At 46.3% G+C, this 139,572-nt stretch overlaps 14 protein-coding genes across 14 annotated transcripts; 6 read left to right on the top strand and 8 right to left on the bottom strand.

The window, feature by feature from the left end:
* Positions 1-3,899: 3,899 nt before the first annotated feature.
* LOC128725423 (phosphatidylinositol 4-phosphate 5-kinase type-1 gamma-like) lies at positions 3,900-27,737 on the top strand. The gene is made up of 15 exons (XM_053819163.1): positions 3,900-4,036; positions 4,158-4,204; positions 16,807-17,166; positions 17,245-17,387; positions 17,466-17,640; positions 17,715-18,049; positions 19,626-19,655; positions 20,183-20,275; positions 20,339-20,471; positions 20,546-20,633; positions 21,808-21,870; positions 23,548-23,628; positions 24,775-24,873; positions 25,213-25,556; positions 26,316-27,737. Exons 1-15 carry the CDS (start codon positions 3,919-3,921, stop codon positions 27,735-27,737), a joined length of 3,531 nt encoding a protein of 1,176 aa, XP_053675138.1. The 5' UTR covers positions 3,900-3,918.
* Positions 27,738-28,267: 530 nt separating this feature from the next.
* Positions 28,268-30,673, top strand: LOC128722444 (putative lysozyme-like protein). The gene is made up of 4 exons (XM_053816106.1): positions 28,268-28,283; positions 28,487-28,727; positions 29,696-29,856; positions 29,931-30,673. The coding sequence occupies exons 1-4, from the start codon at positions 28,268-28,270 to the stop codon at positions 30,671-30,673; spliced, it is 1,161 nt and encodes a 386-aa protein (XP_053672081.1).
* A 5,563-nt stretch (positions 30,674-36,236) lies between these two features.
* Positions 36,237-39,492, bottom strand: LOC128725424 (prolyl endopeptidase). The gene is made up of 7 exons (XM_053819164.1): positions 39,365-39,492; positions 38,747-39,119; positions 38,248-38,661; positions 38,013-38,172; positions 37,273-37,934; positions 36,984-37,196; positions 36,237-36,887 (listed from the first exon to the last, which is right to left on the bottom strand). The coding sequence occupies exons 1-7, from the start codon at positions 39,444-39,446 to the stop codon at positions 36,491-36,493; spliced, it is 2,301 nt and encodes a 766-aa protein (XP_053675139.1). The 5' UTR covers positions 39,447-39,492; the 3' UTR covers positions 36,237-36,490.
* An 836-nt stretch (positions 39,493-40,328) lies between these two features.
* Positions 40,329-42,396, top strand: LOC128726275 (tRNA-dihydrouridine(47) synthase [NAD(P)(+)]-like). Its single transcript, XM_053820072.1, has 4 exons — positions 40,329-40,360; positions 40,436-40,941; positions 41,018-42,239; positions 42,310-42,396. The coding sequence occupies exons 1-4, from the start codon at positions 40,329-40,331 to the stop codon at positions 42,377-42,379; spliced, it is 1,830 nt and encodes a 609-aa protein (XP_053676047.1). The 3' UTR covers positions 42,380-42,396.
* Positions 42,397-42,579: 183 nt separating this feature from the next.
* On the bottom strand, positions 42,580-45,338 carry LOC128723354 (fructose-1,6-bisphosphatase 1). Its single transcript, XM_053817084.1, has 4 exons — positions 45,200-45,338; positions 43,641-43,830; positions 43,296-43,547; positions 42,580-43,225 (listed from the first exon to the last, which is right to left on the bottom strand). Exons 2-4 carry the CDS (start codon positions 43,814-43,816, stop codon positions 42,643-42,645), a joined length of 1,011 nt encoding a protein of 336 aa, XP_053673059.1. The 5' UTR covers positions 43,817-43,830; positions 45,200-45,338; the 3' UTR covers positions 42,580-42,642.
* A 934-nt stretch (positions 45,339-46,272) lies between these two features.
* Positions 46,273-51,619, bottom strand: LOC128722446 (vacuolar protein sorting-associated protein 41 homolog). The gene is made up of 10 exons (XM_053816109.1): positions 51,608-51,619; positions 51,384-51,521; positions 51,030-51,321; positions 50,766-50,964; positions 50,542-50,696; positions 50,278-50,467; positions 50,067-50,207; positions 47,569-48,039; positions 46,713-47,506; positions 46,273-46,640 (listed from the first exon to the last, which is right to left on the bottom strand). The coding sequence occupies exons 1-10, from the start codon at positions 51,617-51,619 to the stop codon at positions 46,507-46,509; spliced, it is 2,526 nt and encodes an 841-aa protein (XP_053672084.1). The 3' UTR covers positions 46,273-46,506.
* An 11,157-nt stretch (positions 51,620-62,776) lies between these two features.
* LOC128725329 (fatty acid synthase) lies at positions 62,777-72,936 on the top strand. Its single transcript, XM_053819062.1, has 6 exons — positions 62,777-63,167; positions 64,171-66,307; positions 66,379-66,524; positions 66,613-71,042; positions 71,134-71,277; positions 71,361-72,936. The coding sequence occupies exons 1-6, from the start codon at positions 62,777-62,779 to the stop codon at positions 71,466-71,468; spliced, it is 7,356 nt and encodes a 2,451-aa protein (XP_053675037.1). The 3' UTR covers positions 71,469-72,936.
* A 46-nt stretch (positions 72,937-72,982) lies between these two features.
* LOC128725644 (2-oxoglutarate and iron-dependent oxygenase domain-containing protein 3-like) lies at positions 72,983-74,646 on the bottom strand. The gene is made up of 2 exons (XM_053819403.1): positions 74,570-74,646; positions 72,983-74,490 (listed from the first exon to the last, which is right to left on the bottom strand). The coding sequence occupies exons 1-2, from the start codon at positions 74,644-74,646 to the stop codon at positions 73,524-73,526; spliced, it is 1,044 nt and encodes a 347-aa protein (XP_053675378.1). The 3' UTR covers positions 72,983-73,523.
* A 769-nt stretch (positions 74,647-75,415) lies between these two features.
* LOC128725206 (reticulon-4-interacting protein 1 homolog, mitochondrial) lies at positions 75,416-77,120 on the bottom strand. The gene is made up of 4 exons (XM_053818931.1): positions 76,745-77,120; positions 76,464-76,678; positions 76,056-76,390; positions 75,416-75,985 (listed from the first exon to the last, which is right to left on the bottom strand). Exons 1-4 carry the CDS (start codon positions 77,055-77,057, stop codon positions 75,607-75,609), a joined length of 1,242 nt encoding a protein of 413 aa, XP_053674906.1. The 5' UTR covers positions 77,058-77,120; the 3' UTR covers positions 75,416-75,606.
* Positions 77,121-77,397: 277 nt separating this feature from the next.
* LOC128726332 (uncharacterized) lies at positions 77,398-78,328 on the bottom strand. Its single transcript, XM_053820134.1, has 2 exons — positions 77,831-78,328; positions 77,398-77,767 (listed from the first exon to the last, which is right to left on the bottom strand). Exons 1-2 carry the CDS (start codon positions 78,281-78,283, stop codon positions 77,426-77,428), a joined length of 795 nt encoding a protein of 264 aa, XP_053676109.1. The 5' UTR covers positions 78,284-78,328; the 3' UTR covers positions 77,398-77,425.
* A 4,821-nt stretch (positions 78,329-83,149) lies between these two features.
* On the top strand, positions 83,150-94,461 carry LOC128722964 (protein son of sevenless). The gene is made up of 19 exons (XM_053816659.1): positions 83,150-83,260; positions 84,203-84,322; positions 84,784-84,924; positions 85,005-85,169; positions 88,153-88,353; positions 88,436-88,565; positions 88,650-88,756; positions 88,847-89,073; positions 89,176-90,199; positions 90,272-90,442; positions 90,518-90,613; positions 90,688-91,155; positions 91,228-91,344; positions 91,418-92,601; positions 92,697-93,279; positions 93,372-93,584; positions 93,664-94,118; positions 94,192-94,274; positions 94,354-94,461. The coding sequence occupies exons 1-19, from the start codon at positions 83,150-83,152 to the stop codon at positions 94,386-94,388; spliced, it is 5,631 nt and encodes a 1,876-aa protein (XP_053672634.1). The 3' UTR covers positions 94,389-94,461.
* Positions 94,462-98,059: 3,598 nt separating this feature from the next.
* Positions 98,060-101,524, bottom strand: LOC128723014 (mRNA-decapping enzyme 1B). The gene is made up of 2 exons (XM_053816715.1): positions 100,579-101,524; positions 98,060-100,434 (listed from the first exon to the last, which is right to left on the bottom strand). The coding sequence occupies exons 1-2, from the start codon at positions 101,522-101,524 to the stop codon at positions 99,605-99,607; spliced, it is 1,776 nt and encodes a 591-aa protein (XP_053672690.1). The 3' UTR covers positions 98,060-99,604.
* Positions 101,525-102,591: 1,067 nt separating this feature from the next.
* LOC128726754 (uncharacterized) lies at positions 102,592-109,572 on the top strand. Its single transcript, XM_053820580.1, has 8 exons — positions 102,592-102,946; positions 105,878-106,069; positions 106,143-106,330; positions 106,430-106,525; positions 107,852-108,079; positions 108,157-108,323; positions 108,397-108,837; positions 108,920-109,572. The coding sequence occupies exons 2-8, from the start codon at positions 105,895-105,897 to the stop codon at positions 109,182-109,184; spliced, it is 1,560 nt and encodes a 519-aa protein (XP_053676555.1). The 5' UTR covers positions 102,592-102,946; positions 105,878-105,894; the 3' UTR covers positions 109,185-109,572.
* A 2,631-nt stretch (positions 109,573-112,203) lies between these two features.
* On the bottom strand, positions 112,204-115,513 carry LOC128726003 (protein transport protein Sec61 subunit alpha). Its single transcript, XM_053819782.1, has 2 exons — positions 115,302-115,513; positions 112,204-114,848 (listed from the first exon to the last, which is right to left on the bottom strand). The coding sequence occupies exons 1-2, from the start codon at positions 115,306-115,308 to the stop codon at positions 113,425-113,427; spliced, it is 1,431 nt and encodes a 476-aa protein (XP_053675757.1). The 5' UTR covers positions 115,309-115,513; the 3' UTR covers positions 112,204-113,424.
* Positions 115,514-139,572: the final 24,059 nt, after the last annotated feature.

Genomic DNA, 139,572 nt, shown 5'->3' on the forward strand with positions numbered 1-139,572 from the left:
GTTGTTGGTTGTGAGTGGAACAAAAGACACCAAAATTGGAAAAATTGTAGCAATTTATGTTTCGCTTGAGAGCGGCACAATACACAGTTTTGCACACGTGCGTCCACGCATCCGTACATTCCCTATGTTGTCACAGTTTGATATAGTGCAAGAAGATAGTAAAATTACGTACAGTACCATACCACTAGTTCCTCCCTTACAGGCCAATTTAGAACGCTAGTATTGATTAGAATCGGAAGTAGAGTCGATAATAGCATGTGTGTTCGTGTGTTTCGCAATGCGTTGTTGAATGCTATTTCCTACCAACCTAATGTAATAAACGGTGCCTTATGAATAGGAATGCAAACTGATATACCAATTTTTTTTTTATTCTAATATGTCCTAGGTATGAAAAAAATTGCTATTAGTTTTTTTCTTTAGATTTCGGACCTATAAGTATACGGCAGAACTTGCTTTTCATCGCTGGCAAAGCAATCAACTTGAAAATGATTGATTTAAATTTTAATCCTGTTTTTCCTTTGCATTTCTCCGCTCTAAAAAATCAAAAATTGATCTAAAAATTAAATTATGTTGAAGAAAAACTACATTAAAACGGCACACTATCCAACGGCAGCATATGTGACGGCATTAAAATTTGAAATCCGGTCGATCCGTCACTGCTGACGTTTTGTTTGTCAATAGATGCCCGTCTGTGTAGCCAGTGTGTGCGCGCTCGATTGTTTTGGAAGGTATAGTGTGATGTTTGCGATCAATTTTGTAATATTTTAACGATAATTAAGCATCTAAACTACTTTTCCGATGTAGCTACATGTATCTTCTAGTGCATAGTGATGCTTTCCAACGTGTACCCTTGAAGATCGTGGATCTTTTTGTGATATTTTAACTCCGTAAACTTGACGTGCGGAAGAAGAACAAAAAGAAGCAGTTGACTTGCTAAAAGACAACTTTGCGGAGCGTCTGGATAGTTTTTCTCTGTCACTCCGTTTTTCTGGCCGCGAGCGGAGCTCAACGTTTCGGACGGTTCGCGAAGTGTCGGTCCGAGAGTCGGCCAGTTATCGGATTGGTTAGTAATCAGGGGGCGGAAATCGGGTGTAGTTTTATTTCCCTAACACGGTGTGTAAGCCCCATCGCGATCGGTGACCGAGTGACTTCCGCACACCTAATTTCCTTTACGCTCGAATAGTGCCCGCTGCATTCCGTGGACGAACGGCGGAACCGTCGCCCGATTAAAGTCACGGCTTTGGCAGGCAGGCAGGGCGGCGTATCATTTGGATGAACGAAGACGTAAAGAAAAGAAGGAGGCTATCGTCGTTGTTTGTCCCGCGAATCTCATCCAGTGTCAGATGGTCTCACAGTACGGTGTGTGAAAAATCGAAATCGTCCCACCCTACCGCGGATGACAAATGGGAAAATTTGCAACCGCCTCTGAGTTCCTGGAATCTGTGGATGCTTTCTGGTACTATCCGGTAGAGTGGCCACGGCAGTCGTGATTCATTCAAAAACTGTGCGTATCTCCAACGTGTATTGGCTCGCGTGCTAATGACAGCGTGTGTGCGTGTACATGGTGTGTGCGCTCGAGAGTGTATTTGTGCCTGGCACAAGATGGAAGCAAAAAGCATCGTTGGAAACGGGGCCAACATAATTTGCAACCAGGGTCTGTCGTCACACCCCGGGACTTGGGTTACGTTCGGTACACCCGTCACCCGCACGAGTAAGGGAGAGGAAGAGGAGTGACCGCAAAAGAGCATGGCACGGGGGAAAAATCGGAAACTGCCACCGAGATGCAAAGCCCCAACGAGAAGTGACCACAATCCGGTGGAACTGTTTGGGTTGGAAAAATGAGGTGCAAACACGGGGAAAAGCTAGGTGTGTCTGGTGCGCTCAGCCCCAAGGCAGGACCACCGGGTATGTGTGCGCGCGTTTGTACGTGTGCCCGTGTGCGCGGGGCTGTGTGAACAGAGCACGTCTTGTGTCGTCGACGGTCGGTTTCATGTAACACATCGCACCCTCCTCCGCTACGGCGAGAGGCAAGAAAATATCGAGCGGAAAAGTTATTGATTTCCCTTGCGTTTCGTCCGAGCGGGTGACGAGGAAATGTGTGGGGTTTAAAAAAAAGCCACCTCGACGCCGAGGTGGTGGTGCTGCTGCTGTTGCCGTGCCGTGCCGGACCCCCGTTAGCCCCCCCACGGGCTGTTGTGAAGGGGTGTGCACCACCGCCAACTAATTCGCATAAGAAACCAACAAGTACCCACAGAAAAGCCAGCACAAACGTAACGACCCACCGGTGGGTGCTACTTTTCCATTTTCCGACTGTAGCCCGAACGTCGTGGAAAGTGTTAGTGGGCCGCTGATAACCGACCGCTGCGAGTCGTACAGTCGGGAAAAGTGCCACTGGAGCGTGAAGAAAATGCTCAGTCGGTCGGCACACTTGGGCGTGGAGTAGCGAGGCAGCACCCCCGGGAAGTTGCATTTGCCTACAGAGTTTTCCACAACCACGGGCAGGTGGTGTACGGGTGGTACCGCCAAAGGAAAAACTCACCCACGCAAAATGGTCTCATCAACGCATCGAGTGGCGTTTGCACGAGTAGAGAAATCAAATTTACATGGTGCCACCGAAGGGTTCAGTACTTTTGATGAATTACTAAACGATGATCAGTTCAAAAGGGCTCTACTGCTATCAGAAAACTATCACCTCACATAACCCAAAATCAAAGACTGAGTCATTCCAACTACCAGCAGATTATATCAGGATACTGTCACCTATCATACCCCCCCCCCCATAACCCCCAAATTCCCAATACTGAGTCATGTGATAGTCAGGCTACTATGCAACAAGCTGTGGTTTATTATTTTTCCTCATCCCTTATTGATTGACTCTCGATAGTAGGCGATGGTCCTAGTGAGTCGCTCCGTCGTCCTCCGGTAAATTCACTCGCCTACTTTAAAATTAATTAGATATTCCCAATCCACCAATGGAATGTTGCACGTATGGGAAGCCGGTGAAAAGTGCGAGCCAACCTTGCCATTCGTCCATTTGTCTGCTTTTCCTTCGCATAGTTCACAGTTCATCGCTGTAAAGTGTACCTCTGCTGGACTGGCTTCCCCACACCTCCCCTTTTTCATTCACATTTCGTCACCACCCGTCTTGTGGCGAGGGTTACGGAAAGGCTACCGATATGTTCACAAAACGCCTGACCGCACTTTACGAGGGTCGGCCACGGTTTCCTACATACCAACTCTCCGGTGTGCAATAATTTCCTGCTTTAAAGATCAGCTCGAAATGTCACTTTCAATGTTTCAATGCCTGACCGGATCCGTTTTATTATTTCACAAACGTTCCACAGAGTGTGATGAATTAGTAGTGTGGCAGTGTTGTTAGCCGTGCAGAAAGAGAAAAGCTCCCTGCCGTGGTGTAGTTGAATCACAAGTGAATAGTGGATAGTTAATAGGCGCGTTAGTAGGCTTGTTCTGGTTTATTGCAACACATCAGCTGAACCCCGCAACCCCTGAGAGCAAAAAGTGTACGGTGAAAGTATCGCCCGTTCGAAACGCGTGTTTCCGTAATCCGTAATCGAAAGTGTCTGAAGCTGGTTGATCATCTTTGACACCCCCAAGGCCGTTTTGGTGGGTAGGGGGCTGAGCGTGATTTTATTTCCGGTTGCGGAATGTGAAGGAGAAAAAAAATAGTCTGTGTTGCGGGATTCAGTGGTCCTCTAAGGACACCCAGAGTGTTTCGGTAGAATCGAATAGCGTGGAGTGAGCTAAAACTACGATCAAGCACTCACCGGGCGCACTCATCTGCTGTGGAGGCTGGCGCTTCCGGAACATCGGTTGTTGAAGGGAAATATCCAGCACGCGATAAAAGGAAAGCGTTTTGTCAAGAAGAGCCGTTTTGTGCGCTCGTAATTAGAAGAGGCGATGGCTTCCGGGGATACGGCCGCCATCGATACCATCGACGTAGAGTCGGCACTGTCTACGAAAAATTCCGAGTATACCAGCAGCAGCAAGGACCAGCAACTGGAACTAGATGAATATGGTATGCATTTCTTTGCTTTCCAAGAACTTACATTAGAGAACACCTTTATCTCCATCACAACCTCAGCAGCATGCTCTTATGTACATGGGATTAAATTTTGTCTTCATGTTTTCATTCGCAGGAAAATTCATCAAGGACACACCGGGAAAATTCATCATGGCAGACGGGGTAAGTCGATTCATTTACAAACGTAAGCTCATAATTTAGCAACGTAAGCAAAATACGCCATATTTCCTAATCCCTAACAAACCTGGAATGGGTCACATTCCAGCAACAAGGATCACGACTCGTAAAAGCGCTCTCAATGGAAGTTGTTTCTGTAAACCACACTCGCGTCGCGTTTATGTGCCGTATTATTCCCAACGTTTGTATACGTTCGTTCCAAAAACCTTTATCCCTTTGAAACCCCCTCTCGGAAAACCTCGGTTAGCCTCTGTTTTTAGGGTACCCAACGCTGGAACCCGTGGCGTGGGATCGGATAAACCCCAACGTTGACCATCGTTCAGGATTTCTTCCCTACCAGGGCCACCCGAACTGAAGGCCGGGCGAATTTATCGATTGGCCCATATTTTGCGGCTCCTTCCGGCATCACTTTCGCTTTCTTAATGTCGAGCGTTGTGGGCGGAGGTGTCGTGGGAGGGAATTTGTGTTTCACAAGAGCACAAGATGTGCGCGAAGGTTCCACCCCAACCCCATCGTTTGGTGAGGTGAAATATAAAATCAGCGGTCATGGGGTTCTGCCTTCGCCTCCCCTCTTCGTCAAGGTGTGCCAGAAGGATACGGCCGTCCGTTGTTGCTCCACACACACACAAAAAACAACCGACAAAAGGAAGCGAGGTCCATTCGGTCAACGTACCGGCCGAACATGACATTCTACGTTGGATGCATAATTCAGTGACACTAAGTATTTGAACACCTCTTTGCTACGGCAAGGCTGTGCTTGACAAAGGACGCAAACGGATGCTCACGATGGGTTTAAAATACCTGATGCATTCATTTGCTGCCGCCTTCACGTCGATTGATGTCCGTTTTGTCCTCGATCGGGGGGTGTACGTGTGCGTGGGCAAGACACTTTTTCATATTGGAAATACGCTACAACTCCCCGTGGTTCTGCTCTGGAATCGTCCAATTTCGCTTAACTCGAAGTTTACGTAATATTTTTAGCAAATTCGTTTTGTTCTCTCATCTGCCCTAGGAAGTATTAATAGCGTTGCTTTGGTTATATAGCAAGGACGAACAGCCGTTTCTCTAGAGACTGGCTGGTTGTTAATGTTGTATTACTTTGTTTTAAAAGGTTGGGATTTGGTTTCGTTCGTCCCGTGGGTGTTTTACACGCTTTGAACAGCTGCTTCTGCTGCTGCTGCTGAGGGCATTCACCTTCTGACGACCGATGACACAAAGTATCAGTTTTCATCATGGACAACACGGAGACACGAGAAGGATCTCATCCTTTGTAGAGAGGAACAAGGACATTTATACGCCAATGTATGGTACTGTTTCGGTTAATCAACCTATGAGGTTAGTTTGGACATTAAAAGGAGCATTCAGTGAGTTTCTGATTTTTGCAATCATTCTGCTAGTACAGATTGCACATGGCGTCCCCAAAACATGGATGGCAAACCGCACAACTATCGCTTTCAATTCTCCTGCAAACACTCGAACACCGGGTCCCGAGATTGGCGAAATATTTGCGCGACCAAACAACGGCGGGCGTGACTTTTGAACCCCGATCTGATTGGGCATGGCGTCGGCGGTCGTGGCCTGTTCGGTTGCGTTTCGGTTCGAGCTATTTATGGAATCCAGCAGCGACCACCAGCGCACGATCCAACAGGGCGCGAACAATAGTGAGAGTGGTCGACACTACCAGTTGCACGCTAACCAACGGTTTTAGTTTGGCCACGTTTTACCTTTCGACTTTGTGTGGCCCAACATGGCCGGCGCCTGAGCCGGCGCAACAAATGACGGGCTTTAGAATGTCTCTATCACTCTCTCTCTCTGTCTGTCTACTGCACGCACTCACTTTGTTCTCCCGAACTGCACAATTATCGGATATTAGTGCGTCTATGATCATCAAACATGCACAGCGTTTCCGTTGAACCAATCCCCCATCGTATCAAAACGACGGCCAGTGGTTCTCGTGTGACACGATCCGCTTATTGGGCGGTGTGGCTTTTGTTTCGCCGCATCAGAGATGGGTGATGAAGGTTTGGCTTTTATATGGACCTTTCAACGGTCATCGAAGTTAAATAAAAACGAAAAGAATAAACGCTCACTCAAACAGGAGGTCAATTACTTTGTTATCTACAAACCAACAACGGTGCCGATGCCATCGCCGCTGCTGATTGTTTCGTTCGGTTGCTAATGAAGTCAATGGATTCGTTGGCCGGGCCGAGCTCCGAGGGAATCTCCCCCTAACAGCCAGGCTGACCTCCAATAACCCACCAACTCTCGAGGCACACGACAGCCGGTTGAGATATAATTTTCTGCCCCTAGCGTCCTATTGTTTCGTCCGGCACATTCTACGGGGCGATCGGATGCAAGAGTTTGCGAGTTGTTCTCATCTTGCAATTAACATGCAATGCTAAATGTGTGGGAGCATGCTGCAATCGAAATGTGGTACAGATTGGCGCAGGTTTGTACCGATTGGGTTGAGAACCTGCGTGTGGAAGTGTATGCGAAACAATTGTGCTTTTTTTTTGCTTCTTCTCACCTCGAACCCGGTGAGAATCGAAAGGGGGGTCCGGGTTGGGATTAATAACAACTAAACATGAGGAAACCTGGTCGGTCGTAATCGTAATCGCGTGTATTATTCATAGCGAAACAAATAGATCCCTTTTGCTACCGGGGCATGCCTTGTACGAGGAAATTGTTGCTTGTACCGGTTGTACCTGGAAATTATTGACACAACGCACGCTTCTATGTTGCATTCGAGGAGTGTGTGTTTGATTTCTTCATGCATCAGAAACGGTTAAATTTTCCTAATACTCATTTACAATTTTTGTAATCATTAGCTCAATTCTTCGCTCTCATAACAGAGGTCTATTTTTGTTCTAATTACCGGCACCGAACATTTATATTCCCTGTTTGCCGCTAGGGGTTTGTCTCTCCTGCTCCGAGCATAACGTCGACTAACTAGAAAACTCTCCAGCCTTTCCACGCTTTTCTCCAGCTGACGGTCGCCCTCAAGAGTCTTGACCACTTTGGCTTCGGCAAAGTGTACTCCTGTGCTCATTAGTGCAAACAGTTTTGTGCGATACTTGAGTGAGTATGTGCGGGCCAGCAGCGTAAAAAAAGATGCACGTTTTTTTTCTCCTTTTCCATCAACATGCTTGCTTTGCAAGGTCACGGAGGTTCAGACGATGCCACCTGACTTTACGACGAGTGACGACGCGAATGCCCTTAACTAACCTAGCCGGCGCGTAAACTGAAACTGTAAAAGATGTTTTTACAACCTAGTTTATGTAGCATGCATTATGGTGCGATTCAACAATGGTTTTTGACAAACCCAAACCCCATAAAAAGGAGAGTATCCTTGTTTTTACTGTTTCGTGTGTATGTATGTGTGAATCATAATAATAAATTTTGCTTAAATTTCTTAACAGTGCTGCTCGGTGGGACAAGATTTGAAAAAGAGAAACCAGGGTGCAGGAGTGAAGGGACGAATTATTTGCTTCCGGTTTTATGGTCCCTGTTTTTTTTTTTTGCTGTCGTTTCCTGGCACGCTGGCAAACGCTTGCCTTGAGTGTTTCATTGACTGCAGGGAGGAAAAAAAATGAAACAAAAGGTCCAACTCATGATCCTCACATCACTTTTCTCTTGCGGCGACGAACACCGGGAGGCTTTTCTGGATCCTTTGTTTTTTGCTTTCCCACATCTCGCATGATGGCGGTGGCTTTTCTGCAAGCACCGTGAAAAGTAATTAAATTATTCAGCAAAGCCTGACCGGCTTGTTTAAAGCACCACCATCACGGCTTGGCTTAGGAGTAATCTTTTCTGGATACAAATTTCCGCTCAAGGATCTTCGTGGCTGTACCTAGACATGGAATGGCATGGAAGTTCTTATTTGAGCGCTTAGTGCACGTAGCAAAAGCGACCGTTAATGTGTCTCAAGTAAACTTGTTTCGCCTGTTAATCGTTACATTTAAACAGCTTCAACTGTTCCACACAGCACTCAATACAGATTTTCGAACAAAAATGTCTCCTTCTCACGCGTCATTGAAGCAATTTGTCCACCATCTCGTGTGCGCGTGTGTTTGTGTGTGTTTGCTGGGGAATCGCTGGCAAACGAAAACAACTGGGAATTGTGCACATAAAACGCGATAAAAAGATAGCGCGACTGCGGGCGATAATGATGCGGTTTGGGCCGAAAAGTGAAGCCAAATTGCCTGGCTCGTAACGGATGGCCCTGGTGGTAATAAAAGCCCGTGGGTTTTTTCGCTGGTTTTGCAACACTGTTTTACCGTCCTTCGAAATTTTAATGGAGGAGCTGGTGGTAGTCACGAGGAGGGACAAGAGAATATCCTGTGCGGCTCTTGGTCATTCGCTCCGGATTGGCTTTTCGAGGCCAAACGACGCCATGTGACGTACGGAGACTTAAACCGCTCGAATCAACGACAACGTTGCTTCCGTCATATGGCATAATCTTGGCCACTTTTGCTTGCGTTTCCTCGCTACTCACTGTTCTGCTTCCCTTCGAGAGCTTGTGCCCTGCAAAATTCTAAAAACCGGACCAACCCGCGACGTCCCAACGCGCCCTAATGACTTTGCAATTCTCCATCTCGCCGGTGGTGTGTTTGTCCATCCGAGAAAGGCTCCTCCTGCTACAATCACAGCAGCCACCGAGCGTGTCGTAGGGCGTTGATAACGCGCTTCCAACCATTCGCATTCTTTCGCCATGATCAGCAACCATTATCGGTGCGCTGGCAATGGAGAAGTCGAGCTCGCCCGCGCGTTTCCATGTTTGCGTAATCTCGCAGAATCATAGCATACACGAGGGCGTTCTTTTATCTAACCCAATGACAGCATCAACGGGCACGACGGTCTTCGGTTCTCGCGGGTATTCGTGTGCGCGTGTTTGAAGCTGGGAATGTTGGAATTTAACGCCCACAAAACCAACCCCGTACTAGTCTGCTGATAACACGGGCTTTGGGGGAGAAACAGGAGCTTAATTGCAGCTTGCAATTAATGTTGCAGCACCAATGCGACCGAAGTAAATGAAGGACTTCTCGAAATGCTGCACACCTTTCGTGGACTATTTCCTCCATCGGATGGAAGGAAAGTTTGTATTTTTATTACACTTCTTACTCTGCCTCGAATGGGTTTACATGTCGAAGAACATGCTGCTAGGATTGTTGTTGATTGGAAAGGACGCGTTGCTGCAAAACTTTCGTAAAAGCGAATGCAAATATGCACATTGAGCTGTTGTGTTAGCTTCCTAGTTGTGACGCTCCTCAATTTCAAGCGATTAAGTAACAACAACCGTTCAAGTGTAACGATGTCCAATGTCAGAAGGGTGATTTTCGCTCATCATTCACTGACCGAGCGCTTTAGCTCGAGATCTGATACATTCAACGGTCAAGCATGATTCGGTTTGATCTGGTTTCAACACTCGTACGAGCAACGAGCACCGATAAAGATCAACTCAACACTTGGCTGGACGTTTATTCGATCCGGGAAAGGCAACACCACATTCTCAATTGGCAAAAGGGTTGATACGGAGATGAGCGCTGTAAGCATCCGTAGTATGCTTATTTGGTATTTTGGTCTGTCGACTGTATGCGTAATATAAAGCATGCTTTTTATGAGCAATCAACGCAGCAACATCGACTACTACTCCCTCACGTGGGGAGGCGCAACCAAAGGTAATTAGAACACGACGAATCTCGCACACTCACGGGTCAGTGGGCATTTGCGTTCCTGTGCTATTGGCTCATTAGGGAATAATTTTGCGTACATTGCTCCTTTCCATCGGAATTTTAAGCAGAACGCACTAAACTCTGAATATAATAATATCCGCACTATCCACAGGCTCTAGTTTATGGAGGAGTAGAGGTAGTCGACACTTGATTCAAGAACAACTGGCAACCTCCGCTGGGTGGATTGTAACGGTTGCGACTCCGGCAGTTCCGGAAGGCTGCTGCCGCCAGTTTATGTTCCATTCTGTGGTTCCGTTTTGGAAACGGTTCGCAACACTGCCTAGTTCCGTCTTACTTTGGGTCGCTAGGTTTGAAGGAAGGTGTGCTTCTTGTGGATGGCTCTGGTTTTGTTTGTTATGTCCGAAGTCAATGCCTTTATGGTGGTGTATGCCTCCCGGTTTCCCTTCAGCCATAGTGCAAGGAACGAGCATAAACCGATAAAACCGTCCAGATATGGCCAGTTCGATCGCCTTCTCGCTCCAGTGTGTACAGAATATGTTTTATGCATTTATCTAGCAAATTGAAGCAAATGCCTTCAGGCAAACTGGAATGAAGCTGAAGTGGGTGCTCAGTAGCGATTATAAAAGGGGGGGGGCATTCCTTTACTTAAGTTATCAGCACTGAAGTATACGAAAAATTGTTCTGTGCTCTTTTAAAGTCAACATGTTTACTGAGATTTTAAGTGTTATTTCATAAAATAATCATTTTCTCTTGAGAGTATACTATCGTGCTATTTTATGTCCAATCATGCTAAATGCATTGTCCAATGAATGCGAATTAAATGCTTGAACATATTATAACCACGATTACATCATGTCGAACGGAGAGCGGCCACTTTCGCCATAATCACCCCAAGCTATTTTCGATGGCGTTTATCAATGTTTTAATAGTAACTGTGAAACTTTTACTCACATGGCACAATTAGCCGACTGCCATATGTAAGTAGATAAATAGAGGAGCGCCTTTGCGATGGCACACGCTGTCCATAAAATAATGCTCCCTTGGGTATGATTTGCGTAAAATGAAAATGTTTTCTATTGCCATATGCTCATTTAATGATTATGACTGGTTTTGAAGTGGGACATTTATTATTATCCATATTCATTACTTAGTAAACTACCTTACGTCGATGTTGATGTCGATCGTTGAGGGTAAATATCGTTCTGGTCTACGTAAATGATGAGCTACTATCAACAACTGAATACTCCCTAGATATGACGTATCCTTAAACGCACATAGCAAAGGAGTGGACTGGGCTTGGCTGTGATACCTTTTTTTTGCAGTTTGTTTATGTGTTGCTACTTGCTTTCATAAGAGCAGAAATAACGCTAATCATCTGCAATCTCATCACACCTGCGTGTTAACTGGTTCATTCGGTTGCATGCGAGTCCGGTTGTTGTGTGTAATGATGACTCATTCGGTCGTTTTGACGTGCTGGTAAGATTTTTTCTCTCCCTAGATGCCATTAATCCGGGTTCCGACGAATCTTGATAAATGTTCTCTCGATGTGCCCCAAAGACTGCCGAATCCTTCGGATGTGTGCTCTGTAGGAAAGGATATTAGGAGATTTACTTATAAGCGCTTAATATTCCTTACACATTAGATATGCGAAACTTTTGCCACATCCTTGGATCAATTCCAATTCTTGTTAAGCATTGCAAGGTATTTCGATAACTGGAATTGTCAGTGCAATAGAGAGATAACACGCAAACACCCCAAAAACTATTTCCGGCGAACGTTTTTTGTTGTGTTTCATCGTTTATTATGCCTCGATTCGACGCCTAGTGTTCAGAGAAAATGAAATTTCCCAGCAAACCCAACTCCATCAGCTGCCGCCACCATCAGTGGATCCCTGGTCTATGTTTGGATTTATAAATATTTCCATTTCCAAAGCATTGTTCCACAAATGGAAATTCTGATGCCTTGGCGATCGGAAACATCGAGGATGCTGTTGATGGACCGGTGTCATGTTGGAAATATCCGCGCTGGCTGGGATTGTTTGCCGATATTGGCCAATAATAGCAACAGCGGCGGAAACATTTCTACCACCATCGTCTAGTCTGTACGGTGTCTTGTTTGCATATGAGGATGCCAACCATTGCACAGAGGCATTTTGTATGAGTATGCCAGCTATTTGGGGACAATCGTTGGTCTATTCTTTTCGGAATGAATACATTTTGCAAACGACTTTAGCTCAGTATTCCCGTACGCACAGTTGAATGTTTTCTACAGTTTCCTATCAATTTTTAGCAACGTAATACAGACTGGCGTAAAAGTTAGCGTCATAATTGACATCATAATTAGCACCACATCCTGGAACAATTGACGTTTCTTTCAATGCCCAACGGTGTCGTTTACGGTGGAAACACGCCCACTGTTGTGGGACTCACCCTATGGAAGAATTTCCACACCAAACACATGCAGACATTTGCTTCGTAAACGTCACCTTCAGTCGGTTATCAAGCTGGCTAGCAACGCCTGGAGATATCGGCCATGATTTACAATGAATTCTTGCCCGTGTGGTGTACCTGAAACGTCAATTTTGTTGGTTCCCTCGTTGATATGGACTTCCTCGCGCTGTTTGGATGAGGGGCAATAATAGATGATAAAAATTATGACGCGCAAAACCTCTCCTCGCTTTCGGACCGGGGCGCAGCCAGCCTGTTCGTGTCACAAGATGTCTACCTGACGGATCGGTTTTTCACCGGGGGTGGAATACAGTTGACAGCGATTCGGTAGTGAATGCGATTCTGCATCAAATCGCACCGGTTGTTTGTTGGTGATATAAAAGATAGCATGCATTTAGCCGGTGAAATGATGTGGTCGCTTGATTTTGTGAGTTTTTTTAGCTAGAACTTTATGCTTATTACCATGTAGCATATTCTTTCTACCTTTTCGAAACGTATGAAACGTGGAATGTAATGCGAAGGAAACTTGCTGGTTGCTGATTTTTGTGCTGTGTCTCAATCATTGCCATTCAGTCGACGATGCTTGCCGTATAAATGTGTTCATTTTTGGAACCTACTACCCCTCCATATTGCTGCTGGTGTCTCAAAATAGGCAGTGATACCTTCTTTTTTGTACTGTAAATCCCAGCATCAACCTGTGCCTTTTCGTTCCAATGGCGCATGTGACAATATCGTACTCGCACACACACTCACTGTTCATTTAAAGCATCTATGGTCTCGAATCCGCCTCGACGGAGCTCTCAGGGAAAGGACGTAACAGCCACAAGTGCTACGACGAACGGACGGACGGACGCGGTGACGTACCTCGCAAACTCTGCAAGTAAAGCGACAAACGGATCGGTGCCATACCTTGGCATGGTTTTATGCATACACATCGCCTAGCAGCAGCGGCAACCGCACGAGGCAGCGCAAAACGCTTGTCTGTCACTCGTCTCCAAGGTAGTCATCACCTCCATGGTCATGCCGTTGTTGGCTTTCAGCTGATACAGCGCTCAGGTCGTGCAATTGTCCAAGGTGCCAGATATAGGACACAGTGCCTGATGGTGCATTTGCCATGGAGGGGGAAAAACATAGCGATTTAAAGTGGATTTACATCACAACTAGCTTGCTATCTAATATAAGTCAAAATCATCCAATTATTATGAATTTAGATTGTTTAAAAAGAAATAATACGGTCCCAGATTTTGACAGTTGCTATTGAACTTTAAATTTGATCGGCAAAACATCGTGACCACACTGTAAACAGCATGTAAACACGACGGGCCGTGTCGTATCCTGGCATCATCGAACCTCCCATAGAGCACACGTACGCGATCACGTTCAATAGTTATGATTGCGCCAACAAAAATATTTCGCGATCTAAAGCATCTTTTCTCGTTCGTATCGTGTGGTGAGGGTGGGGACATCGTGTTGCGTTCCTCCTGTTGCCTTTCATATCTTTCGAACTGAGCGGTAAACTGTCCGTGGAGGAGATGCTCCTACATTCCTTTGCTGTGGTGTGGGTGGGTGATTTTCAATGCCAAAAATGCCTACATGACGTCGAAAGGTGTGTTGTTGAACAACAACGTTAAGCGTTGGCGTTGCGGTTACCGTTTTCGGCGTTAAACAGATAACACAGCGTGTAGTACTTCCCATACTTCCAATTCTCAAAGCTCTCTCAGTCCTTGACGGACGTCGAGGCCAAGCGATTAGCGTTAAAATGCGGTTTGTAAGCAAACTTACCTCCCCCCCCCATTTCAAACAAGCAATCGAGAACGCAACCTGCCAGGCACTTGTGATTGCTTGTGACGCTGCGATTGCACGTGAATAATTAATATTTTTTTCATCAGAAAATCACTGCCCCCTCGCTCGTTGCATCGAATGCATTTGCACACCTTTAATCACGGCATGGCGCATCGTCTCGGGTGAGGTGGAGGCAGCCAATCAACCGGTGGGCAAGATGAATAACTCATTTCCTCGCGATACTCATCCATATTTTGGGTTCGCAGGTGTATGTGTGCAGCGGGAGCTGCTCGTCGATACACTTCGGCATCGCTGCATTCGCGACTGCGAGAGGATAAATTCCGATGATGCAATCAAATGCAAACCAGGCGCGTGTAGCTGTTGATGCTGTGGTTCAACATGTTTCTCTACCTTGCGTTTGAAAATATGTATAATTTTTGCTCACGTATTTAACACTGTAATGTGATGTTGTTTAATTAGAAATTTGATGTGTTGGATGCGTCATCAACCTTTGCTCGTTGCTGCCTGCATTCAATGCAAACCCCCAGGGCAGGTTTAATTTCAATTTCAAGGAAAAACATGGATGTCTCAACTCGGAGTGCTGTGTAAATTATTATTCCTTCACTCGTGTGCATCAACCGATCAATGATTATTAGTTTAAGAATAATGGCAATAACAAAAGCATCTCCCCTCACGTCTCCCGCCCATCTATATGCTTAGCCTTGCATAATGCACCATACTTTGAGGTTCTGTACTATTGCCCCCGTAAAAATCATGTCGAGTGTATGGCTGTTATTATTCGCATTTGTTTTGGTGATGGTCGCAAAACATTTATTCAAACTGAGCTGGCCTTCCCTTTGGAGCTGAAGCAATTTCAGATACAGTGCTGTTTACTGTTTTTACCCCACAGCTCGAGTTGGAGATTAAACCATTTCACTAGACCTCCAAAATCAAACCTTGCGTGGTTTGAGAGTGAGTTTTGTAGTTGTTGTTGTTGGTCGTTTGATGTTGAAACCAGAACGTGACCAGAATGGCGAATGGGTGCTAGATGTTTTCACGTGTGCCCAAATCAGCCCAACGTGTTTGTAGTGGGAAAGTGATGAAATCAGGCCCATATGGTACGCGGAGGGGCTTTCTATCGGAGTTTAACCCCCACCCCTGGGTGTGCAATCTGTCGCCAAACAGTCGCTGAAGGAATTGATTCGCCAAAGTCGGCTCGGTCTGCAGACATTCGGAAAGCTGGCAAAACGCCGGTATGAATGTTTGGTCGCAAGAATCCTTCGTTTCCAACGCGTACCGCAATCAAGAGCTCGTACGGCGCTGAATCTTACGCAAGGCAGAAAAAACGTGATACCGCTGGTGTCTTTGCAAAATGTGATAATTTGAACGACACGCGGAGACAGTCGTAAGTAAGGGAGCAAAATTTGGAAGCAGATTTTGCATTTTTCTCTTCTGTAAGTGAAATCATCTACAAATTTTAATTTTTATTCCATCGTATCGTTTTGATTGTGGATTTAGCTGAGTTTGGATATAATAGAGCAAAAGCCACAGTCGCTTACACCTTCCTATATTTGTGGGTTTCCAAGGTATAAGCACAAGCATAGTTAATGCTTTTTCTGGTAGCCAACATTTATTTCCCTTTCGACAAAAGGAGAGAAATAAAAGTTTTTCAGGAGCGTTTACAAGGGCAAATTCTAACCTGTTGATTTTGTGCATGCTCGAAAATTGTTGAATTGGAATTGAAACTAGTTAGTATGACTGCTTTCTATTGTTTGCCTTCATGGCACTGCATTCCTAGTCATAACTGTTTGGAATGCTGTGCTGCGTTGGCGTTACCACCCTGCTAGTCGTGTGGCATGGCTACTTGAATAGAACACGTTTTATCAATTGATTTTCTAACCGTATTTCGAGTGAATCAATCGACCCAACCTATCGAAACTGTGTTGTGCTATCGATATAATATGCGACAGCAGCAACATCACAAACCTCATGAAACAGATAATTTAGTGTCCGGAATTCATGCTGCCAGAGGAGTTACATATCGAAAATTTACCACATGAAATTATGTTTGCGCCTAATCGTTGCAAGTATTGTTGCGGTGCGAGCTTTCATCAATTTGATTTAGATGATTTGTTCTCAACAGCTAGAATAATGCACTAAATCCCAACCACTGCTAGAGAAGGGGCAGAATTGGGTGGCAACGCTGTTTTCTCGTTGTTTCTTCTCTTTATTCGTACATTTCATTCACGAACTGCGTGTGCACGTGCTTGAACTGGTTTGCATTATTCATCAGCTGCTGTAAATGTTGATGTATCGTCTGAAACGCAAGTGAGCTTGCAACTTCTTAAATAGTAACTAGCGAAAAGTAGATGCAGATAGTTTGCTGTCCAGCAGCAGCATAAATTGCTTATTCATAATGCACAATTGTTTGAAGGCTCCATGCCTCCCGCTATCCCTCTCAGGAGTCTCAATTAGCGTAATATGCCTTTCGATAAGGAGAATGTAAGGAACGCCACGTCGACGTGCTGGTTGCGCAATAATTCTTACAACGCTGATGAATCGTGATCAATCGAAATTCAGATAAAGAGCAAATCGATGGTGTATTTTTTATACTTTCAACATATAATATATGCTTAAAAAATACTTGCTTTCTTTCTTGTTACAGATGTCGGGCGAACAGTCGTTGGCCTCTCGGCCACACCGGCCGAAATCGGACAAGGAGCGCAAAATTGGTCATCGGCGAGTTGGCGAGGGCGGTGAAATTACGTACAAAAAAATCCAAACCACCACCATCATGGGTTCGATCCAGCTTGGAATCCAGCATACGGTCGGAAGCTTGGCATCGAAACCCCGGCGCGATTTGTTGATGATGGACTTTTGGGAGCTGGAAACGATATCCTTTCCACCGGAGGGATCCAGCATGACACCCGCGCACCACTACAGCGAGTTCAAGTTTAAAATCTACGCCCCGATTGCGTTCCGGTACTTTCGCGATCTGTTTGGCATTCAACCGGACGATTTCATGGTGAGCGGATACCGGCTGGGATTGTTGGGACTGTGCCAATGAAACTTAATCATATACCTGTGGCTGCCCTTGTTACAGATGTCTATGTGTTCTGCGCCACTTCGGGAGCTATCGAATCCTGGTGCATCCGGTTCGATCTTTTACCTGACGGACGACGACGAATTTATCATTAAAACCGTGCAACATAAAGAAGGAGAGTTCCTCCAGAAGCTGCTGCCAGGGTAGATCAATCAGCTTGCGGTTAAACCAGTCACTAAGCTTATTAATATCGATGTTTTTTTGTCAAACCCCTTCCCCAGGTACTACATGAATCTGAATCAAAATCCCCGCACGCTGTTACCGAAGTTCTTCGGCCTGTACTGCTATCAATGCAATAGTAAAAACGTTCGATTAGTCGCTATGAATAATTTGCTTCCCTCCTATGTTAAAATGCACCTCAAATACGATCTCAAGGGATCGACCTATAAGCGGAAGGTTCGTTGATGCGCTGGATGCACAATCATGCTTCGTTTGATGGAAAAAAACATGCTAACTTTACATATTTTTAGGCAAACAAAGCGGAACGCTCGAAATCCTCTCCCACATACAAGGATTTGGATTTTATGGAGCACCACCCGAACGGACTTTTTCTCGAAGCAGAAACGTACAGTGCGCTGATCAAGACGATCCAGCGGGACTGTCGGGTGTTGGAATCGTTTAAAATTATGGACTACTCGCTGCTCGTCGGCGTTCATAATCTCGATTCGGCTGTAAAGGAAAAACAAGAGGCTGCTGCAAAGGCTAGGTCAGAGGGCGAATCGGATTACGAGGACGCACCGGAAGCGGATCAGTACATGGTGCAAGAACGAGAGGAACAGCGAACGACGGCACTCAACCGCAGCAGGTGAGATTCACCGTCTTCTTTGGCGGAACGCTTACATGCATGGGTGCCAAATTTATTTGATTGGTAAAATACGGTAGCAGGAATTGTGCGTTTTTATTTAGTAAACGGTGCTGCTGTTGCTGCTAATTTTGAGATTTTTGTTCATTTTGGCACTGCTATTGAAATGGTATTTTGTAAATATCTACACCAAAGCCCATGCTAAAAATCAGCTTGCAGGTGAATTTAGAAATTAAAATCATTCGAACAGATTTTGTTTCAGTTCATTTACCATTGGATAGTATGTATTTTAAATCAGCTGTCGTATGTACTGAAATAAGCTCGTTTTGTTCGATTGTTCTTTGATTTATACTGTTTTTCATCTTACTTCATTCTGCTCGATCGAGAGTACAACATTTATTTGAAACTACCATTTCACATAGAGTTTTGACACATGATCATTAACTGATAGCAAAATGTATGCTGCTTTAATGAAAAAAAAAACTCTTCTTTTTTTGGTGCATATTGAATTTGTTAAATTGATATTTTTTTCTAATTATTGGCCGGAAGATGCTGTGTATAACGATTCTACGTGCTTAGTTGTTACGCTTTGAGTTTTAGTTATGTTTTGTTCCCTTAGCCGTTACCTTGAATCTACATGATTGTCCGATGAGTGTATAGCTAAGTAGACTTATTGCACTTACACTGGCAAAGAAACAACACAACACAAAAAATGCAAAATTTAACAACATTTTGCAAGATAAAAAATGGCGATTATATTTTATTTAGTTTTTTTTTATATTTTTATATAATGAAATGTAAAAAATGATGATACCGTATGCATTTGAATTATACAGTTAACATTATTAAAGTTGTAAAAGTGGGAGCAAGCTTTTGATGCGTACGTAATGCATACTTAATACGAGTTTATGCAATTACACATTTTAAACTGTTCTCTCTCAACAGCTCTGTGCCTTTCGTTTTCATGAACGAATTTATTGCCCGAACACAATTGTAACTGAACGAAAACCAAAATACATTCTCCGAAAAACACTGATGGTATACAACACTTCCAATCCACTGAACTATGCCACTTGCACTTGATGTCTTTAGTTGTGAAAATATTTTCGACGCATTTTGATATTCCATGTGCCATTTCCAATTCCGTCTATTTGTTTATCCCTCCCTTGTATGTATCAATGTTTCATAAAACCCAATGGTTTATTTATGGAACCCGAATCCTTATACCGGCTATGCTATTATTTTCCGTTTTCCTCATGTTTTTTTTAATGTCAATTTTGATAAATTGACTTATTGTTCCCAACACCGCTCAATAAATTATCCAACAACAATTATACAAATTTTCCATTTTTAATTCAATCTCATTGTTGTTTAATAGATCGATTGTTACATTAGCTGTTTTGATTCAACTTTTTTGTTGGATGTAGCACGATTCTGGGAACGTGGTGTACACAATATCTGGATAGAACGTAAAATCAATAACGAACGAAACTTACTGACGGTGTACATTGTTCGTTCTTGTTCTTTTCCCAAACTCCATCTCCCTGACGGTGTAATGGATTTTTTTATCGGTACACAGGCACACAACCTACGGAAAGATGCTGATTAGGTATGACGATCCGGCTAAATGTGTGGAGAGTACAGATGTAGTGTTGCTCTTAATCATTTAATATCCCAAAGTGCATCATTTGGTGTTTTGTTTTTGATACGGCTCACATAGCTCCATTCCGGCGGTTTAAAGTAATATCAATTCTGCGTAAAAAGCTAGTTCATAGGCCATGCTTGTAGAGAATCATGCCTTACGTGCTCCTTGAAACTAAATCGAGTTAAGGCATATTACACAGTGGTGTTTTTTTACGCTATTTGGTCTGTGAATTATAGACTGCAGGTCGTGTATTGTTAATATAAAAATATATTTTGGTTGTATTGCTGCATTCTGGAACTGTTTGAAAGCATTCTAAATGCTTTGGTCATTTTCAATCGATTAAATAATCTTAATAATGTCACTGACTTTAACAAAAGAGTTAGTGTTTCACATGGCTGAACCAATTATGGTTGCTTGATGATTGTTGATTGGGGATTTATAAGGCATTTATTATAATTTTGGTATTTGACACTATAATCATCATTCCATAGGTCTATCAACAGGCAAAGGCTTGTTGCGCATTCGACAGCAATGGAAAGTATTCAGGCTGAAAGTGAACCAATCGACGAAGAGGATGATGTTCCGTGAGTAGTTAATCATATACTACATTTTGAATATGAATAATCATGCAAATTTCTGTTATACAGTCCTGGTGGTATTCCGGCGCGTAGCGAGAAAGGTGAACGGCTGTTGCTCTTCATTGGTATCATAGATATTTTACAATCGTATAGGCTAAGGAAAAAACTCGAGCACACGTGGAAAAGTATCATCCACGATGGTGTAAGTATAATTTCACAACAAGAACGTGCCAGGAAATTGAATAGATATTTCATTAATTCCTTTTTTGGTTACAGGACACTGTGTCGGTGCATCGGCCTTCCTTCTATGCACAACGTTTTCAGGACTTTATGGCCAAAACCGTTTTCAAGAAAATTCCTTCACGTAAGTTCCGTCATCGATTGCTTATTGCCATAGAAGAAAACGCATAACAATTGTTGTTTTATTATAATGATTCTTATTATCGGGAGCTAAACCAATTAATCTTGTGCAAATTGCAAAACATTGCAAACAAAGAAAAAACACACTCCCTCTCAAAAGCAAGCAACAGTTGACAAACGTTTCATGTGCCTGATCTTACGCTAATATACATATTAACGAATATTTATTAACTTTGTAGCATACATTGAGCCAAACTTAAAATTAAATCATGTATCAAGCTCTTCCCCTTTATCTAAAAGCAGCAAACAATACTGAAATAGTGTGCATTTATCAAATGGGTAGGGTATCGTCTATCTATTTTTAAACTCGTGAAATTTCAACCGCAGTAGTAGCAGCTACGAGCGCCGTGTTAAACATTTATGACCAATCAAGTTGTATTGACAATTTCCTGTTGTGTCGTTTCTGGGTAGAGAGATGGACCAGTCTATTGGCTTGTACAATGCTAACGCCCTCATCTTTACCTGGTTGAATGTTGATCGTGTTCTTATGTGTCGACGTTTCTTGTAATCAAATCTCATTCATTTTATATTTACAAGATTGTTATGTCCTTCTTTAAAAATACACTGCACTTGGGAAGGTAGATAATGTATGCTGCAGCTCCGGTTAGATGGTTAGAGGTTATGGTTCATTCTCGTGGGTATTTCAATTTGAATTCATCTTCTGCTCAATGACGCAGCATTTTAGTGGCAATACTAACGTAACTAAACTAAAAATGACAGGATAAGTTGCAGTTGCTAAGCATCTAATTTAAGGGATCACTATTTTCACCCTTTCACTTCGCTCCAATGAATGCGTTCAAATATTTTATATTAAATCTCTGATCTATATTTCTCTTTTTGCTTCTTGTTCTCTCATCTCTTTCTTTTCTTACATATTGCGTATTGCAAACATGATATGATAACAATTGTATGCAACGCTACAATTGTTTCTGCAAAATGTATTAATCCGAAAATAAAAATATTCTGCGATATTGGTACTGTACAAATCATCTTGCCACGTCGTAATTCAACTTGCCGCAAATGTATGAAACGGATAACTAATTATCAAACGAATATTACAAAACCAAATCTTGCCAACAAACCAATCTCCAATTCAATTAACGCAATACACACAACAGTGGATCTGCCCGAGATCAAAGGCAATCATAGAAAATTTCGCACGTTGGTCACCAGCTACATAGGTAATCTAACATCATTCTCCTGTTGTATGTTACGTGTTTACATTGTGTTTTTCGTTGATCTTGCTTGTCCTTTAAATTAATAATTATCTTGTTTTGATTATTGTTCTTTTGATGCTCTTTTCTTATGCTTGCGTAATGGAGGGTCATCATAGACTCCTCTCTCTATGAAATTGATTGTTCTATCTTTGTTCTATCGACTCTGCAGTTGCATATTCTTCCTCTACATCGTTGGAGTCTTCTTACGTTTCTATTTTACTATTTCTTCCGTTTTGAATTGATATTTCTAACAAGAATTTTCTACTTATCAGCGCTATTTCTGTGTTGCAGTAACTGTATTATAGTGATATTCTTGCACAAGAATGAGAGCGAATGAGAATGTGAATGTTAACGTTCCGTATGCAAAATTACCATTATACGTAGATTGGCGCAATATCATTTATAGTTGGTTAAACATTTGATTCCTGTGTAGTATATAGATTCATTCGCTTCCATGTTGTTCTTAAATTTTATTGTGTTGGTCTAGCCTAGGTAGTGATTTGTTTCAGTAATTCAGATTATGTGTGATCATCTATATTTATTTGCAACTAGTTTACGCACTTTACATTGGTAAAAAAAAATATTTTGGAAGTATAGTAATCACGGCTTGAGAAACATTGTTAAGTTATTTTTATTATCAAAATTTATTCTTAATGTTTATTTTGATTACAATACTTCGCTTATTCTATCTCAAATATTTGGCATGCTCGACCTCTCATTCACTCTGTATTGTATTTATTATTTCCGCTTTATATTGCATTTACCATCGACACGACTGTCCGCTTTGGAATTTCTTTTCCATGACCTTTAAATCATCCTTTCACTGTAAAATAAGGGTTGATAAGTTTTATACAGTTTTATACAGTTATTGCTTTGACAAAATTCCGATACTTTTGTTGTAGTATCAGGCATTATCAGTTTTCTGTTTGTGTTGCAATCCATTTAAAATCCTTGAAATATTTCTGATACACACAATACCTAATATTTTACGTTTATCTAAAAGCCATATATGTATAAGCTTTTAATCCAGCATTTTTGTAATGATTTAATTTTGTTTTTTTTTTTGACTGCTCTTTTTTCTTACGGGTATGAAACTTGCAACAACAGTTTTTCTTTTTTTTTTAGAATAACTTGAAAACAGTTCAGGCGTGATTTGTTTGTGTTGCTTTTGGGATCCATAATTGCTGCTAAATCCTTATTTTAGTGCTAATATATAACACTACATTTTTAACACTGCCAGGAGAAAGTAAACCAGTGCGTCTCCAAGCAAATCATTTATATATTTACTGATATATATCTATTGTAGCCAAGTTGTACGTTTACTTGACCATATTGTGTTCTTTTCTCTTTTTCTTTCTATTTTTTTCGTTTTGGTTTTCCTTACCTTCTATCTCAATTGAACCCGTGTGTTTTTCTCAACCTCAACCACCACCACCATTGATCCATACGCGATCGTGCCAACTACCAACCACCCTTCGACCACCATCACTACTACCCTACGCCATCTTGTACTTCTCCATCCAACTCGGCGCCGTTCTCCCGTGTTTTTGCGCTTGTTTATCGATATTTCTACAACTGGCTCAATTTCATTGAATAAAAAATGCTCTAAAATATGACATGGGGAAAACTTTCCATGTGAAGCGCTAAAACATTCACCATCCAAGAGAAAAAGTTTATCGAAAGCCGCACAGAGAGCAAAAAATGAAGAAACAGATAGTCAACGTAAGTGTTTACCTTTATTTTTATTTTACTTGTGTTCAATACCTAGAGGGGAAATCTTTTGCGTTTTAGTTTTTGGTTTCACTTTTTTTTTTTGCGTTTGTTTGAGTTGTTCTAGCTTTCCGTGGGTTATTGTTTAATGATTTTCCACATTGTTTATAATAATTCATTCGTTTTTGTATCAGTCTTATCATCCCCAACAAAACGATCGAAATAATCTACATGTACAACATTTTCTAATTTTGAGCGAAGTTTGTGGACCATTAAGTTTGTTGTGTCGTGCGTATCCCCTGCGTGTGTCCTTTTTGTCTATTCAAAAATAATTAAGCAAACGTTTATTTGAATCATTCGTGTGTTGTGTCCTTCCTGATGGTATACTTGATATACTTCACCATATCTATCACTGTATCTGTCTCTACATATTTCCTGCCTTTCATCATGGCTATTTCTATTTGCATTATTTTATTTTCAAAGTGCGTTGCATATCATTGCTGATCTTCAATTAAAATATTTAAAAAATTGTTTTGCCGTTTAATATAAAAAGCCTTATATCGCCTCTTTCTATCGCCTAATGGAAGCGATTTGCTCGGTTTTGTTTACTGATTATTTTTTTCACTATTGGTTATTACTTTACGCATGAGCGAAATGCAGGAATCTCGTATTTGTACGTTGATCGTATCACCGTGTTTTAATTACGCTCAGTACACAGTTGCCGTGATAAATGTCTTTGTAATACTGTCTTTCTCACTCGATGCCCTCTCCTTCTCTTTGTATCTGTCTTTATCGCTCTGAGGACACCGTCTGTCCCGTAAATGTTTTATGTTTTGTTGGTTTATTTTTCTCGTATTTCAACTCGACCGATTTTTCACGGTTTTCTATTTCCTTCTCGTCCGTGTGCTGTACTATCTTTTCGTGTTCTCTATCCTTCGAACGCGTTTCTTTTATTTTTAAGCAGTAAACCCCTCATACACTCAATTTTTTCGGTATAGTTTTGGATATTCATACCGGGAAGATGAAATACACGCATAGGCATCTAATTGCACTTGAACATTTTTATCACCTAGTTGCGCACATTACTATCCTCGTGTTGATATGTAATATTAATCTTTTTTTATTTTTATCTCCTGCCCCGTGCATCAACATCTTTAGCGGTAGCTGGTAGTTCCCATCAACATCATCATCAAAATCAGCAATTTAATCCAACGCAGACGCATTTCAATCAACAAACGACGGGGACACCAAAATCAGGTAATTTATACAACTAAACCATCGTGTGCTATATTCAACTATGGCATCAGATTTGATTATGAAACATGTTTGTAAGAAATGTAAAGCGATCATGCATAAGCAACATTTTAATTAACCGGTTGTTGTTAATCGATCCAACTAAACAACTATGATCTAATTGATGTAACAGAAGCCCTACTAACCGTCGTGTGAATATCGTTTTCATCTGTTTCTTTCCTCGTGCGGCTGGAACTAATCAACTAACCTGCTTATCCGTAATGTTAATATGTAAACGAATGGGTTCATATACTGTCGATTTGCGGATTTGTATGCCGGCTCGCGTCGCGATCGCTCTCGCAGATGTAGATACGTCTTCTAGTGTGCATACGGCGGCTACTATAACAACGACTTCAAGTAGCAGTGCTACTGCCGCAGGTGCAGGTGGTAATGGTAAAACTGGTGGCAGCCTTGCAACAGGAATGACCAGGGCTGGAGGTGGCGGCAGTGCCACCGTGACACCCACTAACATGCCACCCCTGAAGAAGAAAACGACGGTCGTTAAGCAAAGCGTTCCACCCCCGGTTCCACCTCGTGGCTCGCCAAAATTCAACAAAGCGAGTGGTGCGGGGTCGGGTCGACCCGGGGGTGTATCCGGTTCGTTGCCAAGTCAGTCCAGCGGCCAACGGGGACGATCCAGCGCAGGTGTGTGTATGTTTGGCTGAATGTTTGAGTTTTTTGTTGTTGTTATTGTGTTGTAATGACCTATGTAAACTCGTCCTGTAGATGATCAACTGGATCAGTCGTTGCTGTACTTTCTGTATGTTATATTCCTTTTTTGATCGTTTTGCACATGCCGCACTGTGATTCAAGAAAATTTCAATCGAATGTTTGTCATATCACAACATCATATTTAAAAATAATTCATATGATTTTTTTTATCAACTGGATCTGTTGGTGCTTGCATAAAGATATTGTTGGTTCGGTGGGGCTAGTAGTTTAAATCAATTCACATTATTTCCAAAGCATTTACATCGATTCGTTAGCGAATGCCTCAAATCTTTTTTAGTTTTTTAAGTGTTCATGAACATTTACTACAGTTTGCTATTTTTATTCGCATCTTTTCGAGTTTCTTAACATGTTGAAATACATGAATGAATATGTTGAGAAAGTATCATGTGATGAACGAAGCTAGAGCATTTGCGTTTCATACCGCAGTTTTCTTAGTTTAGTGGATTCTTTTCGGTTAAAACCAAATGTTCTCACTGGAGGGAAACGAACGAAGTACAAAGCAACCCTGTTTAAAATAGAGTTTCCTTTTTGTTGAATGCCGTACGTTAACATTTAACGAAATTGCGTTATCTTGGGCTTTCTCGTTCGTCTCCATCTTATTCGTGAGAGTGCGCTCGTTAGCAAACTCACACCGTGCTTCTGACAAAAAATCCAACACAATTCGTGCAGGTAAGAGACAACAACGGTCATCACCACGTGACAATCAAACCTGGAGCCACAATAGTGCGGTAGCGGCCGAGCGCAGAGATGACAAGGACGACTCCACTCAGCCACGATCGACAACGCTTGATCCACTGCATGAAAATGAAGCAGCTGAGCAACAGCTGCTTCCGTCCCCGAATAAGGTGCTCAGTTGGCTTAGCAGTAATGACTTTGGTGTGTCTGAGAATGGTGACCATCTGACGGAGCATCTTTGTGGGACAAACAATTCCAATAGTCATAACATAAAGGGTGGCGCCAACCGACAAGAAGTAGCTATCTCCGAATTTTCTATTTCTGTACCCAAAGTGGTTGCCGTTAAGCGAAAACCCCTGAATGGTAACGGGCTGACAAGTAGCGTTAGAGAAAGAACTAAAACGTTCGAAAGATTTTCCAGCCGCAACGGGAGTGGTTCCTCAGTGCAGCAAATAATTAGAAATTACGAGCGATCTGCTGCTTCGGCGACGGTTGGTCGATCCGAGTCGATGTACTCCCGGGTTCCTTGTCATTATTCCTCAAAAGAGCCCAGAATCTTACCACATCGCACCGTAAAACCATTGTCGCCAACAATACCCATTATCACAGAAACACTCGTGGAAGACGAGAATAATAACAAATGCATTTCTGATGCAGAACCGGACAGCGGTTGTGCTCAAACGTTTGTTCCCATGGCGCAGTTGTTGGAGCAAAACGAGGATCTAACAATGCACGAGAACGATCAGTTGGTACTGGCGAATTTAAAAAACGTTGTTAAATCACGATGCGAAATGTTCAACGTCACACCTCGGTCAACAATTGAAAGGAAACCGCCTAGCACCTCGATACCGAATGGTGGCATAACCCTGAACACTGGATCCTTGGATAGACATAAGAACCAATACTCGACAGGACATTCGAAGTCACCGAAAGTAAAACTCTCACGCTCGGTGAACACACAAGGCAAAGATCGACAATCGGATCGACGATCGGATCAGGAAGAGATTCAAAGAAAAATTGAAGAAATTGAGGCGGAAATTCGCCAGAACGAGGAACGACTTAAACGAATGCCATCCAGGCGACGATTATGCAAGAAGGAGGCAATTATAACACCACCACCTGCACGTGTCACCGAAGAGCGTGCCTTTGAGTTTGGACGAACTCCTTGCCGTAACGACAGCTTTCTGTCCCTGTTGAAACCGAAAACACGTCGAAACAGTATGCTTCCAAATGGCCTAATTGACGACATGGTAACAGCTAATGTAAACGTTGCAACGACGACAACGGGTCGACATGACGATGCATTCCTTCGACAGCAAGAAAAAGCTTCGATTATCCGACAAATCGGGCTACCACTGGACGAAAACCATAATCTGGAGAGCTACCTGGAACAGTTTAGCTTAGAAGGAGAGTTTGTGTAAACCATCGGTGTTCGACAGCTGCTTCCCTTAAAGCACTATCCTTACCAGTACTCCTCCGTACATGTGAATCGCTATCCTTTGGTAGAGTTGCTATTTCTGCTGCCCTGCTTCAACAACTTAATTTTTTCGCCCCCTTCTCTCAAACTCTGACCAGCTTTTCTGTACGTTTTGCTTGCGAATTTGGTCGTGATTTTGCCTTAGGTTTGCACGAGTGTTTGGAATCTTGGTACTACGGGACATCGGCAATCTTGTTTTGTGTATTGTATATTGGTTACCAGCTTTTTCTTTTACCTCCCACCGTGGGTTTTGCATATTTTTCGATAACATTCGTTTCTACTTTCCGCCTTTTTGAACCATTGATTGCAAATAGAACATTTGGTTTGGCAAATACGACATTTGGTGTTTGAGCCCTATATTCGATGTATGTTTTTCATGTGATCGTTTTATGATTAAGATTGTACATAAAGTTTTGTTTGACTGGATTTTATTTTCGTTTTGTTACACACAAAAATACTGCAAACAACGTAACCATGTGGCTTGAGCAAAGTGTGTTAATGTGTCTCATGCTGCTAGAGCGACTGCGTCATGCGTTGTAGGAGGAGGCGATTGTGATTTCCCATTCGTAGCGTTTGGATTTTATTATTTGATTCGTGTACAATTTAGCTGTCCAAGGACACTGAAGAAATCAAATCAATCAAAAACAAGAACAAAAATCAAACTTAGACGCTTCGTATCTCGTATCTGGCTAGGCACATCTCCTTCCTGTTCTTCCACTCCTCCTCCCGCTTTTGACGACATCTCCGAGCACGGTAGCAGTAGCCATCGACATTCGTCGGACGAAAAAACGGGCAGCAGCAGCGGAATCGGAAGTGCCGGCGCCAGTGGCAGCGGAGGCGGCCACGGCGATGGTGGTGGCGGCGGCGGTGGGGGCTCCGTTGACCGACGGAGTACTTCCTGCCGCAGTGATAACTACAAAGAAGACTCAATAAGGTATGTCGCCTAAAGGGGTTTATTGTTTTTTTGTTTTCCTCTCGTTAAAATCGCGCCCCTTTCCTCGACGTGTGTGAGTTGTGTTTGGTCTTTTTCCGGTGGGCCCCTTTTTCGGGTAAAAGGACGATTTTTGTTGTTGTTGTTAAACATTCGCCTTATTTCGTGAACAAATATAAATCTCCGCCTACAAAACCTATAACAGTTTTCTACAGACAGAACTCCAAGGACTCCAAGTTTAATGCACGGCATGAATTATTTTATATTGTTTTTCTTCGATCAAGAAACATATTACGCAATGTTTTTCCTCGGTTATATTTGAAAGCAACTTTCTTAAAATTTCCTTATTGATTGCATGAAACTATTGCATCTTGGCTGCATTGTTTTCTTATAAAAGCCTTGTTTCGTTAGCTTTTTTAATCACATTCTTTTTAATCATATTCGTTTAATGTTGTCCCACTAACTTTAGTTTCAACTAACCATTTACGTTTACTGTTATGCATTTACTGCAACCCAGAATGCATCTCCCTGCGCAATAATTCAATCATTTTGTGAAATGCTGCCTTATTGTTTGATTTATTTTCGTCCGTGGTCGAAATCTTTCTTCGCCGTGCGCATCCATAACATAATGTTAGTTTGCAGGAAATTTGTTTTATTTTACTTGCATACAATAATGACTCATCTGATTTGTTTTTTTCTTCTTTTCTTTTTTTCTCTTTCTATCTATATCGTCTTCTCGTTGGTGTTGTACTTTGCTTCCACATCCCTTCGAATGCTGTCATCCTTCCGTTGTTACGTTTCCTCATTTTTACGTATTTTACGGAATCAACATGTGCCGTCAAAACATTATTGTACTTCTTTTACATTTCGCACAACAACATGATTACGTTTCCGTACATGTCATATTTTGTGTTACACTCGACACCGGGGAAAACATGACCGTTAATCTCTACATCGACTTGCGACTACAGTATATCAGAAATAAGATTAGAAAGTCATTTAGCAGTCGAATCATCATCCAATAGCAATTACGGCTCTCGAGGGGCTCTAGCGTCGGTCGAAGGATCGACTCCAACGTGGACTGAAGGAACACCCAGCTTTACTGATTCGAGCTCCAGTGGTGATATTGGAAGTAAGTGTCCATGCACACGACATGCAATCCTGTTGGCTAATGTTTGATTGTTTTCCTCTTCTTCCCCTTCGTAGCATTCTCAGGCCATTCCTCTCCCATGTCGGACCGGGATCGCCACAAGCCGACGGTCGAAAAGGCACTCAACTCGCTCACATCGGAAATGGTAAGCTTTTCCAAGTTGCACCAGCTTCATCACCATCATCATCACCAACAACACCACAACCAGTACCACTCCTCCTCTACCTCATCGGTGTCGTCCGCTTCGGGGCACAACCACCGGAAGCAGCAACAGCAACATCAGCTTCATAAGCAGGTTATCTATGTGAAGAACAGCAGCTGTTCGAGCATAGACCAATCGGTTCACCTACTCGGTGGCGCCGGCTTGGTCAGTGCTGGTGGTGGTACCGGAAGTTCCGGCATGGGAAGTGGTGTCGTCGGCAGTGGCGGCGGAGGCATGAGCAGTGGTCATAGCAGCCCGCTCGTGATGATACGTCGAATTACGTCGACGAAGGTTAACGAAAGCATCACTTCGTTGAACTCGTCGTCAGGTGCAGGGGAGGATGATTCCGCGTTAAGGGACATCGTTTCATCTTCACATTTACTTCCTGCTTCTTCCGCTTCGCTGCGATCTTCGATGGCCTCCTCTGACCACAACCATACCATTCATCACCACCGTGTAAGCGATAAAGCTGCTGAAGATGATGCGAATGGGATGAGTACCAGCTCCACTTCCGGTCACGGTAGCGATGGGAGCAGTGATGGTTCTCTGACCGAAACCGATCGCAATGCTTTGGGTCGTCGGTCTCGTGAAGAGTAGTTTTTTTTTGTTTTGGTGTTTCAAACAAACAACAAAGTTCACAGCAGCGGACACATTCTAATTTAGATTTGCCCAAAAGCTCACTCTACCATTGGGCTCTCGCGAAACAAAAAGTGTTTTAATGCTGTGGTAACAGATCCCACTTCTCTTTGCAACCGCGGAGGTTGTTGCCACCAATTGGCAATGGTGGATGTTTGGCTCCATTGTTCGAAGACAGTGTATAGATGCTGTGTAGATAATTATTGACAATGTGATTTAGTTTATGTATTTATTGTTTATATTCATCGTCAAATCGAACAGACAGGTACAGAACGGGAGAGAAGAACCGCAGAATATTAAACCCCGACAGGAAGTAGGTTGATTAGCTGGATTATATAGGTGCATTTTGCAACTGGGAAATGTTTAAAGAACTTCGGAATAGGTAGTGCGAGAAGAGTTTTACCAGCGTTATAATGATCAAGCAATTGTTGAAGTTGTTTTATTTACGAGTTAACGCAACCAACGAACGAACCTCATCTTCCTATCGAGAGAAGCGAAAAGAGAGATTTTTTTTCAACAAATGTCACGGGAAAAAAATCGCGACAGTACGTACGCTCCTCAAAATCGTTGAAACATTTGTGTGCATTTCTATCTAAGCAAAATGGAACGCCAAATGTGCACTTCCTTTTGTTGGGAGTTTTGTATGTAAAGATGTTGGTATGTACTTGGGGAAGGAAGGATATGATGCGATCCTAGCACGGTTGCTCAGTTAAACTCTTTACTCCGTCGGTACAGCAACATGAAATCAGAATTGTATAAAATACAAATATACTCGCCGGCCGAAGCGGGCTTCCTGCGAAAGTTGCACTTGTGAGTTCCAGGCAACATTCAAAATTTCATGGCATCCAATTCAAGCGAGTAGTTTAAGTGTGCAGTAGTGTTTATGCGTTTCGTATAAACTTTTATATAATTGTATGCAACTATTATCAGTATACATGTATTGGGAAAGTACTCGAGGGATTCAAATGGGTAAGGTCAAATGAATTAATAGAAATAGTCAAAGGTGTACGATAAGTTTGCTTTTTTTTTCCGACTTGGATTTTTTATTTATTACTTGTACGGTAGTAGATTAGCAGAGATATAAATATATATATACATTACGATTATAATTTTGTTAATTGCACAGACATATTATGCATTATTATTATTTAAAATAAATGAAGCAAATAATTAAAAGTGAAAGGCGCACGTTTGTTACCAAGAACAATTGGGGTTTAACTCGGGAAAAAGGATGTTCGCTGGTAAAATCAACAGATCCTATCGTCCTGCAGTATGTATGTAAGTCATTTTATTTATCATTTAAACTTTTTGTTTTAAGTCCTAACAATGTTTTGATTAAAACAATTTTCGAACCTAATCAAAAGCATACTTTACAATATCTTTACTTACAAACGTTACAATTGTTGTGCAATTACTAGACATTTTTATCAACATCTCGTATCGTATGTTTGCTTGGAAGCATAACTTATTTTTACATACTATCCCAACACGCTCCTTGCCAACCTCACAGCCGATAACTAACACACTAAAAATGTCCACCAGTAGTATGTTCCAACTCACTGTAAATGATGCATTTCTTTTTATCTTCTCTTTTTTCGCGCTATCATCCATTGTTCTGCATTCGACAACTAACATGCGGTGCCATTACTGTGGATGCAATCTCGTCGTATCACCTGTGCTTAATGGATGACGCCACTAATAAATCTTAAACGCGCGCAATGCCTATTGTCATCGCTAACAACCATCTTACCATTCCATCCTGCTTATAGGAGAACTTGCGATATCAAGTAGATTACGACTACAATTAGGCTGGGAAGGGTTGAAAAGAGTGGGTGGGATAAAAGGAAGAAAAGGGACATGCTATTCGACCGAATCACTTGCATACGATCAGGCCGCGAGCATTATGGCAGCAAAGAGGACGCCAGTACCGATGCATGGACTGTAAATATATAGCAATCGAGCATTAATCAGTTACAACATTCCGAAGGCTGACACAAGGAGTAGTAAAGTATGGCCATAACGCAAACAGTGTGCCACAAGATTATAAATACAAAAACAGAGAGAGACAAAGCGAGGTGAATCAAAAGCTTAACCAAGAGTTAAAAAAGGAAACTTACGGCTATCCTATCAATTACAATGTCCTTCTCGTTCGAATCATTTGCTCCTATTACCCTCGTAACTATCCTATACATCATCATACCGACTGTTATATCAGAGATTTCATAGTTGAATCGTATATCCTTGTTCGTTCTACACCAATCTCTAGTGCTTCCATTTATTTTTGCTCCAGCGCAAGAACGTTTATCAAGGTGTGGAACGCGCTGAAAAAAAAAACAAATCGTAAGGAAACATGGCGTATGAAAGTGTATCAAAAACTTGTATTAATCTCCATTACCACAAGCAGCTCTCTATAGTTGCATATACAGAACGCATTTATCATTAAACATCGTAGCGCTCGAAAAACTCGTTAATCCCTGTTCAAGGCTGATTAGTTTGGAGATCGAGAATTGAGCAAAAAGTGTGTGTCACATCCTTAATGCAAAGGCGAGCATCATGGGACGAAAATAGTCATCGAATATTCCAATGGACAGGCCTAGAATCGCAGCGAGAGGTGAACAACGCTGAAGAGAGTCCAGTAAAAACACAAACAATGCACACAAAGTATCAAAGATTCAACGTGATCTTGCGAATGTAACATTTCTGTGAACAAAAAAGCAGCATTTATAGCAGTCTAAATACAGAAAGTGTTAATTGAAAAAATTGCAAACCCATTCACCATTTATTGCAATTTACTCAAAATTTTCACCCATTTATGTTTCAACTCTGTTCTATCATCGTAACATTATAATAGTACATAATTAAAACAATACACATTGCAACCGTTGGCGTTATTAGAATAGCTTTCGCAAGTACGGGAAGAAGGAAGACGGCGGCAGAATGAAAAATCAATGAACCAGAAATGGCGTTATATCGTTGGTGTAATTCGAAGTAGTACGTTGATAGAAGAATAATGTGAAACCGAATCTCGAAACAATAATATTGTTAAAAATTAAGCAACATGTATAGTAAGCACATAGTAAAAAGGATGTCAATACAATTTAGGACGGAGATCATGCAAGCATGTAAGCTACTGCACACATTCCCTGTAATGCATTGATAAACCGGAGAAGTGTGTACATATATATCATACATATTGTAAAATTACCATAATAGGTCCACAGTCGTAAGGATGTTATTACAGAGCAAATCCATCTCATTAAGCCCGCTAGGTTAACTGTTTGAACCATATATATATATATAAATGTTATCCAATAGCTACGCAACCAAAATAAGACAAAAAGGAATAAACGTAATTATCGAATGAAACATAAGTGAAAGATGATGCACGCCCACAAGCGCATAGAAAACGTATCTAGACAGCGGCAAAGACGAGAAAAAATGACATTACATACCGAAAGGGAGTGAGATTAGTTGAGCATTGTACATTTGCACTTCAACGCATGAATTTTAGTTCAACAACAGTACGTTCGACACTGAGCAGCCATGAGAATTAAATGGCGGCTCCAGTTTGGTTAGGTTCATTAGATTGTTTCGATTTATGAAATTCCTGCAGCTGTCGAGTATGGATTGATGTATTAAAAATATCAACGCTTGATTGGAAGGTGGATGTTAAAGTTTACGTATGGAACAAATGATACTCTACTTCCGTATACGGACAGCATATCCGTGACATTAAACCGAAAGCTACAAAGGCGCTCATTCCTCACGGCACAGGTGGGAAATGCGTCCGCCGTAGATAGATAGTGTAAAATCAAGGCAAACGAATTAATCAAACTATATTCACAGTGAAGCAATTCCGGCTCATGATGCAAGAGGATTATTAGTGAAAGGAAATCGATAACCACAGAAGCATGTATAAAGGAAATGGTATCAAAACTAGCAGAATGCACTCAGAAACTCAGAAACGTACGAGACAGGTACTCTTACATGATGTATCGCGAGCAATAAAGTGTCCGCTACTATTGCAAACAAAACTACTTACCCATAGAGAAAACTGCAATAGTTTGTCCACCTCGGCAGCGTTCAACAATAGGCAACAAATGACCAAAATATGCCATGGCAGGAGTCGAGGTCGAAGGACGAAGGTTTGGTTCGATTTCCAAAGCAAAACGCCGTACTCTGCCAATAATACCCTCCGAAACGATAGATCTCACAGGAGCAGCAGAAGCAGTAGCACCACTGCGGCATCCTTTAAGATGGAGCCTGATGTAGGCGACCAATCAATCGTATAATCACTCATTTTCATCTGTTGCGTAGTATAGCAGCCACACGCATCCTTACTGATGCCGCATATATTAAACTGTTTAAACATGTTGCAAGTGTCGTTGCTGGTCGAACAAACGTGGCATAGCTAGGGCAGGCAGACGCGTGAGACAAACAATAAAATAAAAGGCCACAGCACTGGTAATCAATGCCAACACACTATATGACTTGAATGCCACAATCGAATATTAAACGACAACAGGCGTATAATAAAGCATTCCTCGATGAATCAAAACACTAAAATGCGATCGTATGCACTCTCGCGATCTGTCTGGGTTATGTGTATCATCCTCATTTTGGGTTTTTGACCATTATTTTCTGTAGTGAATTAATTTTAGTGCAAACTTCCGCTAACCCTTTCACGATTCGGTAGTGTAGCTGTAACTAGTGTCATACTTTCTGCACGTTTTCAATTTATTGTACATTTTCTATTTTATTTCATTGCAGACTCATCTGTAGTTATAGCGCCGTAGATAAGATGCCTTAAAACACGCATTTCTCGATCGTTGTTTATCGATAGCTAGTTATGCATTGCCTTGTGCCACGTGGCGGGAAGTTATTGATAGTATTTGGCGGAATACTTTCCATGAGAAAGCTTCTAAATATGATACCAAAAAAATACGATACAAATAGAAAACCATGATGACCTATCGGAACCAAGTTCTTCTTTATCCAGCGTTTATTTCTTTACAGATAGGTTTACTTTGCTTTTATCAAAAGCGCCTGTTACTAAACTGATCATGCACGTGCCATTATGTTTATTGAATAAAAAGTTTATCTACAATTTACAAAATAATTGCAAATTATTCAAACAATTTATGTATACATTACGAATACAGATATTCAGGAAGAACAATATTGAGAATTAAAGATATTAACAAAGAGCATGTTCATTAAAAGCGAACAGCGTCAATAACGCCGAAAAGCTCACGAGAACGAAAATCGCTAGCACGGCCAAACGGAGCCAAATTTGACGCAAAAGTAACAGGAGAACATACCAGCTGGAGGTAGCATTTTGCCGCGCTGGAACTGTTCTAACTGTGCTACTACGAAAGTGTCCGTATAACACAATCTGGCTCATAGATGGCGCTGTATTAAATGTGACGTATAGAGAACGCTAATAGCGCAGAAAATTGAGCTCCAACGTGACACGTCTTAACGTTTTTTCAAATAAGTAATTATTTCAGCTCATGTTGAACAATATTTTATTTGCTTTTGTTTTTTTTTTTCCACAAATCAAAAATATAAATGTTTCAATTCAAAGCTTACACACGCACAGCGGCGACTGGAAGGACGACGCATGCATAAAAAGTGCAACTAAAAGTGTACAATAATGCGGCCTCGCCATCCGACACGTTTGCTCAACGAAATGCATTTTTCGCGGATACTTTTTGCAAACCAAATCCATACTACGTTTTCTCAGCGTTAGTCCAAAAACCGTCTCATTCAGTCTCTCTAGAACGAAAGCTTGAGCCCGAGAGTCTTGTACATGAATGTGAGAATATCGGTCGCTTCCTCGATTTTCTTGGCCGTCGGTTTTCCCATGCCATGACCGGCTTTGCTGTACACGCGCAGCAACAGTGGCTTTTTCTGGTGCTCACAATCCTTGATGGCGTGGTGGAGTGCAGCAACGAACTTGAGTGAATGCAGCGGGCTGACCCGATCGTCGTGATCAGCCGTTAGCACTAGCGTGGCCGGGTACTGGTCTTTTTCCGAGGTAGGCATGCGCACGTTGTGCAAAGGTGAATAGCGCAGCAGATTCTCAAAGTGTTGCTGTTCGTTCAGATCACCGTAGTCCGACACCCAGGCCCGGCCAATTGTGAACTTATGGAAGCGAAGCATATCCATCACACTATGAGGTGGTACAATATAGTGTAAGAGACAAAAAAAAACAATAAAACGTTTGAATAACTGACGAAAAATTCCTCCGCTCTCTCATCATACTCACCCGACTTGCGCGATGGCTGCACCGAATAGATCCGGACGTTGGTTTATGCAAGCTCCAACCAGCAGGCCACCATTCGATCCGCCCTGGATAACAATCTTATCGTGGGTGGTGTATTCATGCTCCACCAGGTATTGTGCGGCATGCTGGAAGTCATCAAAAACGTTCTGCTTTTTCAGCAACCGGCCCGCATTGTGCCACCGCTCACCGTACTCGCTTCAGGAAGAAAAACAGGACATTTTTGTTCGATTATCAATCGCCTCGTTGCCGCCCTTTAACAAAGCCATCTTACCCTCCACCACGAATGTTGGGGTACGCCAGAATTCCATCGAACGAATCGATAAAGACCAGCCCCGTGATGCTGAAAGACGGTTGGACACAAATGTTGAATCCACCGTAGCCATACAGCAGGCACGGTTTGTGTTCCTTCTTTTCCTGCTTCCGCTGGACGATGAACATCGGGACTTTCTCTCCGTCTTTGCTGTGGTAAAAGATTTGCTCCACCGCATACCGGCTGTTGTCAAAGTCCTCAATCTTCACCTCACGGAAGATGGTTGGTTGCATCGCTGATCCGTCCTCCTGTTTGCCCTCAAAATCGTAATGATAGATAATGCCCGGTGTCAGGAACGACACGAAATGGTAGAAGATTTCCGAGTACTTCTTCTTGCCACTGAATCCGGCCACCGTACCGATTTCGAGTGGAAATTTCGACACAAAGCTACCATCAGCCAGACTGTGTACCACCAGCAGCGATTTCACGTCGTCGATGTACCCAAGGACGATACGATCCTTGTTCACGCAGGTGGTCCAATCGAGCACATTCTTGGGATGCTCCGGAACCAACGTTTTCCAGTGCTCCATCTCGGGCTGGTCGAAGTCGATGTTAACGATCCGATAATTCGGTGCACCCTTGTTCGTGCGGAAGGAAAATATGCTACCTTCGTTGGTAACGTACTGTGGACAATAGAAAAGCCAAATTGATGCGTTAGCGATCCGTTTTCCTTCCATCCCTATTCATCACAAAGTACTTACATCGTAATCGCTATCAAATTCAGTGACTACTTTAACAAAATCCAGCTTTGATTCGAGTTTGCCCGCCTTTTCAAGATTGCTAAAATACAGTAGCATGTCCTTACAGCCCTTCATTATGAACAGCATCAGGTATTTGCCACAATCGGAAACCTCCGGCATTCTGTAATGATCGAGTGAGATCGATTAATTAATAAACGTCACACATAGTCACAGGGCCGTAGTTTGAAAAGCTCACAATCGCCAAGATGGTTCCTCCGGAAACTCCGCAATCAGTACATCCTTATCCTGTGACTCGCCAACACGATGGTAATACAACTTTTGATTCTCGTTTGCCGCCGTCTCCGAACCGTCCGCTTTCCCATCGACGACCGGGTAGCGCGCATAGAAGAATCCCTTGTTGTCCTTCGTCCACGAGGCCGTCACAAACTTGGTGTGCTCGATCGTTTCGGGAAAGTCCACTCCCGTTTCAACGTTTCGGATCTTTAACTTGGTCCAATCGGAACCGCTTTGGCTCAATCCGTACGCGTACAGTTGCCCGTCGTCGGAAAATCGAGACCCAACGAGCGCGATCGTTCCATCGGTGGAGAGTGTGTTGGGATCGAGAAAGACCCTCGGTTCGCCGTCGAGCTTGTCCTGGACATAAAACACGCTTGATTCGGGGGGAGGGAAACACATTTAACAACCGGTTGTCATTAATAACTTGCATCCACGATCATTCAGTTAGGGTAACTTACTCCTGATTTTGCAAGCCGGTGTTCATGAAGAAGAAATACTTGTTTCCGTGCTTGAACGGACACGAATACTTGGGATAATTCCATCGCTTTCGCAACTTTTCGTTCAGCTTCTTCCATTCGGGGCACGTGTCGAGAAACGGTTTCGAGATTTCGTTCTGCTTTTCCACGTAGGCCTGCGTTTCCTCCGCATCTGGATCCTCCAACCAACGATACGGGTCGGCAATCTTTACGGAATGGAACTCGTCCACCACCGATTCATCGCGACGCGCCTCCGGGTACATGAACCTGCCGGTTTCGGACGAGGCTGCTGTTGCTGCTTCAGGCATGGCAAGGCGACCGTACTTTGTTCGACGTTGAACGCTGGAAAATAAACCTAAACCAAATTTCAGTTCAATTTTGTGTTTTGTCTTTCACAAGGTAGCAAAAACAATGAAACAGCTGTAGTAGGCATCGATAGGTTTTCATCGATCGGCCCAGTCAGGGAGCAACCGACAACGAACCATATGTGAAATGCGACCTACATACCCAGTTACCCTAGATTCTTACGTGTACACAAGACAAGAAAAGCCCAGTCGAAATCTCTCTTAGTCTCGGGGAGTTGTAGGACCGAGTACTTACCGTTTTTGGCAGCTGCTTGTAATCTCGTCCGTGACAATGCTCTGATACTATTCACAACCAAGCAGGCGGTCGATTTGTACATAAACCAACGCAGCAAAGATACTTTTAGCCAACAACACTCGACGACACCGCCGGCAGGAAAGCAAACTCCTAGGAACGAATCCGCAACCGCTCAAACAATGACTAGATGAGAATGCGCGCGTCTTAAAATGCAACCAACCAGCAGACTAGAACTGGCTCGCGAAGCAATTTAGATAACAAGTGTTTTACCGGCTTATCAGAGCAATAGGGGGAGAGATAGGCCGAAGAGGCTATAGCAAAACGCAGACGTGCAATTGTTTGCAATTGGATGAAGCCGCCCGATTTTTTGATAGGGTTTGATTGAAATGACTTTCAAGATCGAAATCGTAGCTTTTCGGGGGACGTGTGTCGAAAGTGACAGTTGACGTTGGATGATAGAAATTGTCGTTGGTCGACGAGCTTGTTAAACTTGCTGATGCTAATTTACTAGCTGGCAATTATTTTTCCATTCCTCACACAACATTTTTAAGTGTAATAAATTCTCACTACAAAGCTTACTCATTTAGCTTTTGTGTGCTAGGAACAATTACAAAAAAACTTGCTTTTGTTATATATGAAGCAGGCACTCCAAATGTTTTCAATGGCCACATTGAGCAATGCTTTTGTTGCAGGAATTATGGAGTTTTTATTTAAATCATGATTGAATTGAAGGAAAAGTAAATCTAAAACAGTACGACGACTCAATGTCTAAGCAATTAGTTTAAACTCTGAGTATATAGGATTTATCCCATGAGGCATTGCTGCATAGGACTGTGCTGCATTTGAAGGTAGCACGTGCTTCTAAACGTCAACGCGAAACGAAACATCAAAACAAAACGTATCCTTCCAGCAGTACCGGCAAATCGCGAAAGTTTCTTCGAATATTGGTAAAAGTTGGCACGCAATGGACGATGGGATATGTCATATAAAAGCAGAGTAAGTTATAAACAAGCTCCTTACAGCAGATATTACGATTGTTCGTTGTGTTTCCTTTGTTACACCCACCAATAGGTACCTTATACCACGCGTTGTGGAAAAACCGACGGTGGATGTAGACAAACCATCCCAGCCAGATGAGCAAGCCAATGGAAATGGCATTCCGGCGGAGAAGGACTTGAACGAACCCCCGGAAAAGAAGGGCCGTATCGAGAGCGACGTTCAGGAGCCGCGAGAGAAGAAAAAGAAGAACCGTGGGCAGAACAAATCGCGCGCCCTTCCGTTCAAAGAGGACGACGCACTGAGACTCTGCAAGTCCTTGCTGGATGGTAACTTGGGGGATGCAGGGAAAAAATGCTCGAACGCAAATTGCCGCTTCTCACATGACCTCGACAAGTTTCTGCAACTGAAACCGAAGGACATCGATGGTAGTTGCTACATCTATTCGATCAAGGGCTACTGTAACTTTGGTGTAACATGTCGGTTCGCGGGGACTCATTTGGACGAAGATAATAGGAATATTTACCCGAAGGACTACAAACCTGAATCTAATATGCTCGTATCCACCTGGCTTAATACCGGTAGGTGTCAAACCCATCCAATCCGATTGCTATCATCCGCTACAGCGAACTTTTTTTTTGCAATTTTTCCCCGCAGATCTTCAACACATTCTCCGAAAGAGAAAGTATAATTTTAACAAATCCACTAAAATCGTCAATAAATTTGAAAAACTTCAGCAAGCGGAAAAAGGCGAAAAGACAAAACCCACAGATGAACCGGTTGCTGAAGGTGAAAAGGCCACCGTTCCACAGGAGGAAAGTAAACCGGCCGGAACGGTCACGGATGAGGACGTGATAAAACTACGAAACCCCGAGCGGAAGCGTATCGTCTTCCGGGACAAGCTTTACCTTAGCCCGCTGACTACGGTGGGAAACCTACCATTCCGCCGGGTCTGCAAAGAGTTTGGCGTCGATGTAACGTGCGGCGAGATGGCCTGTGCCATTCCGATCATAAACGGCGCCATCCAAGAGTGGGCACTCACGAAACGCCATTCGAGCGAGGATCTGTTTGGGGTGCAACTGTGCGGGCACAATTCGAAGCTAGTCACATACGCGGCGCAAATCATCGCCGAAAAAGCGGACGTGGATTTCATCGATCTAAATACGGGTTGTCCGATCGATCTTATCTTCAACCAGGGCGGAGGTAGTGCGCTTTTGCGGCGCCAAAACGTGCTCCAGGTGATGGTGCAGAGTTGTGCACGCGTTTTGGCCGATTACGGGAAGGAGTTCACCGTAAAGACACGCATCGGCATTCACAATAACAAGCTGATCGCGCAAGAGATGGTGCCGAAGTTCGAGGATTGGGGCGCGAGCTTGATCACGATCCACGGTCGCACCAAGGAGCAGCGCTACACCAAGCGAGCCGATTGGGAATATCTACAGCAGTGTGCGGTTCAGGCCCAAAGCGTTCCCGTATTCGGTAATGGGGACATCTTTTGCTACAACGACTACGAAACCATCCGAGAGAAGTGTCCCAACATAGCCGGAGTTATGGTGGGTCGCGGTGCGCTCATTAAACCCTGGGTGTTCGAAGAGATTAAGGAGCGGAAAACGCTCGATCCTTCGAGTGGTCAACGGTTCGATATGCTGAAGCGATTCGTCAACTACGGGCTGGAGCATTGGGGAAGTGACACCAAGGGTGTAGAAACGACGCGTCGCTTCCTGCTCGAATGGCAATCGTTCTTGTATCGGTACGTACCGTACGGTTTGTTGGAAAGGCCACCGCAACGTATCAATGAGCGACCTGAAGCATACCGTGGCCGGGATGATCTGGAAACGCTGATGGCTTCCCCAAACTGCAACGATTGGGTAAAACTAAGGTAATAGTGGAAATGGCCTATGGCGAACGCTTTTACTATCTTGCAAATCATCTGTTTTTTTTTCTTTCAGCGAAATGCTTCTCGGTCCCGTTCCGGAAGGATTCAATTTTGTACCGAAACATAAGGCAAACGCCTACTAATAATTCGGTGGATGGTGAAATCTTGGATCTTTCCATATCGGAATCTTAAGCTTGCATCATTTCATGTACATGAATCGACGATAAAGGAGAGTGTAATTAAACATGCGACCATGAACTATCAATCGCTTGCTAGTTCTTTCCATTACATCGAGAAAATCCTTCGCAGGTTGAACTGCATCCGCGAGCTACCGGCTGCGGATTATTTTTTTTTACAAAAATGAAAGCAATAAGACGATGGTAGGGAAACCGGTTAAGATGCCGATCTACTTGATGTAACTAAGGGCTTCCTCGACGTCTAGTTTAGACCCGAGATAGATTGGTGACCGCTGATGGATGGATGTGGGCACAACGTCCAGTATCTCCTTGCCCTTACCGGCGTACGCCTTTCCTCCTGCCTGCGTCACTAGGTACGCCATTGGATTGCACTCGTACAACAGGCGCAATTTGCCATTCTTCGCCGCGGCCGTAGCCGGATAGATGAAAATACCACCGTATTTGATTGTTCGGTGCACGTCTGCGACCATGCTGCCTACGTAGCGGGCTCCGTACGGCTTTCCCTTAGCCGGATCCTTCTTGTCCTGGACGTAGTTAAGCACTGATGAGTCCCAGGTGGACGCGTAACCCTCATTGATGGAGTAAATGTTGCCCCGCTCCGGAATGCGCATGTTGTAGTCGGTCAACACAAACTCACCGATCGACGGATCGTACATAAACCCATGCACACCGTTACCCAGACTAAGCACAATCATCGTGGCGGAACCGTACAGCGCGTACCCAGCGGCAACAATCTTATTGCCCGGCTGTAGAGCATCCTCCACGGAAGGGTCCGTATTTTCCTTCACTTGCCTGTTTTGCAAAAGGAAACAAGGAAGCGTATTTAATAATTGCGAACGCTTGAACTCGAAACCAGACTCACTTGGTAATGGCAAAGATGGAACCGATCGAAACGAGACAGTCAATGTTGGAAGATCCATCGAGCGGGTCAAACGAGACGACGTACTTGCCACGCTTGTCTGTTTCGATCTCTATCACGTTGTCGTTCTCCTCCGACACGAGCAGGCAGGTGGCATACGACGATTTCAGCATGTTGATAAAGATTTCATTCGATAGGACATCCAGCTTTTTCACCTGCTCGCCCTGAACGTTAGTGTCACCGGAGATGCCTTGCCTAAAATGTGCCAAAAACGTAACGCAATAAGTCATGGAAATGAAAACATGAATCCTACGAGAATCACCACGTGGACCAGGACCATTTACGTACAATTTTGCGATGCCTGCCTTCCGGACGGCGGAACTAATGGCCTTGATTGCCGTCTGGATGCAGTTGAGCAGCTGAGACAGATCGCCAGTTGCATGCTTATATTTTTTCTGTTCCTGCAGCACAAACCGCGTCAGGGTCATGCAGTTGGAGTCGAAGGCTGGTCCTTGCTGGGTCATGATTTGTACCGACGCTGTTCGCCACGTGGTTGAGAAAACGAAAGTAATCATTAATACTCAGCCGTAAATTGTGATCGCGTTGATAAAACACATGCGCGTCACTAGATCACTATCGCTAGCACATCTTGGAGATAGAACAAGTTCATGAGGGTAGTTTTATATATATACACGAGAGAGCGAAGGTAAAAGCGCAACGGACAGGCAGATTCGAGAAAATTTAAGTGCTGGAAAAAGAAGAGCTAATTTACACAAGTCATGCGCTGGGGAGTTGGTGTTGAATGTAATTTACTGACATTTCCATGCAAAATTCAAATCATGCTCTCTTTTAGCAGCGACGGCAAGAACAGGCATCGAATTCGATTCAAAACATTTGGGTGGCATACAAAACCAAGCTGATAAGAAACGTATTTGCACATAGAGGATCCAAAATTGATCACTGTTAGACATCATGACAGTAGTTTACACATTTTACGTACGATTGGCCATTATGACGGGGTGCTGAGAATCCTGGCTACAAAAAAAATTCACAGACGAAAGCTACACAGAGAGGTAAAGCAAAAATATTACACTTTCATTAGCTTTTCATTCGGTGTCTTCAATCAGCATGTAACGTCCGTTTCTGGGGCTGCTAATTTTGACACCCTTCCCCAGGTTGCGATTAGGCGGAGGCTCGAACGATGATAGACTTTTATCAGTGCGACTCCGAAAGTGATAATAAAGAGTGCTCTCGTCGTCACACCGGTATGGCTAGGAGGCTGGCAGTGGCATGCTCGCTTACACCGAAACGTTTTGTTTTCCCTCGCTATCGCTCGATTGGAGTAAGAAAGAGGCCCGATTCTAACGCTTTTCGGCAGGGGTCAACGCGGGCGATCAATGTCAAATCGCACCATTTACGCACGGTGACGATGCAGGCGGGTTTAGCCGGCGCTTCCGTGGACGTTTCGAGGCTCGAGTGTTTCGCGTTTACACGCTATTATCGGCGCATCGGTCAAGAGCACTCCGTTTGTCGAAGTAGAAAGCTGAAATTGAAGAAACGACGACGACGTACGACAAAGCGTTACATGCTTTTCGAGTGTCTTTAAGACGCCGCCATACCACGGTAGTGCATCTAAAAATACCAATAGAACAAAATGCTGTTGTGTTTTTTCCACCAAACGACACGAGCTCGTGGCAGAGGATCAGCATAAACAAAACAATCGAGCCAAAGGTTACCTCACGGGGGTTCAAGAGTCTTGCGAGTCTAGCAGTCTGAAGAGAACCTACACTTGTTTGGAAGTTACCTCCAAAATGCATGTTTTTTCACACCTCAAGCTAGCTAGCCGTATTTACTGTCCCTCAGACAGTACACCAATTTCACGGCCATCGTTATCCTTCCTTTCTTACCTAAATGTTGTTTTGAAGCACAACCACAAAACCTCTCCAATCGATGCTGCAATCCGATTAAACAGGAGAAAGTGAGCTACCGGCGTGGAGAAGCTTAAAACGTCACCCTTTACGGTCAAAACGTTACGCAGGACAGATACGTGTCGTTGGAGTACCAGAGCAGCCACAATTGTGTTAACACCAACGAACAGCTAGCGATCGAATGGTCCCCCGGTGCCAGACGACTCCACTCACGATCGAACCCATTTCTCGCGTGAGAGACTGCTCTTGTTTTCTCGGAGAGTGGTATACGATCGTGAGTACGATCGCGGATCGACGATCGTGCGTACCATCCGGAATTGTTGCTTATACTACTTTCATTTCAAAACCTAGTAGTAAAAATAAGAAGAAACCAAAATTATCTAATATTTATCTTTGTTATGTAATTTTGTATGTGCCTGATAGCTCATAAACGTTTTTAAAACTCACTCTGGTGTTAGTATTCCGCTTATCACCTTGTGAGAGAGTATTCTAGTTCGTTATCACACTTCTCGGTCTCCTGGTGTCCAATGAGCCCACGAACCGCTTGATCGAGCCTCTTTTCTTCGAGTGTGCCTTACGCACACCAATTTTGCAGTTGCTGTATCTGCCGCTCTGCAAATGATAGGCTCAAAATTAGAGGATCCCGCAGTTACAGTAGACTGTGACTATAAGAGGAATCGGAGGAATGTTGCAATTAGAGAGGAATTGTCAATAAATCTTTAGGGTGCTGTAGATAAGACGAGAGGCGATGGTTACGACAGTGGTGATAGCGAACGTTTGGTTAGAAACAAATAGAAACCAAAACATTCCATCCCTTCGCTTTGCTCCTGATGTTTTTAGTCACTGTTGCCAAGGATTAGTTCTGCAGTATACTGTTGCCTTGTACGGTGATCGGAGTTGAAGCACATGTTACAGGCAAGCCACAGGACATCCAATTTCTTTCTGCACAAATTCACACAAAAAAGGATAATTCCTTGCCTAAGCATTATGTTTTCGTCTTTATGGTGCTTTTGAAAGATATTACTGCATTTTACACCTTTTTCTATGCTTCACCAAACCGCTCAAACCAATATGCTGCTTTTAATTTATATTATAATAAAACTGTAATTGTCCTATACAAATCATCATGGCTAGAATAACTTTCCCTTTTTGGTTCAAAACACAATAAAATTCACAAAAAAAGGTGTCAGCAAGTGAAAATCAGCGTAATTGAATATACAATTCGAGTACAAATATGAAGTGAATGCTTATGTAACAGCCTCCGCTGCGTTGCCCAGCTAAAAGTCCTAGAAAGTTCCCGTGGTTCCACATTTTTTCGAGTTACAAACTATGCAAATGTCCAGATTGTACTTGTCTAGCAGACACGGCTCGTGAAAGTAGTGTCGGCAGTTAAACATTACAATGTCCGTTTTCATGTTGTCTGTGGGAAGAAAACAAAATTTGTATAAACCTCCGTCTCCATCGAATCGAAAGAATTGAATCGAATACCTACCCTTCACGATGATATCTCGTCGACATACACCACATATATGGTCCGTTGAGACGTTCAACGCGCCTTGCTGCACTCGCACTAGGCGCTCGTGCATGGCAAAGTAATCGGCACCTAGTATCTGATTGCATCCCTCCTGTATCGACACTTGCAGGCTGTACCCGCAAAGCATTTTAATGACCGATTTCTTTAGACCCTCGATCTCTTGGCCGGGCTTAATTTTGTCTACGAGCAGCTCCGGGTTTATGAACCCCGCAATGCTGTCCAGCAGCTTCGTCATCACCTGCGGTTTGTCGACGGATTCATTAATCAGATCGTTCCAAAGGTCCATATCGTCGTGTTCCTTGCAGAAATCGATTGCCATCTGCACGTTCCGTAGATTGTGCATTATGATGGCGAGCGCCTCCCGCGTACTACCCATCTTGTCGAGCAAATAGACCATCTCCGGAAAGAACTGCAGCTGCTTGCAAATATCGTACGCCTCCTGAATGGGATAGCTGTTCGAGCGCTTAAGAAAAGAGAGCAGCTTTTCCGGTTCGTAACGTGCATACAAATTCACGAGCCGCCAGTGAAACTTCTCGCTGCTATGCACCTTATCATACGCATCTAGATAGCGATAGAGGTAGTGTTCGCACTGTTCCAATTCCCGAACCACATCTTCGGCGGGGATTTTATCCTTCAGTAGCATGGTAATCGCGCGATCACTATCTAGCTCGATCAACTGTACAATGCAATCCTTCACCATGGCATACAGGCTGTAGGTTGTGATCAGTTCGAACACGTCTTTGTGCTGCAATCTAAAGAAATGGTGTTTTAATGTCACTTATAGGCTAGGGACATCTTCACCCGAAACACTTACTTTAAATACATCGTTAGGGCGCGGTCAAATTCCTTCTCGTGTGTGTACAATATCGCTAGTGCCTCCAACAGAATGTTGGCATCTTTCTTGTTGAAATGGTCGTTGACAGCATTGATTACGGCCTTGGTGTTGTAGAGGCGTGGTGGCCACTCTTTTACCAATCGCAAAAACCCGTTCGGATCGAGCTGTAGATACTCGTACAGAACCATCTCGTACACGTGTGGGTTTAATTTACATGAATCCGAAATCGGTATATAGCTGCTTACTGATCGGAGTTGCTTCACCTTTACGAATTTGTAAACTTCCTCTTCCCAGAGTTGTCTGTCAGTGCCGAACACGCGCTGGCATAACCGTGCCGCTTCGTCAAACTGCTGCATTGAGAGCAAATGATCTAGATACAGCCGTGCAACTGTTATTAGTGAGTATTTTCCACCGTGTTGGGCTATCACCTCCATCGCTTGTTCGAATTTTCTGCAAGAACAAAATTGATAAAAGAAAATTATCAATGTAAAATCAGCATGTTGGTCGTATTTTCTCGCTTTTCTTTATTTTACACTTTCACGCTGCATTCTCATAACACGTGGTGTGTATTTGCTCTCCACGTGTCCAATCCACCATTTTTCATTATTTGAAACTCGTAGGTGAAATATTTCATCAAACCATCGTGGCGAACGGAGTTGAAATATTTCACTTTTCACCTGTTTCGTAGAAATCAGCTGGCACACTCCACTGGGCTGTTTGACAGACAACATAAATTGCCGTCAAAATAATTCTATCGTCTGTCAGATCTCATAACAACAAAAGTTCAATCAACCGCACCACAAAAATCACAAAAACCAAAGTATCCCCCCAACTAGCAGTGCAGGGCAATGGTAAAAAGTGTACGGCAATTCCGCTTACCAAAAGTCAATTCGTTTAAAATCCAGTGAGGGCTGGCTAGACACCTCGCACCGGGTGGGTCGTGGACACGGATGTCAATTCGTCGTACCATGGCTCTCACACGGTACCATCTACATAAACGGACCTGTATCGGTCCCGTGCTGGTTCTTTGTGCCTTTCTCTGCGGGGTTCTGGTAACAGCACTGTTTGCAAACACTAAACCCACGTGCGCCACGGGTCGCACTTACGATCCGGAAAACTCCTTCTTTCTGATACTACTGATCGTGACTGCCCCGGAAAATTTTGAACGACGCACTACTATCCGCGAAACGTACCTTAACCTACGGCCTCGCATGATCAACGAAAGCTACCAGGAAGACATGATACACATTCCACCGTTCAATGCACGGGGTCATATCCAGCCAGACACGGTCGAAACGCAACGTCTGCTTCTAACGAACTATCGCGTCTGGCTCGAAAAGCCGATCAAAAACATAAAGGTTATAAATTTCAAAATCAAAACATTATTCGCGATCGGGGTACATGGGCAACCGAAGAACATACGACGGGCTATCTACGAGGAGCAGCGCGTTTTCGGTGATATCCTGGAGTTAGAAAGCCTGCAGGACTCGTACGCGAACTTGACGAGTAAGGTGGTGCAGAGTATGCAGAAAATCGACGCCAAGTATGATTTTAAATACCTCGCAAAACTGGACGACGACACGTATGTGAAGTTGGACCTGCTAGCCGAGGATCTGCTGAGCTACTACGAGAAGCAGCACCGAGTGAATCATGCTGTTAAATCTCGCCCAACTCCGACTGAGCTATACTGGGGTTATTTCCGCGGAGCTGCAACCATTCAGAAGCAGGGTGCATGGCAGGAAAACGACTACATGCTGTGCGACCGGTACGGACCGTACGCCCTAGGAGGAGGTTATGTGCTTTCCAAGGGTCTGGTGTCGTTCATCGCTACCTACGCGGACCAGCTGGCTTTGTACAAAAGCGAAGACATTGCAGTTGGAACGTGGTTAGCGCCATTCCGCAATATCCACCGAAGGCACGACGTTCGATTTGACACGGCTTGGAAAGCTCGTGCTTGTAAGAATTACCATCTGCTACTTCACAAGCGAACCGCCCGACATATGAGAGACATCTATCGGGGGGAAATTTGCACCCACGAAGACGATCTAACCCCTGGAGTAAGCCTCCCGAAGGAGTACTTTTACGATTGGACACAGCCACCGAGTTCGTGCTGCAAACATACAGTATAAGCGGATCGAAACTCCCGCAAAGCATCCTTACACACGCACCACAAGTAAGATAAGTAACTTTCAACATGTGATGGGTGGGCAACACACCGAACATACCAGTAGAGGTGGGAAACTCCACGAAACGTATCCCTGTGGAACAGACCCAATTTTTTTGTTGATGAAAGATAAACGTTATTCGTCCAGGGGCAGCTGATGGTATAATTTGTCCAGCTCCCAGCAAACACAAACAATTTTGGGAGCTATCGGAACGCAAGAAGCAACCAACTGACTTAAACCGTAAGAAATAAATTATTTGTACCAAAAATGAACCGAGAAGTAATGCACTCAGGAAAGAAATTGTTTGCTTACCCATGCTCAATGAGCCACTGCACGCGATCGTCCGTTTCGTAGAGATTAGCAACCACCACGTCCTTTGGTGAAACGATAAAATACTGATTTTCGTCAATTAGACAATCCAGATGATAATCATCGCACTTGTACTCCTCGTAGCTGCATCAGAATGTCGTTAAAAATTACATATTTGATAGGCACGTGGCATTATAGTCATGTAACTGCTTACCCTCGCATCGATAAACTGTCGGTGCATATCTCGATGTAATCACTAGCATTGTACTGCAACACGCACAGGATTGGTCGCAGGGCTTTGTTCGTCTCGGAGTCACGTTCTTTCGAGTATCCGAGCACAATCAGCTGGTTCGTCTCGAGTGGTGCTAAACCGCAGATGTAGAAGTCAGTCTGGAATGTAGACACTGAACGAAAAGAAGGGAACGAATGTGTTTAATCTCATAAGGAAAGCTGGTAAACCATAAAGCTTGTGTCTTACTTGGATCGACTATGTGAACAGGAAGATTTCTTGTGGACACTTCGATAGCGTTTCGCTTTCGTATCACACATATTCGTACGGTGTCTACCCAACCGATGAGCAAGGTCGTAGAGTTGGCCCAGTTTAAATTGCAACGGTAGTCGCTAAGCTTTCCCCTGAAAAAGTCAATAACACTGCTACCATTAAGCAAATAACGCGCAGAAACATCACGCAGGTTCACTTACTCTTTCGGTTCTTCCCATTGAATAAATCCTAGTGAGCACTTTTCATGCAGATCGTACACGTGAATTCCAAGCGAGCTTGCCCAGGCTACGAACTGTCCGTTCCACTTGATGGCAGTAACCTGGCCCTCGGAATCGCTAAGGATGGTCGATTTTAATCCTTTCAGAAAGGTCTTTTCGTAGAGCACCAATTTATTATCTCCTGCAAGGGCAAATCGTTCGTCAATATAGATTGGTACCGTTTGAGCAATATCGATCCTGGCGTACCTATTATGAATCTTCGTCCCGAGCCCGAACGGTGGTAATTTGGATCCAGCTCAACAGCTTTAATTATCTTTCCCGTGCTGAGCGTCTGATTGTTCTCGTCCGTATAGAGTCCACTAATTATCACCTTGCCGTCGTCGGAACAGGTTGCGATCTGTTCCCCTCTGCTATCTACAGATATTTTGTTAACCGAGAGAATGTGCGCATTTTCTTTCGCATTTATAACCGTTTGCACGCAATTGCCCTGGTGATCGAGCATGTGTATCCGACCCCAGTGTGTGCCTAGGCAGAGGAACTGCAATAGGGAGTAGAATGAAATAGGATACCTTGCACGGAGCTTATCGGTACTGAACTTACCCTAGGATGCACCGCAATGCAGCTGATCGCTTCCTCGCTGAGAATATTTTTTATGTCATTCGACAAACGTACGTACTTTAGCTTGGGTTCTACGTCGTCTTCCGTTAAGCTGCAGGATTCTGCCGACTCGGGATCATGCTAGGGAAATCGAAACGAATTAACACCAGATCATCAGATAGGCGATGGCAAGGCCAAAGTTTGTAGCATTTGCTTAAGGTACCTACCGAATCAACCATCGTAGTTCACAGCCCCAACACACCAGATTTCATCGAAAGTATTTCACTAGCTGGGTCTAAAGTCCAGCTGCAATTTAAAGACACAGGTGTGATTCGGCCTCCAAACAAAAGGGAGTCACTCCAAGAACGAAAAACAATGAGTAAGAATTGTTCTGCAAAGGTTTGTTGTTTTGTTGGCCTGTTTTCCCCTTCGAGTACATTTGACGTTTCAATCCGATCCCATGTTTTGATTTGGAGCAGTGCTGCCAGAAGATGGCTAGTGAAGTTCAAACAAAACTGCAATTGCATTTAAGTGTGCAGTAGAAATGTGCTCAGAGTGTGCTGCAAGTGCACTCGAAAACTTTCACCGTTTGTTCGATCGGGTAACAGCATTGTATTGTTTTATTCGTCTATCATTTTTAGATGCATAATGAAACAGTGGTGCGTTTGAATAGTTTCGTTAGTACATGTGAACTTTCGAGACGTCTCACATATTTAACCCAAGTGTAATGATAACTCGTAATTGTACTGCCGGTACATAAATGATCATGTCTTATCTAATGATCTTAAGATCGTTAGGATCAATCGTCACGTTGGTCGTCTTGTTCGTATATAAAATTTGTCGTTTTACATGCCGTAATAAAATAGCAGTTGCTGTATCCAGTAACGCACGCAAGCCTTCCCAAAAATACCCCCAGCTTCCGGTCACTTGACTTGCGCGCTCTAGATAACATCCGCAGTATCAGTGAAGACGCGTGTTGGCTTGCTGCCCTTGAAGCAACAGGCAGGTTGACGATCCACACGAACGACAGTTATCTGATGGTCGAAAATTGCATTGCTGTCATACTACGGGGCCTTTGAAATGGGGCTATGAAAAAAGACCCATTTCCAGCTGATAACCCATCAAGCCAGAACCAGTAAACCACAACAAAGCTAAAAGCTTTGATAGACGCCGTGCCTTTGCCCGCAGATGCGTTGCTGCCGTTGCTAAGGTCAAGTCCGTTGGCGCGGACGCATCGGGCAAAAAGGTACAGCGTGTCTCGGTTGTTAATTACCACGCCGAGTGTTTCGTCGGACGATTGTGCGGGAGTAAGAGAGCCTCGTAGCTGGGTGGGTACTGAAGAAGAAAACAAAAATATAACATCAACAAATACGTCTAGGCTTTCCATTTTTCGGCATGGTGGTGTGATCGAGATGATGTGATGGTGCTGGAACAGCTGATTCTCTGAGCTGTTCAACCGTCACGCCCTCACCAGATGATCGAGCGGTCAATTTTAACGCATCTCATACGGGTATTATCATTTTTGTCAGCTTTTTCAAGCCGTTGATTAATATAATAAAGCTACCCATCCATTGTACGGCTCGTAGCGCAATTGTCCGAGCACGCTCATTGCGCGAGGAATCTTCAAACCGTTGCATAATAGACATGGTGGAACCGTTATCGTACTAGCGCATTTGTCTCAATAAGAATCTGTTCAAGACAAATAATACGAGAAAAAAGCCGACGTTTCGGGTAACGTACTAGCTTTTTTTAATAAAAAAAAACCCATGCTTGAACACATACACAAATGATTTGATTATGTGGCAGTTTTCTAAAACATGTGCTCCGAAGCTGACGTCAGTGCATTCACAAATCGTTGCACTTTGGAGCTCGTTCAGGTTGGCTTTTACGTCGGTGCATCCACTCGCTAGCGACAAAGTGAGGAAAATTTGCAAACATTTAATCATGACGTAGTTGGGCTCGCTGATTAATAGTTGGCATAGATGTAAACATAATTGTGTTGAGGCTTTTTTTCCCCACCCGGGACACATAAAAGTCACATTGAAACCGTTAAAAGTGCGGCAGAAGAGGCTAGATCATCGTGTTGGGACGAAGTAATGCTTGGTCTTTGCTTCGAGAACGATTACATGGGGAGATTGTGAGCGACGTGCTTTGAAAGTGGCTGATAACGTGTTGATAATGTGCTGTTGTTTTGGGTTCGAAAACTTTACAGTAAGGTTAATTTTTTAACCTTCTTCTCATCCCGGTACCTAACCCAGAGGAGCAAGAGTGCGTTCTGATTTACTATAATTTCTTTCAATCGAACCCGATACCCACCGGAAGCCGTCTCGAGATGCATAAATGCACAGGCTGTATGACATTGAGCTTGAAAATGATAATGCTCATTGCTATGCTCGATTACATGTCTTGTTTCACGTAATATTTCTGCCGGGTTTGTTTATGTCCTTTATAAGAGAAAAATGAAGAGAATGGAAGGGTGAATACCATATTTTCTCGCTCTCTTTCTCTCTGTGCAATGATCCTTTGCGTTTCACTGATATTCTGTGCAGTCAAAAAGTGCCCATTAAATAATGCAAATGCTCATTTATAACGTACAAATTTTATTATAAGATCTGCTACGGAGGTTAGTGCAAGTAATGTTACTAAATTTAAGCTTGTTGCTGTTGCATTTCAGTTACGTGCCGCTTAGAAACATCAAACATACCGAAACCGGCTTTTCGACTCACGTTTTCGGTGCTCTCCCGCGGATCATATGATTTTTATGTGGATTTTCATGGCAATGTTTTTCGGTAGAGAGCCAGAGAGACTCTCCGTGCATCGGTGAAGCCTATCCCAAGCGCGAGTAAAAAAAGCACCACCAATTTTACCGACGCTCTCACGCTCGGCTGAGTCATGCGTGGTGGTGTGCGAAACCCGCGCGCATATTTACAGAGGCCCGCGAGACCGGTCCCGATTGGATATTGTGTATGGTCTGACATCGCGTGCCTCCCTTCACGGGCCCATTCCCATGTACTACCGTGCGTCTCCACCAGTTCCACTCCCGACCAAAGAGCGCATCTTGTTTCTTCTTCCCGGCGCGTGCGGCCAACGACTGTCAATCACTGTACGCGACCCCGTCACCGACGTCATATCGGGTCTCTCTCTCTCTCTCTCTCTCTACATTTTCGTCCAATTTTGGAGCGATTTTACAATACCAATGACTGAGCGGAGAGAGTCACACAATTGCATGATGAAAGTTCAACCCGATGCACCGACGGGGAACCTCGTTTTGGGGAATTTGGTCCACTGGGCGGAATTTGTCTCCCTCTACAGTGCAGCACGACTGCGTTACACGTTTTTGGTCACTGTTTGAGGGTGATCGCTATAAACAAGCGATGGATTGACAAGGTGGATGGGGAGAAGGGAGAGAGAGGCAATTTGTTGGGTGTTCCCTCACCTTGAGAGTGACAGCTGCCACGGGGCGTTGATGGATCGTCAAATGTGGGGCTGCAGAGAGAATGAGGATGGCTGGAAACAATGCTTTGCGCTTCATATGATTCATACTGCGATACGATTCTTACCAGCGACCGTGAAAAGGTATTGCACTTTGTGTTGCTTGGCAGCATAATGCTTACTTTAGAATCGTGCTATGCACACGCAGGATGCATTCGCATTTGACGATCACAGATTGTTTTGATATTTTGACATTTTATCCCCACTTTAAGCCTCTAGGTTTTACATAAATTCAGGGATAAATCCTCACGTTTCTAAACAACCACATCCGACCCGGCATCATCTGTCTGGCGTTGTGTTGGTACGAGCAAAATATCGTACGATATTTTCCTTCTCTTCCATTCGCCAGCAGAAACCCTCGAAGCTAACCGCGAAGGGCTCTCTCGTGCGCTCGCTCTTCTGCGCGTCTGGACGGGCTGTGTTCTGGAAAAAGAGAAATTCGCGCAACCGGCGCGAAACCCATCACTCGGCATTGTTTTTCCATCGCTCGGTCTCGCTCTTGTGCACGGGATGGAGGGTGTTTCTTTTAGCCGTTTTTTGTGTGTGGACGCCCGACCGTTGCAACTTCAGCATATTTTGTTCGAAAAAACGTATTTGGTCCTATTATTCCAGCCAGAGTGTTCGCCCTAGACGGAAGCTTTTGTTAGCGTTCCCGGCACACTGCGAAGATATTGCGAAATTACCCATATAAACGAGTGAAAAATTGCGATTCAGTATACTGTCCGTTTTTGTAGAAGCAACGGAATTGTGAGGAGTTTTATTGGAAGCACAAATAAGCTGCAACTACGCAGCAGTTTGACATCGTACCAGTGAAAACGTCAGGACGTGTGTTGCAGGAAAACTGTGAAATCAAAGCAGCCTTTGGTGCGGTTTGTGTAAAAATCGAGTGTGCATAGTGTTGCCGGAAGCCATCGGCAGCAGTGACAAGCGCAATAAGTGAAACCCCCGGAAAGTGCATTCTAGCTTCAGGGGAACTGCAACTCCAGCTGCACGTCGGCTGAATTTTCAGTGTGTTTTTTAAGCCACAAAAATCCCGTTTCCTTACGGTAAGTACGGTGTGCTATGAAGAGCGGTCTGTCTGACGGACTAATGCAACGCGGTCAAACGTGTAGAAGAAGAAGTGACCTTACTCACTTTGTCCGTTGTGCGATTGAGTGCAGGTGGAAAATCGATTTTCCGTTCAGTCATTCCCCCATACGTGTGTGAGCGAATGGGGTAGAATCCTTTTTCGATTAGTTTTTTCTTCCCCAAGCTTGTGCGGGAGTTGGAAACAAGCTAGCCTCTCGCAACTGACCATGATGTTTCATAATGGAATCGATCGACCAAAACCCCCTTGAGTGTTCAGGACCAAAGGACCTGCAATGTTGTTCCGGATGGAAAAATCGAGGCAAAAATCGATTGCTGCTCGATCATGCAACGATTAGATAAGCAAAACACACACACAAAGTCCACTTTTTGTTGGTTCCGTTACATTTTCAACGTGTTTTATCTGCCAGACGTTTGCCATCTCTCGCTTTTCCGGGGTACGTTTGAACAAAAAAAAAAGCGAGGTCTTTGAACCCGCGGTTTCTGTGGCCTGTATACGCCGTTGGGCGAAAATATGCTCGAGATTGATACACTCTTCCCTCTTGTGTGGCGTCTCTTCGGACGAGGTTTCGGACGAACGCGCATCCATATGTATGATCCGGGCTATGGTGGAGAGGAAAGAGCCGGAGATGGCAAAAATGGCGACTACATTCACTTTGCAGGAGGAAATACGCGAGATTCAACCTGGTACCAGGGTTTCGCAAAATGCGCAATTAGTTCAACCAAAAGCCTCGTTTCCAGCTCTCTATCTCCTAGCGTTTGCTGTAGACGGGTGTGTTTCCGGCCGTTGGTTACCGTTCGGTTGTTGGTTCTACATCGATCGAATTACTCCCGAGCTTGGCCACACAGAACAACGCAGCCAATGGTGGTGGGCTTAGGAAATTGATTTTAATTTCCTCCCCGTCAACAGGGGGTTTTCCCTCTTGTGCGCTCGTCTCCTTTCACGGCTTACAGCTCTCGGCACGAAAATCACGGTGTCGGGGTGGTGTGTGTCCCATAAACGATCGGATGTTTTTATTTGGCCTAACTTTCACTTTCACATATTTTTTTTCTCTCGAGCTTTACACCTGTGCCACCACGAATTGGGCACGCGAAGTTTGGCACGACTTGCGCATCGATGGGGTTGGGTCATGTAACAACAGCACAAGCATAAGGGGGGAGGGAGTTCATTTTTTCGAAAGCAACTAAAATCTCCTCCTCGAGCTGTGGCAGCTGCCGAAACAATTGCGCACCGATCTTGAGGTTTTTGGAACAACCACCCTGTGGTCAAAAAAAAAAAACACCAGTTCGCAACACATCACGCTGTTGAATGCAAAATTGCATCATTATCGATACACGCCCCCATTATCGGGTCTCGGGAAGCCGTGAAGATAGACAAATCACCGACTGATTGCGTGCTGCCATGCGAATATGCACAATGGTCTAGAATAGCGAGACCTGCGCGCGGAAGCGATCACGATCGTACACGCGGCGATCTCGGGCACGATCGCGCATGTGCAGTAACGGTTTTTTTTTCTTCGCACAACACGTGGTCCTTCTCGCACGCGCATTCAACGACTCCGTTCGGATGAACATGCAGGCGTATGAGATCAGGTTCATCCGGTTGTTATCCATCCGATGGGAAACGCATGATCAAACTCTCCCCAATACTGTCACCGGCCTCAAGGTCACAGTGACCGATCGTTTCTCCGGCGATCGCTCCGGCGTCCAATCAGAATGTGCATTCCATTTTGTGTGTGCGCGCGCGCGCGAATGTGTATCGGGTGGCAAATCGTCCAAACTGCATCGCATTCGTATTAACGCTGCGATCTGTTGTCGTGCGTCGTTCGTGCATCGCGAATATAATCTGCCGCGCGCGAAAGCGCATTTGGCGTCATTATCGCGAGCAAAAAAAAAAAGAAAAAAAGAACGACATAATCTAATAAATTATCTCCATGCGGAGGCTTCGGGTAATGCTTCGCGGTTGAAGGTAATTTTGCTGTAGCGCGCACAATGCCGTGGCGATGTGTGTGTTTTCTGTGCCTTTGCCCCGGAAGGAGTGCGCGTGGTGTGATGATGAAGAGCCACGAAACGCACCTCGGGCGGGTCAGACTGATTGATTCGTGCACCACGAAGAAGAGCGCGTTTTTCTGGCTGGCTGATCGCGTGATCGTGCGGGGTTTTTTCCTGCTGAACACACGCCAGCACGATCATAGCAGCAGGCAACACACGTTGTCGGTTGTCCTTCCCGGTCCTCGAGCAACAGAGGCCAACTGACAACAACGTGCTAGCATCCTCCGCATCCGGAGGAGCAGGGCATCGGTTGGATGTCGCGCTTAGGAGCTTATATATACAAAACATACGATCACTGGCGTGTGCGTGATACCTGATAAGGAAAGGACGTTGCGAAAGGACAGACAGAGCGCCGCACGGTCAGGCCAATCTAACTCACCAACACACCATCGTCTGATAGCGCCTTTGAGGGGTTGGTGGCAGAAGCGACGCAGGATTCGCTTCCTTTAGTCGATCGGCATAAGTAGGACCCGGCACCGTAGGGCGGAGGCCAGTTGAAAGTCGAGCTTCAGCGCATTCGGTCCAGAGTTGACCTCCGGTTCCGTTTTACTAACGTCCATCAGTCCAGCAGGAGCATCAGCTGCAGCAGCACACACACAGCTGTTTGTGCACCGAGCTAATCGCGGATCGGACCATACTCAGCCATCCAGCATTCCGGGCTCGGATCATCCGATATTCTCGGACGAAATCGACGCACACATCATCGTAGCCGTGTGCTACCACAGACAGGTGCTCCCCAGTTTTGCTGTTGCGAGGTGAGCGATACACGGACAGGGCGATTGTGTGGCTCCAAGTGGCAGGAGCAAGAGATAAAGCGAGCGAGCGAGAGAGAGAGAGAGAGACAGATTTTGGGGGGCTGATCGTAGCAGCAGCCAAACCTCTGGTGAAGCAAATCATTCGAAGGCGCATTGTGCCCGCGAGCGGACGGGACTTTTCGTTAGCTGCGATCATTTTTCGGGAAAACCGCCGATTGGGCGCCAGCAGCGATCAAGAGCAAGAGTGTGGTGTATGTGTGCGCGTGTGTGAGTGTGTAGATCAATTTCGCCTCAAGATCGAGTTCGTGTGTCCTCCCGTAAGCGCGTCAAGTGATCCTTATTTGCTAGTGAGTTGGTATGCGCACGTTTTTGAAAATTTCTCAGAATGCAAACAACGTGTTGTCCTTTGCGATTTGGTTGCGAAGTGGTTGGTGGGAGCAGAAGCAGGTCACGGTAGAATTTAGATCGAGCAAAGCATTGGAAGGATGCTGCGGACAATATTGGCCCGTTTTGTCTAGGGTTATTGAAACAACTTTTGAGCAGTTGTATGAAATAACCCACGAGTGTCATAATGGCTGATAACGAAAAGATGCGACACACCTAGACATCCTCACGTTAAATGAGATCATTTGCAAGATCGCTTTCGTTGGGTGCAGACAAGAAAAGGACGTCACAGGAGACATTTGGGGGACGGGTAGCGGTCGATAGGGTCGTTACACGTTGATCTTCAGTCTTGACTTAAAGTGCAAACCGAGAGCAACATGTGATAACGAGCAACACTTTGTCGCGGGGCCAAGTGGCCAGGGCCAAGGTGCAAAAGTGGCAATATTTTTCGAGTTTCCTTTCCATCAACAAATGACACGGGGGCTTTGAAAAGCGTTCGTTTTTTTTCTCATTAATGCGTTTGCCAAAATTAGAAACCGTTTTTAGCATAATTAACTTCGATTACGCACCCGAATTGACGATCGTTCCACGTCAGGTTCAGTATTAGTTGCAATATTTTGTTAACGTTTTGCTGCAGCAACCCCATTGATTAAGCAACCGTGGCACGCGTGTTGATGGGGAAGAAAAATGCGAGGAATAGTAACAGGAAGATTAAAAAGATGTAGAAAAAACGCACACGTTAACACCGCTTGCACGTTGCAATACATGCAGTTTTTTTTTCGAGCGGCATATGGCGTGTTGAGAATCGGAAGTGTAAACATGAACTTGAAAGTGTAAAAACATTACACACCTCACTTGTCCCTGCCTGCCTGTCTGTCGTCTTCCCTTTGCCTTCCCTTCGTCGACGATTATCGTTGAGTGTTTGCCACCATCACCACCCTTAGTTGAAAGAGGGGGTTGAAATGCAAGCGAGATAGGCCCGCCTTATTCGCGGCTCGTTGTGTAAATATTAATATCACCATGTGGGGAAAATGCCACGGGAAAGAAGGGAAGAGGAGTGAGGAGGAGGAGGAGGAGGGGTCGTGAAATCTCACCGATCGAGGTATGGCGTGATCGCGGTTTTCTTCTAACCGGCTGGCTGACGTTAATAGGCGATAAACGGTAGTGGTACACGGTAGAATGTGTGCGGGTATCAGGACCCCGGAGCTATTTCCGAGAGGAGGAATAGGAGGAAAAAGTTGTTTTAGAAAATATGTTTTACTGATTAAATTCACCCTCTTCCCCCTCTACATATGGTAGAAGTGCTGACGATTGAACAACCAGAGATGCACACGTTGGCAAGGCTCTTCATGACATTAAGCATACGCTCTCTCAATCATTCTGGGTGGAGGGAAAGAATGTACAGCGAACAAATTTCGTCCATCTTTTAAGAAGCGATGCAATTCACGACAACTCCTCAATAGGGGAACAATAGCAGATCTCGCCTGTTCCGCTCTGGCTCGCCTTGAACATGAATCTGCATTGTGTTGAATCGTGGCCAGAGATGGCTATTTTCCACGATCTTTTATTAACCTTTTGGCGCACTCTGTTACCATCTAGAATAAGTGCGAACGAAAGCCCTGGGGTGAAGTATAAAAAATAAAAATAAATGTATGCTTGTTGCAAAAACAGCATCATCGTAACCAGCTTCCTCGTATTTGTCTTGGGTGATCGTGGTTGAAGTTTTTATCACTCTGCCACCGCCTCTTTTGTCCAGTCATGATCGACTGACGCGAAATGTTTGAGCATTTTTTTTTTCACATAACTTTTTGTTACCCCAGAGACAGGTGATGATCGATGGTTGTGATGCGATACAAGAGTTGTTGTACAATTTTATGTGCTCCTAATTTAGGTCGTAGCAACGAACAATCGAAGGTTTCGAAATTGCGGTTTCGCGAGCGATTTTCCTCTTCAGCTTGAGCTTGTTTAAATTTATGTGTTTTGGAGAAATTTTGCCACCCCCCTTTTCTGCTTTAAATAAGACGATCGAGACAAAGTTGAACTTTCTTCGCTCTGAATGTTGGAGGGGTTTAGTTTGTTGCTGCTATGGTTCACTGCGTACGGTTGTAAGTTGGCAGATTTAAGGTTTGCAAAAGTTTGTTGTTGTGTCTCTCGTGATCCAACAATTAAACACAGTTCGGTTACATCATACGCATCGGCAAGACTGAGCGAGAGAAAAACATAACCGAGCTATGCTGGTTGCGTTGTTGTTTTCGCTTGATTTTCTTCCTTTTTTTGTTGGTGTAAAATAAACAATGGTTGGCCCGAATATAGCTGCGTAGTGTGCTTTCCCCATTTGTGCGGGTTATTGACCGCTTGCTGTTGGTTTTAGGGGTGAAAACTCTAAATTCCATCCGCTAAATCCCTCCAAGAAAGGGTTTTAACAAAGCATCGATTGTGGAGATTTTCGAGTGGATTAAGCCACATTACTTTGAATGACAACTGATTAGACGAGATAGCGTTGATAAGGCACGATGCTCTACGATGAATTCTTGTGGTATTCTTTATATGAAACAAAACTGTCATCGCAACAACTTCTGACGAGGATTCCCGCTGTGGGGTGTGTGTACTTGAAATGCGCAAATCCCTTTTGCGGCAATGACTGCATGAAGTTTTTGTTTCCTTCTTACGTCAATACCACCGTGGAATTGGAGACTCATGTAAGGGGTGCTTGATCATTCGACGCAAAAGATCGATAGCTATTTTTTCTCACTCTCTATTGAACAGAAACCATGCTTCTTGTGTATTTATTCATTTGTAGTCATTTTAGGGGGCTTGTCCTGAAGGAGGGTTTTTCTTTGAATGATTTGCTAATACAAAAGCCTCTGTCACAGACGTCATTTATAGTCTAGATTTATCATACGGAACTCGAAGTCAAAAACAAATATATGTACCATAAGAAATGTTTGTTAACATGTTTAGGTGCCTTTTTCCACGATGCTTTTAATAGGTGCCATTCCGGCCCCATTCATGTGAGTGACTGCGGTTTCCGTTCCGTTTTTCTTTCATATCTTATCGAATAACTGCGTTTGGCGAGCTATATCAACACATTTTCAAACACCAGCTTTCGGAACAGCCGGAATGGCACAAATGCAGCGTGGGTTTCTAAAATAAGAAAATAAAAAAAGATATTAACTGAGCTGGTCTAATCAAATTAAATTCTCCATCCTGGTTCGTGGCGAGACGCTATAATTCACGCGATCCCACGTCAACCTCCATTCAAGGGTAGACGTGATTCAATTGGAAAAAATCAGTTCAAGATGTTGATTACTTCCTACAATGTGACGCACGGACTTGTAAGGATTCAATTGCTCCGTGTGTGTGTCTAATTAATTCTTCTCGTTCAAAATAAACTCCTCCCGTTTGCTTCGTTTCGCGGGTTTGTGATTTTTATTTCATTTCCTTTTCACTCTTTTTTCGTCGCGTCTTTAGGTCCGAATCGGAAGGAAGTGCATCGTTGGTCGTCCCGGACGTCGAGCATAACAAGCATAGTAGGGCTTCCAGTGTCGTCCCCGCGGAAGCTCCGACATTCCTTCGCGAGGAAAACGTTCCAACAGACGAAAACAACGACGCAACAAAAGCAGCACCATGCCGGCCCGCTTCGAGGAGGTAACCGCTACTGACACCCGCCGCGGTGTCCCCCGGGACCTGGATGGGGGGGGACACTATGGTGTCGGTCGCCGGCCCACCATTTTAGATGACATCTGCATCACAGGCTTCTCGGGCCGACTGCCCGAGAGCTCTAACATCGACGAGTTTAAGCGGAACCTGCTCGAGGGTGTGGATATGGTCACGGATGATGATCGCCGTTGGCCTTCGGGGCTGTACGATTTGCCTACACGTATCGGGAAGATCAAGGACGAAGATCTGCAGCATCTGGACGCGGAGTTCTTTAAAATCCACCAGAAGCAGGCGGAATGCATGGACCCGCAGTTGCGAATGTTGCTCGAGTGCACGCACGAGGCGATTATTGATGCTGGTAAGTGACATTTTCACATCAGGACGAGTTGCAGTACGAGATTTCGGAGACAATTTACCCAACTACTAGCTGATAGGAGCGAAGCACCTGTTTTTGAAGCCCTGACAGATCATTGGTTTAAAGTCATATCGTTTGTTGTCCTTTTTGCCGTCGCCATGTTTGTATTTTTCACTGTCAGGTGCTCGATCGTACGATCGTACGCGATCGTTTGGTTGTGGAAGGAAAAAATCCAGATGTTCAGGTACCGGTTTCCCACCCACCTCTCTTCTTGTCGCGAATGACGCACGACGCGGAAAAGAGTCACACATCGCTATTACCGTGAACGATTATTTAATTTTGCTCCATTCCTCATGGGGAATGATCGTCACCGTCATCATCGTCATTCACCGCTTCTTGACTTTGGGCGCGCTAAACACGTTCGAGAACCGTCATCAGTGGTCAGTTGCGCAAGGCACACACACATTGGTGGGGAGTTGTTTGAAGAGCCCTTGCCGCCCGAGGGGTGGCCTTTTTGCAACCATTTTTTACCAGTTTTTTGTACCATCGAATGTACTTCCATCCAATAGGTGTTGACCATGCAATGTAGCGTTTTTTTGTGGTTTTTTGCACCCATCGCCTAAGAACGTTTCGTCAAGCTCCTCTTCTAGTTACCGGCATGAGTCTCGAAGCATATCCGGCAATTGGCTGATGGCAAATAATGGCTCTTTTACGTCGATCCTTTGCCCGTAGCGCATTGATTCGATGAGGTACAAGAAACGGACTATTTGGAATCGAAAAAAATTGTGTTTTGAGGAGTGTTTTTAATATTACGCGCCATTCCGATGAGCTCGACTTTTGACGAACTACGTGATATTGAGTGTAAAAATGTTGGATGCGTTTGAATTTTTCCTATTTTACTGGTTATAAAAATATGTCTTCTAGAGCACAAGAAAAGAAAAGTCAATGTTTATGTTAAAGGAAAACATAATAGTTCGCTAATGTGGCTTGTTTCTTTCCTGTACAGGCATCAATCCACAAGAAATCCGCGGAAGTCGCACGGGCGTGTACATCGGTTGCTCGAATTCAGAAACCGAGCAGCACTGGTGTGCCGATCCGGATCTTGTCAATGGATACGGACTCACGGGATGTGCCCGTGCCATGTTCGCCAACCGCATCTCCTACACGTTCGACTTCAAAGGACCCAGCTACGCGGTCGATACGGCCTGTTCCAGCTCACTGTTTGCCTTGTCGCAGGCATTTGCGGACATGAAAGCGGGCCACTGCGATGCCGCGATTGTAGCCGGATGTGGTCTTATTCTTAAACCCACGATGTCGCTGCAATTCAAGCGAATGAACATGCTGAGCAAGGACGGCATGTGTAAGGCGTTCGATGAATCGGGCAACGGATACGTTCGGTCCGATGGTTGCGTCGTGACATTCCTGCAACGTGCATCGGACTCCCGACGTATCTACGCCAGCGTGCTAAATGTCCGCACCAACACGGATGGGTTCAAGGAGCAGGGTATTACGTACCCGATCGGTGAGATGCAGAAGCGGTTGATCCGGGAGACGTACGAAGAGATCGAGCTGAATCCAGCCGATGTGGTGTACATGGAGGCGCATGGTACCGGCACGAAGGTGGGTGATCCGCAGGAAGTCAACGCCATCACAGACTTCTTCTGCAAGGATCGCAAAACACCGCTACTGATCGGTTCGGTGAAATCAAATATGGGCCATTCGGAACCCGCGTCGGGCGTTTGCTCGATCGCGAAGGTCCTGATCGCAATGGAGGAGGGAGTGTTGCCGGGTAATCTCCACTACAAAAGTCCCAACCCTGACCTGTATGGGTTGATGGATGGCCGGCTCAAGGTTGTTGACCGCAACATGCCCTGGAACGGTGGCATTATCGGTTTGAATTCGTTCGGATTCGGAGGCGCGAACGCACACGTTATCCTTAAGTCGAACCCCAAACCGAAACCGATCAGTCCGAAGGACGGTGGATTTCCGAAGCTAATGGTCGCTTCCGGACGCACTTCGGAAGCGGTGGAAGCCTTCCTGGACCAGGCAGCCGTCAGTAAAGATGATGAGGAATTCGTGGGGTTGGTGAACGAAATACACAGCCGTAACATTCCGCTGCACAACAACCGCGGGTACACGGTCGTGGCGGGTGATGGACAGGCTCAAACCGTCCGTGAGGTGCAGGAGCTGAGCGGAGACGAGAAGCGCCCGGTTTGGTTCATCTACTCCGGTATGGGCTCACAATGGCCCAGTATGGCAAAGGATCTGATGCAACTGGAGGTGTTCCACAACAGCATCTACCGGTGTTCGGAAGCACTCCGTCCGGAAGGAATCGATCTGATCGATGTGCTGACGAACAGCGATGATTCGAAGTTCGACAACATCCTGAACTCGTTCATCTCGATCGCGGCCGTTCAGGTGGCGCTCACGGATGTTCTTACGCACGTTGGCATCATTCCCGACGGTATGGTTGGCCACTCGGTGGGTGAGCTTGGTTGTGCGTACGCCGATGGATGTTTCACACCCGAGCAGACCGTTCTGGCGGCTTACTGGCGAGGTAGGAGCATCCTTGACACGGATCTGATCGCGGGTCAAATGGCTGCGGTGGGTTTGTCGTGGGAGGAGTGCAAGCAGAAGCTGCCTAAGGATGTCATTCCCGCTTGCCACAACAGTGCTGATAGCGTGACGATCTCCGGACCAGTCAGCTCCGTTGGAAAGGTGATTGCTGATCTGAACGCCCAGGGTATCTTCGCTAAAGGCGTGAAGTCGTCCGGCATTGCCTTCCACAGCCGGTATATTGCCGACGCGGCACCGAAACTGCGCAAGTCTCTGGACAAGATTATCCCCAACCCGAAGAACCGCACACCACGCTGGATTAGTACCAGTATCCCGGAGGAATCGTGGCCAACGGCCCTGGCACAGCAGTCATCATCGGCGTACCACGTCAACAATCTGCTGTCGCCGGTTTTGTTTTCTGAAGGTTTGAAGCACGTGCCAGCGAATGCGATCTGCATCGAGATTGCTCCGCATGGGCTGTTGCAGGCCATCCTGAAGCGTGCACTCGGAAAGGACACCAGCAACCTGAGCTTGATGAAACGAGATCACACCAACAATATGATCTTCCTGCTCAGTAACCTTGGCAAGTAAGTTAAAAAAGAGAGAGGATAGTAGCATATAGTTCCCGTCGTCACTAATCTGATGTTTTCACCAACAGATTGTACGCAGCTGGCGCACAACCACAGATTCAGAAGCTGTATCGGCCTATTACGTACCCGGTGGGTCGTGGAACTCCGATGTTGAACTCTCTGGTAAAATGGGACCATTCGATCACCTGGTTCCTGGCTCGTATGGGTGTTGAAAGTAAGTTCAACGGAGGTGCAATGTCACGCAACCGACTCCGGGATAGATATTAATGTTGACTTTCTCCCGTTCTTTTTTCTGTGTGCAGACAAATCTGGTGAAACTATTATTGATGTGAATCTGGGAAAGGAGGACGATGCTTATTTGGCAGGACACACGATAGACGGTCGCGTGTTGTTCCCTGCGACCGGATATCTGACGCTTGCTTGGCGCACCTTTGCCAAGATGCACGGAGCCGATCTGGAGAAGACACCGATCGTAATCGAAAACGCCGTCTTCCATCGGGCGACTATTCTGCCGAAGGATGGCTCGGTGAAGTTCGGAATTAACTTCTTCGACGGTACGGGCGCGTTCGAGATTTGTGAAGGAGGAACGTTAGCCGTGTCCGGTAAGTTGGCGATCCCGGAAAAGATCGAAGCGGAGGAACTCCCCTTGAACAAGCTCGAAGCTGATAAGTCGGGCCTGCCGCTGAACATGAGCGACGTGTACAAGGAGTTGCGCCTGCGTGGTTACGACTACAGCGATATGTTCCGTGGCGTGACACGGAGCGATTCTCGCGCCAAAACCGGCGATCTGCAGTGGCGTGGAAACTGGGTTAGCTTCATGGACACGATGCTGCAGTTCAGCATTCTCGGAAAGGACTTGCGTGAGCTGTACTTGCCGACACGCATAGAGAAGATCGTCATCAATCCTGCGCGCCACATGGACCTTGTGAATAGTCTGGCAAAGACACAAGGTGGAGACGATCGTACGATTCCGGTGTACATGTACCGGGACATAAACGTCATCAAATCGGGTGGTGTGGAAATGCGAGGCCTGCGAGCCACACTGGCACCCCGTCGCCAAGGTACGCAGGCTCCACCGACGTTGGAGAAGTACGTGTTTGTACCGAACAGCAACGACAAGGAACTGGCCGAATGCAACGGCGAAAAGGCACGTCTACGCTCGATCACGGCTGCTGTCCACGTGGTGATCGAGAACAGCGCCGGTGCGTTGAAGGTGAAGGTGGTGGAAGCAAGTTTTGAGCGATCCCCTGAAAACACGATGGCCGGTATCGTTCAGGGCATCATCGAAGGCGAGCCAACTCTTGCGAGCGACGTAGCGATCGCGACAATTCACCAGCCGGACAGCTTGGTACAGCATTACGGCGAATCGGGAGTTCGCGTGATCAACAAGGACATAGCGGCTGGTCCGATCGAGCAAAACTGCCAGCTTGCGATCGCCTACGACACTTTCGGACGGGCGGATCCTGACACGATCCTGCGCAACCTGCGAGACTCGATCAAGGCGGATGGGTTCGTGCTGCTGGAAGAATCACGCAGCACTTTCGATGCCCGAAGCCGGACAGCACTCATCAAGGCTGGCTTCACCATCATCAGCACGCAGGTGTGCGACAAGAAGGTGTTCGTCCTGGCACGTCCGATCGTGGCGGATCTGACTCAACGCAGCAGTACGATCGTCACGATCACGGAGAGTTCGTTTGGCTGGGTGGACGTGCTAAAGACCGCACTGGCGAAGGCAACGGAAACAGCCACCTACGTGTACATCGTGTGCCAGGGCGAGGAGCTATGCGGTGCACAGGGTCTGATGAACTGCGTCAAGAACGAAGAGGGTGGAAAGTTCGCCCGATTGTACTTCGTACAGGATCGTAAGGCAGAGAAGTTTTCGCTGACCGGTGCGCTGTATAAGGAGCAACTCGCGAAGGACCTAATCTGCAACGTGTTTCGTTCAGCTAATGGAGGACCTGCCGTTTGGGGAACGTTCCGACATTTGCGTCTGGATAGCCAATCGAACGCATCCTCCCTTCCGGTGGAGCACGCGTACATCAACGCTCTGACGAAGGGTGATCTGGCCAGTCTGAAGTGGATCGAAAGTTCATTGTCGCGAGAACAGCGACCTGAGACGATGGGTCGCAATGACCGCACCGAGCTTTGCACCGTGTATTACGCACCCATTAACTTCCGCGATGTGATGCTGAGCTCAGGAAAACTAGGAGCCGATGCACTGCCGGGAGATCTGGCCACCCAGGATTGCATCTTGGGGCTGGAGTTTGCTGGACGTGATTCGACTGGAAGGCGCATCATGGCGATGGTTCAGGCGAAGTCTCTCGCTACCACGTGCGTTGCTCAACGCAACATGATCTGGGAGATCCCGGATAACTGGACGATGGAGCAAGCTTCGACGGTGCCATGTGTCTACTCGACCGTGTACTACGCGTTGATCATGCGTGGCCGCATGAAGCGAGGTGAATCCATCCTCATCCATGCCGGATCCGGTGGCGTTGGACAAGCGGCAATCTCGGTGGCATTAGCAGCCGGTGTTACGGTTTACACGACGGTCGGATCGCAGGAAAAGCGTGACTTTTTGAAACGCACGTTCCCGCAACTTACAGACCAACACATCGGTAACTCGCGCGACTGCTCCTTCGAGCAGCTGGTCATGCGTGAGACGCAGGGCCGTGGCGTGGATTTGGTCCTGAATTCGCTCGCTGAAGAGAAGCTACAAGCATCGATTCGCTGCCTGGGACTAAACGGACGCTTCCTCGAGATTGGAAAGTTCGATCTCAACAACAACAGCCCGCTCGGTATGTCCGTGTTCCTGAAAAACACATCCTTCCACGGTATCCTGCTCGACAGCGTCATGGAGGGAGACGATGCAACGATAGCGGAAGTCGTGCGGCTAGTAGCGGACGGTATCGTCAGTGGGGCTGTCCGGCCACTCCCAACGAGCATGTTCACGGAGCAGCAAGTGGAGCAAGCGTTCCGTTTCATGGCTTCCGGTAAGCACATCGGCAAGGTGGTGGTACGCGTACGCGAAGAAGAGAAGGCTAAGGTGGTGAAACCAGTTCCGAAGCTCATCAACGCGATCCCACGCACGTATCTGCACGCGGAAAAGGTTTACATCCTGATCGGTGGTTTGGGCGGGTTCGGTTTGGAACTGTCCAACTGGCTGGTATCGCGAGGAGCTCGCATTATTGTACTCACGTCCCGCAGCGGTGTCCGCTCTGGATATCAATCGTTGATGATCCGACGTTGGTCGGAACGTGGCGTGAAGGTTGTGATCGATACGAACGATGTCACGACGCTAAAGGGCGCCCAGAAGCTGCTGACGGATGCTGCCCGACATGGACCGGTTGGAGGTGTATTCAACCTTGCCGCCGTGTTGCGGGATGGACTGCTGGAGAGCTCGAGCGAGGCCGACTTCCGTGCCGTGTGTGTGCCGAAGGTGGATGGTACGAAGAACCTGGATGTGGCCACACGTGAGCTGTGTCCCGATCTCGATTATTTCATTTGCTTCTCCAGTGTGTCCTGTGGACGAGGTAACATTGGCCAGGTGAACTACGGCCTTGCTAACTCCGCAATGGAGCGTATCTGCGAAGCACGACACGCTGTTGGACTTCCGGCCACCGCTATCCAGTGGGGTGCGATCGGAGACACAGGTCTGGTGTTGGAGAATCTCGGAGACAACAACACGGTTGTTGGTGGTACGCTGCCTCAGCGTATGCCTTCTTGTCTGCAGACGATGGACGTGTTTATGCAGCAACCGTGTCCTGTGCTCGCCTCGATGGTGATCGCTGAAAAACGCAAGACGGAGACGGGTGGTGTCAGCTTGGTCGGATGTATCGCCAATATCCTTGGGCTGAAGGACACCAAGAACGTGTCGGATGGTGCGACACTGGCAGATCTTGGCATGGACTCGCTGATGGGGGCTGAAATCAAGCAAACACTCGAGCGCAGCTTCGACCTGGTGCTAAGTGCTGCCGAGATCCGGTTGCTTACGTTCGGAAAGTTGCGCTCATTCGAGAAGGGTGGTGCGGCAGAAGTTGGAGCTACAGCAGGAGCCGGTGGAGCTGCGGCTGCAACAGGTGGCGCAGGAGCAGGTGCAACCCGTGTGGACGAAGCTGCCGTCGGGGACGGAACGCAGGTTAAATTCAGCGCAGAATTGATGCCGAAGGAGTGTCTGGTGCGGTTGGAATCGGCAGCACCAGCGGGCAGCAAGGCTCGACCCGTGTTTGCCGTCCACGCTATCGAAGGCGTCATTACGGCGCTGATCCCGCTCGCCCAGTCACTTCCGGTGCCAGTGTATGGCCTGCAGTGTGTCGAAGCAGCCCCGCTGGAGTCGCTGGAGGTTCTAGCAGCGTACTACATCAAGCAGATTCGAACGGTGCAGCCACGTGGTCCATACACGATCATTGGCTACTCGTTTGGTGCGTCGATTGCGTACGAAATAGTGGCTCAGCTGGAGAAGAAGGGAGACAAATGTCATCTGTTGCTGCTGGATGGTTCCCCACGGTACGTCAGCTGGTACACGGAGGCGCAGAAGCAGCGAAATGCCAACGGGGAAGTCGTGCAGGCCGTCGACGAGGCATACGCGCTGGCGTACTTTGCAATGGTGTGTGGCCGACTGGACTACGGTCGTACGGCTCACGAGCTCGTGGAGCCCAAAACGTGGGAAGATCGAGTGGCCAAGTGTGCCGAGATGGTGCATGCCAAGGCACCACAGTACTCCCGGAAATTGGTACGTTGTCTTTGCAGTCGATGGGGTTCTAGCCTAAGAAACGTTTGTTCTAATGTTGAACGTATTGTGTTTTGTTGCGCTTTGCTTACAGCTTGAAACGACGGCCAAGTCCTTCGTGGGTAAAATTGTTGCCAGCCATATGTACAAGCCGTCGTCGAAGATTAACGCCACGGTGAAGTTGGTGAAACCGACCGAAAACTACGCCAAACTTCAGGGTGACTACGGACTGTCGGATGTAAGTAAAAGCAAATGGCGATACTCTGTTCAAAGGTAAAGGTTCGATGATACTAATGGTCGCCTACTGGGTTCTGCTTTCAGCTCTGCCAGCAAAAGGTTGAAATCTTCACCGTGAAGGGCGACCACCGATCGATGTTGACCGGGGACTCCATGAAGCAAATCGCAACCGTCTTGCAACAGTTGCTGTAAAGCCTTGGGTTAGGTTCTCCAATAGGGCGTAAGAGGGTTGCTTAACAAGCAGGAACAAAGGCGAAACAAGACCATCGGCATATAATTTATTAAACGTTTATGGTGCTTTCAATGGACGGGGGCGGCCTTCGTGACATAGCAGAGCTGAAATTTGTGATTTTCCAGTGATTTAATTAGAATTCTGTGCGCTTCTTAAACCCGCTTTCCAAAGGATGGCTAGAGCCGGGGTTTGATTGTTCTTAAATACGCTCAAACAATCTGCTAGCTTGTAATGGAGTTCATTTACTTTCCTTTTTTTCTTTTGTTTCGAGCGGCTTTTCAGCTATTTTTTGTACATACACAACTTACAATGCGAACTATTCCATGTGAACTGAAGACGGCAAAAACAAAAAAAAACTGTTTAATAAAACATAAGTGAATTATCGGACGAAGCACTGCAGGAGAAGGTGGTGGAGAAACAACGCTCTGCCCCCTACTGCAATATTCTCTTAGAAGAAGATTACATATAATGTGAAATAGCGTGTAAGCGGATTTCGTTTTGCATTTAAAATGCAACTCTTTAGAAGAGATATAGAATTAGCTCACTCAACAAACAACAGACATTCCACAACAAGGCAGTCTTCATGAGCCAATGAGCCACAAGTTAACGAGCATCACAACTAAAAAATACTTTTTTTTCTCTCTATATATGTTGCACATAAGTATAGACGGAGATAGCTCCATACCCAGGTGTACGGTAAATGCGTATATTCTGTAGATGTGGAGGAAGAAGTATGACCGGTTTTGTAGTAGTTTGGAGTAATTCATAGCAGGAAGAAGTAACGTACTTTTGAAAAATAAAAAGTATGTATTGAAGAGGGGTCGCGGAATGAATAGAAGGACAGAGAGGATGAGATACGTGGAATGAATTTATAGCGAACGGTTGGTTGTAGAAGGTGTTGATCAGAGAGTAGAGCAACAGAACAAAACAAAAAGGGACATCCAGGTTTAGCTGTTAAGATTGAACAAATAAATTTATCTATTAACATGCCTAACACGTGGCAACGCACGTAGCATAAAGTGACAGATTGTAAGACAAATAGTCGAACCTTCGAGTAGTTTCTCGAACCACGGCTCGGGATTTGCTTTTGCGAAATGTTTGTCCGTTCTCTCCACGCAAATGCCCTCCATAGAAGCACATAATCTGCACAAATCGTCACTTTTGCGATTGCCCCTTGCCCGGGGGATGTTTCTTCTGCACCGAGTTACCGGCACCGCAATGAGCAAATTTTAACGAACAGCGTGTAGCGCAGCTTCACTCGAATGTGTGTATACGTACATTAGCAACATGCGATAACAGGAGGAGCAGAAGGCGTCGGTTCCACGGTTAACAAAAGATATTTTATCCTGTAAAACATCCCGCAACGGGAACATGGTAAAGGAACGTTGTAAATATAAAATAAACCACAATGCAACAGTGAGTGTGCGCAATCGCAATCGTGTTTGATTTAAACTTCGTGTACTAAAGTTATGGGTCAATTGAAGGATATTTATTTCTTTTAAAACCTTGTAAACTACTTCACGGGGATACCTTCGTCAGCGTCTCTTCGGCTAGTGGTTTCAACGGGCCATTCAACGGCCGTTGTCTTTGTTCTAGATTTGTTACAGAAATCTCTCACGGATCATATGAAGCGTACGGAATCGTTTCTTCTGCCCAAGTATGCTTATACGATGAGTTAAAATTACATTTGATCATATTGCTTGGTTTTACTGGAACTGTTCTCCTCTTGATTTGAGGTAAAATCTTCTTTATAGTCGCCTTACGAACGTCTTAAATGATCCCACGATATGGGATAAATGGCTAGAATGTTTGGTTTGAATGTATGTTAATACTTTTGCAACCTGATCGGAATACTTAGAAGTAAATACTGCTGCCATTTACAACGTGCTAAGGAATCTAGTAAATCCTTAGATCCTGGCTGCCCAGGTGAAATGCAACGGCTGGTTCGAAAACCGAGCATCCTAAGCGCTGAACTCCTCCATCGTTCGAATGACTAGCACGGTATCGGCCCTATCTCAGGGCATGGCCGCATTGCCCACGTCGCCACCACCGCCTCCACCACCATCACCGTCCTCATCGTCGTCGTCATCGAGCGAAAACTTTGGATCGGCCATTGCGTACTCCCGGTCGCACGTGAACGAGATCGTGATGGCGTACCGAACCCCGCCCGTAACCTGCTCCACGTGGTGCATGTTTTCACCGCCCGAGGTAAATCCGCTCACGCGCGCCATTTTCGGCTCAATGTACACGTTTGTGCGGTTGTGCTTGCCTTCGTTGTCGATGAACACGAACCGCCCACCGGTGAAATCCTTTCCGTAGTCGGTCAGATAGAGGAGCGTGGTGTAGTGGAACGAATTGTACGTTTCTTTGTCCACGTGCGCGTGCCAATACTCATCGTGGACAGTTTTGGCCGTGGCATTCGTGAGCCGTGAGAAGAACGTTGGATGAGTGAGGTGCAGTGCGTCTACGTTTAACCGAAAGTTGTCCGCTACGGCCTGCTGCACCTTAGCCTTCACGTGCCGGTACACGTTGATATGTTGGCCGGTGAAGAGCTTTTTCGACTCCGGCAACCGGTACACGTTGACGAACTGGGTTCCTTTCGACAGCGCGCCTGAGTGCAGGTCGAGTATGGACGCTCCGCCTGCCGATTGTCCAAGCTCGAAACCACTACGTGCCAGATCGAGCAAAATGCCGGCCTCTGCCGGGGACACAATTTTGTCGCTAACGAACCGACCGCATCGGTGCGGGATGCAGCCAGAAAATTTCGAAATTTCTTCGAGGTAGGGCCGCGAGCAGTCCAGCGGTTGGGTGCGCAATTCGAGCACCTCCCGTTGGGTGGCGAACTTTTTCTCCCTCGTCCGGAACGTTGTAAAGTACACGATGGCCGCGATGCCCACCATTAGCACGAGCCGAGCCCACATTTGGTGCTGCTGAGCTGCACTAGGTGAGGCGGAAGACGAACCGCTCGGTGAGGTGAGTTTCCTTGTGTGAAGAAAAAAGAAAACAAAGCACATAAATTAGATGCGGTTCCTCAGATGTACACCGAACGGCGATTTCTTACGATTTACGTGGGCGATTTCCGGCTCCATCGCCGGAGCTTTTTTTACGCTGCCTAACCGTGCCACCCCCTTCGCTCATGGTTGCTTTTTCCTTCGAAAGACCTATTCCCAGACACGCCAACGAATGTTACGGAATAAAATCGATAATGGCCCTCCTTCCCATGGCATTGGAAACCGTATGTTTGTTTACATTTTTTGTCTTCCCCTCGGTTACTCTGCTACTGTCAGCTGACGTATCTCGTGTCATGGCATTGTGCATTATTGTGTACCACACTGTACCGTTTCGAATTTGCTGCATGGGGCTACTGAAGTAATAAAATATTCGTTATTATTCGCCTAATTAGCGTTCAATTGATTCATTCTATATACTGTGTGATGTATTAGCTTCATGCTGAATCAAAAATTCTGGCGTTCCCGGCTTTTCAGGTGGACACATCATTCCATCTCAATTTGAACCTACCACGCCTTCGCTGTCCATGTGGACGGCTTCACGTGCAGAACCGTTCGGTGGGTTTCTAATAAAATGACGAGCCCCCGGAGTTTTCAACATTTTAAACAGGAAGTATGATCATTGCACATATACGAGATCAGTTATCCTTTATAGCAAGCTACTTTTAAACTTCCCACTTCGCTTTCACCAACTTTGAACAGGGATCATGTTTCAGAGGGATATGTGAGCACTGGAACTACGAGTATTTTGCATAGTTCCGGTTTTGATTGTAGCTATTTGAATGAAGAAGCTTGCTAGAAGCCATCATTGTGGCAATTAGCACCTTAGTTTTCAACCGAAGGTTCTCGATAGCAGCACCAAAATTAACGATGCAAACAAACGGCCTTTTGAGGATGGAAAATTTGAAAGTTGAGTTCTCTTTTATTAATAGTACAGAATCACACGTAGAGAAGTGATGTGAACGATCAACTACCGTAGTTCCTTATCTAAGCGCTGTAAGTCGCCAACCGATAGTCAGACTATCTATTCTATTTGTTTGCTAATTGCTCCGTCGAGATTGAGAATGAACAGTGTTGCGATTGCGCAGGTTTACTCGAAGTCAATCACAACCTTCCCCCGTAAATGCTTCTGCGAAACTCGCTCGTACGCCTCGGGCGTCTGAGCGTACGGGAACACTTTTTCGATCACCGGCAGCAGCTTGTCCTTCTCCGCCAGACGCTGAAGATACGCGATGCCCTGTGGGGCGGGAACGAAATAGCCCCACTTTACGAGACCCTGCCGGGTGCTAAGCGAGGCCGCGTTATTGCGCACAAGGCTGACGGCGTTCTGGTACATCCCGACCGCGAACCCCTCATGGTCGATGTTTTTGAGTACAGGGGAATTGAACGTGATGAACTGATCGAACAGCCAGGGAATCTCGTTAGCGTACTCCGTTCCTTTGCCGGCGCAATCGAGCACTATGTCGAACCTGTAGAAAATGACAAAACGAGCTAAGTAGATAATCGGGAAGGGAAAGAGTGTACGGATGGAAGAATTACCGGCCAACGCTCGCTAAGGCTTGCACGTGCGCTGGATCGTTGTAGTTCAGCACATATTTCACACTGAGATTGTGCACCATCTGCATCGCGTCCGTGGCGCAGGTGGCGAATACCTCCACGCCCTCTGCCAGCAGCATTTGAACGGCCAGTGTACCGACTCCACCGGCTGCTCCGAGTACGAGCACCTTTTTACCTGCGCCACCACCAACTGGTGAAATGGCACCGAGCAAATCCCCCAGATGGCCCGTTATGTACAACCCGGACCACGCGGTTAGCCCGGCGTACAAGATGGCACTTGCATCGATTTTGCTCAGATTGGAGGGTTTCTTGAAGAGCTGCAATCACGAAATAAGCAAAAGAAATAGCTAAACATCGGGTGGATGCAGCCGCATCACATGGCACACGTACGCAATACTTTTCAACGACAACGTAATCAGCATGGCAGCCTTGTAAGTGCAGCGGAACGATTCCCCACACTTCATCGCCTACTTCGAGCTCGCGGCTGGAGATTCCCAAACCTTTCTGGACGATTTCTCCACAAAAATCGCGCCCAAGTACGAGCGGAAATTCGATGCCACCGTCTTTGCAGCGCATCGCATTCAGCACCGATGCACCGTATCCGGCTACATTTGGAAGATACGAACGGACATGTGATAACGAGCATGTTGTTGGCGCGAGCGCATACTCACAGCTCATGGCTACATCGATTGGGTTGACGGAGGCCGCTTTCACCTTCACCAGCAACTGGGTGGGCGACTTCAGGATGGGCATTTTGATGCTCTCACTGAACTGCAGCTCTTCTTGCAGCGTACCGTAGGAGTGTATCTGCCAGCCGGACATCTTGCCGTAGGACGCATGTCGCCGTTGCTGCTCTTGCGTGGACGAGGATGAGATCGGGCCGGAGGCCACCGTAGCCGTGGTAAGGCTGCGAAAATTGTACAAAATATCGCGCGTGCCAAACTTCGCTGCCGCCGACAGACGGACGCATTTTGTGAGTACCATCTCTGGCGAGGTTCGTAGGGTCTCCTCAAGTTCTCGGCACTGGCGCACTGACGATTTCTGCTGCCAGGTATAGCCCCGGTCACACGGCGTTTCACAACTGGTTGGTAAACAAAAACAATATGCAGAAAAACAAACAAAATCAGTTTGACAGATTCACAGTGCGTTATGAGAGCGGACTCACGATTAGACAGTGTTTACAGCTCGTAATGCAGTTTTCTTCAGTTAATAATTATACGCTGAGAAAATTGCAGTGGAAATGGGATTAAAACTACCGTAAACCACCTGGTTTGAGCTACATATTTTGAATTAAGAGTAATAACTTAAACGCGTACCGTTGAATATCTTTATTATGCTCCGCAAATATCTCACTACGCTTTCAGACCTTTTTTCTCCATATGTTTAAACTTAGCCCGGAGAGAGGTTTTCTTTTTAAGTTCTTTGACCTCTTTCTTGGTCAACATTTTAGGTTTGGGCTTATCGAGAAATTTGTCCGGAGGAGGAGCTTTCTTTTCGATCGCGCTCATGTCCGGCAGCAGCGTGATTGCAGTGGCCTGTTCGTCATTTTTGTTCCGCTTGCGCATCTTTCGAATTTCCGCGTTTTTCTTCTCAAGTAGCTGAATCCGGGAAACAGATTTCTTGCTGCCACTCTCCGACAAATGCACACTAATCTTTCGACCATCGAGATACGACCCATCGAGGAGGAATGCTTTCTACGGAGAAAAAATGAACAGGGTTAAATGGTATTCACTATGCAACTACGTAGTCCATCCTACCTGGAAACCGGCGGCGTCCAGCATTTCAACAAACGCGAATCCAGACGAACGATGTTTCGGTATCCGAACGCCTTTTACCCTGCCGGCTTGATCGAAGTGTTCTTGAATTTCTTCTTTAGCGGTGGAAAAGTTCACGTTCTTCACTATCAGCACGAGCCGTTTGTTGTTTTTTATTGTGTCTAGAATTGCCCCAATTTGTGTGGTAGTCAAGGTCGGTAAATTCTCGCCATTTTCCGCATCACTTTCGCTTTCCGAGGAAGATTCCGCTCTTGCACCTCGTGCCGATTTCTTTAAATTCTTCTGTACTTCTGCCGGCAAAGGGAATCGCTCTGCCTTGGTGAGCTTCGCTGGAGTGGGTTTTATCTGCCATTCTACTTCGTAGTCTGATCCATCTGAATCGTTCCCACCAACGGGAGCAACGGTTGGTTGGGGTTTGCGCTTTTGCTTCACCATGGTGTTTTAAATATTTACAAAAATTAACAACAACTTTGCGAAGCGAACTATTTACTGCCGCATGGAACGTGACAGCATGTGCGCCAATGTGCTGGTTATACGGGTCGGACAATCGGAAGCATCGCCGTCATTTGGCAATTGCTGACTATAATAGATGCCCAAATCTTTGAATAATGTACAAATCTTCGTAATAAAGCTATTTATTGAAGAAAAAACATTTGTTGAAATACAAAAAGTAATATCTTTTAACAAAACACTTAGTTGAACAGGAAATAAACTGAAACTCAAGCCATCTCGATTGGATAGCTACATTCCATTCCAGAAAAGCATCCGCTGAGTCCTACTGAAGCTGTAGCTCGTAAAACTGGTATTATTAGAAGTGAATTTGCTCTAGCAATTAACAACGGCAATAAAATTGATAAAATATATCGACTGTTAACGGTTGAGACGTGTATTTGCTGTCAAAAGTCGTCGCCCATTGCGGAGTGTCAAAACGTGGGCTCGCGGGCCAACCTCGTATGAAGTGAAAATTGCTTATTTTGATCCCGTCGAGTGAAGTTGGTCAGGCGTACGCGAGAAAACCATTGAAAAATCATCTGCAGAAAATCCTAACAAAAGCTGGTGTAAGTAGTGCAAACGCGTGTCTAGTGCCATTCGTTAAACGTTTTCCGCTCAAAAATTCCGCCGATTTGCCGTGCATATGCCGCAGCTAGTGCGATAGCTAACGCACAACAGTAGCCAATAGCACCAGTAATAATAGCAACAACAACAGCAGTAGCAGCAGCACCAGCAGATCACAGGCGGGGCCCGTGGTGTTTGGGATTTCGTGACTTCGCGTTGTTTTCGAGCAAAAGTGAAACACGGGTGACCGTGTCTTTCGTTTTCCAACATCCGCCCTACAAGGCCCACCCGCCGCGCCCGCACGAAGCGCTCCAGTGTATGGGAATTCCACTTTTTTTCCCAAGCCAATGGGCCGTGTGAAGGGGTCGCGCAGGAGGGTGATGTTGTCAAAATGGAACACCCCTGCGCGCGACCATTTCGGCCTGCAACCAGGACCGACGGTGATCGATTGAATTGTGCGAAAATCCAACGAGACAAACAAAAGTGCGGTAAAGAGGAATTACAAGAAGAAAAAAAACAACAAAGAACGCAAAAGAAAATGCACGACAGGCGCCCTTGCGCACAGGTGGAAGCGAAAGACGGAAGAAATCCCATCACTGACCGTGCCCTTGCGTGTGTGTTGTGCTGTTTGCTGAAATCGATTTTCGACCCGTTCGTAGGTGCGTGCGTGCGCGCGCGCGCACGCCTGTGTGTGTGCGCGTGTTTGTGGCAGGCTCTGTGTGTGCGGGTACCCTGTATGTGCGACGGTTTTCTTCTTTTCTCTCCCCCTGCTCCTTTTTTCACCCTCATCCCCCCCCCCCTCGCCACCATACCACAACTCGCATTTCGCACCGTCTTCAAGGGTAGAAGAAGCAAGAGGAGTAACAATAAGAACACAAATGATTATGTGATGGCGTTGGCGATGACGATGACGATGACAATGACAATGATGATGATGGCGGCGACGGTAGTAGCTGGAAAAGATGATGTCTCGTCTGCCTCGAAAGGGCTGTGTGCAAGGCGGGAGTTGCGAATATATATATGTATTCTTTTTCCTGTCCTCCGTCCAATCGGCTTAATTGAGCGAGATTGAACGCTTCCAATGAAGCCCGTAGCTTCGATTCTTCGGTCGCCCGGCCATTGGGCACCGCCAACTGGCATTGTGTCGAATAAATAATAGTGCACATAATCGCAAAAGAAAGGATATTACTTGGGTCGCAGCGGGTCGCTCAAGTACTTGCTTCTCGCGAGAGCCGTGAGAGTGAACCCTAGCGAAGAGCCTAGAACCGTGGACGAAAGGAGCGGAGTCGGGCGTTGGAAAAGGGAAAAAGGGACCGAAAGGGATTTTGGGTTGTTTGATGAGGACGTGTTGCGAAGAGAGAATCGTCTGTGCGATATGGCCCACTGTGCGATAATAATATAATGATTGGCTGCAAAAGATGCCAAAACGGGGTTTAAGGGTGGCTTTTCCGTTGCAAAACTGATCGTGGAAAACTTTGCGGTCTGCCCCCCCTTTTTTTTTTTGATTGTCAGGATTCCCTTTCTTCGTGTCTTTTGCTCCTGCGACGAGAGGGAAGAAAATGTCCGAATGCACCCCCACCTCTGTCTAGGGGTTGCCTGGGGGGTGGGTCTGGTGGCAGTCAGCAGCTGCTACTGCGATTCGCGCGATTAGCTTAGAGCTTCGAGACGAACGCAAATGAAGGGCTACCTCGATGAGAAAATGAGAAGAAAAAGACACTACTGTACACACATCCACAGTAGGCTATACTCGATTGCATCTATGAAACCCATAGGTGATTGTTTTAGCTGTTTTTTTTTCTCGAAGGGAAATCACCATGGAATGAGGGGGGGATGCGTGCGTGCGTTTTTGTGTCACGAAAAGGCACCGCCACCATTATTACGTGCGGTGGAAAATGAACCTAATTTTCCACCGGCCTTCTGGTGGACGACATTTCCACCGGCCTTCATTTGCTTTCGTCGCACTTCCTTCTCCATCTACTGCGCACAAGTCACCGAAGGGAAAAGGCCTGGAAAGAGACGAGACGGTGGAGCAGGGAGAGGTTGCCAAGTGGGTGGCGTGTCGAAGGTGTGAAGGAGAGGAGGGGTATCGAACGAGCAAAACATGACGCGCGCGCGGACCCGTGTGCGTTTTACTGGAGTGTGCGGGGGAAAGGGAGGAGCGACGGGGAGTGTCTCGGGTGTTGTTATTGTTATTTGTTGTTGGGCCGTGACCGTGATAAGGGCATACGCTTAATGATGCGTATCCGTGAGAATATGTCGTAGTAGTGTACCTTCCCAGCATCGCGAGGCCAGCCAAAAGCTGGGAAAGTGCGCCCGCGAGAGAGAGAGCAAGAGAGAGAAGGAGAGAGAGAACGCGAGAGACCACCCACCGCCAGAGGAGGGTGAGACTTCAAGGGAAATTAATCAATTGTGTATTGCGTGTGTGTGTGTGCCCGTTCGAAATGGAGAAAAATCAGCTCGTCGTGTGTACTATCGCCCATCGGAATGCAGCCCATTGCACATGCACATGCACTTGGGTTGGTGCATCTTCTCCGGTGTTGCGTATTATTCCGGCTCGAGTGCGTATGTTTACATGCCTTCCGTGTTTTTCCGCGCTCACGCGAGCGTATAGGTGTACGTGTGTAGGCTGTGTAAAACGAAGGGAGTGTGAAATTACATCGGCGAAAGGGGGGCGCAATACCTGGGTGGTTTTTCTTTGCGCCACCCACCACCCATAGTGCATTTAGTCACCCTAGTGTGCGTGCGTGTGGGGGGTTTTTTTCGTGCAAAAAATCACACTCCGTGCGTGTACCGCGCGATTTAGTGGTTTATTAAAATATAATGGCCACAGCCTGCTGCGTTTTAGACGATTTTTTTCCTTTTCTTTTCGTTCACTCTCATCACGAGTAACCGCGCTCTTACTCTCTTTCTCTCTCTCTCTCTGTGCGTGTTCCTCTCATTGTGTCGGCGCGGCGGTCGTTTTTCCGCGCTCCCGTATTATGGTGTTTGTCGGGAAAACGCTGACAAAACACAATTGTTTCACATGTCCCTCTGCTGTTGCTGCTGTTGTTGCCCTTTTGCTGGAGGAAATCCGTTACATACCGGTATGACGTGCGAATGGGTTTCATATCGTGGCCTACTGGAAGGAAGTCCTGCGCTGGAAAGAAGACAGGAGAAGGACACTTTGCTTTCGCCGAATGAGAATCCTCGAGGCGGTCGAACAGTGGCTCGAAAAGGCGTGCAAAGAAACAGTTCAAAAAAAGTTCCCCCACGTGACCACGTGTGCTTGCTGTTGTTACGTTCATGATATTATTTTACACAAACCCATGCAAAATGCAAACGAAAAAGAATCACGATGCCAACATGTTTATCTTTTTTTTCTCCCTATTTTCTTCAACGCTACTGTCAACGGCAAATCCTTCGCCGGTTACTTCGACCACAAAGGGGTGAAAATGTGCGCCGGTGCCACAGTTTAAAACATCAACCGTGGTATTAATGGCGTTCAGAAGTGGCACCAGCAGCGCCAGTTGGATTGCCGCACCGTCGATACACTCCACGGTGGCGATGGTGCCGAAGGCATGTCCTGCCGTGCACGGATGATGCTGTTGGACGTGGAAAACATCCTCCCATCGCGCCGGTGTGCCGGTTGGAAAGTTTCGTTTTTTTCTGTGTGTGTGTGAATGTGTGCGTGCGTGTGTGTGTGTAAGCTACGGCTAAATCTTCCGGTTCCCGCGATTCACCACGTATAGACCCCATTCACCGTGCGCCAAACGGCTAGTGCTAGTGGAGGATGAAGATGATGTAGCAGTGTGTGCCAGAAGGTGTCGTGCACCGGTGAAAAACCGCGCAAAAAGCCCGTTTTTTGGGAGGGGGGTGAAGATATATTGTTTTCAGTTGCAATCAGGTCCCTACCGCAAGCCGTCGAAAACCACCAGGAATTCAGTGCTACTTCGCGTGAACGCTTGCTTGTGAAAAAGGCTTCGGTTGTGGAAAGCAGCAGTGGAAAAGTGTGAAAAAGGCAAACCGACCTAAGTGAAGTTTTCGTTTTTCCAACAACGTGTGATCGGTCGGCGTTGTCGGCAGCGCGGGGGTGTGGTGTCCTTTCAAAAGCGGACGCCCAGGAATCGGAAAAGCCACAACAAGCAACCACCGTGAGAGGGTCCCACCAAACCAACACTCGTACCGAGGCGGGAAAGGACGACACACAAGGAGCCATATATGTGTCTGCTTGGGCGAGCGCACTGGACCGGTGCCGAAGGCTAAAGTATGTTCTCTGGCAGTTCGCATGTATCGATCACGGATGCGGCTGATTACGATTTCGAGAATGCGGAAAATGCGGCCAAATGGAGGGGTTTGTTCATCACCTCGCTGCGGAAGGTAAGCATGGGTGTCCTTTGCTACACATTGAGTTGTCTATTGCTAGTTCAAGTTGGAAATTAGACGATACCAACCCGTTTATGTCGCTTCATTACCTCCCTGAACGTTTTTTCTCGAAGCATCCATCGAGAGATGGATGTTGTTCGGGGGGAGGAATGTGTGGAAGCCTGCCCAGAACTCCCATGACTCACGGACATTTCGAATGATATTGATTGTTGAGTCAGTGCAGGCTTCGGCAACGTGCATTCCCTGGCAGGTTGCGTTAGTCATTCTTGCCACGGAGACAGCCCCCATTTCCATTGCAATATTTGGGCGTTTATCTGTTTGGTCACCGCTCCCTTCCATGCCGTTTTTCTGGCCGTCCTGCCCAATCCCACAGATAGCAGCCAATATCAATACGGCTTTTTTTTTGCCCGCGGGACCCTCACCTCCCTTTAAAGCCCCTTCCACCCGGTGGCGTTGCATAAAAGATCGAGTGAGCACCCGGGGGCTTATCGGTTGTAATCGAAAGAAAGAAGGGGGTTTATTACTCGATGTGGGGATGGGGAGAGTTTCATGATATGCGGCGAAGGCAAACAATACACACACACACACACAGATCGATGGATCGATGCATTTGTTGCCCTGCGGAAGAAGGGAGATCGGGTTTGGTGAGAGATGGATGCACATTAACTCGCAATCGTGTCTAGATAATTTCGCTATGGCCACGTTCGAACCATCTGTGGGAGGAATGGAAGGAAGATAGGTTTGTTGGGAAAACGTGGAATATGCTGTTTGTTTTTTTCATTCATCTTCTTCCAACGTGGCTCCAGTCTCCTCCACTTAGGGATAGGGATGAATATTTCGTAGATTTTGATGAGCTAATAATCTTACCTTATCTCTTTAAATTGTGGCATAATGTGATTGTTTTCTTCTTCTTCCCTCGTTCGCTGACACCCGTAGGTGTTGGAGCAGGTGCATCCTTCGCTGCAGGCCCGGGAGGATGCGTTGCAGTACGTCGAGAGCTTGTGCCTGCGATTGTTAGCAACGTTGTGTGCGAAACCACCGCCACACACGGTTATGGTAAGTTTGAGGAAGTGTCCTCCCACAGTTCACATTTTCCACAGTAGCTGCTGAGATGTATCCTTGCTGCGGTCTGCACAACAACAACAACAACGTTGGATGGAAAATGGTATATCTCCCGGCAGCAGCCGGAAACAGTAAAAGAGCGATATAAACCTTCTACCGGTTTGGCTGGTGCCAGCATAGGAATGTCTTAATTGACGTTTCCTGCTTCCCAGTTGCTGGTGGCCCTCTGTGCTCGATTCTGGGATCGAAGCACTCAGCAAGGATGCTGCAGCAACTTGCAAAAATACACCAAGACTTATGCTATTCACACTTTGAATGCCCGATTTCGGTTAAAATGGAGAAAAACCACTGCACCTAGCGTTTACTAACAGCATCGTGGGAAAAACCATAGTCACAGGAGACACCACCTAGACCATAGCTCTCATTATTTTTCTTTCTCTTTGCCAATCACTCAGGATGTGGAGGAACGTATCAGCCGTACCTTTCCGAACCCGATCGATAGGTGGGCACTGGGAGAGGCACGTGAAACGATAGACAAGTCGAAGAAGAAAAAGCCGGTGCTACCAGTTGATCGTGTGCATACGCTACTGCAGAAGGTAATGGTTGCATGCTGAAAAAGCGTGTTGTGGAGTAGTCAGCTCAATTCGAATGTGTTTCCTTCCAACTCCCCCTGCAGGAGGTGTTGCAGTACAAGATCGACAGCTCCGTGTCGCTGTTCCTGGTGGCCGTTCTGGAATACATATCCGCCGACATTCTGAAGCTGGCTGGTTATTATGTGAAGAACATTCGCCACATCGAAATCACCCGCGAAGACATCGAGGTCGCCATGTGCGCTGACAAGGTTTGCTTCTTTTTCTTTCCTACTGCCCGTATTACGTATATAGGTTTAATTTCTCCCTTTCGTATTGTTGTTGTTGTTTAGCTTATTTCGTGATTTTTATTTTTTTAAATTTATTTATGCTTTAAAGCTTATTTTTTTACTTTTGTACAATGTTTTTTGGCATTCTATTTTTGTTTTTATTATTTGCTATCTTTGAATACGTTCGGTTGTTATATATTTGTTTTGATACAATTGTCCGTATTGTATAGTATTAATGGAAAAATGCCAAAGGTATTTTTTCTGATTTAATTGTTTTTTTTTTTTTATAAATTCATTATGGTGCTTTATTATAATTTACGCATTTGTTTAATGTTTTCAATAACGCTTTGTTTTAAATCAATATTGAGGGTGAAGCTATACAGTTTTAATTTTATTTGATGCTGTGGATCAATAAAGTACAAGCATTCGATTCTTTTCAAAGAAAAATATGAATAGTCAATAGTTAAAATATAATATACTACAAAATGAAAGTTGGCTCTTGACCAATATAGATATATTCGTTGGCTTTGCTTTCATTTGTACATATATGCTGTTGGAAAAGGTGTGCCATTATGTTATTATGATTCTAGTCCTGCCTACATTGCTGCTTAGATTTAATTAAATGCAGTACCGCGATAGCTTGAAGTCTTGAAACTGCATTGATAAGGCTGATCGGAAGTAATAGCGAATGCTTTCATGAATGTCTCAACATCGTACAGAGCTTGAAACAACCTAGTTCATTTGTAAATCGTTTAGCCAACTAGAGTAGCTGGAGTATCTGCACGAACTTCTGAACAAAAAGTCATGGAACATGGAATGAATTTTTGTGTTGATTATTCATTACTGCTTGTGATTTGTTTCATCTCATTTGAAGAAACATACATTGGGTGGCAGAATTATTATATTTGTGCAAACGTCGCTATAGCTTCATTATGATTTGTACTCATTGTTTGGTTTTGTTCAACGTTTACGAGGACTGTGTTTTCGTTAAGTCAAACATAATTCAAATCATAATTGTTTGGCTGCATTGCTTCATACTTTAGAGATGCATATTCTAAAGTCTTTAGCTTGTACGCATTTTGTCAATGAGGTGGTATTTCAGTTTGCAACCAACTAATCAATGCTTGAATTATATTAAACTTACAGTTCTTAACATTAACTACAGTTCTTCCTTATTACATTCAGATACCGTATCTGTTTTGTATGGTGAATAATATGAACTACTGCTATCTTTTTTAGGATTTTGTCATTTGGTACTGTTGAAATTTTACAAACAACATATCGCTTGTGTTCAAAATTTTTATCTTATTTAAAAGAATTCACTTCTCGGTTACTATATATCATGAAATGTTTGTTTTGTGTGTTTTTTTTCATGCTGTCCCAACAAATCAAAACAAACAAACTAAAACCTTTGCAATTCAAAACTCTTCGCTTCTACACAAAAACCATATTACACAAACAAAACGGAACGAATTGTATCACTCACTATCCGTATTAAAAATAAAATCTGCAAAAATGAAAGGTGGTACGTAGATTGTCTACTTTTTTAAATATGTATTTCCACTCTCAATAATCTATTCCCAACTGTCCTGAATGATATAAGCAAATTTTAAGTTTCTGTGAAGGTTATCTTGTGGATGCATTACCTTCTAACGCCCAAGAAGAATACTCTCAGAAAGGCTAGCTTCCTTAATAGTTTTACTGATCATAAATCACCAATTCACCAAAGTGTTACACTCATTGTTAGCTCTTTACACTCTGTGTAGGCCAATTTTCTGAGATATCCTTGCTCCTTTCTCCATACGATCATGTGATCATAATAGTGTCGTTCATAATTGATTTTTTTTGTCTTCCCTTGTCGTCGGTATATCTTTCCGTATAGTTCCTTTATATGATTTAAGTAGTGTAACGGGTCTTAAGTAGAACTTTGGAAGTAGTGCGGTCTCGCATTTTGTGTTTGTACCACTTTTTATCCCTTTGTTTATTGTGCAAAGATCGTTTGCAAATGAGACAAACACTTTGAAGGCTGTGGAGTTTTTTCAATTCATTTTGTTGCATTGTTTGTTATTTTTGTCATTCGATAGTGCATTGTTGTACAAATTGTAGCGAAAACTCTCGATTCGAAGACAAGCGGACTGCATCGACTTGGGAGCGTAGTGCATTTCTTAAATGTTTTTTTTATTTGAGAGGAAAATGGGTTATTTAACAACGTGTTTTTTTTTAGATTCATGCCATAGCAACATCTGACAGTATGCTCGGATCGTAGATAGCATTTGGGCTTGAAACACTCTACTTTTTCGATTCAGATAAGCTTTGGTCTTCATCCCTTTCACTGTGTAGTGTTGGCGTTTGAGTTTGTTGGACTAATATCATTTGAAATTTGTGTTTGCAATCAATAGTGGATTATTGAACATCTTTGCCTGCCGTTTCTGTATATCTATGTACCAACCAGAGCCAAATGAAAAGCAAAACTAAATCATGGTAATACACTCGACGCTGGACTCCGTTTTGTTGGGACTGGCTTGATTACATTCGTTTTGTTATTCGTTTCTGTTGTTTTGTGTCGATTATTGTTTCTGTTATTTCATTATTTCTGTCGTTGCTAGTGTGCCATTAGTGTTTATTTCATGTGCAACATTTAGACTTTTGTGTTTTATTATTGTAGTTTAATAATTTATTATACACTGATATGAATTTCTCTTCAAAATGCACTGTTTTGATGATTATGAAATAGAATCTGTGTAAGAATAGCTTGTGGATTGATTGCCCGGAAATTAGTAAGAAATCTTTCATTTAAGCTTTTAAGTTTTCATTATAACTATTCCTCCATATGGGATTATTTCTGAGGGGGAAATAAATTCATGTTTCACAAACATACAGTTCTCCATTTTTTGCTTCCTTCCATCGCAATAGATATTTGTATAATTGCAAATGAATTTTCTGACATTCAATTATCCTTCTTCAGGTTCTGATTGACATGTTTTATCAAGGCGAAAGCTCCAACTCGATGGCTCCAAGCCCACTGCCTCCAACACCGCGTGCTAGCCTGAGCTATGAGGAAGTCGTGAAAGAATTAATACACGACGAGAAACAGTATCAACGCGATCTACACATGATCATCCGCGTATTCCGTGAGGAATTAGTTAAGATAGTTAAAGATCCGAAAGTAAGTGTCGTTTGTCCTATCTTTGTTTCTTTCTATCTTTTCGTGGACTAAGTGAATGTTTTTCTATGCATATTTTCTGTAGGAGCTCGATCTAATATTTTCCAACATCATAGACATTTACGAAGTATCGGTGACGTTATTGGGATCGCTTGAGGATGTGATAGAAATGTCCCAGGAACAAACACCACCGTGTATCGGTAGCTGTTTTGAAGGTAAGCTTTAGCTTATTCTTATCTTAGGTAATTAAGGTAATCTATTGTTTTTACTTAATTTGTTTTCCTAATTTATCATTTCAGAATTGGCAGAAGCGGCTGAATTTGATGTGTACGCAAAGTATGCAAAGGATATTACGTCGTTGACTGCAAAAGAAGCGTTAGCCAGTTTGTTAGCACGACCTGAGGTAGTAGTTATCGATCCGTTCTGTTATGATCTCTTTATGGTGTTAATTCGCAAGGCAATCAATTAAAATTGATTTGTTCATTTGCTCTTTTAGGCCAGTTCATTGATGTCAGCTGGGCACGGTTTCAAGGAGGCGGTTAAATTTTACCTGCCAAAACTACTATTAGGGCCCATCGGGCATGCACAGTTATATTTGGATTACATTAAGGTTTTACTACAGCTGAGCCCCTCTCAGGAGGACAAAGAGAGCTTCGAGCAGGTGCAGGGTCTGCTGAAACCGCTCCAGTGCGAGTTGCAGAGCATTTCTTCGCTGTTACCGAAGTATGTAACTCAAGCCACAGTGTCCTTTTTTGGTGGGAACAATTTGATTAGATCTTTCTCTAATTGTGCGTTGCCATTTTTATTTTGTTTTACCCATCACAGGGAGTACTTTACCAGGGTAAATAGCCGAGCGCGGAGGCAATCGGCGATTGAAAAAACGCGCGATCTGCAGAACACTGTCGAGCATTGGGACAAGGACGTTGGACAATGTTGCAACGAGTTCATCCGCGAGGATACATTGGCAAAGTTGAGCTCGGGCAAGCGGCAGACTGAGCGAAAGGTGTTCCTGTTCGACGGACTGCTGGTGTTGTGCAAGGCACGGCGTCAAATCGTGCCGGGCAACAACTATGACTACAGGCAGAAGGAGCGGTTCTTTATGCGCAAGGTCGAGATCATCGATCGGCCCGACACGGACGAGCTGAGGCACGCGTTCGAGATCTCACCGAGGGAGCAGCAGAGCGTTGTACTTATTACCAAGAGCGCCCAGCACAAAAACGACTGGATGGCGGATCTGATAATGCTGAATACAAAGTCGATGTTGGAGCGAATCCTCGATAGCATCCTGTTGGATATCGAGAAGAAACACCCGCTGAAGCTGCCGAGCCCGGCGATCTACAAGTTTGCGGTGCCGGACGGTCCAACAAACATTGTGCTGGAGGAACGCGAGGGAACGGGCGTCCCACTGATCAAGGGTGCGACTCTGTGCAAATTGATTGAACGACTGACGTATCACATATACGCGGATCCAATGTTCGTGCGCACCTTTCTCACCACCTACCGGTCGTTTTGTTCGCCGAAGGAATTGCTGCAGCTGTTGGTAGAGCGATTTGACATTCCGGATCCGGCTATCGTGTACGATCCGGCCGCCGAGAAAGAGCAGACCGGTGACACCGATAAGTTTCATAAAAACTCGCAGCGAGAGGATTGGAAGCGTTACAAGAAGGAGTACGTCCAACCGGTACAGTTTCGCGTGCTGAACGTGCTGCGTCACTGGGTCGATCATCACTTCTACGATTTTGAGCGGGATTCCGAGCTGCTAGAGTCGCTGGAAAGGTTTCTCGAAACCGTTCGTGGTAAATCCATGCGCAAATGGGTCGATTCGGTGATGAAAATTGTTCAGCGCAAGGTAAGCTGGACGGAAGAAAGGAGTGCGGTTTGATTTCGTGTGGCAATGATATCCTATTCGTTTCATTTTCAGAACGAAAGTGAAGACAATCACCGGCAGATAACTTTTGCGTTTGGTCACAGTCCTCCGGCAATCGAACATCATCTCCCGCTGAACAGTGAGAATGAATTTAATCTACTGATGTTGCATCCGCTAGAACTAGCCCGACAGTTGACTTTGCTAGAGTTTGAAATGTACAAGAATGTGAGTATCAGTAACGCGTAATGTAGAAGCGTAGCAATGGAAATGTGACACCAACAATATGATTTGTTTTATCAGGTCAAGCCATCTGAACTGGTCGGTTCGGTGTGGACGGGAAAAGATAAAGAAACAACTAGTCCTAACTTATTAAAAATAATGCATCACACTACAAACGTAAGTATCTTGTGTTTCGTAAAGTGATTGATATGTTATTTCAAAGGCTAATTTTCTTTTTATCCTTGTTATAGTTCACCCGCTGGGTCGAGAAATCGATTATCGAGGCGGAAAACTTTGAGGAGCGCGTCGCGATGGCTAGCCGAGCAATCGAGGTGATGATGGTGCTGCAGGATCTGAACAACTTCAACGGCGTGCTGTCGATCGTATCCGCCTTCCAAGGCGCGGCTGTACATCGATTAAAGCTGACGTTAGAGGATATTCCGAAGCGCCATCAGCAGGTGCTGGGCGAGTGCCGGGAACTAAACAACTCGCACTTCAAAAAGTACCAAGAGAAATTGCGCTCGATCAATCCTCCCTGTGTGCCATTTTTCGGAATGTATCTCACCAACATCCTGCACATCGAGGAAGGAAATCCAGACTTCCTGCCTAGCACCGAGTTGATCAACTTCTCCAAGAGAAGGCGAGTGGCTGAAATTACTGGTGAAATACAGCAATATCAGAATCAACCATACTGTTTAAAAGTCGATCCTAACATAAGGGTAAGTACTGCGGATAATCGTTGCCTTGCTATGTATGTATGTACGTGCTAACGGATTCATTTTTTTGTGCAGCATTTTCTAGAGAATTTAGATCCTTTTAAAGGACTGAGCATTACAGAAATTCAAAACTATCTGTACGAGGAAAGCAAAAGGATAGAGCCGAAAAATTGTCGTCAGCCTCTGAAATTCGTAAGTATGCGAAGATCTTTCTCATTTCGATCTCCGTACTCTATGGACAAACTTTTTTTTTCATGATTACCAGTCCCGTAAATGGCCGGACATTCCATTGAAATCGCCTGGCATTAAGCCATCGTCGAGGCGCAACAACAGTTCCGCCAACTCTTCGATGACCCTACCCGGAACATTACCATACAGTAAGACGCCCTTGCTGACGAACAGTGATACGGGCGAGCAGTCACCACCGGCTTCGTCATCGTCATCCGTACACGACTATTCCATCTTTGCCTCGGTCAACATACACTCCTCCTCGTCTGGCACATCCTCGCTATCATCACATTACTATCAGCAACAGCAGCAACATCTCCAACAGCAGCAGCAGCAACAGCAACAGCATCAGCAACAATGCTTTCAACAGTTCCAGCAGCAACATCACTACCCCGGGTCATACCACGGCCATCAAGGGGCTGCCGGGAGTAGTTCCGGTTCTTCCCAGCACTCACATCACGGCACGCATCATCCACACCAGCAGCAGCACTTGTATCATCATCATCATCCGCATCATTACCACCCGAGCTTGTCGCAGTCGATAGCGAACCTAACGACCGCCGGCGGGGATAGTCAAATGGCTCCGGAGATACCGCGCCGCTCGGATAGTATTATACTGACCAGCACTAACCATCTGCTCGCTGGCAGCTGCCTATCTGAGAGCAGTGGTAGCTACAACGGTAGCAAACTGTTGCCAAGTCCCCGCTATCCATCCGTCTCTATGATGACGCTCTCTTCATCGTCGTCCTCATCAATGGGGATTCCTGCCGGCAGCGGAGGAGGAATGGGAGTCGGTGCTTCCACCTACTCCATCGGCGGCAGCTTGTACAGTGGATCCGGCAGTGACGCATCGGGCTACGGAACGGCTAGCTCGGTAACGTCATCGTCGGCAGCTAGTATTGTCTCAATATCGCACAACGACGGGGGCACATCGCAGCAACAATCGACCTCCATGGGAGCTGCACATCCCGATGCACCGCCGGCGATAAGTCCACGAACCGACAAGCCGCCGCAACCGTTGCATCCTCCCCCTCCGGCACCGCAACATTTGGGATCGAGTCCAGGAGCAAGTGGAGCGCATCCGAACAGCACCAGCAGCAACAGTAGCACGAACAGCAGCAACAGCACGGGTACGGTGCTTGCTAACACAACGACCGTGACGACATCCATCGCCAACAGTACTAGTAGTAACTTTAGACATAGTACATCCAATTCTATCAAGTAAGTAGCGTGCCGTGGCAGTTTTTCAGATCTTCTCGTACGGCGGTAGTTCATATGAATGGGCTTTTAAATGTGTTGCTTTTTTGTTGTTGCAGAAATCAAAACTGTGATTTCACGTACACCATCCCAGGCACTAGCGGTGTCTCGTCTAGTGCCGCCAGTAGCAGCACCAGCGTGCTTCCACCAACCGGTTCCAGTGGCCGACCACCGTCCTGTGAACATTCGCCCGTCTTTCCTTCCAGTCCGAAAATTCAGCTACAGCATAATCATCCTCCCGCGGGTACGGGTTTGTCCTACCAGCAGCAACATCACCATCATAACCACGCTTCCCAGCTGCATCAGCACCATCATAGCATCGATAGCGGGCTCGATGGTGGGACCATCTCGCAGCCACATGCGGCGCAGCACAACAGCAACAGTACTGCTTCACCTTCAGCCAGCAGCCAATCGTGTTACCATTGCACCGGAAGTGGTGGGACTGTGGCAGGCGATGGCATTGGTTTGCCAAATAACACCGACTTTGGTCCCATTCCGATCTCACCGCACGTCAACGTACCAAATACGCACAATGTCCTACCAGCCATGCCGCCTCCACTACCTCCTAGGGTTAAACGAAAAGAATCTTCCACGGAATCGTCCCAGATGTCACAAGTACGGCAGGCACCAGATGCTCCAACGGTAAGCAATTTCCTCCAATCCATGGTGCGAATGGCAACGAGGAGAAGTCGTTTTCTTCCAATGTAATTGAGTTTTCCCTGTTTTTTTTGCAGCTACCACCGAGAGACGTCAGTCCACCGCCGTTGCCGCCCCGGATTCACGCACAGTCAGTTTACCATTTCGGTGTGGCCAGTCAGGGTGGTGCGACGTTTATTATACACCATAACTACACCCAGAGCCCTGTAGCGTGTGGAGCGGATAACTGCGCCAGTGCCGGTGGATTTCCAGCGGACGCGTCCAATTGGAACCATTCCTCATTCCACGCGGTAAGGGTTTCACTGGACTGCACTTCCGAGGGGTCCTTATAATAGAGTGTTTACTAATGTGGTAAATTCTGTCGCACAGAAGGATGAATCGACGTCTTCGTCTTCCTCGTCGTCGACACTGACGAGGGGCAATTTGCATCAGCACGGCACGGGTGGACCGACGGCGAGTAGCAGCAACAGCAACAGCGTGGAACAGCGCTTGTTAATGCTTCCACACACCAGCACGATCATGATGCGCCGTAATTCGGCCATGGATCGAGCGGCGAAGGAAAACATTCCCAACTTGGCCACCTCGAGCTCGTTGTCCGGTTTGTCTACGATCGCAGCCGTTGTCGGGGCGGGTTCTGGAAATGCCGGCGTCGGCACGAGTGGCAGTGCCGCAAGTGTGAATTCGAGCGGTACAGGCGGCCCATCATCAATCGGTAGTGGTGGCAGTACGGTAGGCAGTAGCCCGTCGGCCATGAAGAATAAATCGATCCAAAACTCACCTAGCGCGGGTCAGCAGCAAGCGAATGTCCTTTGCCGAAGGGCAAGGTAAGTGATCTCGTAGCGCATGAAACAAATATTATGGTTCACGACGTTGCAACGTGTACAATTGTCATTTTAGCACCAACATCTCGCCTCGCTTTTCTCCTGGAGAAACGACACCGAAATTACCCCCTAAACCGAAGCAGAACAATATAGGTTCAGGTATGCAAGGAGTACATAATACACATGAGTCTGATTAGTCCTAGGGTGTTTATATATCTTTTAACTTTCCAATTTTTAGACCGCACGATGTTTCCTTACCCCAGCACAAATTGACCAAACGGTGGTCCTACTTTTGGGCGATAAGTTACGCGTTATCCATGCGCCATCCTAGGCACGGTAGCATTAAGCTGTTGTACTTGTGAGCAGGATTGTTACGAAGCAAACATGTCCTCCGGCATCATGGATGCAAAGTAAAATAGTGATCGATGGTTATGGTTCGCAAGGTTGCTTGGGAACTGGCTGGTACAAAAAAGACAACATCACTTTCGAGCGATGGAGTGGTTCTCGCATTAGAGGATAGTTTGACGCTGCCTGTTCGCGAACGGGAAGACGATGGTTTACGGCGATCTATGTGCGTCTATGTGTTACGCAAATAAGACGTGTTTCTGGATAGGGTAAAAGGTTGCATTTAAAGATAGTGTGCCATAGAGAGGTTTCTCGATTAACAAAGGAACAGAATAGGAAGCTTAGTTAGCTATCCAGGAGTTTCGAGGATAGTGCCGCCAAGTGTTTTTAATTTGCTTAAAAACTTTCTAATTAGATACGACATTTTACTTATTCAAACGACCAACATTGGTGCTTTGGTAATAAGCACTGCGTTTAATCTGGGTTTTGTGTTTTTAAAAGGAATTTTATTTTCTTTTATTCGGTTGCGATGTTAGATTCATTTTTCTTACATCGTGGGCACGTGTCGAATGCAAGCATGGCGTACAAATATGTTAGTATTATTGACTTTGAAAATGTCTTCAAGCGTCTATGGGCTAAAAATGTGTCAGCTACATTAGGTGAGGAGTTTACGAACTGGCCATTAACGACCAAAAATTAAATTTTTAACTTTCCATCCCACAATTCCACGTGGTGTAGTGAACCGATGCGAAGCGGAATTGTGCCGATTGTGCTTAGAGTAGGTTACTGAGCGTTGACTAATGTTGACTAGTTTGCGATTAGATCGACCGAACGGCTGCGAGTACGGTTTCGTTCCGTTTGTTCCTAACTACTAGCTCGAGTCTAGGCTATTCGAGGTTGCGTTTCAGGTTCAACACTGCTACGGTACTCTATCTTCTCCGCACAAGGCACCGCTGAGGCTACACATCAGGGACAGAGTTGTAGTGTGACGTCGAATCTATATTTTGCACTGGTTCGAGCGGTCAATAGCCGTTTGTTCTGCTCATTAAACCAACATCCCGGTTACGTGAGATTGAACCGGCGATATGCGGCGAGAGGTCTAAGAGGGCGAGAGGTGGTTTGTTGGTTTACAAATCTTTGCAAAACATCGTCGATGCTTTGCTGACCGTAATCAGGCATAAAAACGTCACAGTGTTCCTCATGTACACGTCCATGCAAACAGGAAACGTATAATTTTCGTCGTTGTGTAACGTATATGTGTTCTTCGTGCCAGATAAACGAGCATAAACTATGTAAATGAAATCCCAGAATAACAATACGGCGGTTGTGGTATGTACATATAGCATGAGCAACACTTTATTTGAGGAATACACGTAACTGATGATACATATTACCGGAAAGATTGCCTGTACCTGTACCAGGGGAGGGCTTTCTGTTTGAGCGAGCTTGTGGCATTTTATTGGCAAGGACGCGTAAGAGTGGAGCCTAATGAAACCAACCGTCGCGTAGGGCCACTTACTGAACAGAAGCATGTGGGACACACATGCAAAAAAACACAATAAATGTCATTACTATAAGTAAGATCGACTACACACAATGTACCGCAAATGTATGCGAACCAAAATGAAAAACCAACCACTACATGAATGTCCAAAAGTAAGATCTAAATCAGTAAGACCTAAATCACTTAATCGCTAGAGGAAGGCAAAAAATACAAGGGCACACGTAACACGAGCCTCATATCGGTATGGCGTATCGTTACATCCATGGAAGAAGGCATGCACCAAAAGGGGACAAGTGGAAGCTGTACTATTGCACACTATTTTCCGACGCTCATCATCACTACATCCTGCGCTGTTATCACACTAGCAACGAGAATGTTCGTTCGAGAAGTCCGCTCCGCAAAAGCGTAATGATGTCACCGGCTAGTTAAGTAGATGTCCAGGTCTGTTACATTTCTATTCATTAACTGCATGGGCACCGTTGCCAGAGGGCATTCTCCCTATGGTGATGCAATAAAAAGAAACATAAAGCTAGCAGTACACGTAATCGGAATCGGTTCCACCAGGCTGATTAGTTTCCGTTCGCCCGAGTAAACTGCAGGCTCTGGGCTAGCGATTTGTTACCATTTGCGGAAAGTTAAACTTTTATCGAAAAGAATGGTGAGCGCACACCTCATGCATGTTCGGTGTTGTTGTTGCGGTGGCCATTTCCGCAGGACCGCGAACGTAATCAAAACGAAAAATGCCAGCAAAAACAGGCATCATCCTCGTGGGAGCGTTCGATGGGCTTAGAGCGAGGAGGGTTTAATCGTGCACGGATACTTCCGAACGAATCCAAGTATTATAGTTGCGCATCTTGAGAGGGAACTACATACACTAGCAGGTACCGGTGGGATAAGACGGGAAATCACAAAACATTTTGGGGATCTAGGCGTTGTGTAAATAATAAGCGTGTTATACAAAGCAAACTAAATCATACCAACCAACGGTAGTACGAGAGCGTTGGATGCAAAAGATGAATGCATGTTGGTGTATAATATACACGAAGCACGTAAAACAAACCATATAAACCCCAGAATAGAGAAGACTTATTGGGACCGGATGGGAATGAAGCAAAAGAAAATCTAAAACCAGATCTACGATTGGGTTGGTTCCTTCTCACTCTCTCCCTATCGTGAGGTGTTGAGTGGTTCCTTGTAAAGGAGGGAGCATATCCTTTCAACTGATGCGCTTCGAATCAATGTTCCATTTGAAGAAAGGACGATCAATGACGAATGCAACACGGCACAAGGGAAATAGATCCTGTGAGAGAAGGACAATGAAGGTGTTGAACGCGATCGTGAGAGCGCAATTGTTGTGAGGTGAATAATTTTGGCATCTTGTCACAAGGTTGGTTGTGTAATGTCGGTAGGAAGGACTCGTGGGTGGGTAGAAAGCAGCAAATTAGGTGTGAAATAATAGGGATCAGTGGAAAGGCAGGATATCACAGGTTAATAATGCAACAACACAGACAGTTACAAAGGTTTTCGAGGGAGGGAGAGAGAGAAGTAGAACTAGCGAAAATGGACAAACAATAGAGAGACGGTTTATTTGGAATGAGTGATAAAAGAAAGGCATATGTGTAAGGATAGAAACAAAGAGAAAGAAAGGCAGGGGAGAGAAAGAGGCAAGGATATAGCGAATGGACGATGAGCTATCCTATCGCAAAATATGATGTTGTACTATATACAAGATTTTATGTAAAACAAACAAGAAATGTAAGAAATGTGTACTATGTGAAACAGAGGAAAAGGAAGCTAGAAGAAAGGCATATTAGTATATATATATATATATATTGAGCATGAGCGCATGAAGGGTATGCAATTCGTTGAGATTAGTGCAAGGATGTGAGGCAAAGTTTATACCGGTTAAACGATAGAAAAGTGGAGGCAAGTGAAGCAAGAGATACGAAAACAAGCTGTGAATGAAAAAGGAAAATAAATGTTAATAAAATAAAATAATGTAAAAAAAGAATACAAAACAAAAACCTAAGTGAAGGACATTGACTGGATTTCGGAAAGAAAGTCCACCGTAGCCACCCTTTGCTTTTCTTTGCGGGCCAAAAGGTGTTTATTCATTTGATCGTGTTTGAATGTCGCTGTTCTTGACCGGCTAAGCGATCGCACTTGCCGTGATCATCTCGATCCATCCATTTTGCTGTCTATCGTTAGCGGGGGGGACTGTTTTTTTGTTCGTTTGTTGGGTGTCCTTATCCTAAGCCGCCCCGGGAAGGTACTCGTAATCCAACTGTTCTCTACATTCATTTTGTTTAGTTTGCAACCCGCGCGGTGTTGCCGTTACACATCGAATAGTTCCGAATTATCTACTTATTAACACTTTAGTAACGCATTTCGTGACTTCCGTCTGCACTGGCGGAACGGGGCAGAATGGGTGGTTCTACTGTTCTCTAGGGAATTAACGCATTTCACATGTTTTCCTCTAACGATGTCAAATAATAGCACACCGAATGGGGTTGTTTGATTTCTTTGTTTGCTAATTCTCAGCAATGGTGAGTTCTAATAACATGTTTATAGCGCAGTACGATTACTAGCGTTTCTGTCTGGCTTTATTTATTACGGGATAGAGTCGAGAGAATGAGAGAGAGAGAGAGAGGGTGATCGGAAAGGGAGAAGGTGAAGGGGTTGGAATTTGTTAGGGTGAACCACCCCGCTTTTCTTTACATATATATTTTGTTTCCTTGTTCAACAATAATTGTAATCTCAAGCAGCCGTCTTAGGTCGGTTTCGGTGCCGTCTCTGTTTCATAAAAAAAAGTATACCATACCATTTATCGTCCTACGTGTGTTGGCTATGGGGTGGTGCGGGCTAACGCGACCTCTTCCCACAGGATTGGTATGAAAATTTACAATTGGAAACGTAACTCATAGCCGCAGTTGACCTGCATCGTTTCGTTTTGCTATCGCTTTCGCACAAAAGCTAGCTCGATCGGTTGGATGCGCCTCTAGACCTTAAGCGAATGTCCTTTTCATGTGATAATGCACTCGCGCAACGAACATAAATCTTATAAGGCTAAATTCCCTCCTCCAAACAGGAGCCTAATGTCTAAACAGTGTGTGTGTGCTTGTGTGTGGACCACCGTTCGTTTTTTTTTTGTTGGTTGGCTTAAAACAAAAAACTATAAATTGTAACGAATATTGGCATAATGCTAGAACGATGAATGAAAGGGAAGCTACAGCTTATTTTGTTTTTCTGTTGTTGTAAACGAACGCAAATAAAATACGGAACGGATGGGGGTGAAAATTCAGGAAGAACTAGCGTGAAATGCGTGAAAAACGTCTCTTCCACTCACGAGTAAAGAGAGAAGCAAGACGAAAGGACACGCACGGATTCGAATTGTGACGATGCGCTGTACAGATGATGTTAAAATGAATGTCCTGACCGAATGCACACGTGGCAAGATCAAACTATACCGATTCCGATGGGTTTGGGGGGGTCCTGTAATTCTCATAACTGACGGGTTGTTCTCTTGCGTTCTCTAATCCCTAATCCGCATCTACACGCGTGTTTTGTGAGAAGTCCGCCTCAACGCTGGCCATTAATGGCCGGATCCTCTGCTCATCTCTCAACTTCCGCCCAAGTTCGCCTAGTTGGATATCATTTCGGTGAACGATTTCACGTAAGCCTCGTGCAGCTTCCGTACAAAGTCGGGATCGTGCTTGATCAGGTAAGTGACCGCCTGGATCAGCTGATTCTGCGTCAGCGGTTCCACGCCCGTGGCGCTGCTATTGTTGTTGTTGTTGTTGATCAGATTCGCTTTCGAACCACTCGACAGGATGTTGGCCACTGTCGCGTTCGTCGTCACGGCGTTCGGTGGTACCGTGCCGGTGCTTCCCTTCGGAGGCGTACTTCCGCTTGTCGCCTCACCACGCTGCTTGTTACCGGTTACCGATTTGCTTTTACCCGTCGATGGTACCGAAACTGCGGAACCCACTCCGGCGACGGGTGCTTTCTGCTGACCACCGGATGTTCCGTTGCCTTGCTTCGCCGTACCGCTCGTCGGAGCGTTCGGGGAAGTGGCGGTTCCCGCACCGGGGAAAAGATTACTCAGCACACCCTGCTGCGACGTTGGTGTCGAAGTCGTCGGTTTAAACATGGTCGGTGGCATTAGTGCTGGTTTCACGACCGTCGCTGCCACCCCCGTACCGGCACCCCCACCAATCGGATCGGACTTCTTCAACAGCTCGTGTAGGGGCGTTTGTTGCTGGTGCTGTTGCTGTTGCTGCTGCTGTTGCTGGACGTTTTGTCGCGACTCCAGTTCGCTGATTTCGATCAGCTTCGATTTCAGCACGATCGGCTGATGTTGGATGGCGCGCATCGCCGCGGACAGATTGGCCGCACTGAGAAACGTTGCCAGTGGGGACGTACCGAGCTCAGGCATTCCGGTGGACGGTGTCTGCGGACCGTTGCTTCCTCCTGCCATGATCGGGATGCCCATGCGCTTCATGTTGCTCTCGAGATCGGGCATTCCGGCCGTGGGCACCTGCGGACCGTTGCTTCTCTCTGCGTCCATGGGGAGGCCTATGCGGTTCAAGGCGTTTTTGAACTCGGACAACCCACCGGACGGCGTCTGGGGGCCGTTGGAATTTTCCGCATCGACGGGCAGCCCTATGCGCTTCAGCGTGTTTTTGAACTCGTTCACTTCCGGCGTTACCTTGCCGCCGGTTGCGTCCTTCTGCGGTGTCGTGGCACGGTGCTGCTTCTCGATCTGCTCCAGCGTATGGACCGGTGCGAGGGTGTTACAAAGCGGCACCTCGCTCACGGCCGGTTGTTTGGCCGCGGCAAAAAAGTTCACTACACTACGCGGTGCGTTCTGGTTGGAAATTGCCTGCTGCTGCTGCTGCTGTTGCTGCTGCTGGGGCGGCTGCGGTGGAGCCTGCTGGACCGGAACGGTCTGTCCCGACATCACGCTGCCCATCACGACCGGATGGTGGATGTGCGGTCCGGTGGAGTTGTTCTGGAAATCTTCCTGTGCCTTCGTGAGCATGGTGAAGATGTCCACGTTGTTGCTTTCGCCGTCCCCGCTTGCACCGTTCATTACGCCTACCGTTGGCATAATCCCGGGCGGCATAGGCCCACTCCCGTTGACCGGTGGCCGGGGCTCTCCGACACCGCCCCCATCTTTGCACTCCGTCACGAGCTTCTGGATGACCTCGCCGATGCGAAAGCACTCGGTGTTGTTGTAGAACCAAAGCCCCCGGATCCTGGACCGCTCGTTGCGATACAGCAGAAAGGGCGGTTTAGACTGCAGCTCGATCTGGCCGCGTATCGGTTCCACCAGCGAGTTCGTGTTGAGCCGATTGTTGATGAAAATGCTGTGGTACGGTTCCGCAAAGCGGCTGTAGATGAACAGAGCGCCCTCGATGTCCGTCTTTTCCCACTCGTTATCCCCGTTGTTAAACACGTAGAACGCGACGTGTGCGGAAGAATTGACAATGTCCTTCGCGTACGGGTCGACCCGCTTGATCGCCACCAGGTTCATACGGAGTTCCGTCTGATCAGCCATTGGTAGGGTAGGTTTTCCCGTGGACGCAAGGGAAACTGCTGCTGCTATCACCGCCGTCCGTCCGTTCGTTCTCGTCTCGTCTTCACCCGGGGCAAGCTGCTTCGCTTACTTCACCACTGACCCTGCAAACAAAAGCAAACAAACGCGTGTCACCAAAACGCGCTCCAGGGCAACACGGTGGTTGTGCGTGACGCAGGGATGACACACTTGTCCAGCTGCTGTATGGTGGGGGGGGACGCCTAGCCGGACGGTTTCCCTTCCTCTTCGGTCGCTGAACCACTTCCTCAACCTTTACGCTTTTCTGCAGCGTTTCTTTTTTTATTTTTGGTTGTATGCCTTTGGCCACTGTCTTCTGGCGCACCGTCCTCTTTCCGTCCGCTGTGCGTGCGTGCGTGCGTGTGTGTACGTTTGCTTTGAGAGACGGGATTTGGTCAGCTTGAATTTTCTCTCAAGAGTTTTCCACAAACCACACTCTCCAAGCGCGTCCCCTCTCGCTCGTTTCCCTATCGCTTCGTCCTGTTCGGTGCGTTTTTTACTCCAGCCCCCGAATACGTTTATCCCTTGTGTCAACGTCAACGTAGTTAAAGAGAGCCTGTGCGCGAGCGTGAGAGAGAGAGAGTTACGGCGTTTGACAGCTGGCTGCAATTAGTGGAAAGTGAGCTGAGAGCTGATAGGTTTGTGCGATATTTTACGCTCAATTATGACGTGTTACTAAATGCCTTAGGATAATGCATTGAGACTCTGCAAATTTTGGTAGATTTCTTTATCATGCGGAATACTGTGACAGAATAATCAAACTGTATGTAGCGTACAATTAACGATGTACTTTTGGGAGAGTTTGTCTGGCAACACTGCAACAGCAGTCATGAGAGCAACTTTTAGCGCTATTGGTTATATGGTGCTGCTCAGTACCCATAGAACTGTGCGCGTATATCCATTCGCAGTCAAACATCGCCCTTCCGTATGATGGGCAGCTTGGTAGCAGGGCATGCACAGACATCCCGTCTGGTACGTAGTAGAAGGTCAGCTTGCACAACAGCGAGCATAAAGACACAAGTGAAAAAAGAAGAAGGTATCAGCACAGAGAAAAGGCTGCTGACGAAAGTTAGTGCTCCGTTTGGGGAGGTTTTGTTTTGAAAATTTCCGTAATCCGTGAAAACGAGCTGCGTGGGGTGATTTGCCGTAAATCATCCCCTCGGGTAGTGCCGGAATGCAGTAGCGAAGTTGCGCCTTAAAGGCTCCTGTTGCGAGTTGCAGCCGTCTTCGAGTGCAGTGTGTTGTGTGTCTCATTGGTGGCAGGGTAAAAAAAACAAAGGGGGCTGAAAAAAGAAAAAAACAGCTGTAGAAAATATCCGTGAATTGTGTGCAGATCAGTGATAAAACAATCGGTCTATGCTGTGCAGAATATATCCCTACTCAACGGTACGTATGGTGGAGCTTCGCAAAGTGTTCAGAATTCGTGCGTGCGAGTTTTTTTATTGCGTGAATAGTATCCACACAGAAATTGTGATTCTGGTGCATGCGTACGGGGTCGATGGAAGGGTAGTGTTTGGGGTCAATCGCGGAGGTCGATCCGATAGTATAGTCGTTTTTGAACCTCTAAAGTGTACTTTGCACAGTGATTGTGCAATTACGAACCGTAGTGATGTGCTGTTTATCATGTCAGAACAGACAACAACAACACGAAAAAACTGGATATCAGTTGATGGGGGAGTACTAATTCAGTGCGTCCATGCGACAAGGATGTTGATGGATCAAAATCGAAGGGGCGTACAAGTCGATGGGTCATAAGTGGTGACGAATCAAGTACAACAGTGGAAAATACGACAGCGGATGTAAAACACGGCCTACTAGGAGCATCGTAGGGTTTAAACGCTGACTAACACCGCCCCATTCCGGTAGCTGACGTTCGTTGCAGGAACAGGGAAATAAATCATATCGGTGTGCAAATTATGCGTAATCTGGCAGAGTGGTCTCCAAAGTTCGAGATCGAGTCGAACGTATTCTCGTACGCTTGGCACGTTCCTTCGATAGGCCGAGCTATAATGAGTTTGAAATACGTGCCCCAAGCAGCTGAAACTTGGTTTGGTTCCCTTCCGAAGGGTGACTTTGGCTTGGCACGCTACTTCTAGCTGAAAATGGAAAACCCTTCCTAATGTAGCTGTCGGTGAAGGTGAAGGTGCTGCGCAGCACTGGGGGAGCAGGTGCTTTTCCAGTGCGCCTCTACGTTTTCCATTTTTTTGTTCGTCGTTCGCAAAGGTGCACGCGGATGTACGAACGCGACAGAGCGAACGTGGACGAGTGTGTTAAAAGGTTGATTGTTTACTGCCTCGCCACTTCTTCCCCATGCAGGCCACCCTCATACGGGGAATGGATTGCCTCCGAAGGTGCACCACCCTCGGGTTTAGTTGCAATTCAACCTAACACCACCATTGCACCGCTGCGCAATTGCAGTGTGATCAGTTTTAATTTTCTTCCTCCCTCTTCTTCGCAATCAGTTTAATCTCGAATGCCCTCGGAAGCATACTTGTCTCCGTAGCCAAACGATGAAACAGGAATGAGGTATATGTTATGTTCATAAACTTATACGAGAGAAAAAAATGCGGATTTTCCACAACACCCATGGGTGGGTAGATTGTTTTCGCGCGCGAGGAGCATTTTATTTTTATCGCTTCTTCATGGCGAATGTTCCGGAGGCGATCATTTTTGTACGATGTGAGACAAAATAGGCTAGCCAACGTACACCAGCTACGTATGGGACACCCCAACAGTTGAATGCCCTCGAAATTGCGGATGTTAGAGGGATTGAGTTAACACAATTGGGTTGATTCGCTCGTTTAATTTTTTTTTTGGCTCGTTTAATTCAACTTGTCACAATCTAGTGCTAGTTGATTCAGCACGTTTCCTCGGGCGCCGTTGGCATGGAAACAGCCTCTGCAAAATACCCGCACTACAAGCCGTAGCGAAGTAATTACACTCGGTTTATTAACCGTTTAATGGCAGCTGCATCGCTACGCCACATGCAAAAAAGATAGCGAAGAGCGTTACATGACGTGATGAGAAAAAAAATGTCAAAAAGAAGTACAAAAACCCCGCCCTCCTAAACGCCTGTTGATTCCACTTCCATGTTCGACACCCTTGGTGGATGTACTCGATGGAGAAAACGGGTACACCTGCACTCATCAACATGGTGGGAGACAACAACAACAACATCGGGCAGGGTCGTTGGATGCCGAGTGCAGTTGTACCGAAGAAGTAATGGTTGGCCCCCATACTCCTTCCGTTGTTTATGAGTCACACTTTGCGAATCGCTGGAAGAATTGCTGGCGATGGTCGGAATGGACAGGCGGCAGGTCGATGGGAAAGTATCGACACTTCGCTAACAGAGGGTTTTATTCTCCCCGTGAGAGTCATATGCAACTTGCACGCGACGTCTAACGTCTCCGGCATTCGAAGGTGGAAGAGGGTGCGAAAGAGTAAGAAAGAATCGTTGTGACCTTCCGCAAGTGCGATCGTCATTTAGTAGCTTGAATTTATGACTACATCCTTTTCCTGTTAGACAACTATTTTTTTAAGCTACTATAGTGAACAAAAAAAAATCCTACAATAACCCGTATGGAGTCGATACAGTCTTCAATTATCGATTGAGTTTCGTTTGCCAACAAGTTGATTGACTTGTAGAATGAGAGTAGGAAGACCACAGGTGGTGAATGTTTTTTCAACAACACCGTTCGCGGCCACGTGGAGGTGCGTTGGATCGATTTCGCACGTGCACGGATGGCTTAGGGGCTTACGTGTTATGAGGCTCCTTTTATGGTGTGTTTTGTATTGTGAAAAAAATCCAACCAACGTAGTAACAATGTCCTTGTAGATTACCCATTGCGATCGTTGCGGATCGTTAAGGTGTGAGATCACAAAATTGCTAAGATTTAGTAGCTAACTGGAGCTTCTTTTAAAGACTTGTAACATGTAGCCACGTGGTCTTTAGTCAGCTTAATACCAGAGAGCCACAGTAATGTAATGAAATATGTAGCATAACGCGTGGCCCGTTTGTTGATCATCGTTAATGGGGTTTACAATTTCAACACTTCAACTCACGCCCCTGAAAGCGAAAGCAAACATCTAGCGCTCTAGGCACGTCTCCTGGTGTCGACGGAATGGTTCTGATAAACTAATTCGACCTTGGGCGACAACCGAAATAAACACTTCGCTCTCGGGGACGGAGACAACAAGCATTAGTGAAGAAAAACAAACTATCGATGCTTTTCTGGCCACAGGAGTGTGCCCTGTTTGTCGGCTTGGTGTTTTTGTGTTAATTTCGTCCCTTCTCGTTCTCAAATTCCCTTTTTCCAGATCTCTAATGTAATAGTATGGTATCACGGTTCGAACGCCTAATGGGGTGCTCCTCTATCGCGATAGGAGAGACCTCCCCGGAGTCGGCTGCACAATGTTCCGGCCGGGGCGATTGTCTGAACGGGACGTGCCTGTGCGAGATTCGTTACAGCGGTGAAGAGTGTTCCGGATTCAACCTGCCCTACCATGCCGGTAAGTGTCCTTTTCCCCCTGCTTCAAGACCCAACCATTATGACCAATATTTCCCCGATTTTCCTTTCCACAGGCATTTCGGCGGTTTTCTACTTCGTGGGTTTTGTGTCGGTTGTGCAGCTGCTGATTTGCATCATCGCCGAGTACCAGCGATTGAAGCAGCCCAGCTTCCTTGGAGCTTGTCGGTTGACGACGCAGAAATTGCTGTACTTTTTTGTGTTTGTTGCAGCGGTTTTACGGGGGGCTTACTTTACGACACCGGTAAGAGCGGGGTTGCGACGTCTGAACCCGCGGGGATGTGATAAATATATATATTTGTGCTCATTCTTATCTCATTGAAATGCCGCCTGGTTTCTGCAGGAAACGCTCCAGCCAGCATGGGTGTCCTATCTGATGTCGCTGTACTATCCGCTCCTGATGACCTGCGCCTCCCTCGTCGTTTGCCTTTGGGCCGAGGTAAGTAATATGTTTTTGTAAGTCGATTTTTTGTTAAACGGATATCCCAAAAATACGCTCCTATGTGACGTTCTCCGGGAAATTTTAAATTTTCTCCCGGTCCACTTTCTGCGTTACTCTCTTTTCTTTTGTGGTGAATTTTATATTTCATATCCACAGACACTCCACTGCGAATTGTAGTGCGGGTGTCCTTAAAAGAGCTAGCGCGGTGGGGGGCTTTTTCTAATCTTTCCCACTGCCAATGAGGTAAATGGGTCACCTAGTAAAAAAAAAGATGGGTTAAATCTGTCGCCTTAAAAAAGGGCCGTATGTTTAATTCCTTTTTTGCACCTCCCCACTCGAGGTACTACTCGTTGTTCAGTTAGTGCCGAGGTGCTGGATTTACCTGCCGATGCTAATAAAGCTCTCGATGAGTGCGACGTTCGAAATGAAGCTCATAAATCATGAGCTTCAAAGGGCTCACTGGCGTTTGTTGGCGTTCCATTTGTCGCATGGCTTTCTCCCCGCCGTGCATCGTGCAGTCGAACATACGTTTACCAGCGGAACAGCCAGAGGAGATACAAAATTAACGGTGCGGAAGGAACCTTACAAGCGTTTTTACCGGTTGTCGGACCACCTCAATGGTACAACAGAAGGGAACATTGTCAACAGTGCACTTGACGATCACAGAGTAGCAGCAGCGAGTAATAAAAACCCTTCCAAACCGCAGCACACGTTCTCAAGTATTGCTTCCCTTCGGTTAATGTGAGCCGGCAAACACTCCCGGAGTACTCCCGGCACTATTTACCGGTGTTATTTAACAACCCCTTCCAACCGGTGCCGGACGGAATGTGAGCTCCTCCGTGCCATTTGTGTTTCAGCCGTGGAGTGATTATTCTCGGTTCCATCATCGCTCATCAGGTACGTGCCGTGATTTGGCATGATTTAGTTGTGGCAGTTAGTGCCGGGAATGGGTCCTGCCCGGGCCGACTATAATGGACGGTGTATTGCAAATGTGTAGCATTAATTGAATAGACGATCGATGGTTGCCCATTTACGGCGCGCACTGCAGCTTTGTGCTTTCTTTAAGTGAGTCGAGTGTCCTTGAGGTCGACGTGATTGTAAGGAAGATTTGGTGACGACGGATTTCAACGTACGTGTTGGATCGTGTGGATCGAAGCGGACAACCGGAGAGTGCTAATTGGAAAAGCAATTCCAAACAATCGCTCTGTTGTGTGTCCGTTGCAACGAAGGGCGGATGACGTATTGCTTCCTTTGGTTTTCACAAACCAACAGAACACACGTAAGGGTGGCTTCTAACGTTTGACTTGCTCACTCGCACCACAGATCTTCCACCTGCAAGGCATCCGCTGGGAGCGGTCGCAGTTCCTGTCGAAGAGTTTTCTCGGTTTTCTCGCGTTCAATCTGCTACCGTACAGCTTGTTTCTGGCGGAAATTGCGTACTCGCATCTCTTCACCGGTCGCAGCACGTCGTTCTTTAACGGATGCTACGCGGTTTTGCTGCTGATTGTGGTCATCTTTTTCCTGATCTACGGCGTGGAGGTGTTCTTTAAGGTGAGTAAGAGGTTCCGTGGCCATTGATGGCACAATTCCGCTGGGAAGCGATATTAAGTGATTTACTTTGTTTGCAGGTCCGTGGAGGATTCGTGTACGATTTTGGTGTGGTGCCGAGCAGTGAAAATGTGAATGCTTCCCAGCTGCACCAGTCGCGCTTCGGCTTACTCAGCCAGGCGATCATGATGATCGTGATCGTTGGTTTTCTTACCTCGGAAACATTGGGTGATTTTTGGAAGAAAAAGTATGTACGCCAGGCGCACGCGGATGCATTTCGAAATGGGTTCACAAATGCGTGGTTTTTTGTTCTTTATTAGGGTTCCGGTGTACTCGCGCAATTGGCACGATATCGTGTTCCGGTTGGCTGAGGTCGGTGTTGCTTTGTGGTTCCCGTGCTGCCTGTGGAACTCGATGGCACCCGAGCAGCTGTGGATATTGAACCCGCGCAAGCTACTGACCCGTCAGATCGATCCCGTTGCGGGATGTTCGTCCGGAGGAACGGCAGAAGCCCCGGTGGAACCGTCCACATCGGCCACCGCCGAGGAAGGGCAATCGTTTCTGGCGAAGAAGGACTGCTGGATCTGTTACGACACGGACAAACCGGAACCGTTGATTCAGCCGTGCAAGTGCATCGGTGACGTTAGCTCGGTGCATCACGAGTGTTTGCGCCGTTGGCTCGTCGACAGCTGCGCCAACAGTGACTCCGTGCTGAAGTGCAAAGTGTGCGATTCCCCGTATGAAATCGAGCGCTCAAACAGGTAAGATGGTTCACCTTGAAACGTTTGCCACAGCCATTAGACTACCATTTACCGTTCACTCACTGTTTCCTTCTCATTGCAGGCTCGACTGGGAAAAGGGGTTCACGATCCAGCACTGGGCGAAAACCATCATCATCGTAACGCTGATGTGCATCACGGGCGCGGGCGCTTGGGTTATCATTCAGCTGAACGAGGATTCGTTCGTGCGCGTCCTTGTGGCCGGGTTTGCGATCATCATCGGTTACATACTGTTCAAGATGCTGGGTGAAAACACCGTCACGGCGATCCAGCGCGCGAAAGTCAGTTCGATCTACATCGTCACGTCTGTGAACGATCTGCAGACTTAGGGCGGGAGCATCACGGGAATGCAACTTAGATGCTCTAGCCTAGTTTAGCTGGAGCACTTTATTGTGATTACGCTTCAGGGCGTTTGGTCGTTTGGTTGCGCATTTACGTGCGATGTGCATGTATCTTTGAATTTATTGGACCTTATTGAGAAGCGATACACTTGCTGCAGGAATCATGCTTCAGGCGTTAGTGTGTAGGACTAACAAAATGATGATTATTAGCCTAAATAACGTTTCTGTAACGTTTTTTTTTTCATTCGACACGGTCACGCAAGTGTAAAGGAGTTTCTTTAAACTGCTACCGATCAGAGGTATCTTCGAGTTGAGCGATGAATCGTATTTACTTCAGCAGAATATAACCTTTGGGAGTAATGCATAGTTAACATTACGCGTGCGTATGTTTTAGTTCGTTTCTGTTTTACATACAACTAGTATGTAGCCATTTTATTCCCAACTTGTCACTTCTCCTGCTACGCATATCTTCCTCGTAGAGGATGGTAATATTCTGAGTTTTTTTGTTGTGCCGTGGCTTCGATAGCGGTACAACGTAATAATGCAATGTTTGGTATTGGCTTTAATGAACAGGGAATATGTTCCCACAAGATTACCGTGTTTCAAATTTGTTTAGACAAAAGAGAAGTAGTAGCATTTGATGTGTGACTTGTGAAAATGTTTCCTCTTTTTTTGTCCCTATGCAATGATTTTTTTATGCAAGTGATATTGAGTTCTGTGTGAGCATATTTTAAAAGAGAGACAAACAAAACAAACAACATTTATAGCCCTTAAGTTCCAGCGGTGTAGGAAAAGCGCTGCGTTGAAGAGTACGTGAAGCAGAAGATTCGGTAGCAACGAGATACTTAGAGAACCGCGTAGAGCAATTTAGTTGCAAGCGCATAAACGATCGACGGGTTCGAAAGGCTGAACATGCTCGTAGGAATAGGCTCCCATAGTCTCAGTCTCGATACGAAACAACTAGTATCCTTGAGTCTTTGGATTCACAAAGCAGTTGCTCGTTACTTATATGGGAAATTTTGTCCTCAATTATTTCGATCCAAAAGCAACATTGCTTTCTGAACAAACATTTGTGTTATTTATTAGAAACGAATGTGTGACACCGGCACACCCAAGAATGTAGAGGCGCTACAAAAGCGTTTAGCGTGCGTTTTGTGATTCGCAGGAAGGCATTGCGAATGCTAGACTAGTGATAATTAGTCGTACAGCATTTTATATTTACTATCGGTTTCCTGTTTTTTTGGTTTACTTGTTTAAGTTATCTGTTTTGTAATTCCTGATATCTGATGATCATATTATATTCATCACATAGTACCGAACAATGGTGTGTTTTGTCATCGCAAAATCGCTGTAAAATAAGAGTTGTTAGTTGTACATGAGCAATAGGTTGTGTGAGAAGCAAACGAGCATAGATATTCGAGTAGAACAGACCCATTAATGTGGAGAGGCAAGATTTAAAAAACGAACACATCAAACACACTTGCCGCTAAGTTGTAAGTAGATCAATTGCGGTGTGAAATGAACGAACAAAAGCTCGACGGAAGTAAAAGAGCGACTGCTAACCAAGCAGAAAGACAGAAAATGTGCGTGAGATCTCAAGTTACATCCGCTCGCGATCGATGATCTTTATAGTGAGGGAAAACACAGCCCCAGGATAACTGAACCGCTCGAAGCAAAGGGTTACGTGTGTGAAAAGATCCCAAATTGAACGAGAACACGAAACAACCATAGAAACTAACCCTTAAAATACGTCTAGCTGAACTGACTAGCACAAAAAGTAAGTATTTAGTTTACATAATACACGAACACCACGTAGCCATGCTATGGTGGATGTTACGCCTCCACGGAACATACGAGAGAAGTTCGAACAGTCCATTGTGCTGTCCATTGGTCCTCCAAAATGCAGCATTAGGAAAGGAGGAAAGATTCCTTATCATCAGATGTGATGTGGTTTTCAATTTGTCGCTGGCGTGTAGAAGATTCGTAAGGTTTTGCTTGCTATTTGCGTATAAATTAAGACTTATCATGTATGTTTTTTTCGTTTCTTTTAAATCATGTTTCTATGTAAGATAAACCTGTAACCGATTTACCTGCTAAAAAGTGTCAATTGTGGAGTGTTTCAGTTTGATTCGATTCGATTTAAAAGCATTAGATGAGGGCGTGTATCCTTCCATTCGTGGATGTTTGAAATACAAATATGCATATAGACCTGTCCAAATCGTAATGCAACCGAGAGATACAAAGCAACACTTGGCGACACAATTTAATGGCAATGATTTACGCTGCTACAAACCAAAAAAACACACACACTCACACAGAGACTAACAAAAGAGCACTGAATGAATTTAGAAAAAGAAAAGTTGAGTATATGAAAAGAGAGGTATTTTCTTGAACGAACAAAGAAAAGGAAGAGAAAACTGAAGAAACAAAAAAAAACTCCGCCATGGAATGTAAGGCGATGCAATAAAAAAAGAGTAAATATTAAACGTTTTAAATTTGAAAATTATGTAAAAAGTACGCATTAACCGTTGAGGAAATCAGCAGAGCGCCTCAAAGGCGCGCAATCGAGCGAGTATGCACGGAAAATGGGAACGTAGAAATGATCGAATCCCAGCCAACAAACATGCATTCATCACCGATCTACACCGAAACGTACTAAGACCGAGTCCTCTGATCCTTGGGAAAACGACGCAGCAGAAAACAAAAACCAGGGAGGCTTAGAGAGCCAACCTGCAGAAAGATATGTACTTTTGCTCTAGTAACTTTAGTGCAAATAAAAAAAAAGCAACAAATCTTGTACTAGAATGTAACTCCTAATGGGATGAAATTGTAACATATAAAATATATAAGAGTGAAATTATAATATATTCGAAATGAACCACTGCAAAAGAAAAAAATGCTTCTCTACTGCGTGTATGGCTAGACGGAAAGAAAGGAGGAACTGGTGTCGGTGTTATCTTATCATACGGTTTCTTTCCCAAGGTAACGCAGGAAAAAGGCCTTAAGATTTGAGTGTTTTTTTATTTCTGTTTTGAAAATTATTTACCGACTTTACATTTCTTTAATGAGTGACGAATGAATATGGTTTTCTTCTGAATGATCAATCTCTGCTGGTTTTTTCTTCCGAAAAGGATGCAACCCTCTCCGCAGTTATGTCGTCGTCGCCGTTGCCGCCCTTCCCGGAGTGCCGGTGGGCGTAATGAACGTTTGTAACGTGTTCCTAACCGTCGCACAGTCTGTCTTTATCTTGTGTGTGTGTTGGCCCTGAAGCCCTTTCCATTCATGCATCTTAGCGATCCAATGCCCTAACGATTCCTCTCTATTTTCGTTCCACCTGCGTTACGGGAACGAAAACGAAAAAAGCAAAATTCTATTCCCCCTCCGAAGGGGGCGAAACCCCAAAATGCGCGTGTGTGTGATTGCTGATCGTCTATATTTGTCGCTGTGTCCGCAGAGTGAGGGTGATTTTGGGTGAGTTTATTTTGCGACCGTGCCGTGACGGAGGAAAACCCAAATGGAATTCATCGTCGGAAGAAGCGACCACCGCAATCAGGCAAACGTTTCGTTTGCTGGCTGGCTGAATCTAATCTCCTCCGCTCGATAAGGTTTTCCAGAATCCGAACACATATCCTACAGCTTGCTCGATGAGGGTAGGCTTTGAAAACGGACGAGCGTAATTACGGAACGTGCGTGCGTGTGTCTGGTTTTGAATTTTTATTTTCTGGAGGTATTGACATACGCCGTTTCTCCCGGAATCGCTCCGAAACAGGGAAACAGAACAATCAGAGGATGCTGCACGTGGCGCTCAAATAGTCACTTTTCTGCTATTATTATTAATCATTAATCATTACTACACCTCTCAGTCGCTGCTCTCTCTTCATTGTAGAGTAGTGTTAAACGCCTCTCTTAAACGCTAAACGCTAAAGAAGAATTATGAGCTTAAATTAATTCTTTTCCCGGAAGGCATGTGGACCGTGGGAGTGGATGTGGACGCGGGAATCGGGGAGGATGAGGCGAAGCGCGCAACGTCCATCGGCAGGGCGGTGATGATGCGGAAAACAAAACGAAAAACAAAAAGAGAACAAAGCCGACTAACTAAACGAACCTACTTGACCAGTGGGTGGGACAGGACGTATGGACGAGGATGGATCGCAGGAGGATGTGCGGACACGGGAGAAGAGAGGGAAAGGAAGGAAGGAAGGAAGGGGGGATAGCCGAGGACACCTATTTAGAATAGTAACGTGCCCATGCCACCCATCTCGGACTGCTCTTTCACGAAGATCTCGAAGTACTGGTAGATGATGGTGACGGCGAGCAGGATACCGGTACCGGAACCGATCGCACCCATGAAATCGGCCAACACGGACAGGGCACCGATGCAGAGTCCACCGAAGGCGGCCGCCGTCGGGATGTAGCGGTTCAGCTCGTGAATCATCGAGATCTCGCGGTGGCCACGCATCACCATCTGTTGCTCTTTTAGCTGCTTCGCGACGTCCTTGGCCGAGCTGCCCGACACGTCGATCCACGTCTTCGAGAAGAAGGCGCACGAGCCCAGCATGAAGACGATGTACAGGACGGCATGGATGGGATCGGCCAGGATGTGACCGAGCGATTCCGGCGGTGAAAGGTAATAGCATAGGCCACCGATCGGGTACGAGCGAGCTGGGCCACCACCGCCTACGTCAGCCCACACGCCGAGCAGATTGATCAGGAAGTTACCGTGGAACTTGACGGCCAGCATCTGCGAGATGACGTACAGGTTGGATACGAGCGCGGACTGCAGGATGATCGGGATGTTGGAGGTGTAGAACAGCTTGATCGGGTAGCTGCTGTATTGACCGCGGTAACGGGCCGACTTGATGGGTAGGTCGACACGGAATCCTTGGAAGTATATGACCACCGCAAACACTAGCACCGTCGCCAGCAGGTTCATCAGATTGGGCAGGTTCTGGCGGTAGAATGCCTCCCGGAGAGCACGCACCTTATCCTGGCGTGTGGCGAGCAGGTGGAACAGTGCGATAACGGCACCCTCGAACTCGGTACCACGGCCCGTGTTAACGGTGGCGGGTGAGAACGCCTTCCACACGATCGTCTCGCAGATGTTGGTGGCGATGAAGAGCGAAATTCCGCTGCCAAGTCCGTAGCCCTTCTGAAGCAGCTCGTCGAGTAGCAGCACAATCAGACCGGCCACGAACAGCTGGATGATGATGAGGAGGCAAACACCCGCTCCGATCTCGGCCGGATCGCCGTACATGCCCGTCATGACGTAAACGATCGCCTGCCCGATGGTGATGACCATTCCGAACAGTTTCTGGGCACCGTTGAAGAGTGCACGATCCTTGGGCGTATCACCGACCTCGATGATTTTGGCACCGGCCAGCAGCTGCATGATCAATCCCGACGTCACGATGGGCGAGATGCCGAGCTCCATGAGGGTGCCTCGGTTCGACGCCAAGATGACACGTATCCAGTAGAACGGATCGGCCGAATCCGAGCTCATGATACCGAACAGCGGGATCTGGCAGCAGACGAGGAAGATGAACAGCGTGATGGCCGTCCATAGTACCTTCTCTCGGAACTGGATCTTGCGCTCGGGTTTCGCGATCTCCGGCAGGATGCCGCAGAACGGCTTTATGATTTCCAGGAATTTTACTGTAAAAAAAGCGAAAAATAAAAATTAAACAAAATCCGCAAGGGAAGAAGGGTCACATTCCACGCAGGGGATATTACTCGGGCATGCCGAAACAGTACGCGACCCATATCGGATAATCGCTTGCAGGGCGCCGCGGTGTTGTGTTGTTGGAGCGAAAGTTCCAACTTGGAACTTTTCCCCTGTCTACGTGTACACACGCTGTCGCGCGGGAGAGCGAGAGCGAACGATGATACCATCGTGTGGAAGAGCGATCGAGAGAGAGAGCGCTATAGCAGGATGGCGCACTGACACGGTACATCTATGTAGCCATGGGCACACCGCTGACCGGGAAATACGGTCCCGTGCCGGACAAAATGCGTAAGGCTGGATTAGTCCGGATTGGGATGAAAATCCCCACGAGGCAACAAGTTCCCAACCCACTGAGCACTGCACGGGCGCTGGAGAATACTTACTTCCCATGGTTCCAGGTCGATGGGAATTTCGGGACTTTTCACTAAACTCGCGCACGCACGAACTCGATTAATTATTTTGTCGCTTTTCGTTGCTTTGGGTTGGGTGGAAAAGGTAAATGTTTCCACACTACGACGCGCCCTGTACCGTCTAGTAACGGTGGTACGGCGTGAGATGTGGAGCTCGCTGCTGCTGGACAAAACACCTTCGCTCCCGTCGGTCTCTCGGTTTAAAATTAACAGCAGCACATCAGCAAGGTACCGCTAAATAAGAACACCACTGTGAAAAATCGACGCGTGGCTTCTTTCTGTTTACGTGTTGTCCACGTGCTGTCAAACTCGGCCCATGTGTCACGCTATGGTTATAGCGTCGAGTTGAACGCTGCGCCGCTACCCCAAAGGACATGGTTCTCGTAGCAGTCGTTCCAGCGGACAGGGAATACTAAACTATAATTCTATTAATTATGAGAAAAACGTAGCAGAAAGACGAATGGGAGACTAAAATTGGCCAAATAATAATACGCTTGCTTGCTGATAGTCATGTGGCGTAAAATTTGGAGAATTTAGCTGTAAAATGGTTAATGAATTCGTAATTCATACATCTTGATCACTATAGGATGATGAGGAACTAAAAACTATATTAAAATTATAAAAGAACAAAGTTAAAACACGAATATGAGAAGGAACGTTGCATCATGCATCTGAAGGTGTTTAAAAATTACGATGTATGATTTTTATACATTTCTTTAAACCAAAACATCCATTACGCATTTGAAATCATTGGGCAACCGGCATGTCAATGGATTAATTATAAGAATTAAATGTTTTTTTTTATTGTTGTTAAACCAGTAATTTAATCTAAAGACACATGATACATTAAAACCAGTAATTTAATTTAAAGATACATGATACATTAAAGATGTATGATTTAAAGATTTCATGAGAAACAAAACTGAAATGTGTGCCGCATTTTTTTTCCTCGTTTGTCCGTTTATTCTACTCAACTTTAACGGCAATCGCTTCGTCATTTTACGGCTTTGTTAAATGCTGAGTTTTCGGTGGTTCATTAAAACAAAAAGCCAGGCTGCGGGTGCACCCGTGTGTCGTAATCGGCCAGTAAACCAGCCACTCACTATCCGGATCTTCACTTCGCATGAATTTCCCATGTACACCCGTTTTCCACCCCAGGGTTTTCCACCCCAAGCCACCCCACCAGACGCCGGGAAGTGCGACGAGCATAATCACCAAACAATTTGCCTCGGGCTTGCACAAGCACCGGCCATCATTCGCCTTGGCTTGGAAGCGCATCTCATTGTGGCCACTCGAAGTGATTGTGCATTTTTTTCTTCTTCTGACCGCTGTTCCACTTGCGGGCTTCGGCCGTGCGGTTTCGCTGTTGGAATTCCGCTTTTTTTTTCAACGTAACTTCCACGGACGCGAACATTTGCCTGCGGTCTTCATGAGTCGAGGCTCCAGCAAACGCTGGCCGTAATTCTCTCGACCAATTCTTTTATCCCGTCCCATTACGGACACTGGAAAAGCCACAGCGCCACAAACATCGGGCATCGGGCCTGTTTACTGTGGTCCACTTATTTTTTTTTCTCACTCGAGTGCGCTTTCCCACTCCGCTAGAAATCGGAACGAGCGGTAACAACAATTTATTCTGTTATCATTACCATAAAATTATCATGAAATTAAATCATCATGGCGGGCAAAAATGAGCCCGCTCCTGGGTTGGTTCGTCCACGTGGACGGGAAGCACTGAGTGGCCACGACACATAACGCTATGATGGAGATGTACAGGTCAATGAGCAGAATTAACCGCGCACGGGGTGGCAATGTATGCGCATACGGACGCTTAGTGGAAACCGGAAACAAGGAGCCCGGAAGTAAGCGTGCGTTTAACCTGCACTCGTCAGCGGAAACGCTCGTTTGGACGCACCTACTTCCCGTGTGTGTCGAGTCTAGGGATGAAAAATGTCCGCTACCACGAGCACCACGCGCTAACTCAATTCAACTCCTACAGTACATATTTTGTGTTCTCTTCATCCCCATACATCCCTTAAAGCGCTTGGCTTCTTCCGGCTAATCTGCCCATCCGAAAAACGAATGCTCTTGTGATTGTCAAACGCACACCGCTTATGTAAACGCGGGTCGAAATGGTCCCTTCGTTCGTCCTGTCCTTTGGGGCAGCCATTGTGTCACGTGGGAGGGAAAAGCACGCGCTGCTCTTATCCGTGAATTGGATGCTCTGACCGTTTGATGTCCCGCTGCCATTTATCGACTGCTCCTTTTCGGGTGACTGGCGACAACTCGTGGCCGTCTCGTCTGGGGGCATCGTCATCATTTAAACATGAACAGCGAACGATTACTCGAGCGTGCATTTGGCCGGATGTTTCGCTGAACTTTGCCGGTGGAACTGACCGCAGGACAATTGCGCTTCAGCTCGCTCGCTAACGAGATGGTAATTTCATGCATAAACCCTGTACCGGGTGGACGCTGTCCGACTGACCGTCCGATTATCCGTTTATGATTCTTTATGTGTCTTTTTCAGCAGCATCTTCCAGCTCGTCCTGTGGGGCTTTCAAGCACCTGCAAGACAACGAGCGAATGTCATCTTTAAGTGTTACTATGCGCGCTTGTGAGCATTGGAGACCGGGGCCAACCGGAAGTACGCTTTCATTTTGAAGTTCCCATTCCCGCAGCACATCGCGAGGTGGATGTGCTCTGAAAAGCGCTAGTGGTAGAAGCCGAGCAACAATAGGCAAAAAAAAAACGTGTTTTATGTGGCTTGTTTCTTGCGTAGAACAATGAACGCTGTCATTAATCAAACGTAGGGGCTCTCTCTCTCTCTCTTTTGTGAGCTGAAAGTACCATTTTTCATGCAGATCTCGGTGCTTAATGCGGTTAGGACGTTCCTTCCAAGGCTCGTGTGATTTGTGTGTATGTGCGAGCCAAAAACGACTTATGTTGCCATTGTGCTTGAAGGCAGCGTTTAATGCAATCTTGATTAAAATCCTCATTGTGCCATTTCAAAGGTAGCACTGCACCGAAAAGCGCGTAAATAATCACGTGTCGTCTAGCTTTGGAGGTTGCAAATGAAAATTTTGCCCATTTTTGTGTCCCAAAGGTTCGCTTTATGCAAACGATTGTATATTTGCACCCGGTGTTTGTGGAATGCATCAACTTGATGAACTGCCGACAGCCTTCGGGAGGTCACATGCCCTCTTTCTCTCTCTGTCTCTCTCTCTTGGGTGCAATCAATCTCCCGAAACCCATTTATATTAATCAAATCTCGGATTTAATCGATTCCGGCCGCCATCCCGAGTGACCGGAGGGTAAAATAAATCGGCGCATAAAACTGCATCGCTTAAATAAACCACGTGACACAAAACTTTTCCCTATTGGCTTTCGGCTTTTTGCTTCTCTTGTTTTTTTTTTATTTGGAATGTCCCACTGCGATGTGTCGTTTTTTTTCGACCCATACCTGTAGTTTGCTTCCTTTTGTACCCAACATTTAGTGAGCGGAAAGTTGATTAATATTTTCTAGCTATATCGCTTGGGCCCTCGAGTGAAAGTTTTATACGTTTTTCTTTCATGCACGTAGGGTATCAAATTTTATTCGAATTCCTGCCCTCCACTGGAGCCGATGGAGCTCGTGATGTTTTGTTTGGTAACCCGTGTGCCACCCCAGAATCGCAACATTAAATAATTTCATGTCCTGCAGCGTGCGCCAAAAGGGCAGCCCAAAAATTTAACCTCCCCCATCCGACGAGGTGGCATGATCGCGAGTAAAATTGTGTTAGAAGCCTTCCGGGGCCAATCCGTGAGGTGTTATGAGCCATACGACCGTGCACCGGTGCATAAAGCAAATGAAAACATGCGGCTGATAAACAACGCGGGCGGGAAAAACTGCATCCACGTTCGCATCGAAAAAAAAAAACGGGACACTTTTTCATATGCTATCCGGTTCTCACGAGCTTTTGCCCATTATTTGCGTTGCTGCTGTTCGCTGTTTAGCCCACCCATGGGGGTGGGTGGGTGTGAGTGAGACGACCATCACCCGTTCCATCTCTTTCTCGGCTTCTTTCACAGCGTGCAGTAATTTCGAGTGAAAGTAAGCGACTCGAGTGCGTAACGGGACGCGAGTGGGCGGTGCATGAAAACAACCAAAAAACCCCAAAGTTTGCTCTGGCCACAGATTCCGCGCACGGTCAAGATTTATTTGGTTTGCCGTTTGCAGTGTGCAGTGGGTTGGGTGGGTTTACAAAAAAAAAAAAAATAAACTGCAACGTGGCAGTTTTGGCGATGGAATCCTGAGCGCAGGGTGGATGGATCCTTTACCGGAGGGTACGCTCCTGGCGATATGGAATTTGCTTAGTTTTGCGACCAGAATAAACTTTCACCAAAGTGGCTATAACCGGCTAACGGCAGCCATCTTGCTAGGAACACGCGGATTGTCTCGACCGCTAGAACCGAGCTGGAAGGCCGGATCATTTTAAGTTGATTAAACGGGACGAAAGAAAAGAGTCATGCTTTTGTTTCATTCTCAAGCAATGACGCAGTTGCCACGCTGGAAGAGTAATTGTGCCTGGGAGATGCATTTCGGGCACACATTTGTCCCGTTATTGTATTTGTAGCAAAGTTCTTAAGGATTCGGCGCTGTAAGTTTAATACGGTCAATAGTGAGTTCATACCTGCAACTGGGCGTGTAAGCCCGACAGATTGGAGTTTGCCAGAAAATGCCACAATGTTCGTGAAGAGAAGGATAAAAAGCGCACCTGTTTGTGGCAACGAACATCGTCACAAATTAAGCAGCCACGGAATGGAAGCGACGAACCAACGCGTTGGTTTCGAAAACTTTAATATCAGTTTTAAAAGCTGGAATGGGCACCAGCAACTTCGTTCTAGATTCGTTGTTTTATTTTCACAACTATTTTTTGAACAAAAACGCACCACTCTTGGACATGATTTACACCACTCGCTAAGCTGTATTGTTTCCTGAATCCCAGCAACTCTGAGCGGTAGAGCTTTCTGCATCACAGCAGGCGACGGTTTGCTTGCTACCGTGGAGTCCGTTTTAATTGACAGTTTGGGGTTTGTTTATATTCCTGCTTCGTGAAATCCAGCGCCAGAATTTCGTGGAAACTCCCCCCAGCAAGGATTGATTCTATCTCCCGTAGAGCACCTACGCTTGCATTAGTTTGGACTATTCGGCGAGTGATACTGCGGGGAACAAAAAAAAGGATATATTTCATCCCGGACGCGTAGCTGACACAAAGCGTCACCGATACTACTGTGCTGTGGTATTTATTAATGAAAATGTCCGCCGAGCTTCGAGCTAACGAATTCCGATGAACTACGGAGGTGAAATCTGGCCTAACGAACCCCACCGCAGTGGCAGCGGTTGGGATTAAATAAATGGTCACTTCATTTGATTAATTCACTTCACTCTCATTGCCCTTTCGCTAATTTATCACCCATTGCGTTTGCTTTTCATTTCGTCTCATTTCGGTTGCGGCATCCGTTCACCCAGCGGGTTGTGTGTGGGGATGGTTTTACCATTGCAGGTGGGAAAACGCAATGAGTTGGAGTGAAAATTCCACCTCTCGGAAGGCCAGTGGTGCGCTTAGTGCGGGTAATGGCCATAAAACTTAATCCTCACCACGTGGAGTTGATGGTTGGAGGTTTGGATGGTCGTTTGGAGGGGAACTAATCGTCTCGCTACGAAAGAGACGTTACCGTGGGGTTTGTTTTCTTTCCTTACGCCACCGGTTCCTAATTTTCCGAGCTCACGTAATGAACTCATATTCCGGTTTGCATACCGGGTGCTATTACCTGCAATTCGGCACTGGCACCGGCACCAATCAATAATTTCACCTGAAATCGCACCAGCAATTAAAATGGAAACGTTATTTTATCGTAATTAAAACAAACCGATCTCCGTGTCGTTTCGGGAAATAAAAAAAAGAACATATCAAAACTGATCAAAATTTCATGCCTGGAAAAACTGGAAGTCGGAATGCTTGTTCCAGGTAAAAATGAAAACATAATACGAGCTTGAGAGGCGCACCGGTGGACTTTATCGAAAGCGGAATGTTGGAAGCTCGTACGTTGGGGGGGTAAAAATTCGATTCCGAGAAATAAAAACCCTCACCCGCTTCAAACCGTGCCACGTAACGGCCAAAACGGTGCACATTTATCTTCACCAGCACATTCGCATCCTTCTCATATCCCCGTTTGGCGCTCGAGGTAAAATTTTTTTGTATTTTCGGGAAGCTTTTGGCAAACGCCATACAATGCGCACATCGCTGCTTGGGTGGATTTGCTTCAAGAGGTCGGTTTTATCTTCACCGCATGATGCTTGATAAAAAAAAACCGCACACCATGGAAACGCGAACAAACCGACATGTTATGACAAGCTAATTAAGCAGGGCTAGAACTGTGGTTTAAAAATTGCCTTGCCATCGATTCTGAAACGGGTTTTCAACCCCCATTTTTTCAACCCTCATCGCTTTCCATCCCACTAGCAAAACGTGCAAAGTCCACCGACGCTCGAGTGCGGATAAATTATGCCACTTAAGCTAAATTACGACAGGCGGCGTTATTCGATTCGCTCCACCGTTCGACGCAGGCAACGCTATCGGTCGCAATAAATCATCATCTCGTCGATCGGTCGATCTCGTGCCGTCGTTTAATCGGTGTACCTTCGGGCGAGAGGTCGGTGAGCGGTGGGCGGTGGGCGAAGCAAATAAAATAATAACACAAAAAATGTCTACACCCCCGTTTGCGTCTATTGTGCGATAAATTCACTCACTTCCCGTGGTCCCGGCCCTCCCACAAAAAAAACCGTTAAGTGAGACTGCGGGGGAGGGTGGCTGGTGAAACTGGCTGGTGGGGTTGGTGGGTGGAACCGACCGTATTATTCACCCCACAAGCGAGCGTTACAGGAGTGCCGAGCGAGCGTCTACCAAATCAGCAGTAAGCGAAATGCAACCTGCCGGGTCGATTGCTGGGTGAGCGATTTCCGGCAAGCCATCCACCGGGAAAGGGGCACGTGGGCAGGTAGAGGGCGCATTGTGGCCGGTCTTATCTTCGCATCCATCCACGCGATGGCGTCGAACGGGGCGAACGAACGATTTTCCAGCTCCAGGGAAATCATTCTTTCGATAGCTTTCAGCCGCCCGGCATCTCGGCGCCGATCGAGAACGGGCTCGGTGCGGGATTTGCATTGAATGTCTTTGGCTGGATGGGTGGGTGGGTGGGTTGGGAGGGAGTTGAGGTGGAACTTCTCGCTCTCTATGCTCACCGGATGCTGTTTATTCAGTGTACCGTTTCAACAGGCGCTTTCGTTCTCGGTGGGCTCATCCGTGGCATGGTTTTCCGCTTAACGAAACAATTTGCCCCTTGGTGTTCTTCGTCGTGTTTTTGCCTTCCTCTTTATTTCGCTGCCAACGGGCCATTCCGGTTGTCCCTTTCCCCTTCCTTTCACCCATCACTCCACAAAGGGGGGGTGGTTTTCCGTCTATAAATAAATTAAATTAGCTCCGTACACTTTACGGCCAAATGGTGAAATAATTGGACTGGCATTTCGTGCGCTCGTGCTGCGATTGTGGCCTTCTCCGGTGCAATGGGACCCCGGGTTTCCCGGTTTCACCTGGTTCGCACGAGAACTCGGTGTAATGCTAGCGTTCGGGAAGAACCTCTGCCAAGATGAACCAAAGGCATACCGGTAAGACGGAATCATCGTGGCTTCGTCCGGCGGCTTTGTGCCGCCTAATCCCGCACAAACATTTGCCCTGGCTTGGTGGCCAAGCCTGATCATTACTTCCGATGCTTGAGCTTTTCCTGGGTCTCGTACGCCCGGGTCCAAGGGAGGCCTCAGATTTGCGACGTTCCAATCCCTGGCTCCTGAGTGGGGTTTATTTGTTTAAATTAATTTAAGCTACATCTGCTGTTTGATGTGTGTTTCTGCGGGTGTTTACGGATCGAAACCCGCCGGCGTTATGAGGTAATTGTTCGGTGGCGTCGTTTTTGCATGATTTCGCTGAAATGGGGTGAAACGCGAACGTACACGATCGCCCAATTGCGTCGTGTACTAAGCGCCAACACCGGATGCATGCGTTCGTAGCGGATGCTTTCGTGGATTGAATGGAGACGCCTGGTGCTTGACGGAATATTGAACTCTCTACCCTATGGAAACGGCTGGTGGCCGATGATGATGATGCCTGGTGCCCGCTGCAGACGCGTGGAGTCCGATGGAGACGCCTGGTGCCCGATGGTGACGCCTGGTGCCCGACGGAACATAGGTGAAAAGTACCCGATGGAGACGCCTGGTGCCCTGCAGATTGGTGGTGCCTTTTGCACGATGGAGACGCCTGGTGTCTGACGGAGTTTAGGTGCCCAGTGTCCGATAGAGACGTATGGATTCCGTTGAAGACGCCTGGTGCTTGACGAAATATAGGTGCCTAGTATCCGATGGAGACGCCTGGTGACTGGTAGTCAAGGGCACATCGAGGTTTCGTACGTCCTATTGATTCGCTGCCGTGATAATGGAATTGATCATCGAACCAAGGGATGGGCTCGAACCAGGAAGCGAGGACGGACGGATGCCGTTCTTCAGTCACGATCCGTTTTTGGTTGTTTTTCCCAAATTCCCAAGCCTCAGGGGCTTACTTTTGGGCCTGCCGGTTCGTTTCTCGGCACCATTAAACCACCCCCGCTCCGCAACCATGCCCTCTCTCTTACTATCTTTCTCTACTCCCAACCTCGCTGGGAGGAATGCGAAGGGTACATAAAAGCCCTATGCACACGTACGCATATATCAATCCGATTCAGTCAGTCGGGGACCGAAATTGAACGGAAAATTTATGGGATTTAATTCAATCAGATTTACGCTGACAAACGCCTTCGGTGTCTCTCTCGCAGTGACACTCCTACCAGGCGAGGACCTCCCGTCGCGCTGGGTTACATCTAGCGTGAGTGAGCGAGACAGAAAGCAGCAAAAAAGCTTCACGAAAGAGAACCACGTAAAACACACACAAACAAATCCAAAAAAAAGAAACGAACGCAGCATGTACACGGTGGAGAAATCAGTTAAACGCAAACTATGCCTCGTGGCGAGACCGTCGACTAGGCATTGGATGGTGTGTGGTTGGCGTTATTTTTTTTTTTTTGGAGTACATCCTAGGGTTTTTTGTGCCTGGTTTTCTCCTCTCACACAGATTCAACCGACGGTTGACAGCTTAATGTGCAAAAACTGTAAACCGGCAAAATGGGTTAGTGTCGAAATGTTACTTCATTCGCTCCGGTGCTGGCGGTTCGCACGAAACAGCGCATGGTGCGAGGTGTGCCACCGGACGGAAATGGAAATCCGGGTAATCCGGGGTAAAGGAAACCGAAATGTTTCCACCATTTCCTTCCCGGGTGGGGTTGGCGCGACGATGCGCACCGGACGGGAGAAGCGCACGGATAAAATATTATGTTCGTACGAAACGAGCTACGCAACATCACCAGCAACAATGGTTGGCTTCCTTCCTGGCCGGAGGACACCCGAGGGGGACGTTTTTGGGTTGGGGGTAGGAAAAAATATGCAACCCCCCTTCCATCGGTGAGCTGTCGCACGGGCACGATCGAGGGCAATAATAACACTAATGATAATAGCGTGTAGTGGAAAAAAGAATGTGCATGTGTGCATGTGTGCGTGTGTGTGTATGACAGGAACCACAAGCAAACACGGCACAAGGATCACAACCGAAAGCTCGGCAGCTCGCGGAAAGCGGCCGTGCCGAAATTCGGCCCGGCCTGGCTTTTAAAGTTATTTATTGCCTTTTCATCCTGTTTCGCTCTTATCTTTATTGCTTTCGGTATTGTTGTGAAGCTTGTTTTATGAACCCGACAGGACCCACCCAACCGACGAGCAGCGTACGGCGTCCCGTATGGCTGCTGGCGTATGAGAGAAAAAGGTGACCGTGAAGCGACCGTTCCACCTAAGCTGTTCCTCCCAATCACCATCCGCATCCCTTCAGGGTGTGTTTTTTGGTCGAACAGAACGGAATGGATGCATTGGCTGGAAATCGGGTGAGCTTTCGAACGCGCTCCCCACCAAAAATGAAGGTGTTGATCTTTGCCGCGTTTTGTGGTAAGGAAATGATCGCCACGCCGTGTGGAGGATTATTTGAGGTTGCGTACGTGATGTGGCTGCTCTTCCTGGATGGACCTATCGAGCCTTTAAGCCCGTTTCCGGTCCAGCCGTCTCGGGGGGTGACGATTCCGCGAATGACAATTATTGCATTCGATCAAACGAGCACGACAGCTGACATGCAATCCCCGTGGGCCTACGATTGTTTCCGTGGCTCGTCCTGCGAGACCTGCGGTGAATGGTTGAGTTTGTTGTTTTTTCTTGCTTTCAAAAGCGTTTCCAGCGTCACAATGGAACCTTGGCGATGGTTTCGCGCGCAAAGCGACCAGGTGACGCGATGACAAGTGTACCGTGGCCTCGTGACACCGTTCGGCCATTAGTGACACGTGCCGCGGTCGAAGGCCAACCATTTGCGACTTTTCGCGCCTCGTTCGGGACGATTTTCCGTATCCCGGTCACGCCATTTTCAGCCCAGCGACAGCGGGCAGGCTGGCTGGTTGGTTCCATGGGCTTTTGCTGCATGTTTTTTCTCCGTCTCTCTCTCTCTTTCGTGACGTTTTAGGAACAAACAGGCCTGCTCCGTTTGCTCGATTTGAATGGGATGTAAGCGCTGGAACGGAACAAATAAACAGTTGACCCCGTTTCCCTCCAACCCGGTGCGTCGCTCCACCCACTCTGCGGGGTCAAAGGCTCACTCGCACCCAAGGAAGGGGAATGGAAATCCGGGCGACGTGGAAAAGACACATTTTGAGCAGCCATAACGCGTGTTGTTTGCCGTTCGTTCAGCGAAGTGCGCCGCTCAAGTGGAGTTTGCTGGAACTCTGCGGCAGAGAAAGGTTTCGGGAGGGCTAATTTCAGGCGGCAGGGTCGGCCCGAAATCGTGATAGTAATTCCGGAAACGCTGACTCGTGTTATGGAAAATTTCTGTACATGCTCGCGTCGGGGGTTTTATTTTCATTCCATTCGGCAGCGTTTGTTTACAAGTACGTTACGTTGGACGATATTGGCTTGCATGGGACGGGAAACAGCAGTGAAGTGGTTCCAGAAATACTGAAACGGTCCCGTTTGCAGGCTTTACAACCGCTTGCTAGTGGTTTTATTCTGCTTGCATGTGCTTCTCCGTAAGTGCTTTTCTATTTCCCGACTGATGGGCTATTTGACAGTTGCGCAAACTGTCAAAAGATGACATAATTTCTCACCATTCCAACCTACTAGCACGTTGCTATGGCGACCCTCACCGTTTGGCGCATAATTACGGTCCTTTACGGTCGCTTTAATTACTGGCATCGCTTACTTTGACCAGCATCGCTCCTATGGTGGCGAGGCGTTTTCCATCGCAGCTACCGAGTGGTCTTTAAAAGAACGGTGCTGATAAATATTCTCTCCCCGCTGCCACACGTGGCATAATCTTGATGAAAGGACTTCCGGGTGTGGCCTGATTGCGCCGTACGCATTCGGTTGGACCAACTGCGACATGAGTTATGTGAGGTACGCCGCTCGGTGGCTAATCATTGGTCACGTCGGGCGGAAATTATGTTGCCTGTGCCTTTACCCCCTACCAGCCCGTTTTCACGCCCTTTCCCGTGTGCCTCATGTTTACGTTTAATGGTTAATTTCCCGCGTGTTAACGGGAATCGCAATTGATGACCGCACCAGCCCAGGTAAGGGTGGTACGCGCGCGTTCGTTCCGAGAATACCCGTGTTTAATGGACGATGGTATGATGCACGGCAAGTGATTGCCCTTAAACCCAAGCTGCTTGAGGATTCATATCGCGTTGAATCGCAACAGCTAAGAATTGGTTGTAGTAGCATCGAAATTAGAGATTTAAAAGTTCGATTAGTTTTGCAATAATGGCGCCAGTTATCGTTGAAAACTAATCACACCACACGGGTTGCCGCTTGAACGGCAGCTAAATCAACCCACAGCTTGCGCAATAACTCACCAACCGAGCATCCAGCAATAATAGGCAATTTTGTGGTCATTCCGTAATCGGTTGCCGTTCAGCCAGCAAATGAATCGAGCGCACGATCTGTGGGGCTTTAAGGCTCTGGGGAGAGCCCTCGCAGCCGCAGACAAACACGGCATCCCGGTGGGCCGGATTTCGCAGCCACCAACCGGAATCACATTACGTTCGAGCGCGTAGAGGGTGGCGCCTATTCATTAGGCGCCCTTTATATGGCCACGAAAGGGAAAGCCAAACACGGGGCAGGTTTTCCACTGGCGAGCCAGGGTGCGGGTGAAGTTTAAATGAGAGCTGTCGAAGCTAGTTAAAGTGACGGTGTTGGTGGCCATAAATTGACTTTGAAGTTAATTAGAAAATACCAAAACCGACCACGCTTTGCTGGGTTGTGAGACCCTGTGAGGTGCAAACACATGCTGTACGTGTGTTACGGCTGCTGTCTCGAGGTCCGGATCGGTCGTGGAAGGGCATTAGATGTACGAATCGGTGGCCATCGCGGGGGAGTGGTTAGGGCCTCGGACAAATGGGTGTCCATTTTCGTTCACATATTGTAGCTGATCGCGGGTTGGCCACCCTTCGGGTTCGCTTTTCTCTCTCTCCTCCACTTGCCACGATTGCGGTCCGGGTTTTACGTTCAGTTGATTCGGTTTAATTATAGCTGTCCCGTCCGCATCCCGGAGAGGGGTTAGTAAAATGGACGATTCGTTTTTGGTGCTGTAGTGGCACGTGCCGGAAAATTCCGTTTGTGAGGGTGAGAGGTATTGGAGACCTTTAGAGCTGGTGCAGCTTTCCAATTCCAATTCAATTAGCCGATTGAGGGCAGCAGAAAGTTTGAATCTAATGGTTTGATACGCTTACTGGGAAATCCTCGCACGGGGAGGCGTTTTTCAACGATCCAAGCAGGCCCTGGACATAAAGAGGTTTTGACATTTATTTGTAAAAAAAAACAATACTACACATTTGCGTCACATTTTTAACCGTTATTACGATCTCTTGTTTGCGGGATACTTAACCCTGAAGCGGGTTGAATGCGTTTAATGAATCAATTAAATCACAACGAAACTTTTTTTTACAAAAACGTCCGTATCACTTCCTCTCGTGGGTCGAGTTTTTCCCAGGCTCGCTACCGTTATCCCCGGAGTTGCCTGTCCATTGCACATGCCGTAGAACGATGGTGGGGACTGAAAATATTTCCCACAATTTCGCAATCACCGTCAACCGCACATCCGACCCGGTGACAACCCGAATCTAATGAAGTGAACCGGTGCACACGCTGCCAAACCATCGCCCAACCCTTTTGGGACATTTGTTGCGGAGCGAAAGCATCCACAGCACGCGGCCAAACCGTCGGAACGTCGTCGTCGTCGTGGTCGGGCCACAGCACCTACTGCAGTTTGGTGCTCGGCAGGAAGGGCAATAAAATAAATAAGCTTCGATATCGAGCTTTCTCCGTGAATGTTTCGGAGTTTTGGGAACGTGGCTGTGGCTGGCGGCGGTTTCTTCAGCCGTTAGTTACTCCTTCCGGTGGCCGCCCGGGCACGATTTTCGCTCGCTGGAGCCACCGGGTTCGAGCGGACGCTCGCTTAAAGTTTATTTATTTATTCTATCCTGCGGTATTGCCCATGTGCGGCGTCGAAGTTTTATTGTGACCCTTGGAGCTGGTCTGTGATCGAGCCGGTGGATCGAGAAGCGAACCGATAGGGTAAGAATTGAGTTTCAGCAATGGCGGGCATGTGGTACGAGTCGATTGGATGCCGTTTCATTTCGTTAGAATTGATTTTCGACACGACAAAGCGCAAGCTGGGAAATGTTTCAACCGTCACGAAATGGAGGCAATTTTCCCAAACGAAGCATACGTTTGTGGTGGTTCGCGAAAACAACGGGTGAGCATTTTGCACCGTTTGTTGCATCCAGCGAGCAGGAAAAGTGACGATTTATTATGTGTTCCTCCACGCGGCCACTATGCAAACTGATCCCCTTCCGATGTACTGACGGAAGCGAATGGCTTCCGAGAATGAAGCCTCCAGAAAACACGGCACCCAACGTACGGTCAGTTGGGTGGATTTTCATCCCGTCCCAGGCTAAGTGAGAAGTGTTTTCCCGAGCCACACGACCCTCGAGTCACACGACCGGATGGACTGTTGGCATGTCGTCGAGTTTTTCGAGCTTCCCGTTCGAGGAAAGAATCTTTGCGGCTTCTCACCTGCCAGTAGCGAGAAACCACTTTCCATCTCGCATATTTTCGTCGGTTCTTGGAAGAGATAAAACACGATGCATTTAAAAATGTGACGAAGGGCTTTTGATTATAATTTGAGACTAACTGCGATGGTATTTAGTGTGTGGAGTGGATTTGATTTAAGAGAACAGGGAGCTCTCAAAATGGGGGATTTCTTTGATGCGTTATTCTTAGAATGCTTGTTTGCGAACAATTCACAAGGACATACAGGAAATGCGCATTGAAATGCACCGTTTTGATGCAAAGTGGCGTCTTCAAAGAGGAGAAAATGTAGATAGCTTCTGAACGGACGTTTTCAGAGTTCGCATGTTGGTAATTCTGCGAAGCTAGTATTCGGAGAAAAACCTCACTCGGGTTTGAGCTAAACATCCCAAGCTCGGCAAACACCAGTACGCCATCGCTTGTCTCTGGAGCTTGTCCTAACTGGTTTGCCTGAAGGTGTCATTTTTGAGGAATCGCTCCACTGTGATGTGGTCTTCGTTGGGGTTGAGAAACCCCTTCCCGACACGATGCCGTGTTTGTGGGAAATATAGCAAAACGGTTCCACCGACTCGCTGTACACACAAGAACCCTTCAAAAGCTTCGAGCTGCTGCGGTTTCGAGGCTTTTCGGTGAAAAAAATATAATATCGCGAGAACGCTTAGCTATCGACCGAATTAAATCAATACCACGCGCGGAGGACCTTCCAAGGATAACACGACGATGATAACACACCCACACCCAAACACACACACCATGTTGGCTTTTGCGTGAGTATTTCGGCAAACAACCGGCAACAACCGGGTAAAGGCTCGTAAGCGGAAAAGGCCCACTTCAACGCCGGCTCCTTGAGCCGTTTACCGCTAACGAATGCCAGCAACTCTGCAACCGTTGTTGCCGAATCGTTTCGAGCGCTCTCATTCTTGGATTGTTGCTTTTGTTGCCCGCTGGTTGCCCACCCACCATCCACCCACAATCCCGGGACTGCTTCCGGTTGACAGATGGAGCTGTGGGTGGGCAAGGTTGTGAAATAAAACCCCGAAAGGATGTCAGGCTGGAGCGCATAACGCGCGCGATCGATGCGAGATACGGGAACGAGCGAGCGGAGGACCGAGTGGCAGCAAGTAACGGTTAAATCCTGACAAGCGGAAGGGACTTTGCTTCTCGGACCAGTCATCACATTCCCGAGATGGCCGGTCGATTGTTTTTCGATTTACGGTTTGGTGCTTTTTATTTTCCAACGATCGTAAACGAGGCTTAAGCGCGCAGACTCGCCCATTTCCACCGAGCTAAAGGCTTTGAAGGGTTTAAAGACGATGGGATGCCTGCGATTGTGTTCCTAAGCTGCTTCCTTAATTTTCACCGTGAGTGTTTTAAGTGAGCCCACAAAAATGAAAAAAAAAAAAAGATTCTAATCAGCAGTCGTTCACGCGGCCAAGTTTTCCTTTCATCGGGAAAAGGAACTCCCAAGGGAAGAATCTCACCGATCTCGATCTGGCTATCGGTGGGCGTTTGAGTCCACCCCAGCGGGCGATTTGTAAGGATTACGGGTGGGGCGACACAATTGTTAAATAATTTATCGCCATAATTTAGAGCGGATTACGGCGCTTCACACGCCCGGCAGACAGCGCTTTCCACGGCACAAACGAGAGCAACAATGTGCCACCCGCTCAACCGTCGGTCGAACGTCCTGGGACCAGGAGTGATTGTGACAATTTCCACGCAAAATCCCCATAAGCCACTGATATATTTCGCTAATTATGATAAAGATCTGCGAGCTGAAGTGGCCCACAAGTGAAGTAGGCCATGCGCGTGAAGGCTGGTTGCTAGGCACCGGTCGACGAGCATCTCGGGCGCGACGGACCGAACCTCGAGCTGGGGAGCTTTTCCAATGGCGTCGCTGTACATCAAGATGCGTCCGTCCGGCTTATCAGTAGATGCTTGGTGGTAGTTTTCCCACCCTAGGGTGGCCCCATTCGGACACAAGGAATCTGGTGCCGTTCGTGCGAAATTTATGAATGACGCAATTTATGCTCCGTCCGTGGGGTTGCCAGCAGCATGACTTCTGCAACGGGTTGACGCGAATGCCAACATAATTAGAGTGTTTCTTTTTCTTTTGATGTGCCACCGCAGGTGAGGTGACTCGCCACAGAAATGCCACAGTAATCACCGGAAGCCATGGGGCCTTCGATGAGCGATAAAGCACGTGCTAATGATGGACAGGAGCGTGTTTTCCACCAGGTGTAATTCGTCGGAAAAGGCGCGTGGGAGCGAATTTTGTTTATCGGCGTCCTCCCATTTCCCGCAACTCGTGGAGTGTCGATCGCGTTTGAATGATAAGGGCTGGGAAACCGCAATGGGGGTGGTTCGGTTGGGCGTAATGAGGGTGGTTTTCTGGGGGTTGCGAGTTGATTGAATTATTATACGATTTCGGCCAAGATTGACAAGTTTATTAGAGGGCCGCGCGTTCTTTGCTAGTTGGTTGTTTCGTTTTCCTTCTCCTTTGTTGTCTTCCTCCAGGTGCTCCACTTACTCCCCTAACGGGGTCGGCTTAAGCCCCGGTTGATGGTGATCAATTTGGGAAGGAAATTACACCGTCCGGGGGAATTTTCCCCAGGCGGCAAATGCTCGTTTTCCATGCCGACCACCGGGAATGGTGCCCCGGGCGCCTTAATGTGAAGGTGAACGTTTATCAAATTTCCGGCTCGGAAGTGCTACCGCTCTGATAGTGGCGTGCTGAATGAGGGGCTTTTCCTGGTACGCGAACAATGGGCCGTTTTCGATGAGTGTGAGAATAAACGTGTGGGATGTGTGTGTAAGCGTGTTTGTGCGATAAACAGGGCTTGTGGTGTTGCTATATAGGCGTGGGGTTAGGAAAATGTGGCACAAATAGCGGTAAAACTATGGCACGATAAATTATGAGCTGAATAAATCGATGCCTATCCACGTGTAGATCACCAAATATACCACCGAGTTAAAGAGTTGAATTGCATCGGCAGCTATAAACGGGCATAATCTGAACTTATGACAGCCTACTTGGACCCGTAAGGCAAGTGCTTCGTTGGACCAATTCAGCTAGCATCAATTAAATTCAGTTCAATAGCCATGCAGGAAGTTGGCAAGTTTTTGCCATAAAAGTAGAACCGCTTGCAAAAATTTATCGCCGGTTGGGATTTTTTCCCAACCAAGCACGAGCCGTAAACTAACGGATGATTAATACGAAAGTGCTTACGTAACACACTATTGCAAAAGAACCAGCCAAGTGATGATGGCTCAAGGGGTGGTTCGTAAAAATACTCAAGGCTACGATGTTGTAGTGCACTTGAAAATGAAATTACTTACATTTTCCGGGCACTCGAGAGTAGAAACCTGACGCACGGAACCAGCGTTTTTTGTTATTGTTGTTGTAAAAGTGCTTCCACGAAACTAGTGAAACTTCTAGCGGCAGAAACGCCCCACCCACGGCAGTGGAAACACTTCATTTATCAAGCAAAGGTACGAATGGGGCCGGGAAAATGAATAAGCGGCTCTTCTTTTTAAGCATCGGACAAGTTCCGGCCACCGGCTCGAGTGAACCAGGCAAACATTATTACGACACCGGCCGGCAAAACAAATTAGCAACCTACTTCGGAGGGGGGGGGGGGTAGAGCAAAAAAAATGGTTCCAAATCCATATTGTCACGGTATTAGCATGGCAAATCGAAGCGAGTAAAAAAAAGCTACCATCCGAAACAGGACCTTCTCCGGGCCTGGAAAAGAGAAGGAATATAAGAGAGAGAGAGAGAGAGAGAGAGAGTGGGAGAGAGAGAAAAAAAAATGTAAGCGCTTACAAGCGTGTGATTTATTCAGTCACGTTGACAAATTGCGAACGGTTTTTCTTGCGGCCCTACTTGACGACATCTTCCGTACGGTGGTCGAGCCCCGTGGGATGGAGCGTTGCTTCTTTCTTCCCTTTTTTTTGTGTGTGTTGTCTGTCGTCCCCATAGCACCCGAGTTTCGGATTCCAAACGAGCAGGAGCACGAGTGGGTGGGTTTTCTTTTCCTTTACCAGCGAGCAGCAACGAAAAGTGACAAAATCGGTGTCTTAATTTGATTCCTCGAATAGCGAAAACATTATGATGCTAATTTGTCAAAACGATCAGGAATTTTCCTGCGGTTCGCTTTTGTTGAAGGCGGGGGGGGGGGATTTCCTTCGCGAAGAAGAGCGAGAAAAAAAAAGCGAAGGAAAACCAACAGCCAGGATGATGCGTCGCGGGAAGAACGCACTGCTCGCGATTAACTACCAACCCGGCTCGTTGTCGTGCTCAAAAATGCAGAAATTAAAACGACCCACCAAAGAGCCCATAAACTCCGGCGGCCCCATCCTTCGGAGGCTGTGAGAAGAGTGATGGTTCTTCGTTCCGTTCGTTTCGATTAAGGCCCCCTTTCCCAGATCTGGCTCAGCTCGTTCCGGCGCTGTTGTGGATATAATTTAGTGTCTAAGTGGAGCGACCGAAAGCGACCGTCCGGCGTTCTAAAGCCTCCGTGATATGGGCACAAGGGCATCGCACGGCGTGTGGTCGTGGGTTGTAAGGGTACAGGAGAAAAAAAAAGACGAAGAAGCAAAGAAAAACCCATCCACGCGTCATGCCCCAAAACCACGGTTCCCCGGGAATGGGATGGAAAGAATGCGCTCGGGTTTTTTTTGTTGTTCGGTTAATTAGAGCGTTATAACTTTCAGCCAAATCGGGACACCCTGATGCTGAGATGGGGCAATGTAATTTTTGTGCGCCGTCCCGGGGGCGGTAATGTCGTTATTACTTGATTAGGGATGTTTATCATGGTGAGGTTTCCTCTCGCAAGCCCCTGGAGCGTCTCGAAACAAGCGAATCGAAGGAAAACGAACGAAAACCCTACGACCGGGATAAGCGACCAACGGACGACTGGAACCATTTTTCAATGATAACATCTCACCCGCAAACCCGCAATTCGTGGGAGAGGAAGCAAAGGGCGGGGGTTGGGTGGGGGTGGGGGAGGAAGAAGAGCTCCTGAGAGCATCGTGTGGTTTTGTGTGTTTTGATATTCCTACGCTCCCGTCGGTGGTGGTCGGAAAAACTAAACACCCTTTCGCCCCGCGGGTTTCGCAGGGAAATGCGATACGATGGGAAGAGATTGCATGATAACGATGTCGGTAGGGGAGAGAGAAGATTCGGCGGACCATGTCCAGAGTGATGTTTTTGGACTTTTTAGTTCATATTTACAATTTTTATGCCATGCTTTACATGGCTCACCGATGGATATCGTGCACCGTGCAAGTAGGTTTATGAGACACCCGTGATGGGGTTTTGTGTTTCGATTTTTGGTTTGGGAGCTTTTTTTTTGGGTGGGGGGAGCTTTTTTCCGTAGCGTTTTTCGCTTATTTCTGTCTGGGTTTACACCGGTATCATGGCCCAGCGGGCTGTTTTTTTTCCTTGCCCATCCGTGGGAATATTTTCCACCGCACGCTTGCTCTTTCGTAACAAAAGGGTGAAGCAGCTCAACGTCGCATTCCGCCGCTAAATGTTTATGAAACAAAGCAGAACGAGCGAAAGCTTCGTTCGCGAGTAAAATTCTCCAACCACAACCGTTGCAGAGTGGGCCCCCTGTCGAAGCAGGCCGTGGAAACGTTTCCACGAACTGCGTTCATTTAAAAGCGTGGCGTCAAGAAAGCCGTAGCCGCTGCATTCCATGGCGTGCTACGATCGAACGGGCCAGACTGACGGGGTTGCGTTTCGTGGAATCTCGATCCGTTGAAAATTAATTAACCGTCATTTTCGCAACGGCTGGCCCGAGATGGGAAGCTTCACGGGTTGGAATTGTTTGCCGGTTTGCCGCGAAATGTCAAGAAAAGCCTGCGTGATTTCGGCATGAGAAAACAAATATAATTCTCTTTGTGTTTTTTTCTTCTGTTTCTGCATCGTCTTGAAATTCGTTCGATCAAAGAAATATGCCCACCAACCAAACGTGCCCATACTTGATCGTTGTCTCGCCATTCGGCCCTGAAATTGATCCAGCTTTTTTTGTGTGTCCTTTACGCATCACTTTTTACAGCATCCATGGGGTGGCATCACTCGTGTGCTAAAAATGGGCTCAACTTATCAACCTTCTGCCACGGTTGCTGTCGGAGATGGAGTGAAATTTATTTTCACTTTCCGGACGTGCCCATTCCGTCACTGACTGATCGTTTGATCAGACCGGGAAAATTCGACTGCCCGTGGGTGTCTGTGCTTCATCTTTCCTGCCAATAATGCTTTAATGGGATTTTTGTTTTGAGAGATGGAAAACCAACCCATCTTCTAACCTCAATTTCTTGAGTCCCCCCGAAAACGAGCAGTATCGTTCTTTTTGTTACCTTCACGAACGGAATGCAGTGTTGCCGGCAAACGAAGCACAGTGAGAGAAACAAATGAAAAAGGGTTCATTGTTGTGTGCCTTAATTGCATGCCCTAATTACACTATCTACTGCAGACGGGCTGGCCGAAAAGGTAGCGCAATTCCACCCGTAATTTCAATTAACCGACAGTACAGTGGAAAATGCGCAGTGAAAAAACGTTGCTTTGTTTTCCCTGCCATTGAACCTGCGGTCGGTAAGCGAAGACGGGCAATTAAGGGTGTTTAGGGCACGAAGCTTTCAAGAAGCTTGTGCTCTTACGACACCGAAAGGTTCCAGTATGCAGCTGGGTTCAATTCATCTGTAGTTATGATTTCGTTCCTCAAGCTGGCCAACAAATGAATGAGCCTTGCGTTTCGTGAGGTTTTGGAAGCAGGATGGTCAGGAAAAGAAATAGCGTCAAAACCACCAGCAATAAGATTTGTTTCGGATGATAAATATGACGGGTTCGATACCGGCGGTTAGATTGGACGTAGGTAACAAAAGATTCATCTCTAATCTGTAGAACAAGACGAAACCGGCTTATGGCTGCGAAAGGAGATTGATCGTGGGTCTGAAAATTGAACAAGTTAGATGGATTCATATCAATTACATGATTATTTCGGGCATTTTTCTTTGTACAATCGGGCAAAAGATATCAATTACGCTAAGTGATTTGAAGTTATTTGATTAAATTTTGTGGCAAAACGTTCTGTTGCCTTCGAAAAGCCGCCTTTTCTTATCCCATCGATCGCAAGTTCTTGGAACGCGTGCCAATCACCGCGAACCGCGAGCATGGAAGTGAAATGAAAATTTATACACCTCTGGTCGGGTGTATATCGCTATCTGCTAGCTGCTGGATATAACGGATATGCTAACGCGTTCGAGGGGGGTTTTTTTCCAGCTTCTCCCACCCACCCAGATCAACCGTTCGAGGTGTGGCGAAAAAACCACCCCAAAAGGAAACAAGGGAAAAGTTTTCCCACCGAACACGAGCCCTCGAACTGCAAAGATCATCGGCGGGAAAAGCCGTGGAAAACCTCAACACGACCACCGGGGGGTGGGCCGGGTTGTAAGGTTATTTAATTTTCGGGGCGCTCGAGTTTTTCTTCGCCTCTTGTTTTTTTTCTCGTCTTCTTCTTCTTCAGTTCCATTTGGAACCGCTGACAGCTGGCGACCACCGTGCTGGGTGCCGAAGACATTTATGTGACGGCGACGGGTTTACGGGTAGTTTTCCCCGGGCATGTTCTCAATTTGTCATACATTCCGTGTTCGTTCTCGCGCGCCGGGGCCGGTGAGGCGGGCTTGGTGAGTGGCTTTTCGGTGCTTTTCTCATGCGGTGCCACCCACCACACGGCACGACACCCGCCCTGGTGGATAGGATAAATGGAAAAACTGTCAAAGTTAGGTACGAAAAAGATCGCCCGAGCAGACGGAAAGTAATAAGTAACGGAACGAACGCAGTGATACAGGGTGGCTAGAATCGGCCGGCTCGGAATGGGAAGGAAACGAAGGAGTTTTCCCGACAGGAAAAAGAAACCAACTCCGGAGTGGCAAGCGAAAGAGCGAGAAAGGATCAAGAGGCGGCATTCTTTTCACGATGGAAAGCTTCTCCACGAGGCACGGGCGTGAACCGTTTGAAGCCGTCCGGAGACCTGCTTTCGTATGTGTGTGTGTGTGTGAGTGGATCGATCCACTACACCGCCCGAAGGGGTGCTGTAATTTCGGCCGTTTTAATTTCATTTCTTTGCGATACTTTTATCGGTCTTGTTTTGTGGCACCCGCGCCGTCGGTTTCGCCAGCCCTTGGAGTGTGGAATTTTCCAACCTCTCATTTTCGTTCATCCGCCTGATTTTTCCCAGCTCCGAGGCGCTTTAAGTGGCGCCATTCTGGGCACTTGTCAGGGGGTGTTGGGGATGCGCAAAGAAGGACACGCAGGGCGAAGGGTGAGTGGATTTTGTTTGTACCTCGTGTTTTGAAGTCACAGACCCACCAGCAGCCCCATGTACAAGCATCTTGTATGCGATGTTGCTGCTGCTGCATAATTGACAAGGGCTCCAGTGCCGAAGGAGCCTTACACACACCCACACATCATGTAGCGTGCGTGCGGACCCACGCGGGCTCTTCAAAAGTTTCATAATCGGTTGATGATCGGCGGGATGGGAGTTTCGGGCTGGAAGAAAATTGAGCAAAATTTAACCGAAAGCGCGAACGGACGAACATGCTGGTCGGCTGGATCTTGGACGAAGGCAAACTTGCCGCGAGAGTTGCTCGGCGAGGGATGGTTCGTCTCGAGCGAAAACGGGCGTTGGGAGTTTTTTTGTTGGTTCTCGTGTTTCGTTGGTAAATAATTGGGAAGGAAGGGAAAACATCGAGAAAATCGAGCCAAAATATGTACCATGTAGCGAGTGATGTAAGGAACCCGATGATGGCTTTCTCATACAAAGGGGTGTTGGAAAGACGTGCTGGAAAGCTCAATGAACTCGAGCTTGATCTTGTGCAGGAGATATGTATGTACGAAGCTGGGTATGCTTGTTGAAAAATCGATGTCATTTTGTGAGGGTTTCTTTTCATCGTCCTTCTGTTTGGTCTTTTTTTGCTGTTTATGGATAGGATACGGAAGCTTTTATAACGGTTTGTAAAGCATTCAACATCGCAGCAATCGTAGTAATACGCTCACCATGAGCATGTGTTTACCAGCTCGAGTTGAAGCGTTCATGAACGGGTTGATTCATCTCAAAATCATTTCATTTCATCCATCGCGTTCAATCGCCAAGCGCGCGCGATGTAGAACCCTCCGAAATGCGATAATCGATTGCTCAATGCACTCGAAGCCCGTTCTCCGAGTTGGAGAAGGCCCACGACGGAAGGGCTAAGTAGTTTATACTGGGATCATCATAACCACGATTGCTTTATTGCGCTCGCAAAATCTCCGGCAAAAGGTCGACCGAGATAAGAATCTGCCGACAGACCGGAACTTCCGGCGGATCTGCATTCGAATGGACCGCCTGCTCGGGTGTCTGTGCATTCGCGACCACCAGGGATGGTCCAGACCACTATCGTTAGCTAAATCCCCACCCAAATGGGTTAGCTCACGGGCTCGGAAGGGTTTTTGGGGGACGGTATACCCCACTCGGGGATGGCCTTGGAAAGGACTACGGCTTCCACGGACACACAGGAACAACGCCCGAGGTAAATCATAAATGGAAAATCCCGCCTAAGAGCTGTAAATAATCTGCCTAATCCATACGGGGCGGTGTTGGAGCTTCGGGATTTCTGGCCTTCTTGCGATGACGCAAAGCAGAACGGCTTCGAGCTGCTTCCTCGAATGCTTCATTTTAGGGGATGACGTCCGTGCCGCACACTGGGTGTGTTTTATTTGGTGGGAGCCGTGGTCCTTGTCGTAGGTGTTGAGGCGTCCGGAGCCCGAGTAGCGTTGTTTTGGTAGCGAAACAAAAACAGCCCCAAGTTCGTTCCTACTGTGCGCTACCTGTGGTTGGCTGGCAAAACCTGGAGAAAGGGAATCGAAGCTGCCAGATTATAAGTGCCCGGTGAGAAAAGCACCGCCTG

This window comes from Anopheles nili, chromosome 3, assembly GCF_943737925.1.
Source record: "Anopheles nili chromosome 3, idAnoNiliSN_F5_01, whole genome shotgun sequence".
NCBI classification, from domain to species: Eukaryota; Metazoa; Arthropoda; class Insecta; order Diptera; family Culicidae; genus Anopheles; species Anopheles nili.

Bases quoted from the DNA above. Each gene is read 5' to 3' on its own strand.
- LOC128722964 (XM_053816659.1), top strand. From the start codon at position 83,150: ATGTTCTCTGGCAGTTCGCATGTATCGATCACGGATGCGGCTGATTAC. The intron at 84,925-85,004 runs GTAATGGTTGCA...CTCCCCCTGCAG, and splicing joins TGCATACGCTACTGCAGAAG to GAGGTGTTGCAGTACAAGAT. The intron at 93,585-93,663 runs GTAAGGGTTTCA...TCTGTCGCACAG, and splicing joins ACCATTCCTCATTCCACGCG to AAGGATGAATCGACGTCTTC.
- LOC128722446 (XM_053816109.1), bottom strand. The intron at 50,697-50,765 runs GTAAGTGAACCT...TGACTTTTTCAG, and splicing joins CAATGGGAAGAACCGAAAGA to GGGAAAGCTTAGCGACTACC. The intron at 47,507-47,568 runs GTAAGTGTTTCG...CCATTTCTTTAG, and splicing joins GCCCTAACGATGTATTTAAA to ATTGCAGCACAAAGACGTGT.
- LOC128722444 (XM_053816106.1), top strand. The intron at 28,728-29,695 runs GTATGTCGCCTA...TTGCGACTACAG, and splicing joins TACAAAGAAGACTCAATAAG to TATATCAGAAATAAGATTAG. The intron at 29,857-29,930 runs GTAAGTGTCCAT...TCCCCTTCGTAG, and splicing joins CTCCAGTGGTGATATTGGAA to CATTCTCAGGCCATTCCTCT.
- LOC128725424 (XM_053819164.1), bottom strand. From the start codon at position 39,446: ATGTACAAATCGACCGCCTGCTTGGTTGTGAATAGTATCAGAGCATTG. The intron at 38,662-38,746 runs GTAAGTTACCCT...CCCCGAATCAAG, and splicing joins ACCGGCTTGCAAAATCAGGA to CGTGTTTTATGTCCAGGACA. The intron at 37,935-38,012 runs GTAAGTACTTTG...TATTGTCCACAG, and splicing joins AATTTGATAGCGATTACGAT to TACGTTACCAACGAAGGTAG.
- LOC128725644 (XM_053819403.1), bottom strand. From the start codon at position 74,646: ATGAGCGAAGGGGGTGGCACGGTTAGGCAGCGTAAAAAAAGCTCCGGC. The intron at 74,491-74,569 runs GTAAGAAATCGC...TCTTCACACAAG, and splicing joins GGAAATCGCCCACGTAAATC to GAAACTCACCTCACCGAGCG.
- LOC128726332 (XM_053820134.1), bottom strand. From the start codon at position 78,283: ATGGTGAAGCAAAAGCGCAAACCCCAACCAACCGTTGCTCCCGTTGGT. The intron at 77,768-77,830 runs GTAGGATGGACT...TTTTCTCCGTAG, and splicing joins TGGACGCCGCCGGTTTCCAG to AAAGCATTCCTCCTCGATGG.
- LOC128726275 (XM_053820072.1), top strand. From the start codon at position 40,329: ATGGACGATGGGATATGTCATATAAAAGCAGA. The intron at 40,361-40,435 runs GTAAGTTATAAA...ACCCACCAATAG, and splicing joins ATATGTCATATAAAAGCAGA to GTACCTTATACCACGCGTTG. The intron at 40,942-41,017 runs GTAGGTGTCAAA...TTTTCCCCGCAG, and splicing joins ATCCACCTGGCTTAATACCG to ATCTTCAACACATTCTCCGA.
- LOC128725329 (XM_053819062.1), top strand. From the start codon at position 62,777: ATGCCGGCCCGCTTCGAGGAGGTAACCGCTACTGACACCCGCCGCGGT. The intron at 63,168-64,170 runs GTAAGTGACATT...TTTCCTGTACAG, and splicing joins CGAGGCGATTATTGATGCTG to GCATCAATCCACAAGAAATC. The intron at 71,278-71,360 runs GTAAGTAAAAGC...TTCTGCTTTCAG, and splicing joins GTGACTACGGACTGTCGGAT to CTCTGCCAGCAAAAGGTTGA.
- LOC128725206 (XM_053818931.1), bottom strand. From the start codon at position 77,057: ATGGTACTCACAAAATGCGTCCGTCTGTCGGCGGCAGCGAAGTTTGGC. The intron at 76,391-76,463 runs GTACGTGTGCCA...TCGTGATTGCAG, and splicing joins TTGTCGTTGAAAAGTATTGC to CTCTTCAAGAAACCCTCCAA. The intron at 75,986-76,055 runs GTAATTCTTCCA...CATTTTCTACAG, and splicing joins GCCTTAGCGAGCGTTGGCCG to GTTCGACATAGTGCTCGATT.
- LOC128726754 (XM_053820580.1), top strand. From the start codon at position 105,895: ATGGTATCACGGTTCGAACGCCTAATGGGGTGCTCCTCTATCGCGATA. The intron at 106,526-107,851 runs GTAAGTAATATG...CTCGCACCACAG, and splicing joins TCGTTTGCCTTTGGGCCGAG to ATCTTCCACCTGCAAGGCAT. The intron at 108,080-108,156 runs GTGAGTAAGAGG...CTTTGTTTGCAG, and splicing joins GCGTGGAGGTGTTCTTTAAG to GTCCGTGGAGGATTCGTGTA.
- LOC128723014 (XM_053816715.1), bottom strand. From the start codon at position 101,524: ATGGCTGATCAGACGGAACTCCGTATGAACCTGGTGGCGATCAAGCGG. The intron at 100,435-100,578 runs GTGGGTTGTCCG...CGATCATGGCAG, and splicing joins CGGCCCCCAGACGCCGTCCG to GAGGAAGCAACGGTCCGCAG.
- LOC128725423 (XM_053819163.1), top strand. From the start codon at position 3,919: ATGGCTTCCGGGGATACGGCCGCCATCGATACCATCGACGTAGAGTCG. The intron at 4,037-4,157 runs GTATGCATTTCT...TTTCATTCGCAG, and splicing joins ACTGGAACTAGATGAATATG to GAAAATTCATCAAGGACACA. The intron at 19,656-20,182 runs GTATGACGATCC...ATCATTCCATAG, and splicing joins TACGGAAAGATGCTGATTAG to GTCTATCAACAGGCAAAGGC.
- LOC128723354 (XM_053817084.1), bottom strand. From the start codon at position 43,816: ATGACCCAGCAAGGACCAGCCTTCGACTCCAACTGCATGACCCTGACG. The intron at 43,548-43,640 runs GTACGTAAATGG...GGCACATTTTAG, and splicing joins AAGGCAGGCATCGCAAAATT to GCAAGGCATCTCCGGTGACA. The intron at 43,226-43,295 runs GTGAGTCTGGTT...TTTGCAAAACAG, and splicing joins TCCATCTTTGCCATTACCAA to GCAAGTGAAGGAAAATACGG.